The 144179-nt window shown below is 40.7% G+C and overlaps 2 protein-coding genes across 15 annotated transcripts; both read left to right on the plus strand.

The window, feature by feature from the left end:
- The first annotated feature begins 784 nt into the window (after positions 1-784).
- Positions 785-73258, plus strand: ATP2B1 (ATPase plasma membrane Ca2+ transporting 1). 10 transcript variants are annotated; one of them, XM_081878218.1, is made up of 24 exons: positions 842-966; positions 2657-2850; positions 31677-31733; positions 35443-35872; positions 38988-39185; positions 46458-46712; positions 46799-46924; positions 50187-50330; positions 52889-52927; positions 54454-54609; positions 54787-55001; positions 55423-55665; positions 57164-57405; positions 58608-58845; positions 59844-60023; positions 60108-60195; positions 60445-60551; positions 62501-62692; positions 62894-63107; positions 63292-63503; positions 64464-64571; positions 65297-65479; positions 65794-65880; positions 69954-73258. In XM_081878218.1, exons 4-24 carry the CDS (start codon positions 35668-35670, stop codon positions 70266-70268), a joined length of 3747 nt encoding a protein of 1248 aa, XP_081734344.1. In that variant the 5' UTR covers positions 842-966; positions 2657-2850; positions 31677-31733; positions 35443-35667; the 3' UTR covers positions 70269-73258. The 10 variants fall into 10 exon arrangements, with proteins under 10 accessions (XP_081734348.1, XP_081734342.1, XP_081734351.1 ...); XM_081878219.1 differs by lacking the exon at positions 31677-31733; XM_081878220.1 differs by lacking the exon at positions 2657-2850 and having other exon boundaries at positions 919-966.
- An 11404-nt stretch (positions 73259-84662) lies between these two features.
- On the plus strand, positions 84663-114005 carry POC1B (POC1 centriolar protein B). Of its 5 annotated transcripts, none has more exons than XM_081878283.1 (12): positions 84670-84809; positions 86810-86894; positions 87951-88122; positions 88865-89044; positions 89232-89339; positions 91404-91519; positions 95015-95148; positions 96514-96582; positions 96899-97051; positions 102342-102422; positions 111695-111940; positions 113742-114005. In XM_081878283.1, exons 1-12 carry the CDS (start codon positions 84705-84707, stop codon positions 113838-113840), a joined length of 1548 nt encoding a protein of 515 aa, XP_081734409.1. In that variant the 5' UTR covers positions 84670-84704; the 3' UTR covers positions 113841-114005. The 5 variants fall into 5 exon arrangements, with proteins under 5 accessions (XP_081734412.1, XP_081734409.1, XP_081734410.1 ...); XM_081878284.1 differs by lacking the exon at positions 84670-84809 and adding an exon at positions 84817-84943 and having other exon boundaries at positions 86813-86894; XM_081878285.1 differs by lacking the exon at positions 84670-84809 and adding an exon at positions 85921-86190.
- The last annotated feature ends 30174 nt before the right edge of the window (positions 114006-144179 follow it).

Below are 144179 nucleotides of genomic sequence, written 5' to 3' on the forward strand. Positions count from 1 at the left end.
CCAGCGCCCCCTCCCCCGATCCTCCTCCTCATCCTCAAGTGTCAGTGACGGAAATCGGTCGCCTCTCCCTCCTCCGTGGTCTCTGTAAATGCCGGCCCTCTGAGGGAACGTCGTGTGCATTGGCTTGTGTGCACTGCCTTCTAACCCCTTCAGGCCCACCTCCCGCTCCTCCCTAAGACGGCCCATCGCTCAGGCACGTCCAAGTCCCGTCTCTCGTGCTGTCATTTCAATCGCAGACGCCGCTCGGGCTTTTCTCTGCGGTCTCCTCGAGGGCGCATGTTTCGCGCTCGCGAGCTGACAAACGGTGACCTCCGCCTCCTCTGGCAGTTGGGTCTTCTAACCGCCCCCTCCCCCCCAAATCCTCCTCCACACGCCCCTCGCCTTTCCCAGCCTGAAGTGAGTCAACGGCCAGAGCGACCCGCGCGGGCGCCAGACGACCCCTGCCCGTAGTTTGTGGGGTGGGGTGGCCCAATGGAGCGGGGGGGGTAGGCGGGGACGTGCAAGTGAGGTGGAAGAGGAGGGGCAAAGGCGCCTTAGCCTCCCCCCCACCCCTCCCCAGGGAGACGCTCGTGGCAAAGTCAACGACCCGGAGCCCGCCGGGCCTCATCAAACGCCTCAGCCCGACCCACATACGTCATGGAAACAAGCACGTCAGGCAACTCCGACCAATAGCGGGAGGTCGGGGAGGCGGAGAAAGCGGCACGCGCCGCCCCTTCAGGCGCCAGTGCCAATAGGAGGCTCCGCCCTTTCTCTCCCCCGCCTGCCCCCCCTCACCCGTGAAGGCGCCGCGCCTTCAGACCCCCGCCTCTTCCTCCAACCCAAGCGAGACCCTGTCACGTGACGGGGACCGGGGAGAGAGTGTGAGTGAGTGCGTGAGGGGGGGGGGGTCGGGCCGGTTCGGAACCTGGTGGCTACCGTCGCTTTGGGGAGGAGGGCTCGCCTGAGGAGAAGCGGGCGAAGGGACTAGTAAGTGGCCGACCCTCGCGGTGGAGAGCGAGCGAGCGAGCGAGCGAGCGTGCGGGCAGCGGAGAGGGAGAGCGAGCCGGGCCGCCTGTGGCTGGGAGGCGGCGAAGGCAGCGGCTCCCTCCCGCGCGGCATATGGCTCGGCGAAGGGAGCCGAGCGCTACCCGCACGCCTGCCTGCCGCTGACTAGCGAGGGCGAGGCGCTGCTGCTGGGGAGCTACCGCGGAGGGCGGGGCAGGGCGCCCGGCTCCCTCCTCCTCCTCCTCCCCCTCCCTCCTTCCTTCCTTCCCTCGCTCCGGCTGCTGCTGCTGCTGCTGCCGCCACCTCCTCCTCTCTCCCTCCCTCCCTCCCTCCCTCTCTCCCTCCGTCCCCTCCCGGTCTCAGGCAGGCTTGGCTGGGGCTCGCGCGCTCTGGGGCGGGGTGGGGGGACCCTGTGCAGCAGGCAGGCACTGGAGGTGGAGGCGGCGGCGGCGGCGGCGGCGCTGGCCGCGTGTGGGGCTTGGCGGTGGCGGCGGACCCTGAGGTAAGAGGCGGAAGGGTGGGCAGCGTGCGGCCGGGCAGCCCGAAGAGAGGACGCGGCGAGGGCGCCGGACGGGGCGCCTCCGGAGGCGCAGGTGGCGAGGCGCCGCGGAGCAGCGCAGGCCAGGCGGGCTGGGGGATTAGCCTGCCGGAAGGAGGCGGCCGCGGGGTGGGGGTGAGGGGCAGGAGACCTGGGCCCTGCCCGCGCCCCTCCTTCCCACGGGGAGCCCACGCCGGCCGCCTCGAAGCCAGGCGCGGCGTGACCTTGAGGGCAGCCCGGGAGCAGCGCCTCCGGCCGCCCGGCCGCCACCTTCTCGCCGGGCCGGCAGCTGGGCGAGGGAAGGGGAGAGAGCTCTCCCCTCATGCCCCTCCGCTTGGTCAGCGTTCATCTCCCCGTCCGCCGACGGGCGGCGGCGGCGGCGGCTGCTCTTTAGAATGGGCCGCCGGGCGCCCGTTAGGTGAAGGTGCTTCTTGGTCTCCGGTTTGCTCTGCCGGGCTAAGTAGCCGGGATTACGCCGCCGCCAATGCACGGCATTATCATCCTCGGCAGCCTTGAGCTTCTATTTACCCGCCCTGCGGGGCGCCCAGCCAGCCTCTCTCCTCTTGGGGAAGGGAGTCGGGAGCCGGAGGCTGGCGGCCGAGGGTCCTCCTGCTCCTACCTGCTAAGCCTGACTTCTTCCTTTCAAGTCGGGGGTTGTGGTTGGGAATAGAGCAGAATGTCAGGTTTCTCTCTCTCTCTCCCTGCACGAGCCCCTCTGTGTGGTTTATCACGACGTTAAAGTGATTTACTAATGGCTTAGTTGCATGTGTCGCTTATGAACATTTTGGAAGCGCCCTCGAATGCCGCGTGGGCCGGCGAGGCTGACCAAAGCAGCCTCCCCGGGGCAAGCGTCTGTATGTGAGGAAGGTGGCGTTAGGATTTATCCCATTTCATCGAAAGTTTTCATGACCCTGTCTTCTCCGCCAAGTGGTCTTCCTAAGCTTTGGATGTGACCACCACGTGAGTTCATGAAGATGCCTTCACGGTGCCAGTAGTGGGATGAGGTGTGGGATTGAGGGGGAAGAATGCTGCATGTACTTCCTAGGAAGAAAGCGCTGCCTGTTTGCCACTCTACTACCTGCCCAAAGGGAACTTAGATGGGTGACCAGGAATATCTTCACATTCATCTTCCAGACAGCTGGCACGTATACTTCCTGGATGTAAAAAGTTGGATATAGTTGGAGGAAAAACTTTTGTGAGCAACTTACCTGGAAACTAACTGATAAACGTTTGGAGTATCTGACCTTGTTGTTGCCAATTTGTACCTACTGTAACCACTCCTAATGTAGAAGACTATGCTGGCAAAGATCCAGTTTCATTAAAACAAGGTAGGAGGTTCCTGGTTGAAGTACCTATCTCTTCTTGGTCTGCGGATTTGATTAAATTCTGTTGTAAGAGTCTTGAATAATGCCATTTTTCCTTGTGCTATACTTATCCCCCCACCCCCACCCCTTTGAGATCTTTAAGATAACTGAACTGCTTTGCTCGCATTCTACGAATGCAAGTATAGGAACTCAAGGTATTTGCTGATTCAGAGTAGTATGCCTTGCCTTTTATCATTGTAAATCAAGCTTAGGTTGCTCATCCATTTAAGAGTTGGTGGCTGAGACTGGGAGCCTGCAAGTCCCTGGTTGAAAATTTATCTCTGCCATTAATTCACTTGTTGCCCTTAAAACATGCCTCTATTATTGTAGTCCCAGCCTACCCCCTGCCAAAGATATATGAAGTATGTGAGGTTAATAATTCTTTAGCAATTTCCAAAAGAAACAGAAATGTAAAATATTACTATGCCATAAAGCAATCTTCCTCAGTGTGGTTCCCTACAGATACTGCTGGACTACAATCACCATCATCTCTGACCATTGGCTATGCTGACTGAGGCTGATGGGAGTTAATGTTGGATGAAATTCATAGGCCAACACATTGCGGAAGGTAGCCATAGAAACTGGGGATAGATATGACGCTCACATAGTATATGTATACAACCAAATGCAGATCCTGTGGCAATGAGAACAAAGCCAAGGGTGTCAAAAGGCACAGTGTAAGGGTTTAGCATCACTATGTAGAATTTATATTCATACAAGAGATACCATAGGAATACTAGAAATACACACTACATCCATACCCTATGTAGTCTCTTGGTCTTGGTCAAAACACACACACACCCATTCGCAGTTGATCTTAAATACTAATACTTAGTATTTTTCTTATAGTAATGCAGGCTAAGTATGAAGAAATAATCACACATGAAATAAGTACCTTTCAGTACCTTATGGTCCTTAACATTTTAGAACTTCAGTTCCAATTGTAGAAGTCTACATGATCATCAGATCAGAATTGACAGTATTTATGGCATAGTGGATGCAAATATAAAAATGCGTTGAAATAAAAGATGGATCAAACTGCTTCTGAATTAGGTGCTGATCTATTTGTAAAACAGTTTCTTGTGTGGATTGATGCAGTGGTAGCAAATCTATCACCTAGATGGCTGTCTTTATGGAGAAAGAGGAGCATAGCTATGTGTGTTGATGCTCTGATTATGACAAGGGGAGCATTTCATATTATTAATTAGCAGTGCCCCTTCTAATATTATAGTACTACTTTTTCTTAATAAGCTTATTGAGTTTATAACATTGAGTATTGGGGTCCCTCAGTTGTCTAAAGGAGACTGGGCTTGATGAACCAGTAATCTAACTTGGCATAATGCAGCTTCCTAAGTTTCTACAACATATTTCCAATATGAAACCCCATGACTGTTTCTGGTTAGCATGAACTCACTATCTTTCATCTGTCAAAGTTTAAAACTCAGAATTAGCAAGGTGCATGGTGTGTTTCAAAAATGACACATAAGCTACATGAGATCTATACTTATCATCTCTATAGTTATTTCTGGGCAGTACCACTGGTGTTGCAAATACTTTGTACTAAAATGTATGTTACCTTGCAAGTTGTATTTCTATTAAAATCAAGCCAGAGGGAAGCAGATGCCTTTGCATTTTGCTTCTATTTAATGGCTGTGTTCCACAGACTATAACTGCAACTGAATACGCTGAAATCCCATCCTTGTGTATTGCGAAATTAAGTAATAGCAAGCAGTCGTTGGTTGTTGGGTTTGTAAATATAGATTATTTTAGGTGATCTGTTCTGAAATGGTTGTAGCAACCTCATTTATAAATGTTTCACAGGTGACAACTTGAGTACTGTGGCTCATTCCGAATGGTTTTTGACATGAGATTAAATACAGATCTGTTCACAATGAATTGAAATTCTGTTTTTTGAAGGAAAAAACTTCTAGATTTATCTGTTGTGTTCAGCAATATTTCTTTTGAAATACTTTACTCATGCTACAGTTAGTCTTGGCGTGAAGATAACAGGTGGTAAATCTTGTAAGATTCTAAAAACCAGCAAAAGGGACTCTCATGAAGATTTAAACACTTTATTATTGGGCACACATGTTGGTAGGTTATTGTCCAACTGCCTCAGGATCCAGTTTCTAATAAAGGCAAGAGACAGTGTTTCTTCTTGGATAGTTGGTAGTGATTGGACTATATATTTTAGGTGCGTGGTGCAAAAGATTAACCCTGTACATGTGAAAATACTTGTTTAATGGTTTAGTTTGCTTGTTGATAAGGCATGCTGTCCCTTATCCTTTGCATAATAAACATATATATATATATAAACACACACACACATATGTGTGTGTGTGTTGCAGGTTGTAATGGAGACTTTTTGTTAAAATATAAATATTTTGTTTGCTAAAAATGGTTTCATTTTACCTTGAACACTGGAGTTTATGGGCATACACACCTTATACAACTGGTGATAGTAGTAGAAAGTACTTGCTATCCATGTATGTTTGGATCCTGCAAATTGTGTCGTAATTCTATGTATGGTTACCTTGCAGTAAGTGCTATTGAATTACATTAGGAATTACGGTACGTCTGAGTGAGCATACATAGGGTTGCACTGTTGTGTAGTTTCTATCTAGGGAGGAGGCAGCTTATCTAGCACCAAAGATCACCATCATGCTACATATTATAAGTATAAAAGCTGTAGCTCTTATATTTCATGCAACTTCCATTTATCGGAGCTAATGAATACCTTATATCTAATCTGAACTTCATATTATGAAGAGAGCTCTACCTCTCTTTCAAACCAGAACCAGTGAAGGCGGTGAAGGTCCTGTGTGAGTGTCTGGAGGTGGTTGGAGGATGGATGGCGGCTAATGGATTGAGGCTGAATCCTGACAAGACAGAAGTACTGTTTTTGGGGGACAGGGGGCGGGCTGGTGTGGAGGACTCCCTGGTCCTGAATAGGGTAACTGTGCCCCTGAAGGACCAGGTGCGCAGCCTGGGAGTCATTCTGGACTCACAGCTGTCCATGGAGGCGCAGGTCAATTCTGTATCCAGGGCAGCTGTCTACTAGCTCCACCTGGTACGCAGGCTGAGACCCTCCCTGCCCGCGGACTGTCTCGCCAGAGTGGTGCATGCTCTAGTTATCTCCCGCTTGGACTACTGCAATGCACTCTACGTGGGGCTACCTTTGAAGGTGACTCGGAAACTACAACTAATCCAGAATGCGGCAGCCAGACTGGTGACTGGGGGCGGCCGCCGAGACCACATAACACCGGTCTTGAAAGACCTACATTGGCTCCCAGTACATTTCTGAGCACAATTCAAAGTGCTGGTGTTGACCTTTAAAGCCCTAAACGGCCTCGGCCCAGTATACCTGAAGGAGCGTCTCCACCCCCACCATTCTGCCCGGACGCTGAGGTCCAGCGCCGAGGGCCTTCTGGCGGTCCCCTCATTGCGAGAAGCAAAGCTACAGGGGACCGGGCAGAGGGCCTTCTCGGTAGTGGCGCCCGCCCTGTGGAACGCCCTCCCATCAGATGTCAAAGCGATAAATAACTACCTGACATTCAGAAGACATCTTAAGGCAGCCCTGTTTAGGGAAGTTTTTAATCTGTGATATTTTAGTGTATTTTTGGTTTCTATGGAAGCCGCCCAGAGTGGCTGGGGAAACCCAGCCAGATGGGCGGGGTACAAATAATAAATTATTATTATTACTATTATTATTATTATTATTATTATTATTATTATTATTATTATTATTATAAAATGGTGTGTGTGTATCTGTCTGTCTGTCTCAGCCATTTTGGATGCTGGCAAGGTACTGGATGCTCGATCATGGTAATAATAGTTGGCAGATCTTGTAGTCCAGAAGAATGGATCCAATGTTTAATCAAGTAGGAGCATAGGTTTTGGATACTTTTAGAGTATAAGACAACCTAAGGTACCGATCATGGGCCTATAACGCTTTAAACATGGTTGGGACCTAGATAGTTTCCCCCCATGTACATAATAACCTCTCATGTTATGTGCTCTGCACTCTTATGGAAGCCTTTCTGAACTAAATTTAAATGGGTATACAGATACACATTTGTGGATCTCATTCATTTGGTACCTAGTTATGCTAACGTCTTGCCTGTTCGTTCCTGATGTTGTAAAATATAATCTCAAATATACCATAAAATTGAAAAGCAGAAGTTGACAGGCCTTGCAATAGAAATGCAAATACCTTTGGAGTTCCTAACTCTGCCTTTTAAGTTTTGAAGCAACACTTACCAACTCCCTCCTTCACTTAACAGGATTCTTTCTCTTTCTCCCAGCTGCCTTTATCTTTTCATTTTACTTGTACCTCATGTTGCCCCACTTCTTCTGTAGAGCTGCTGCCCATACCTTTGCTTCATTTCTAAGTATAGAAAACATATTCTGTTGCTGGCTGCACATATACTCTCTTGTACTCCAGGATTTAAAGTGCCAGGAGTAGTTCTTCACAGTGATGGAGCAGTGTGCAGTTTTCAGCAAGCAGGTGAGTGGGAAATCGCATGGCTGCGCTAGGTGCTTTCATCCTAGACATAAATTCCTGTCTCCAAACTTGTGGTCAAGATGTTCAAGCAAGTAGATGTTCATATACGTTACCATGTCCATGTGGCATAATATATCAACTGTCCAGGAAAACTCATGTCATACATCTGTCCCCAGGAAACCTTTTGAGTCATAGATCAGACCCCCATCTCCAGTTGTGATGCACCTGATGCTTTGGAATAGGAAGAGACAACCCAGAGCACTGAGGGCTATTTTCATTTTTGTTAAAAGAGGGCTGCACAGCTATTTTAATTTCAGAACAGTCTGTGTCTGAATACAATTCAGTCTGCCAATCTTTTGCACATAACAGATTCTATCTGTACTCTTACCTATTAAAACATTCTCTCCCTATATTTCTCTCTCCACACATTGGAGCATGCACACTTTTCTCAACAGTCTGTTGCCATCTCCTTTCCACCTGGGGTCTCTGTGCCTCTACCTCTAATCCTTCTTTTTTCTTTGCACTCTGTGGCACTCTCATGTTTCCATACCAGCAGGTTTTTCTGCACACCCTTTCTGTTTTCCTTTTTTTCTACCGCAAAGTCTATCTGCACCTGCATCTTTTAACATTTACTCTTTTTTTTTGTTCACTCCTTAATGTGCTACTCTGAGAGCTTGCTACCCATTTTTCTTTCTTATACATCTACATCGTTGTTTATATCTCTGTACTTCCATTGGTTACTTCACTCACATATTTAAATCTATCTTTTCTAGGGTTGCCAACTGACCAGACAACCCATGCTGGCCTGTTTTTCAGCCTTGAACAGCAGCTTCTGCAGAATCTAGTGAACTAGGCTGAATATCTTTACAGCATGCAAATAAACAATGGCACCTAATAATATCTGCCTTTAAAGGCACAGCTAGCCTGAGCAGTTGAAGAGCTAGAAACCCTACTTTCCCAGAATGGCAGATTAGACTTCCAGCAGTTCACATGGTGAGATCTTCATATAACAGGTAGAGCACATAGTTAAATTGATTGGTTGAAACACAATGGAAAAACTGGTGCCAACTCTACTGAAAACTCTGAGCTTGAAGAAACACAAAACATAACTGAAGTGTGTTGATATGACACTGAAGCCTGGCTCACAAATAAGACTGCAAACAATGAGTTTTAGAATCTCCCTGGCAGTCCGGGGCTGTACATATCCAAGGAGTGGGATGTAGTTGGTTTGCATGATGTACGTTAGGCAGGTTTTGCCACTGAAACGTGTCACCACACACTTCCTGAGAAAGAGGAAAGGCTTGGAGAGTAGATCTTGCTTGGGGCCTGTGGGTCTTAATTAATGTATCAGATAAGAATATTAAAACCTTTTTTCTCAGATCTGACAATCTTGACGTGTAGTTGTTTTGAGACATCACAAAAATGTTATACTTAAAGTCTTCTCTGATAACCCAACTATCCATTTGTGTCCAGTTAATAACTATTGTACCTGCCCCTTTTCATTTTCTCTAGTCTTTGAGGCCCTCCTAAGTCATACCGAGTTATTTCCTGCTTCAGTGTGTCAACTGACTGTTCAACCATGATTTCCAGGTAGCCTTTGGCGAGTTGCTGTCTAATGCTCTTTTTCTACTGGAAGGCATCATGAAACAAAGCATATTTTGTCAGTATGTTGCATTTTCCTTTCAAAAGATTCCAAAGATCCAGAGACTGATGACAGATCCCTTCAATCTGAAGAAAGTACAGTAGTACCTCATTTTGCGACCGGGATCCATTCTGGAGCCCCGGTCGCTGGCTGAAAAGGACGCAGGACAAAGCGCACACACGCGGAGTGAATTGCGCTTCTGCCATGCGCGAAGCGCGATTTAGCACTTCTGCACATGCACAAGTGGTGAACCCGGAAGTAACCCATTCCAGTACTTCTGGGTATGCCACGGACGTTCAACGGAACAGGTGCTCGACGAGGCAGACGCTAGATGAGGTACCGCTGTATCTTTCTGCAGACATCCACAGAACTTTTATTTTGCATGATAGCCAGCCACTATATGTGGTTGTCCTGGTGCCTGTCAAACATCAGCAGAGGCTTGTGGAAAGGGAGAGGCATTTTATGTGGCCATCATGCTAAACTCCTACAGAAGGCATATGCAGCTTTTTACTGCTTTTTGCAAAAGCTCACCACAAACACTCCTGCTTTCCAATATGTTTCTGCAGTTCATGGGTGGTGAAGGCAGAGGTGATCTTTGTTAAAGGAGTGAGTTGAACCTTTGATCTTGCCACCTAATCCCTTACATTTTGTATTTTTCTTTAATAAGGTTACAATAAGCAACTTTTCAGCTTTAGCACCTCCATGTTAGAATACTTGTCAGTGGCTTGGTTAGCATATCACATTAAACCAGTGTTTCCCAATTGGACTACAATTCCCATCATTCTTGACCACTGGTCTTGCTATGTAGGGATGATGGGAGTTGTAGTCCAAAAACAGCTGAAGACCCAAGTTTGGGAAACACTCTGGTTGGCCACGGTGAGAACAGGTTGCTGGACCAGATGGGCCTTTGGCTTAGTCCACTTAATAGTCAGAATTTCTACAAACGTACATGTATCAGTTATCATTTCTATCTTAATGTTCTCATGTATAGAAAGGAATGCCTCTGTATTGTATTTCTTGTACAGTATTTATAGATGATTGTAGTTAAGTTGTATACAACATGTTTAAATAGAATAAAGATGGCGCTGTTACTTTCCTTGCAATTGTAATTTTTGTTGGTTTAAGAATGCTGTTTATGTTACGCATTCGTTCTTTAAAATCTGCAGATTAATTGGAGGTACCTTTTAAATTTAATTGAACAACTATTTAAGGTTGTAGTACAATTTATACTGATTTGAGGTGATGTTTGTCTCTGACATCAGGGCCACTTAACACCTGCGAATCCTTTCATAACTCTTTTGTCTCTGACTTGCAGCTTAGTGTGTGAATTACTTCTATTGAATTACTTTTATTGAAAAATAGTGTTTGAGGTGATAAGGGAACACTTCAGCATGCATTGCTTGATGTTGCAGTAATAGTAATGTACATGCATGTGTTGCTTGCCCTTAATCTCTTTCAATCTTTAAAATGGCTTTTCTAAAATCAGACTAGTGTAGTCTGAGGAAAGAGCGTAGAATACCTGGGTAGGTATCAAATCCTGCTCCAGTGTATTATTGTAGCACACCTGTGAGTGATTTAAAACCTCTGGTCGAATCCTTAGGCACTTTGTTTGAATCTTGGTTGAATAGCAACTTTTTGGGGTACAGGATGTGGCTTCTGTAAGAAAGGGAACTAGAAAAGTGTGTGATTTGCAGCCATAGCTCAAAGCTCATGAGTAGTAGTAGGTACTTGATAAGGGTTTCTTTGACTATACACCCTGTTGAAGCAGAAGAGAAATTTAATTTTGGTTTAAACTGGATGGCTGTACCTTAGGGGTAGAAGTTTTCCTCTTGTCAGTACAAACATTTAAATAATTTGGGCTCTTTTTGACTCAAAAAGCTGTAGTTTAGAAGTGGTTTGGAGAAAGGAAAACTACCTTTCATGTTGAATGGATAAATTAAAGCATTATGGAAAGTTTCTGTGTTTGAGAGGCTGGTTATCTTGATAAACTTTGGGTAGGATACAAGTATTTTAATTGAAGGCTGCTTCCCTTTTAAAAGCAAGCAATCCCCTTCCTCTTTGTAGCACAAAGCACTCCCACCCCCCATTGCTATGCCCAGTGTATCACTAGTTCCCTCTGCCCCTTTCATTCCTACTTTCCTCAATGCTACAATAGATGGGTAGCCTTGTAAATTGGTCAAATATTGCCTATTGTGTTAGAGTGTTTTTAATAAGTTATGTCATAAAGCAAAATGATTTTTCTAGCTGGAGATCTGCACCTTGTAGTGGCATAATGTGATGGAAAAGATAGGTGTAAAACCTGCCTGCTCACCAATTCAAGAGGAGTCTTGTGTTACATGCATTACTTAGGTGTAGGCGATCCTTTCCCTGTACAGTAGCACCTTGGCTTACATTACCCTTGGTAACGTAATATTTGGGTTGCGAAAGCGGCAAACCCGGAAGTGTTTCGCCGTGCGTGCATGCACAGAAGTGGTCCCTCCAGTTGCGGAAACCTCGGGATCCAACTGGAACTCTGGAACCAATCCCGTCTGCAACCGGAGGTACCACTGTACTAAGTCGATAAACATGTTTAAAAGCCAACATATTTTTTTAATGGCTGTTAAGTTTGCGGGTGGCGCTGTGGGTTAAACCACAGAGCCTAGGACTTGCCGATCAGAAGGTCGGCGGTTCAAATCCCCATGATGGGGTGAGCTCCCGTTGCTGGGACCCAGCTCCTGCCAACCTAGCAGTTCGAAAGCACATCAAAGTGCAAGTAGTTAAATAGGTACCGCTCCAGCGGGAAGGTAAACGGCGTTTCAGCGGGAAGGTAAACGGCGTTTCCGTGCGCTGCTTTGATTTGCCAGAAGTGGCTTAGTCATGCTGGCCACATGACCTGGAAACTGTACGCCGGCTCCCTTGGCCAATAAAGCGAGATGAGCGCTGCAACCCCAGAGTTGGCCACGACTGGACCTAATGGCCAGGGGTCCCTTTACCTTTAAGTTTGCTCTGAGGCCCTTAGAATAAGAAATGTGATGTGTTTATTTCATTTTAAACAAAACTCCTTGTCTGTGTATCACTGATAGCTGCAAATAGTTAATATCACAGCTAACCTGGGCTCATAGCATGTCTTGTGGTTCTAAAGTGGTGCTTTAAATTCTTGACCATTATTGGATAGTTATGTAATGGTCAAATGACTAACCTGAACTTCAGGCCTTCTGTCTTGAAGCTCACTGCCCACTGAACCTCCTTGCTGTAGTTCCAGTGTTCGTCACACTGGTTTCCAGCCTTAAAACTACCTGCTCTGCACACCTGTCTCTGCCTCTACTGCCAACAGCATGCATGTCTCTGGTCTGTAGGCCTAGTGTGAAATCTTTCTCTCAAGTGTAACTATATCTTTCCATATGGAAACTGCACTGTTCATGAACACTTTTCTCCTGGCAAGTTTTTCCTAAGCTTCCGGATGTTTGCAAACATTCCAGGTCATCACAGTACTCCTTTAATAGTCGGGAAGGGGTAATGGACAGCAACTGGTTTTAGTATATTATGCCTGTGTTTTAGAACCTGCTTCAGTAGTACAAATAGTGCTTAAATCAATATAGTAATTGCAATCTTAGGAAATGGAGACAAATGATGCCATCTAGTGAGACCTCATGTTTTCAGCTGAAGTCAGTAACTAGACTGTTTAATACTGGTATTCTGGCATGAAACAACATTCATTCCTACAAACTTGCTTGTTGCAGGCAAATCTGCTTTTAGTAACTTTAATATTTAGGTTGTGTGTGTGTGTGTGTGTGTGTGTGTGTGACAGTGACATCTCAAATGTAGAAGCACTTTTGAATGTAATCTTCAGATTATTAAACAGTGGAACTTTTTAAACATTTGTACATGCACCAGTGATGTTGCTAAGTTAATGCAAGAATCTTTTCCTTCTGATACTTAAGTAGGTGGGGAAACTGATTTATACAGCGCTGTGCGGGTGACGCTGTGGTCTAAACAACTGAGCCTCTTGGCCTTGCTGATCGGAAGGTTGGCAGTTCGAATTTTCACAACAGGGTGAGCTCCTGTTGCTCTGTTCCAGCTTCTGTGAACCTAGCTGTTCGAAAGTCTACCAGTGCAAGTAGATAAATAAGTACCGCTATGGCGGGAAGGTAAATGGTTTTCCATGCGCTCTGGCACTCGTCACGATGTCCCGTTGCACCAGAAGCGGTTTAGTCGTGCTAGCCACATGACCTGGAAAGCTGTCTGCAGACAAACACCAGCTCTCTCGGCCTGAAGCGAGATGAGCACTGTACCCCATGGTTGCCTTTGACTGAACTTAACCGTCCAGGGGTCATTTACCTTATTATACCTTATAATAGGATATTTGCACAGGAGTCTTTAGCTTTATTTCAGTCTTGACATTTTTTTCACTCAGAAACTGAAATATTTTGCTTGGTTTTTTGCTAGTTCTGTATACAGGTATAATTGGAATCACAGGAACCCGTGTATTCAAAATACTTGTACAGAAGTTGGTAGCTGGCTGCAGTTCTTCACACCCCCTTGAAGATTTTCCTGGTCTTGTGTGGCGTTGAAGGGAATGTAGGGCAGCCTTCCCCAAACTGGTGACCTTCAGATGTTTTGGATTATAGCCCCCATCAGTCCCAGAGGAAAAACCCTGAATTGCACATAATTGTGTTGACTTGGAGTTCCCAAACTGTGACTTTTTGCTTAAAGTTAGTGAAACATTTTAAAATGCAGCCTTTGAGGATCACTGCCTCTACATTGCTGAAGTTTCATAGTACAGTGGTACCTCGGGTTACATACGCTTCAGGTTACAGACTCTGCTGACTCAGAAATAGTGCTTCAGGTTAAGCACTTTGCTTCAGGATGAGAACAGAAATTGGGCTCCGGCGGCGCGGCAGCACCAGGAGGCCCCATTAGCTAAAGTGGTGCTTCAGGTTAAGAACAGTTTCAGGTTAAGTACAGACCTCCGGAACGAATTAAGTACTTATCCTGAGGTACCACTGTAGTATGAAGGGATAGAAAATAAGCAAAGAAATGAGAAAGGGATTAGTACTCTTTGGTGGTGGTTACTGATCCACACGTAAAGAAATAGAATACTTCTGATACCACACATCCTAAGTATCTAGCTGGGAAATAAGCCCTAGCAATATTTATGAGGGATTTTTTGGGGGGGTTATGTCTGTAAATTAAGCACAGGGGTCCAGTCCCAAGCACACCTGCCTTTCCCGAAGGAAAGATGAAGTGGGGAGAATGCTTTGCTGGGCATTGATCATAAGTGTCTTTAGGCAGGGACTGACTTTGTGGTTTGGACCTGTATCACCAAGGCTGTTGGGGTACCTGCCAAACTAACTCCAGCATTTCATGTTTTGTAATTAATAGGTGGTTGTTGTTTAGTTTTTATTCAGTTCTGCGACTTCGGTGCTGAGACTGAGGCTTTCTTCTCTCATTGTGCTCACCAGTCAGCAGAGTCACACTCACCTTGCTGAATGTGGCAAGCAGTTTTGTTGATGCCTTTCTTAAGGATTCATATTTTGAAAGCTTTCAAAAACATCAGTGGTACCTGTGAAATGTTAAGGTTTCGAATTCATGGCATGTGCTCATTTCACATGACAGATACGTTGGTGTCCTTCAGTTTTATTATGAATTGAAATATATTGTACAACAAGTAACAACAGTTCCCATACAAATTAAAACAAACAAACGTAGTGTTAAACATTCCATTTTCTACACATGTCATCCGTTATAAAAAATCTGCTTAAAAGCTTTCTGTCAAGTAAACAGTGTGTGTGTGTATTATAAAAGTCATTTCGTTACCCCAACCTTTATTTTCAAAAATATACTATACTGACTCTGATCCTTCAGTTTTCTAGCATTTACAGTGTATTTCAACTTAAATGCTGTATGATTGAAAAACACAGATAGCTGGTTGTATGGTTTAAGCCCAAATACAACATTTAAAATGTTTTAAGACTTTCTTGCTCATTCTTTTAAGGCATTTAATGGGGTTTTCACAAACCATTGTTCTAATTATCTATATGGTGGCTTAGATTTTTTATTACCAGTCTTTGATCCATATTAGACAATATCTTCTTAAATAGTGTAAAGCATGGATACGTTTATAAAAACCATAGAAATGCCCTATTCTGTTCTGCTAATTCAGAGGTGTGGAATCTTTTTCGCCTGGTGGGCCAGATCTTTTTCTCATCTCACACTGTGGGCCAGATTTGCAAAGTGTGTGGGGTCACCCTAACTGAGCAGAATTCAACCTCTGTGAGCTGATGAGCAGGGGTTAAATCATGTAGTGTGTTTGCCAGTTCTCTGTAGGGAACATGTGCAACAAGCACAGAAATGAACTTCCTTCCCACATTTCAGCCCATGCAATTTATGTCAGTGGATTGACAGATGGGTGGGGTTTTTTTTGGGGGGGGAATAGCCTGTAGGGGCTGCAAGACCTGAGGCCTGCAGCCTGGAAATTCTCCACTGCTGCATTAGTTGTTGTTAACCTTCTGTTTGCTTTCTTTGGTATAGCAAATGTAATTAATTACTTATAGTTCCCAAGTAAATAAAAAAGTTCTATCAACTATTTTATTGAAATATAAGAGGTTAACAGGATATAAGGTGCTCACAATAAGAGTTAATAAAAATTGTTACCAATGTCTTGATTTAAAAATAATTAATAATGATAAATTAATCTAAGTGGTACATCATAGAATCGTCTATCATAAAATCTACTTATGTTATTAGTTATATTAACTTCCCACAGAAGTAATAAGAGATATCTCTAGATCCGTTTCTAAAAAGAGAAAAGCCTATGTAATCTCTTTCAATACCCTGATTTTACTTGAGAGCAAGTAACACTCTTCAGGGTTGTGGGGAGAGTACTTCCTCTTATCCACCATTTCTCAGAAACCAATGTATTCCAATTAAATCTTGCATTGATGCAATCTCAGAAAGTGGAGAAGAAAAACACCAATAACAAAACAGAACAAGGCAATCCAGGAAAATGCAGGTGTTCACCTGGTGGTGAACATTTAACCCATGATCAAGGTGTGGGAGATTTTTTTGAAGAGGTGTTGTTGGGAAGGACCATGCAATCCTATTCCTATAGGCTGTTTCTCAGACCTTTACCAAAAGGCCTACCATTAAAGACATAAGAACCCAAACCAAAACCTCATCTGGTTCAACATCTTGTTCTCACAGTGGTCAGCTAGATGCCTATGGCAAGTCCATAAGCAGGACATAAGCATCACAACATTCTCACAGCAGCTGTTAGTTAGAGAATTGCCACCTCTTGATACTGGAGATACTTGATACACAGCTATCATGGATAGTAGCTCTTGATAGCCTTATGATCCAAGAATTTGTTTAATCTGCTTTTTAAAGCCAACCAAGCCAGCGGCTGCCACTCTATATTATTGTGGCAAATTCCATATCAATAATGTGCTACATATTGCACAGTCTAACTAAGTTCTACTCAGAATAGACCCATTGAATTTGACAACCCTAAGTTACTTGCGTTTTTTAATTTCATTGAGCCTACACTGAGGAGAACTGCCGTTGGATGCAGCCCTAAATCTGTACAACCTGTGCACAGTATAAATGTTAGCCTTACAGGTATGCAACTTTATTCCGCTGTTCTCTGGGTTAAAAAGTTCCATCCTACATTGTATCCAATTAACATTGTTTGGATCTATTGACACCATGTTTTTGTAGCTCTTCCAGTATGGTCAGGGTACATGAAAATCATGTGTCCTCCAACAAAGTGGAAACAAAGCTGAACTTGAATTTTCTTGCCTCTAGTGTGTTCAGAACTGTTTACTGTGTCTTAAAATTAGTAGAAATAAATATATATTTATCACAGCTAGAAAGCTTTCATAAGCCCTCTGTAATACTTGTTTTGGGGTGGTATTTAAAAGGGTGATACAAAATGGCTGTGTTTATTACGTATTTTCAACAGCAATTTTGTTGAACTCAGCGTTCACAGTTAGAACTTGCTAGGACACATGTTCAATGCTTGATTTCCTTCTTTGTCCTAGTTGCAAATACGACACTACAGCTCATCCTGTTTTTAAGCTCCTTAAAAGCCAGACTAGTTACTATACAGAATTCCATGTTGCTGTCTTCTGTTATCACTTAATCAAAATTAGCCTCTGCAGACTGCCACTTGAGTGTGGGAAAGGTGGATGAAGAGAGGGGAAAGAGTTAAATAGTCTCTCTAGCCTTGGCAGTCTGAGCAGAGAAAGGCAAGAGGATGGGGTGTTCTTTTTTTTTTTTTAAAGTGGAACTTTGTAGAGGAAATCTACATAGAACAACATGCAACATCTCACTCTAATCCTACCATTAGTTGCCTATAGAAAAAGTCTCTTGCTGTGATAAAATATAATGTTATCACTCTTGAGGTTATGTTTAAATCTGGTACAAACAACACACTTGTATACATGAATTTACTGGCTGATGTTACCACTTGAAAATATTGTTTAGCTTGGTAGGAAAAAAATAGGAAGTCCCCAACACAGAAGTTTTAAGCTGTACTGTAGTGTAAAATTTCATTATATAATACAAAATTTTGTTTTGTTCTATAAAATTCTATAGAAATGATAGAAATAAGACACTTATCTGAGCTCTTTACATTTTCCATGGTCAGAATTTTACTTATCAACCTGTTGGTGTCACATTAGACACACATCCATAGGTGGATCCTGATTACATCAGTAGCTGTGTATCACTGTGAAGGGTAAAACAAGGCCAACCTTCAGCTCTAGTTCAGAGGTCACCTGTTCATAGTGAGCACTTAAAATATTTCTTGGAAATTAATTACTAGATCCTTAGATGCTATTATTCTTTCATGCTTCATCGGTTTACAGATGTTGCCTTTCTGTCTCTGACTCTTTTGTGAGTTTAGAACAGAGAAGCCCAGAGACTGTTTGACAACATTGAGATCAAAGGAGGAAAGGGATAAGATTTTGGGCCTACACTACGAAAAGTCACTGGACGTTTTGGATAAAAGAATTGAAATTTACAAAGATATTCCTAAACAACTGTTGGACCTTAGATCTGCCTACCTTGAATTGGTTAGATTGCTGAGGAGCAACTCAGTTATCTTTAGGTGGGAATTTCCCCAAGGATTATCCTTTACCTTCAGAGGGAAGAAGGTTAAAATTAGAACATTGGAAGATAGAGATAAATTTTTGATTGCATACGGAGAGGACCTTCAAAAAGGAATTGAATTACCCTATGGGCCTGGAGCACCGGCGGTACCTGCACCCTTGGAACCTGAAGACCCAGCGAATAAGATACCACCCCCAGAAAAATAACCAGATTTATTCAGGATGTCTCTGCAACTCTTGAGTTGGAATATAAATGGCTGCAACATTCCGGAAAAAAGGAGGAAAATTTTTCACATATTAAAAAAAGAACAATTGGACATCATCTGCCTGCAAGAAACACATGTGACCAGGCTCCATAGAAAAGTGTTAATAAACAAAAGACTCGGCCAGGAATTTATATCTTCGGACAGAGTAAAGAAGAGAGGTGTGGTGATATATGCAAAAGAGAGCCTCTCACCTAAATTTTTATTTAAAGACGAACATGGAAGAATTTTGGCAATTGAGATACAACATCAAGGAGAGAAGCTTCTGATATTAGGAATCTATGCACCAAATGAGGGGAAATCGGAATTTTACAAGAAGTTGCACGAGACTATGCTGGATTATCTGGACTATAACAACATCATCATGATGGGAGACATGAACGGGGTCGTATCAACTAACATGGATAAGTCACAAAGCGAAAATGTCACAAAAGACGGCAGACTACCAAAGACTTTCTTTGAAATGACAGACAACATGGACCTGATTGACATTTGGAGAATAAAGAACCCCTTGGGAAGAGAGGGAACATTTTTCTCTTGAAGCCCAACTGACATGGACAAGAATCGACCAAATATGGATATCTAGATGTCTGGCACCTAAGGCTAGAAAGGTGGAAATCTGCCCAAAGACCTGCTCCGACCATAATGCAGTAAAGATGGACATGACACTACTACCAACCGGCTCCTTTAGATGGAAGATGAATGACAATTTGTTTAGAGATCAGGAGATCACTAAGAAGGCCCCAAAAGTTTTGAAAGACTATTTTGAGATAAACTTGAACACTATGGTGGAAAAAAGGATTATCTGGGACGCAAGTAAGGCTGTGATGAGGGGGTTCCTGATACAACAGAATGCTGTAAAGAAAAGGACACAAAATGAGCGGAAAGACAAAATTTTGGAGAAAATTAAAGAATTAGAGAAGAAGTTAAGATCAAATCCGAAGTCACAGCCGACTCTGAGAGAAATTAAACTCCATCAAGCACAATATTCTAAATTGATAAACCAGGAAATAGAGTGGAAGATTAAATTAATGAAACAAAAAACTTTTGAATCGGCGAATAAATGTGGAAAACTGCTAGCTTGGCAGTTGAAGAGGAGACAAAAATTAAATACAGTTACAAATTTAGAGATTGAGGGAAGAAACATTCAGAACCCTGTGGACATTAGAAAGTGCTTCCAGAGATATTTCAAAAAATTATACACTCAAGGGCCGCAAGACGAGGTTGAGATTAAACAATTTTTGGAAAAAAATGGACTACCAAAATTGTCACAAGAAAATAGATCAATCCTGAATTGTAAAATAACACGACAAGAGATTGAACAAGCCATTCAGAACATGCAACTGGGCAAATCTCCAGGGCCAGATGGGCTGACCTCCAAGTACTATAAGACATTAAAAGACTATTTGATACAACCACTGATGGAGGTTAGCAATGAAATTATGGAGGGGAAGAGGGCGCCGGAATCGTGGAAGGAAGCTTTTATCACATTGATACCAAAATCGGAAGCTGAAAAGACACAACTTAAGAACTATCGTCCCATCTCTCTTTTAAATGTGGATTACAAAATATTTGCAGACATTTTGTTTGTTTTTTATAATAATTTTTATTCATTTTCCAAACACATAATAAAGACAAACGAAAAACAAAACAAAAACATACAAAACATTTAAACATGTATAACTTCATAATCTTATTTTCATGCACCTTCTTTCCTTCGACTTCCCCATACCTCCCCATCACTGCATCCTTGTTTTACGATTCTTTAGCAACCCTTTAGTCAATTTATCTATAATTCCCTTTCGTTAAGTTTTCTTTAATTTGTTAATTACAGCTGTAATTCTCTGCTTCTTACCCCTTGACATCTTAACACTCCTCAATTTTACAACAGTTTTTAAGATATATTTTAAATTTCTTCCAGTCCTCTTCCACTATCTCCTTCCCCTGGTCGCGGATTCTGCCAGTCATCTCAGCCAGTCCCATAAAGTCCGTCACCTTTGTTTGCCATTCTTCCAGAGTAGGTAGTTCTTGCATCTTCCAATACTTTGCCAGAAGAATTCTTGCTGCTGTGGTAGCATACATAAAAAAATTCCTGTCCCTCTTTGACACCAATTGGCCAACCATGCCCAAGAGAAAAGCCTCAGGTTTCTTAGGAAAGGTCCACTTAAGGACTTTCTTAATTTCATTATAGATCATTTCCCAAAAAGCTTTAATCTTCGGGCAGGTCCACCAAAGGTGGTAAAAAGTACCTTCAGTCTCATTACATTTCCAACATTTATTATTGGGCAAATGATAGATTTTTGCAAGCTTGACTGGGGTCATGTACCACCTATAGATCATTTTCATTATATTTTCTTTCAAGGCATTACATGCAGTAAATCTAACACCAGTGGTCCATAACTGTTCCCAGTCAGCAAACATAATGTCATGACCGATGTCTTGTGCCCATTTAATCATAGCTGATTTCACCGTTTCATCCTGTGTATTCCATTTCAACAGCAAATTATACATTCTTGACAAGTTCTTAGTATTGGGTTCTAGCAGTTCTGTTTCTAATTTTGACCTCTCTTTCTGAAATCCTATTTTCCTGTCCTGTTTAAATGTCTCATTTATCTGATGATAGTGCAACCAATCTCGAACTTTGGACTTTAGTTTCTCATAACTCTGAAGTTTAACTCTTTCACCATCATGTTCTAAGATTTCACAATATTTTGGCCATTTAGAATCCATATTAAGTTTTTTCACCTCCTTGGCTTCCATTGGTGACAGCCACCTGGGAGTTTTACTTTCCAACAGATCTTTATATCGGATCCAAACATTATATAATGCTTTCCTAACAATATGATTTTTAAAACCTTTATACACCTTTGCCTTATCGTACCATAAGTATGCATGCCAGCCAAAGTTATTATCGTACCCTTCCAGGTCCAAAATGTCTGTGTTCTCAAGAAGCAGCCAGTGTTTCAACCAGCAGAAAGCTGCCGATTCATAATAAAGTCTTAAGTCCGGCAGGGCAAACCCCCCTCTATCTTTTGCATCAGTTAAGATCTTAAATTTTATTCTGGGCTTTTTGCCCTGCCAGACAAATTTTGATATATCTTTCTGCCACTTCTTGAAACAGTCCATCTTGTCCAAGATCTGCAACGTCTGAAATAAGAATAACATTCTAGGCAATACATTCATCTTAATAGTAGCAATTCGGCCTAACAAGGAAAGTCTCAACCTTGACCATATTTCTAGATCTTTCTTTACTTATTTGCAGACATTTTGGCAAGTAGATTTAAAAAAGTTTTAAATGAAGTAATTCACAAGGACCAGGCAGGCTTTCTCCCAGGTAGACACTTGTTTGCTAATACAAGGAACATTATCGACATTTTGGAACTTTTGCAAACAGACATAAATACAAAAGCAGTGTTAATTTTTATAGATGCGGAGAAGGCCTTTGACAATATTTCCTGGAGATTTATGAAGGGAAATCTAAAAGAAATGGGAGTGGGACGGGGTTTTGAGAATGGGATTGATGCAATATACTCAGAACAAAAGGCTAAAATGATAGTTAACAATGTGGTTACAGAAGAGTTTGAAATCGAAAAAGGAACACGACAAGGCTGCCCTATTTCCCCTTTGCTATTTATTTCGGTTCTGGAGGTGCTCTTGAATATGATTAGAGGGGACCGGTTGGTGGAAGGAATTCAGGTCGGAGCGAAATAATATAAACTTAAAGCTTTTGCAGATGACCTAGTTTTGACCCTGCAGGAGCCAGAATCTAGTACGAAAAGAGTACTACAATTGATTCAGGACTTTGGTCGGGTGGCGGGATTTAAATTAAACAAACAGAAAACCAAGGTGTTGGAAAAAAACTTGACAGATACAGAGTCAGAACGGTTTCAGAGAGAGACAGAATTAAATGTGGTTAAAAAAGTAAAGTACCTAGGGGTTAATATAACAGCAAAAAATCTGAGTCTATTTAAGGATAACTATGAAAAATGTTGGTCAGAAATTAAGAGAGACTTAGATAGTTGGACAAAATTGAAACTTTCTTTGTTAGGCCGAATTGCTGCTATTAAGATGAATGTATTGCCAAAAATGTTGTTTTTGTTTCAAACACTACAGATTGTGGACAAGACGGAGTGCTTCCGGAAGTGGCAGAGAGATATCTCTAAATTTGTCTGGCAGGGCAAAAAGCCCAGAATTAAGTTTAAGATATTAACTGATGCGAAAGAAAGAGGGGGCTTTGCCCTGCCAGACTTAAAGTTGTACTATGAAGCCGCAGCTTTCTGCTGGCTAAAAGACTGGCTACTTCTGGAGGACACTGATGTACTGGACCTGGAAGGCTTTAACAATGCTTTTGGTTGGCATGCATACTTATGGTATGACAAGGTTAAGATCAATAAGGCCTTTAAGAACCATATTGTCAGGAAGGCAGTGTTCAATGTCTGGACAAAATATAAAGACTTATTGGAAAACAAAACTCCAAGGTGGCTTTCACCTCTGGAAGCTAAGGCCCGAAAAAGACCCAATATGGAGGCCAAATGGCCAAAATATTGGGAAATATTAGAAAAAGATGGAGACAATTGGAAATTGCAGAGTTTGGAGAAAATGAAGGATAAAGTGCGAGACTGGTTACATTATGCTCAGATTAAAGAAGTCTTTAAAAACGACAAAAAGTTAGGGTTCCAGGTGGAGAAATCGAAGTTGGAAACAGAATTGTTAGAACCAAAGACTAAGGTACTATCAAGAATGTATAACTTGCTGTTAAAATGGAATACACAAGACGAAATGGTTAAATCGGCTATGATAAAGTGGGCACAGGACATTGGGCATAACATTATGTTTGAGGACTGGGAAAGGTTGTGGACCACTGGGCTGAACTTCACCGCATGCAATGCTCTGAAGGAAAATGTAATGAAAATGACATATAGATGGTACATGACCCCCGTTAAACTTGCCAAAATATACCATTTGTCTGAAAATAAATGATGGAAATGTAAAGAAAGTGAAGGAACATTCTTTCACCTCTGGTGGACTTGCCCTAAAGTGAAGGCCTTCTGGGAAATGATATATAATGAGTTGAAAAAGGTATTTAAGTATACCTTCACTAAGAAACCAGAGGCCTTCCTTCTGGGTATTGTCGGTCAGAAGGTGCTAAAGAAGGACCGAACATTTTTTATGTATGCAACAACGGCAGCAAGGATACTCATCGCTAAGAACTGGAAAACGCAAGATCTACCCACACTGGAAGAATGGCAGATGCAGCTGATGGACTATATGCAACTGGCCGAGATGACTGGCAGAATCCGAGACCTGGGAGAGGAGAGGGTTGAAGAAGATTGGAAGAAATTTAAGATGTATTTACAAAAATACTGTAATTTGGTTGAATGTTAAGAAGGATGCTAGATCATAAATAATTGAGCACCACTAAACTAGACGGAATTGGGATGACAAGTGAGAAACATAAACCTTCTGGAGAACTATTAGATTATATTTAAATGAACGGGGCATAAGAACGTAAACAAGATGATAAATTGCTGGTAAAAATTTACAATGATGTAAGTGGGAGCGGGAGACGCGAGGGAGTCCAAAGAAGTTATGAAACTATGTTACGATACATGTTATATTGTTTATTATTTTTACATTTGTATTGAAAATTTTTAATAAATATTAAAAAAAAATAAAAAAATAGAACAGTGGTTCCCAACATTTTTTTCTGTGAACCACTTGGAAACTTGCTGAGGGTCTTGGCAGGCCACAATGGGTTTTTCTACCAGCTGCAACGGTTGTAATGCATTGTGTCAGATGCTGTATGATTTTTAATTGTCTTTTAATTGCTTGTTTATTTATTTATTTATTTATTTATTTATTTATTTTGTTGTAATACAGTTTTCATGGAATTTAATTATACAATATACAAGTATTGAAAGAAGCAATAGAACACAATTGTAATCAATGCAAATATTTAATTCAAGGGATGCATATGGAACAGAAATGGGTGGAATTTATTGAAGAATTTGTGTGTAGATGGGATTGGTTGCAAAAGGCAAGACATCTGTGAAGCGGGTGGGAAAGGACTGAAAAGACTTCTACTCAAAGCACTCCAGATGTAATCTCTGTTATCTGCAAAAATCCCTTTAAACTTGTTATTATTTTCCCCTGCCACTTTTCCCTTCTAAACATAATTGCAACTTGGCTCTCTTTCTCCCTACACATCATCCTGTAGCAGTTCCCATGCCCCACTGAGGTCAGTGGTAGATATGCATAGGGTTACAGCCTTAGAAGCTTGATCTCATGCACTTTTATTCAAAAGTAAGCCTTACTCTTCTGTGGCAATTATAATCTGAGTCCTTTCTTCATGTGCCGCTTCCATGTGAGGTCTGGAGGGAGGCAACATGAAAACGGGCTTTTTTCCCCAGTGGCTCCCAATTTGTGGAAGAACAAGAGTTTGGATTTGATATCCCACTTTATCACTACCCGAAGGAGTCTCAAAGCGGCCAACAATCTCCTTTCCCTTCCTCCCCCACAACAAACACTCTGTGAGGTAAGTGGGGCTGAGAGACTTCAAAGAAGTGTGACTGGCCCAAGGTCACCCAGCAGCTGCATGTGGAGGAGCGGGGAAGCGAACCCGGTTCCCCAGATTACGTGACTACCGCTCTTAACCACTACACCACACTGGCTCTGCTCACACTGGAATGCTCTCCCCACCGATGTTCATCTGGCACCATCATTATATATTTTTAAGCACCAGACAAAACGTTCTTCTTCAACCAGGCCTTTGGCTGATTAATATTCTGTGACTGCCACATCCTTGGTGCACAGGCACATACTCCAGAAGAGGGAGCGGGTGGAAAGGGCTACCGGAACTGATGTCAGTTGCTACTGCAACTAGAGTTGGAGGACTGGGTAAAATATGTTGCTACCTCTCCTCTGCTCTCATCCAGTAACCTTCCACACTTCAAAAATGAAATCAGTTTAGAAGGAAGGGTGAATGTGAGAGAAGGGGAATGTGAATTGTTCCACTAGCCACAGAAGAGTTGGGTTGCAAAACAGGTTCTGCCTCCAACAGCATGAAGTGCAAAGCCGTAGAATGACTGAGGAGCTGTTGCTCCCACAGTTCTTCTCAGTCACAAAGAGGACCAACAGCATGAAGCTCATGGACTATAGTTTGGCAACCACCTTTTAGAACTTTTGAGTCATTTGGTTACTATAGCAACAGACATGGTGCAATTAAGATGCAGTTTACATAAAAGCGCAACCATAACAGTCCATAAAATTTCCTGGACTAGCTAAAGTCAAGATGAAGCAAAACTATCATATAAAACAGAGCAATGCACAGAACAGAAAAATAACAAATTAAGAGTCAAGATTCCCCCCTATGAATTACCTGAGGGAAGGCATTTCGGAGGGTATTTCAAAGGCCTACTTCTGACTTTTCTTCATATGGCAGTCTGCCGATAGTGAAAAGACGTCTCTGAAAATCTTAAAGATTGACTTGATCTGTATTGGGGGAGGTGGTCTGCCCTAATGAAAACCAAATTTGAAATTAGTATCTTTAATTAAATTGGCAAGCTGTATAACGTAACTGGGTTTAAAGCAGGGTCAAAGCTGTAGTGAGTGGCTTCTGCATTTGTTTTGAGTTTAATTCAAAGGGGAACTTGTAACCTCAGCTTTATAGCCAGATGGGATTTTTGTAAAACTATTAACTTATAACTATTAGAAAATAAAACATGATGAAGAAACTTCTTTTCATTTTTTGTTGACTAGATCACAAACCCACTTTATTTTGACATTCCATTCTTACCAATAAGTTTAGAATTTTGTGTGTGTATTTGCATGTCCTGTATATTGCTGAAATCTACCCACCCTCAAGGGAACCTCTTGGTAGGACAAAAATACCATAGAACGTGTGTGCTCCCTCTTACTGGCTTTTCAAAAGTTGGTAACTAAATGTTCAGTTTATGCTGTGGCATATATTTACAATGATACATAATAGGTGACATCAGTGAGCTTCAATTTTGGTTATGCTTTGGAAGTTAGGAGACAATATATCTAAATATATATCAGCTAAGAATATATGCTAACTAAAGCATAATAGAGAAGTTTTGTTAGTAATAAGATGAAGTGTCAGGTTGTTCAGTTTTGCCAATTATAGTATTAGGTTTCAATGGAGCTTGGGAAGTTAAAGCTGTGTGCCAGCACTTGTTCGCTTCCACATTTTTAAAGGATGAAAATTCTTTAGAAAGCTGTGTACTTTTAAGATTTATATCCACTTGCTAATAGAAATCTAATCCTTCAAACCTGACTGTGTGCTCACTGTGCAACACAGTGCCCTTAAAACAGTTGCTTTCTGCTCCCTCCCAGATGGACCTTTTTTCTTTCTGAGGATGTTCAAAACACTCATATGACTTTGATTCTAGTTTCTAGGAGTACATGAAGTCCCATTGGCAGGTGCTGTTCATTTTGCTTAGCATATGTGAAAAAGTTCTATTTTCCCATCTTGTGCAAACTTAATTCTGGGAAGGCAGTGTTCCTTTCTCCCCAGTTGAAATACAGACGCCCACAATGGCTGAATATTCTTACATATTATCATCACAGAATTTTGCTGTTGCCAGCTCTGTCTACAAACACAGCTATCTTGAGCATCCTTTGATGGAAAGGCAGAATACAGATCCAGCAAATAAATATATGATGTATGTATGAGCTAAATTGTACACCTCTAGTGAACGTGTGTTGAACTATTTGGGAATGTTATGGCTTGTACTTTTTTATTACTCTTATAGTGTATTGAGAAGATTATTGGATGCTGTAAAACAGGCTTCCTCAACCTTGGCCCTCCAGATGTTTTGGGACTACAATTCCCATCATCCCTGACCACTGCTCCTGCTAGCTAGGAACCATGGGAGTTGTAAGCCAAAAAATCTGGAGGGCCGAGGTTGAGGAAGCCTGCTTTCCAGTCTCTTCCTCTAAAATAGTCTGAAGCGTTTGTCTGAACCACTTAGCTTTATTTGAATTTTAACATGTTGCCATTGACATCCTCTAAAAGCTGTTGGGTAGCTACAATTACAACTATGTGATACCTGTGCAGCTGCTCCCTGTTTTAACTACATTAAGCTGTAAAGGAGCGTGCATTACTCAGTTGATTTACAGATGAATGACTTGAAAAGATGCCTGCACTTTGGTATGGTATAGAAATTAACTTTTGTATTTTTGTCAGTTCTTGAATAGCCATGGTAAAATGTTTGATCACTTTAATGCGTTTTTGCTGATTTCAAGGCAATCAGTCAATGTACCTGAGAGTAATTGGATGTGTTTAGATGACCATATATATCTTGACTTAAATCACTGTGCCCTGGTTTTGGTTTTTCAATATTGGAGCTATTATTTGCATTGTATATGCATGGACTGTTTCTTGTGGGAAGGGATATATAATTGTTTGTTATATGTAGTTTTAGAAACTGGAAGATAAAGAAGTTAAACAAAAATATTTTTAGTTCCAAAGCTGGTAACCATTGCTTTCTGTTTCATGAAATATTGGACATTGTTTGACTGTAGTTGGTTGAACCAGCCCAAATGGATAATCTAGCAAGTCATTTGTTTGGAATGAGTGGGAACTTGCATGATTAACTTAATGGAGAATAATTGGATAAGTCGACATTAAAGTTGTATATGTTGCAACAAAAAAGCTGTGTGTAGAAACTACTTGCATTTAAACGGATTTCTCCACCATGCATGTTATTGCTCAGCATAAGTTCACAAAAATTGAAAATACTCTGCATACTGTTTGGTACTAAATTGTAATACATCAATTGCCTGAGAATACCTTTCTAACTAAAGCTTTCCTGTCTACCTACTGCAAGAGTTAACTATCCTAGAGTGTTTGGTAACTACTGCGAAACGAAAATCCTTGTGCTGAAGGAACCATGACTGTAGATCTATGTAGAATAGTAATTCAGATAAACATGCTAAATCATATCTGCATCAATTCAGAAAAAAATGGTAAACCCACATTGTGATGCCTTGTTGGATTTTAAAGTCTAGTAGTTCAGTTATATTGTTCCAGGATGGGGGCATTTTTGGGTTGTTCATGGGTAAAGGAGTTGCAGAGGTTCTGAGAGGCAATGACAAAACTGGTGCTGGATGAGAAAGCTTATTTGACCCTTATATATGTCAGTATTTATAAATTTCCATCTTTTTAGATGCAGAAATGGAAATATTTTTGTAGCTTGCTTACCTAGCATTTGAGTGTTTTTCAGGCGGTATTGACAACAGTGTTATCACTAAGTTTAGCTTTCAGTAATGTGACTAGTTGAGAGGAGATTACTGCACATTTTCCAAGTACTTCTGTTTTATTAACCTTGCTGCTTTGAGCAGAGGCTACACTGGTATTCATCCTCCAGTGTAATCTTGATTCTGACTAATGTGGGAAAATATTTTAGCACCATAATAGAAGTGGTATATACCATAAATATATAGAATAAAATTCACTTAGTTGGATTGAAATGATTGCTCTTGGTAGAGGGATATAGTAACAGATGTACAGATGAACAGGGAACAAGATTATGGGTGACAAAAATACTTCATTTTGGATTCTTCAGGCTTAGTATACTTTTTGAAGCTCTAGTCTGTGATTTTTAGGGCTAGAAACAAGTTAAAATATTAAAGCTCAGTATTTGCAGTTAAAAGAATGGCAGTATAGTGTACCATATAGACATACAGAATGTAGGCAGCCTAATATGGATTTCAGAATTACCATATGCTACCATTTTTCTTCTTTGTTTTTGCTTATCACAATCTTAAGTCTTCTAAAGCATTGCCCATTGAGACAAAAGCAGTAGCCAAAAGTAGTGCTTAAAAAGGCAGCAAAAACGTGAAGTGCTGGTGCACCATATTGGTGAGTACTGTCACGTAAAGTACTGCTTACAGGCAAACATCTTGCGCCTCCTTAGATTTTCCAGAAGCCTTGATCTGAGTACCAGCATCTTTGGGAGATAGTCATGGGATTGAATGCTTGGGTCTAAGAGTTCAATTTTGCCTTCACATAATTAAATTACCTTTAGGCTAGGATTCAACAATTTTCAGTAGTGACCAAGAATGTAACTGTCCTTGCCCAGTAAAAAAAAAAAAAAAAAAGGCTACTTGGGCTTTCCTGGTTTGCTTTCTGAAATGGAAGCAGATTGATTTCAATCTGAAAACCTTCAGAAGTACTATAGGAGTCTAAACGTTACTTGGTGGAATAATGATTTCTTTATCGAGCACTTCAGGTTCATTTTGCCTTTGTAAATACTTATGGGACAATGAAAGATGTACACAAGTTTATTAATTTTAGTAGTGTTGATAATATCACATACCTCATGTCACCTTACTGTCTGCACAAAATAGATTTGTTCCATGAAACTGCCATGCTTCAGTAAGAATGATATAAGTGGCACCAAGCAAAGGAGAGGTTATATAATTCATTCTATTAAATTGGCCAGTGTTTACCAAATTTATTATTAAATTTCTATACTGCTCAGTAGTGGAATCATCAATAGAAATTGATTCATGTTTGGAAGTAATGAATAGGCTCTCATTTTTATTTTTATTTTTTGTTGAAGTTGGCTGAAAACACTAATTGTGTTGAGACTGCACTGTGGCAGTCTTAAATGTTAATAAAACATTGTTTAAACACTTGTTGAGTAAGTGGTTGTATTTAGTAATGCTAGAAAACTAAGAAGAAAGCAAAACTAAGATACTATCTAACGGCTGCAATGTGGTGCTTCACAGATTTGTAAGGACTTTTGAGCTAATTAGATTTAAGCAAAGGCTTTCCTAAGATAATCACTTTGGGAGCCTTCTCTGGAGCCAGGCTGCTGATAATGTGTAGCTGAAGGTCAAACCTTCTACATAGTATTCTCCAAAGATTAAACTGTGGGTTATGAAATGAACTATTAGAATATTTCAATTCCTGAATGTTTCAAAAAATATTTTGCAGCTCAGACACCGGTGGTGGTGGTGGGTGTTAAAAGCTTTTACTTTTCACCTACTTGTGATGGCACATTACTTCTATAGTCAGCAAAATATTATGTTGCAGTAGTAAAATTCATTTTGGGAACACAAAGTTTGATACCTTTATGTAAGCTTGCAGCATGTTGATTAAATATATCTTGATTAAAATGACACTGCTACAAATGAAATTAGTCATTGCTTTTAAGGGGATCTCTTTTATCCCTATGTGGGAAGAGAGACATGATTTTAGAAGGATAGTGTTAAACTTTAAATATAATATTGTTAACGTGCAGAATGTATGAGCTAGTAAGGCATAGAGGCAACTTAAGTATTCTAAATCCTCAATCCTCACACACAGACGCACACTTCATCTCCCACCTTTGGGGGTTCCAAACTGCTACATCACTAAACATGTGCTACAAAGTCAACCTTGAACACCCTGTATCTTCCCCCATTCATACTTTATTGCAATCACCTAGCTAGAGTCCATCAGCAGAATTGTGTACACACTTCAAGAGATAATTTGTTGGCTCCACAGCTAAAGTAAATTCTCTCCAAAATAATAATTTCACAGCTGCTCCTGGTGTTTCTTCCATACTACCAACTGCGCAGTAAAGTTCAGCACTGTGATATTTGAGCAGAAATTCCTGTCACATATGCAAATATCTCTCTGTTCTGCATTAGTATATCACTAAGCAAACCAGCTAAAAAGTAAACCTTTTTTGTTTTTTCTTTGACTTATGCTATGCTACAGTGTCAAAAAGAAAACAAATTACTGTTGTGAGTGGAGTAGTCTGGGGTACTTTCCAAGAGGTGGATTACTCTCAGTTGGGAACTATGTAAGGCAGCTTAAGTGACATGGTGTGGGCACTACCAACTCTGTGCCACCACTTTTGTCTCTCAAATCCTTCCAGATGAGATGCAGTAATACATTGCTTTAAAACATAATCCTGTTAAAAGGAGTAGTAAACTCCCCTTATACCTTGTCGATGACAATGGGGCATAATACCTAAATGTGCTGCGGAGGAGATCTATCTATCTTTCATAGCTGTGTTGCTCACACTTCTTTTTATGCTGCCTTATTACATGGAGACTGTATTTTTAGCTACCATAGCTAATGGTCATTGCTAAACCTCCATGAATATGACTTACCATTTTTGAAATAACAATAATAACAATATTTTTTTAAACTCTGTAAGTTCTGCAAGTATTGTTTTCCTGTCCTGAGCCTACTGCCAGTTAATTTTATTTAGTGGCCCTACTACTTCTGTAACCTTATAAGCCTTTTCCATGTACCCCGCCCCCCCCTTTAGGTGTCTCTTCTTCAAACTAAACCATAGCATCCTCTTCAACCATTGTTCAGTGTAAAGGTACTGTAATTCATTGATAATTTTATATGTTCCTTTTTATGGTTCATAGAACAAGAATTGTACACAGTATTCTTAATGTGGCTGGACAGCACTCATCTAATGGCATTATGATATTATCTGGCATTTTAATTGCTTTCCTAATCATTCCCCAAACTGGATTTACTTCTTTCTCCACTGCAGCACATTAAGTTGATGTTTTCAGTGAACCTTTCAAAATCTTTTCCTGGGTAGTAAAAAGATCAGTTTTCTTGATGCGTATGTAGAGCTATTTTTTATTGTTTTGCATACTTTTTTCCTTTTGATCATACACTCTGCATATTTTTGTAATTTCTTGAAAAAATGTTAGATGCCTCCAGTTATATCGATGCTATCAGGCTGTCCCAATGTTGTTTTCGATCCCCAGAATCTTTTGTGAGCGCTGCCAATAAAGGGGTATTGATGACTGGTTATATAACTTGATAGCCATTGCTGGGTGATCAAAGTTGCTTTCAATGTATTCATGAGCCAATCTGACACATTTGGCTGCCCTTGTATGACTTGTTGTGATCTCTAGTGGCGAATAGGAATGGAGTTATACTTAGAGATAAATGTTATTCATCCCCACATTTAAGGGCTTGAGATATCAAATAGTTAAATCTGAATACAAAGGGCATTCTGTTAAAAAGTGTGCCAAGTCCTCTACTTTGGGGCATCCAGCTGGGCAATTTCTAGCCACACCATATTGAGTCCCATAGTTCCTTTCACCATCGTCAGCTGAAAGGATTAATCAGGAGCCATCTTAGCTCATGTGAGCAAGGGGGCACTTTCCCAGGAAGAGTGACAAAATCTTTATATATTGTATTGGAGCAGCACCCAGCAGTCAGTTCCATAGTGGTCTGAAAATCGACTTCAGTCAAGTCATCTGGAGAACTGAGCACAGTTGCAGCCCATCATAATCAAGTGGGCTGATGAAAAGCCCAAATAGTAAAAAGTGCATACATCATAGCTTCTCAGGAATACCTCCTCAAATCCTCAGATACCAATAAAACCAAATGTGAAGCCAAAAGACTGTCTTAAGCCAAAAGGTGATGGCCACTTTCTGGGTAAGCATTCCCACTGAATGAAAAGCCATCTTTAATTAGGCAATTTCCTTAGAATTGTCTAGGTCCTTAGAATAGATCTAGGTACCCCCAATATTTTGGATAAGAACTTATGTTGCACTGCTTGCAATACTGCAATGTGTGAGTGGGCCCACATGAGTGTTCCATACAGCATCTGGGAAAGTAGTGTTCTCCTTACAAAGCTCAAAAAAGTAGCTCCTGTCTTACCACCTGGTCCACAATTGCATACATAAAACCAGCTAAGCACATATAAGGGACGCGGGTGGCGCTGTGGTCTGAACCAGAGAACCTAGGGTTTGCTGATCAGAAGGTGGGCGGTTCAAATCCCCGCGATGGGGTGAGCTCCCATTGCTCGGTTCCTGCTCCTGCCAACCTAGCATTTTGAAAGCATGTCAAAGTGAAAGTAGATAAATAGGTACCGCTCCGGCGGGAAGGTAAACAGTGTTTCCGTGCGCTGCTCTGGTTCACCAGAAGCGGTTTAGTCATGCTGGCCACATGACCCGGAAGCTGTACGCCGGCTCCCTCGGCCAAAAAAGCGAGATGAGCACTGCAGCCCCAGAGTTGGCCACGACTGGACGTAATGTTCAGGGGTACCTTTACCTTTAAGCACATATAAATCAACTTAAAAACAACAGCAGCAGCATTTACATATATAAAATCAATTTCAAATCCAATAGAGATACCAGCTGGTATTACAATCTCCACTTAGAAAGTTTGTTGAAAAAGGAAAGTCTTCAGCAGGTGCTGAAAATACAATAGAGATGACACTTGGCTGAATTATATTTGGAAGGAGTCACAAAGGTAGATGTTGCCACTCTGAGGACCTGATTCCAGCATCATGCACAACGGAACTCTTGATAGGGTGGTATCTGTTGATTGCTGCGAGAGATTGATGTTGTGAGTGGTGTCTCTTCTTAGTATATGGCAAGTTGAAAATGTTGAAACATTTGAATCCTTTTGCATTTCTGCTGGGAGGAAGGTTTCTGGAGTTAATTTTAAGACTGATTATATCAGATATGTTGTTCAGAGGTAAAATAGCTTGAAGACTGCCTTGCTTTGGTTAACGTGGCCTGTAAGTTAGTTGTTATTTACATAGCATGGTGGCTTATGTTAGCTAGAGCATGTCCATAAAGCAGGGGTCAGCAAGGTTCATCTTGCCTGGGCCAGATCAGTTCTGCGGAGATCCCTTCGTGGGCTGGATCGCGTGCGCACATGAGCACGCCCCCCTGTGATTTTCGGTGTCTGCGCAGACGCGATTTCCAGCACCGCGGAAGTGAGTCCCCAGTCCCCGCTCCGCTCTGCACCGGTAGCTCAATTTGGGGTGGCTCATGGGCTGGTCAAACGACCTCTGCGGACCACTTCACACCCCTGTCATAAAGGAAGCTCAGTCCTGACTTCAGCTTATAGCCAGAAGCTCAGGATATGGGTACAACTGAGTAAGCTGAGTGAGTGTGCTTTGGATCTGCAAAATCTCAGTGTAAAAGTATCTCCATGTTGTCCCCATTGAGTACCTTTAATTAATATTTTCAATTTAATGTAAAGTTATTCAAGTTGATACCAAGAAAATTAAACTGCATGTTGGTGAATGGTGAGACTAAAAGATTTAAAGGGTATATTAATTTGAGTCTTAAAGCGTCCTTTATTCAATTATCTTACTACTAAGAAATTTGAGCATTTCATTTCACCACCTTAGTGCTGCATTTGTTAACTCATTGAATTATTATTTATATAACACCATTGGTATGCTTGGTACATTCTGATGATTGAGAGGACAGATCGAGAGGCATTTACAATTTAAAATTTTGGCACAGTGGAAACAGGAAGAGAGGCAGGGCAAGCAATAAAGCAGTATGTAAGAGGAGAACCAGCAAGGGCAGCATAGCAGAGACCTATGGCTTAAAGAGAATAAAGAGAGAGAGAGTGACCAACTGATCAAATTCAAGAGAGATCAAGAAAAATGAGGACTGAAGATTTTGCTTTAAAGAGCAAAAGAACAGTTTCAGTGGCATGCAAAGAGTGAAAACCAGAATTGGGGGGGGGGGGGTCAAGAGTAGATTTGGAAGGGAAGTCAAAAAGTTCAGAGTAAACAGGCAAGCACATTCTAGAAGTTATGGAGGCAAAGGAAAAAGGGAACTGGGGTCATGTGGAGAGGGAAGATGGACTAAGGAGTGTTTTTATAAGGGAGAATGAATGCAGGAGGGAAAGAGCCAGAGGGCAAAGAGCTTGATTATGTGGACAAGAGGAATGATAATGGTAAGGGAGATAGCAACCAGGAAATGGGAGGACAGAGGATTAGTTAGGTGACTATAGTCAAAATATTGGGTAGAGGGAAGAGTAGGAAGATGGGCAACTGGTAGGGGGCAGGAAGGTAGATTGGAAAGCTAGTTTGGTATTGAAGCCTCGAGGAGGCAAAGTTTTGGTAAGAGAACAAGGAGTGGATGGGTAAATGATGGTGTAGGCCTTGGCAGAACATCAGAGGTAGAGAAGAGGCACTGTTTATCAGAAGTGTCATAGTGCTGCTTAGCCAGATGCATAGCAGACAATAAAAGGCTGTGATGCTTCTGTGAGCAATGTTGAATCTTGTTGCTATGATCTTCTTTCTTTTGCAGATTGTATTCCCCTTTCATTTGGATTGGAATGAAGGAACCAACAATGGGATTGCACTCAAGATAACACTCCTGGAAAGGGTATCTAATGGCTCTCATCTTTTTTGGTGGTTTATATCTGCACTTTTGATGGTTTTCATATCTGAAGGATTTTCCTTTTGGAAATATTTCAAATAAAAAAAAATTCTTCCTCCTTGGAAATAACTTCTTCCTTGAACGCTATACATCATGGGAGACATGGCTAACAACTCGGTAGCATACAGTGGTGTAAAATACACTATAAAAGATTCCAATCATGGAGACTTTGGCATTACACTTGAAGAGCTTCGTGATCTTATGGAATTGCGTGCTGCAGATGCTTTGCATAAAATACAAGATTGCTATGGAGATGCACATGGAATCTGTACAAGATTGAAAACTTCTCCAAATGAAGGTAAGAATCTCAATTCAAAAAGTTACAAAATGTGTGTTCATTTATATGGGAAATTTATATTGAAAAATATTTAGGTCTGTATAGATGCATTCATTGTTTGCCTAAGATGTTTTACTGGCCAGTGACTGAAATTCCTGGCCTGGATCTACTATATATATATATTTTAAATTGTCTGTACATTTATACAATTGGACACCACTTAAGAGATAGTAACAAAATTTGGGACAATAGTTATTGAGGTAGAAGAACATAATACATTTGATGTAAAATTTGACATTTTCATTTTTGGTTAGTCTTTTTTGATTGTACCAGGTTTTTAATAAGATGTTGATTAAAGCCTGCTGTTATCTTCCACATTAGTTTACAAGAAGTTTGTGAAGTTACAAATGTTAGACAACTTAAGGTGTTGTACATTAAAACTTTGTAGAAATATATATCTCAACTTCCTTGAATATTTAAGGTTAACCTAGCACAAATGCCTTGCAGCTTGCAGCTGTAACTTAAATCAGCTGTACTTAAAATCCACTCAGAAGTTACATCTTATGCTATGTCAATATTTATGGGGATGGTTGTTAGAACGACACCTAGGGTTGTTGATAGGAGCTTCAAATTAAATCCTTTAAATCTTGCGTGTCTGCATGTTGGTAAAGGTAACAAAGTAAAATGAGCTGTTAAAGCAGTCTTCTGCAGCCAGGTTGGGACTAAAACTCCCATTAGTTATGCTGACTACAATGAGAGTTGTAGTCTTAAACCTCCAGAGAGCACCAGGTTTGGGGAAGGGGTTTCCTTGGAGCAAGAGGCACATGCACTGAATTTGAGGAAAACAATGTTGATTTTTTTCAGTCTAGGGAACTTGTGTGTGTAGGCAATGAAACCTTAGTTTGTGGTATGTGTTTAAATATACTATTTTAAACATTTTCTTTCAAGGAAAAAATAAGATAAAGATTTAAATAAACCATTCAAGATACTGAGATGGTGCTTTTCTGCTAAACCTTTGTTGCCTGTGGGAAGGGTTTCACAACTACCCAACTTCTTAATATGTAGTAAAGCAATTAATTTGTCCAATGCCTATCCCAGCCTTTCCATAATTAGCAGGATTTGAAATGATTTTATAATTGGCAATTTATGTTTGGGTATTAAACAAGTTCTCAATGGGTGAAGACACTCAATGCCATCAGGTTAAGATCACTGTTCTTGTTTTTGAAATTCCTCCAGTCACTAGTTTCCAGAAAAAAGGAGGAAACCTTTTATGTGCAATATTGCACTTCCAGCAATCCAAATGTTTTTCTGTTAACACTTCTAGTTTCAGTTGTGTTAATATCAGTTGTGTGCCATGCTGGATAACATTTTAACGTTCTTAAACTCATTGTTCACAGACTGCCTTGTTTCCCCTCAAAATTTGTGGAATCTGAAACTCCCTAAATGAATTTTGTTTGGGGCTAGTAGTCTGTATTACTTAATCAGAACAGCCAGAAAGACAAGACAAATGCAAAAGTGTTAAAACAGATACCTTGTAAATCACGGAATTATGGAAATGAGCGGGCATATCTATGAGGTGTGCTTGTTGTTTTTCTTGGAGCAGAGTGCCTCCAATGAGATATCTCTAATGTTTGGTTGAAAAGAATTTTGTCTTGAAATGTACAGGCACCAAACTCTGCAAGGTAGTATCTGTTTCCAGGTTCTAGCACCCTGCAATGCTTAGGTATCTTTTGCTAAACCCTTTTATCTCTATTGAATGGACCGTTGCTTTTTATGGTATAGTAGCCTGAAGGAAGAGAAGTGTTTCCTTTTTCCTGCTGCTAATAATTCCTTCTTGAATAATTCCTTCCTGTAGCAGGAAAAAAAATGTAGTGATTGCTGTTCCAGCTTTTGTATTTTTTTTCCCTTTTCTCATTAATCCTTGGAGCAGAATTTTGAGACACAATGTGATGAATAAATATTGCTCCATTAAGTTTTGTATGAAAGAGTAGGACAGGATATCCCAGCTTTTTTGTGTCTCTAATAATTCATTGGAAAATAATAGAATGGAACTTGTAAACTCATTTCAATAGGGATACAGAGTCTGGCCTGAATTGTGTTAAAATATCATCCATGTTGGGTAAGAAATGATTCTTGTGAGAGGACTGTCAACTGAAGCTTTCAACTGAAGAGCTATTTAAACACCCAAGAAGCTTTCAGTAGTCATGGTGAAGGTTACCCAGTGAGTCTGCAACTTGCTTCTATATGTACTACACTCATCTTGAAATGTGGATGAGTATGAGGTCCAGTTGAATAGTACTGAAATACCACAGACGGGAAGTGATAAGATGTGAAAGGGAGAAACCTGGACTTGTTCCAGCTAGTACTGAACTAATGAATTAGCAGAAATGCAGAATCTGGCTCACCGAATGACTTGCTGAGTGATCCTTTCCTACATGAGAAGGATTAGTTCAAAGGTGAACCATGTAGATCTAATTGCTGAGGCCAGATATACAATTTCCGCTATCCTTAAAATAAAAATGTATTTGAAGCTTATTATTGCACTGTGGGCTTCTGTGTAATATGTAATAAGGAAAAGACCCCTTAGAGATGTAGCTTTGCTTCCTCCTGATGTTCAGCATCTAGGTGGGTGTTGCCATGTTGTGCATTGTGGTTATAAAAATAATTACTTTTGTATTGGGAAAACAGAAATAGACTTCTGCTTAACTCTCGTGTTTGTTGAACTCAAGTTTCTGAAGTGACTAGGAATTTCAGCATATACTGGAATGATGTGCTCCAAAACAAATGCTTGACTTTCTTGGGAATTGCTTTGTTTGGACTCTGCAGCACATATATTTGTGGGGAAAATTCAAATAAAACCACTATTAGTCAAGTAACACTGTGGGTAGGAGAAATCTGCAGCTATCTTTTCTCCATGTTAGAAACGCCTACAGTAGAGTTCCACTTGATATTGATACTGTAACTTCTAGAAAGCATAGGACATAAAGAGTCCTGTTAAATTCACTAAATACCAAAAGAGCAACTGTGCAGCATATACTTAAGGTGTTTGTAGAATTACGTAGCAAAAAGGGATTTGTTAAGTGATGTATAGATAATGAAATTGCTCTAAAATTGTATTTTTCTTTTTAATATTTAGGCTTAAGTGGAAACCCAGCAGATATAGAAAGGAGAGCAGCTGTGTTTGGAAAGAACTTTATACCTCCTAAAAAGCCAAAAACATTTCTTCAGTTAGTATGGGAAGCACTACAGGATGTTACATTAATTATATTAGAAATTGCAGCCATAGTATCATTGGGCCTTTCTTTTTACCAACCACCAGGAGGGAATGAAGCATGTAAGTAAAGAGTTTGTTTCTTTATACTTGTGTACCTCAAAATGTATTTAAGAGTTTGGGTATTGTCTGCCAGTTTATGTATTGGTTATGTTGTTGTTTATACCCTTCTGTCTTGGGAGACAATGGAGGCATGTGCCTTTGTGGGTGAAGTCAAACATTGGAAAGTTACAGCAGCTGCTGTGGCTGTAGGGACTGATATGGAGGAGACATGTTTGGTTGCAGCTGGGGCAGATGAAGGTTGTGCTGCTGCAGATGCAGCATGGTGCTTCTTTTCTTTTCTTTTCTTTTCTTTTTTGCACTCCTCCCAGCGGTCATTCCTCCTCTGGTGTGGTTACATGACCTGACTGTCTGTCTCCAGGCACTGCGGTCGTCTGCAAGAGATTCCCACATGGCAGGCTTGATGTTGCCAGCCTTCATGTCTCGTTTGCAGTAATCTTTGTATTGCAGAATTGGTCTGCATGAAGCCATTAAGTTGTTTTATTGCTTCATATTATAATTGCTTCATAGTACAATTGTATGATAAGCAATTTCTGGTTCAAGTGCTGAGTAGAATGACTTCTAGTCAGCACTTGAACCAAATATTTAAAGTTCTGTCACAATGTATTTGCTAAGAGATTGTTGTAATTTTGAGGTATACTCTTTAATTTCCCTAACTATAAGGTGTACTCAGATTTCCTTCCTGGAGCGAACCTAAGCTCATGCTGTCTCTTCCTTGCTCTCATCAAGAAGGAGAAATGTAAATACAGTGGTACCTTGGTTTAAGAACAGCATAGTTTATGAACAACTTGGATTAAGAATCTTTTCATGCTCCATTCAAGTTGTGTTGTGCATTGTAATTATGTATAAAATTTATAATTGATATTTTTAGTTGTAAACCGCTTAGGAGCTTTTGACACAGAAGCAGCATATAAATAAGCACTACTTACTGTTCTTCCAATAAAAAGCAAATGTTGGCATAAAACCAATCTCCTAAATTGTGGGTCTTAACAGTTTAACAATTGTACCAAGGCTGATACATTTTTTTTCCAGTATTTTCCACACTTTAACATGAAATCTTGATGACAGGATAAGTGTCTCCAAGCATGCAGTGAATGTGCACCATAGACTCTGTTTAGAGATTCAGATTTCAGAAGTTACATGGTGACTACCATGGCAAAGGCTGGTGCGCTAAATATGACTGAACTGGCATGCTAGTAGTTCAGATAAGTCACCTTGTCACTTGTCCTTTTAAAAATTAACTGCTGCCCTTCTTAAAATCAGTGCCTACACTTTTTTCTCTTTAATCTCTTTTGCCTTAGATTATGGTTTAGAAGATCCGCTAAACTGAGCTTCCTACATGTCTCAAGCATGTTGCATTTCTGTACATACCTTTATTTTGTGTATTGTTACATATGGTTGCTTTTTTTCCTGGGGTGGGGTGGAGTGGAAGTTGTGCCTAGCCATGTAGCTCTAGAGAGTCCTCACAGCTATTTACAATAAAGCATAAGCACTCCAATTAACTTGATACAACCATGCCCAAGCATCAGAAATCATCCTAAAATACTTGCATTGTATATTGCATAGCAACAGCAGCAGCAGGCAAAATGTGTTGCGGGGGCGGGGGGGGGGGCTGGCAGTATTGTTTTAAAGCCCACTCATTGAATAAAGGCCTTATTTTGCCACAGATCTGAAGGGCAGCAGTGGGAAAGGTTTCACCCTATTTCTAGAAGAAGAGACTATGACTTTGGCACTGGGACAGCGTGCAGTAATACTGTTGAAAAGAAACTACTGCTCATACATTAATCTGGTCTCAGAATATGTTTGGAATAGGGTCGCTCCTGACGATTTTTGGGTGTGGGGAGAATCATTTCCTTAGGTCAGTTGTGAGGAACTCATAGCCCTCCAGATATCACTGGACTCATGCTCCCATGAGCCCCAGTCACTATGGCCAGTGATTAGGGATGGTGTTGTTATAGTCCCACAACATATGGAGAACTACAAGTTTTCTACTGCTACTTTGGGTAATCTGGACCAAAGCTATTTACAGCTTTAAAGGTTAAAACTAGCACTTCAAATTGTGAACTGAAATAGGTTTGAAGTCACTGCAATTGTGCCATTACAGGTGTGAATTTGTTAGCAATGGCTATGTAATGCACTGCTGCTTTTGGAACTAGCTGAAGTTTCTGGATGTTATCTGAATGCACCCATATGATGGCTTAGTTTAGACAATCAGATAATTGATTGATAAATCTGGATGTGCACAACCATCATGCACTCAAATGTAGCCCTTTTGCTTCCACTTCTTTCTTTGATCAAGTGGAAAAACAAACCAGGCAGCTGCAGTTAACCATGGCTTTCCATTATATGTGAACCAAGAATTATGGTGTTAGTGACCTCTGAAGAACCCAGGATTGGATCACATGAATGGGCTATATGAGATTCATGCATATCCTGACTTTCTAAGCCAGGATTTGATTAAACGTGGTAACAGAGTCTACCCATCTGATGGTTATCAAAGCATGTTTTATGAAGCAAATACTGTCTTCTATGAGTGGGTGTAGTTGGCCTACAAACCTAAGAAGGTATAAAGCATTCTTGGCTATGGTGACTAACTGAGATTCTAGGAATAGCATCTCTTGCATGCTATTCAAGGAAATTAAGTCCTCTCCAGAACTGCTGGTTCCTACATCTGTAGGAGCTATCACCAACAATAAAATCAGTCTAGCCTAGATTTCTTTATCATTTATTATTCCTTCAGTTCCTTTTATCATGCATTCAGTTGTTATCCATAGGTACCATTTAAAGAATTTAGTACCTAGTGGATCTACCTAAAAGGAGAAATAGGATGTAATTACCCCCCCCTTTTTTCATATTACAGTATCTCTCAGTTGTTTCATGTAAATTTTAAAAAGTATGACAGAAGATGGAACTTTGTAGAATATCATACAGCATACCTCACTCCGCAGCTGACTCCTGCCTGATAGGTATTGAAGTCACTGTAATAAAGTGTAACTTCTAAGCCATGACTTCGCAGGTTGTCTGTCACACTTAGACAGAACAACAACATACTAATTTATCAAAGCAGAAGTTGTCTTAAAATTAAGTAGCTCAGGCTTCATGTAGGTTGATTTAAATGGTTTCTCTCCTCCCTCACAATTATAGTTCAAGTACTGGATTCTTGCATTGTTTTCTACTATATTGCAGAATACGGGGGAAAGTATGGAATTTAACCAATAACATGTTTATTTGTTTTCTACCTAAATTTTTATTACAAAAATTGAAATTAATGGACCTAACAATCATGCTCATTAATTTAAATGGGTTTATTCTGAGTAAAACTTAGTGAATATTACCCTAAAGTTTTTCCCCATAAACCAGATTGTATTTTTCAGCTGCAGTCACACACCCCCCCCGCCCGCTGGATGGGATTGTTCCTTTAAATGGAATTAATGATGAAACAAATTTGGTGTGTGTTGTCTTTGATTTAAGGTTATGAGAATGGTGATTTGTTTCCTCCACCAACCGCTATGGCAAGTGATCTGACTAAATCATGCAATGTCAAGCATATCACTGTGCTCTTAATGCCTCTCAGGAACAGTGTTCTAAAGGGGAGGGGGAAGAGATGAGAGAAATCTGTTGTATTTAATTGATAAAACACTACCTAATTTCTAGCTCTTCCGAATTATGTAATTTGATTCTAAGGCTGCTTGTTTTTGAAAAATTCAACTTGTAAAACACAATGAGCCCTAGTTTAACAAAGGCTTCTCAGACAGCTGAAATGCAGCCTTTAGGGTTTAATTGGAAATTTGAACAATCTTTCAAATAATTTTATAATTTAAGAATAATTTTTAAACTTAATAATGCCATCAACAAAAGGGGAGTGAAATCTGGATGGGGTATTTCCACCCACTCATGCCACTGGACAAGAAGATGCAAATGAGCAGGAGTCATCTGATTGGGCCAGAGGACCTCTCCCCAGTTCACTTCCTGCTTAGCTGCACTGCAGGACATCTGTTCCCCACCCTGTCTTTTTACTAAGCCAGGGTGGGGTAGCAACTGGATTTTTACCCTTTCCTTTGCTTTTATTTTACTAACCCATAGTGTAAGTGAACCTCACTTAGGCCATTGCCAAAAGGAAACCAAGGGAAAAGCATAGGCATGGAAGAAATGGGCCAGATGATGTCCCCAGCAAATAATCACAAACAATAGTAAAGCTGAAATGTGTCACCACCTCATTTGCAAGAGCAGGGAAGGCTATCATCATAATTAAACCTAGTGAATGGATTTGTCAAAACCTGTCCTAGCCTGAGCAGGTGATCCACAAGTATACTGTGCTGAATGGTTTCAAAAGCTGTGAGATCCAGGACAGTCAAGTAAAAATTTCTTCTCAGGTTGACCCAAAACTCATTTATTTGAAACATTCCTGTACTGCCAAATAAAAAATTTCTTCAGGCAGTTCACACAAGTTAAAACCATGAAGTTGGTTTTAAAATAATAAACAGTTAAAACAGCAACATAATAAAACCAGCAACAGAAAACAAATAGTGCAACGCGTTTCAGTAATAAAACAAACAAAGAAAGCCTGGGAAAATGAAAGGTCATTACAAGGTGTTGAAAAAGACCACAATGTAGGTAAACTCCTGGGGGGTGGAAAGTTTCCATAATGGGTACCACTACTGCAAATGCTCTTTCCCTTGTGGCTTCCACTTCAGCTGATTTGGCAGGGACATATAGAAGTGGGCCTTCAGGTAATGATCCTTCAGGTAATTTGGCTCTAAGCCACTTGGGACTTTAAATGTTAATACAAGCACTTTGAATTGAGCTCAGAAGCAGACGAGAGCAAACCCCACAGGAAGTTATCAGAACATGGATGACTATAGCAAGACTATCTTTGTCCGGATAATATCATAACTGGTATATCATTCTGAGCTGATAAAAAGGTTCTCTGAACTACCAAGGATGCATGTGCATTAAGAGACAGTGCTGGATCCAGGAACACCCTCCAGACTGTGCTTCTGTTCCTTTGGGGAGAATGCAACTACCTTCAAAACAGATTGTGCACCACTCAGCTTGTTGGATAGACCACCCACTAATAATATGTCTGTCTTGTCTAGATTGAGTTTCAGTTTATTGCCTCTTACCCAGTTCATTACCATGCCCAAGCACTGATTTGTAATGTCCTTCCTAACCTAGTTTTGATAGAAAGGAGAGAAACAACAAGAAGTCATATGTATATTGGAAACATCCAAGGCTACACCTACAAATAACCTCAGCCAAAGAGTTCCAAACAGGCTCAAGACTGAATTTTAGAACTGAAACATGACTAGCAGTTCTCTTGTTCAGGCATTCCCATCATTACCCTATCCTTGGGCAGAAAGTAATCTGACCTGGATGATGTGTTTAAACTTTGAACCAGATATACATGCACTGGAAAAAGATAACATAATGAATGTACTGCCCATCAGTGTACCTTTTATGTCAAACTATTGCCATTCTTCTCACATCTAGAGTTCTGCATGAATCATTTAATAGATAGTTGGAGAGTTTAAAAACATACCCATTCTCTCTCATTTCTTTCTTCTTTGACATCAGTTGAGTCAGTTCTTTGGGCTAAATAGGACTATCCTTTGTCAAAACTTCAAAATAGACTTAATCCACAAAAACGAGTAATACTGACGTGACCTCCACTAGTGGTGTGTGTGTGTGTGTGTGTGTGTGTGTGTGTATCAGACTTATTCATGGTGAATATTTTGCTGCAAAACATGAAAACTTAACCACCTCTCTAATTTGTTGTATACTGACTGTTACATTCTTTTTATCCTTGGCTTTAATCTGTTAGAACCTAGAATATATTATTGGATAGAATGGATCAGACTCTTATCTTGAAATAAATGGAAGAGATTCAGGAGCAATGTTCTTGGTTGATCAAATTTGCTTACATATTGATCCATAAATTTTGTAGTACTCTGCCAAGAGTTGGTCCCCATCATGCTACCTTTTTATAAGCCCATAGCTGCTAAAAAGTGAATATGGGAATCTGTTACATGCAACAGAAAAGGTAGAAACTTTAAATCCTATGATCACAAGAAAAGAAATTTAAGTATTGATGTAAGCTCTGCTACCAGAACTTTTAGTTATGGACTAGACTAGTGGGCAAAGGTGAAAGGCAGGGAAGCTCTATGCAGTGTGAAAACCCCTCTGTTTTTCCCAGCCCACTTCTGCTTTAATTGTTGAAAGCTCCAAGCCCAGCATGAGAAGAAGGGGGAGGTTTAAGGATATTTCTCCAGAAACACCCACACACCCTGTGTGGGCATAGATACCTTAGCTGTGTACATACCAGAGACTTAATGCACATGTGTGTCACACGGATCTGATTGTTCCGTGTGTGCTTTTGCTCACATTCATCTACACATGAGCATTCATTTGAACTCTTTTAAGTATTTTATTGTCTACGCCAGTGGTTCCCAATTAACTATGTTCTGCAGACCCCCTGTTTTTGAATAGCCAAGCCATGGACACCCTACTTTTGAAAATGTTATGGTAGTTTTTGTTATGTAAATGGTGCTGTGGACCCCTTGGGGTCCGCAGACCACCAGTTAGGAGCCACGGGTATGCACTAGTGTGGTGTGCTTGATAGGATGTATTCTCACTGTGAGTTGTTGTCCCCTCCCCTCAATTAGTACTTCCTTACTTGTCTCAGAGTTCCAGAAACCTGAGGTCCATTGTGGGTATGTGCACAGGTAATTGTTTACCTGTGCGTTGAGTTATTTTATTTTTATTATTGAGATACAAGTTTTCCCATGTACTAAACTTGAACAAGCTGTGAGTTGAAAAGAATGTCTGTTGTACCACAGTGGAAACACCAAATTATATTGGGGGGAATGTGGACTGCCACTTGGATGACGACTGAATAATGTGGATGACATGAAAAGTATGCTCATGTGGAATGCATTGAATGCACTTTAAACTGCTGTGTATATATAACCCTTGTGGACTGATACATTTAATCTGAATAATCCTATAGCACTTGTAATATAGTGGTAGGATACCACTGTCATGGTAGCCTAATTGCAACCACATAATATGAACATTAACCATATTTTTTTAACTCAAGCTTTGTTGTAACCTTAGGAAAGCTGTCAAAGCTAGTGTGCATTTGATATGGGGCCTAAGTCAGTATTATTGGGTTTCTTGTGTAATAAAGTTTGGATGATAAATTTCAGTTTTCAGATTAATGCAGAACAATATTAAAATTTGAGTATGCGATGCTGATTGTTTGTTTACTTTTTCCAGTATGTGGAACAGTAGCAGCTGGTGAAGACGAGGATGAAAGTGAAACAGGGTGGATCGAAGGAGCTGCAATTCTCCTGTCTGTCGTTTGTGTGGTATTAGTCACAGCTTTCAATGACTGGAGTAAAGAAAAACAATTTAGGGGATTGCAAAGCCGCATTGAACAAGAGCAGAAGTTTACTGTCATCAGGGGTGGCCAAGTCATCCAGATACCTATAGCTGACATAGTTGTTGGTGATATTGCACAAGTAAAATATGGTAAATATACTTATTTATGATGCCATCTCTGGTAACTTCTTATTGAATGTATTTTAAAAGTACCATTTGGGCTCTTTCTTTTTTAGGTGACCTTTTACCAGCAGATGGTGTACTTATACAAGGAAATGACCTCAAAATTGATGAAAGCTCACTGACTGGAGAATCTGATCATGTTAAGAAAACATCTGATCGAGATCCTATGTTGCTCTCAGGTGAGTGATCAAATGATAGCAAAGAACTGGGCATGAGGTATTTTGGAAACTGGACAAAGTTTCCTACTTCAAGAACTAGGTTATGTGAAACACTGTCTTTCTAGGTGACATCATGCTAAGATCTAGTACTCTTATGTATTATGTATCATGCTTTTAACCTTCTCAGGGCCGGAAAGATGGGTCTTAACAACAGGTAGGATTTCAGACATACAAGCATCCTTTAATGTGATTACTTTAAGCTAGTGTGCATCGCTGAAATGTCTCAACTTTCCATATTTATTAAACACTGTTCATAGGGTAGTTTTATTAGACTCTAGTAATATGGATGCGGTGACCCCCTGAATTAAGTCAGCATGCCCTCATTTAGCTCCTCATCAATGAAATAAAAGATGAAATTATATTCAAAGCCTGAAGTGAGTTATATGGTTAAGACTGCAGAAGTACTGCAGAGTGTTTCAATTGACAGAATTCAGTTGTGCAAATAGGCAGCTATTGTTTTCCACTATACCCCAGAGACTATGCAGATTTAAACTTTATTGCCAGTCTCGAATTAACTGATTCACTATCTTATATAGTATAGCCATGAACAATAACAAACTGAGCGGTCTCCTGAGCATGTTGCTATTTCTCAGTGGCCCTGTTTGGCTATATATCTGTCAGCACTCACTACCTGAGTTTGCTGTTGGTGATACTTACAGCTGTTCAGTTCAGTGCACTTGAGGTAGATAGGCATTATCTTTGCAAGACAGTATATTTACAAATCATTTGAAAAATAATGGATTTTATTAGAATGCTACCCTTAACTAGCCTAATGGGGCTTGTCAGAGTGTGTATCATGGCCTAAGATTTAAATTATTCCAGTAGAAACTCAGATGTGCTCCAGATATACAGGACTGATTGCAATATTTAGATATATTAGCGGCTTATGGGAATGCTGAAATGTGGTCTTTTCTTTGGAATTTGTTTTTTTCTTTTGGAAACTTTCTTCCCTAATCAACTTGATATCATGCAACACATTATTATAATACATGAGTGTGTTAATAGTAAGAATGTTATGTTCTGTCTAATGCTACACTGCAGTTTTGTATAACTGTAATAAAATGTCTTATAAAAAGCAGATCTAGTGTAAAGGACTTTACTGGAGAGCCCAACTTAAATTCCTCCAGGGGCCACTTTTGTTTATTAACCCAGCACGACTGCATGGCAGCTGCATTAACTACTGAAAAGCATTTTTTTGCTACAGTTGTAACTGTGTTCAGTGCATTCTGCTAATCCCTTCTTGGCTTTGCTCCCATAGTACTGTTTCTTCTTTCTCTGACCTCTGTTAAACATCCCTCCTTCTCTGTGTGCCCCATAGCACATGCTGTGTCTTCACCACTACAAGTGTGCAGCCCATCTGTTTCCCCACTTGCAAGTGTCTGCATAGCATGCTACCAACTCATTTTTCTCCTTTCTGTACCTCTGCAGTTCACAACCCATCTGTTCATTCCTTTTCTTTCAGCATTTGCTCCATTTCTTCCATTTCATCTCACCCCTTATGTCTGATCTATTGTGATTGTGCAACAGTGCACAATACTTTCACTCCCCTCAGCATATGAATTGCTGGGAAATCTGGAACAGGTGGACAAGGCAGCCTGGCTTGCTGGCTAGATCACTAGAACAAAACTCTGAATCCAGGAAGGGAGGAATAATACAGGCATAATATGGCAGATTTACTCCCATCTTACTTCCAGCTTAGATAGGCCTTGGCTATTTCTACAAATGTGGAGAAAGGTGTTTATACAATGGATTTTATTTTATTTTGAGAGAGATATCCTTTCAGAAGGTACATCTCCAAGAATCTCAAACATTTCTTTCAGCTGCCCCATCTCACATTTAATACCCCCCCCCCAAAAAAAAAAAACCATAGGGAATGGGAAAGTAGTTAAAGGAGAAATTGGTAGACAGGTGCAGTGGAAGCGCTCATCTTTTCCTGCACCTTATCCAAAGCAGTTTTGGGCTACTTAAGGGTGCCCCACTATAGTGCTGGCAAGGAAGGATCAAGTGCATGTGCCTTTGGTTCTTGGCCACATTCTTAAAATATTGTGGTCAAAAACCAGAAATGGCTACACTAACTTTTCATTCCGAAATGTGTGTTTAGTGGTTCTCCTACAAGAAGAAAGTACAGTGCAGCACCTTTGGCCCTCCAGATGTAGCTGAAATAATAATAATAATAATAATAATAATAATAATAATAATAATAATAATAATAATAATTTCATTTCTATAGCGCTTTATATTTTTAAGAAAAAAACTCTTAAAGATATTTACAGCACAATAACATATTAAACAAAACAATCTAGAATAAAACATAAGCAACACAATTAACAGGAAACTAACATCATAGATTTGTAGAGTTGGAAGGGATCCTGAGGATGATCTTGTCCAACCCCCTGTGATGCAGGAATATTCAGCTGTCCCAAAGATGCATGAGTTTTTGTGTTGCACATCACATTGTTTGTAACTTTGTTGTTCAGTAGATTGTTCAACAGCATTCTGTTGGTGCAAAGCATTTCACCAGTGGAGTCACTTTAATTTAGTGTTACATTGGATGCATCCCAGTGCATGTATGTGTGCATGTGAACTTGGTAGGCATGCATCTTATATAAGTACACATGTGGATTGCACAAATCCTGCTCAACTGCCAGCTTATTTTTCTGCAGCCTGCCCCCCATGTGACTTTCCTTCAGCTAGATTTGCATAGGAGGAGCTTGGCTGGGGCAGAAATAGTTGCAGGGGGGCTTTCAGAATGTAAAGGGTAACTGTTCTGGGTTTACTTGTGCACTCCTTTACTCCTAAAATTGCACACACACCCATTCCCGAAAGATTGTTAGGCTAAAATGGGAGTAATCCTATGTATGCTGCCCTGAGAATGTAGTCAAAAGGTGGCTATGAAAGGGGGATATAAATGCAATAGTGCCAGTTTTTAGGCATTTACCAGTGATCTTGCACATCAGCTGTATATTGGCTAGCCAGTAGCTGGCTGTGGGTAGGCACAACATTTTCTAATGGCTATAGTCTGTCTTAATGGTTTTTATTGGCTTAGCGTTTCTTGGGTATTATAAAATCCTTTACTTCTTTATATTTTCTGAATATCCTTTATTGATCAAAGGTGTGTTTCTGCTATAGGAAATTAATGGAAGTATTGTAACAAGTTTCTCGCTAACTTGTAGCAGAAGTCTGTCTGGAACTTTTCATGAATATGAATGCTTTCAAATTTCAGGTACTCATGTAATGGAAGGTTCTGGACGAATGGTAGTTACTGCTGTAGGTGTAAACTCACAAACTGGAATTATCTTTACCTTGCTTGGTGCTGGAGGTGATGACGAAGAAGAAAAGAAAGAAAAAGAGAAAAAGGACAAGAAAAGTAAGCATGAAGTTTTGGATGGACTTTAGAGATACATTTTGTAGTTGGCTTCTCTTCTGTAAGTATGTCTGCAAGTGGTGTTGACCATGCAGAATGACAACGTAGGCAGGTACAAAATAACTACATAGAACTCCTGCTTCCACTTAGTCCATTGTCCAAGCGAGTAAATTTGAAAATTAAATAGTCAATTTTGTCTCTGAAGTCTTTCAAGTTAACATTCCCAACTTGCTTCAGCTGACACTTCATTACTCACTTAATACAATCACTCAAGTGCTCTTAACAGTATCACAAAAATAGGATGTGTTAAGTGAGGCCTGTCTGATATTAGTAAACTCCATAGATTATAGACTCTTTTATACTAAAGGAAAAAACATGAATGGTGTTTTTTGTTTTGTTTTTTTATTTGAAGAAAGGCCATATCATTTGTTGTGTCCCTTTTGAAGTTAACCCTCTCCTCTAGCCCCTGAGATTTTTTTATTCTTTATTTTGCAATACCTATACAGGTAGGTATAATACCACAGCTGCCATGGAGGACAGTATTCAGATATTGTTTAAAATCACACTGCTTCACCTGGAAACTGATATTCACCTCTTTGGTTTGTATTGCACCTCATAGATGACCTGGCTCTAGCTCAGAAAAAGAATTTTTTTTAGTGTGAACCTAATCAATACTGAAAAATCTCTCCACATTTGCTTGAATTAATGTCAAACTCACCTTTACTAATCTTGATATGTCAGGACTTGCATTAATAGCAATACTATAATGTGAGGAGGTTTAGGGCTGTATGCACTCCATGTTTGTACTGGGTAAACCAGTAAAAGGAGTAGCAAAAGCATTTCTTCTCATTTCATTTGAACTATAGCTATAAAAGAACCTCATTTGTTATAATCATCCCCCACTTCCCCTGTTCCTCATGAATACAGTAACAACTCCTTGAGGTTGGGGGTAGAGGAAGATTTCAACTTTTGAGCTTATAACTACAGTGGTACCTTGGTTCTCAAACTTAATCGGTTCTGGAAGTCTGTTCCAAAACCAAAGCATTCCAAAACCAAGGTGCACTTTCCCATAGAAAGTAATGCAAAATGGATTGATCCATTCCGACTTCTAAAAACAACCCCTAAAACAGAAATTTAACTATCTAACAAGACCACTGAGCCATAAAATGAAAGCAATAATAATGTTCTGTACTATAAAATAAATAAGACAGTATTGTAGATGATAAAAATTAAAATTATTATTATTTTCTTACCTGCACTGATGATAGTCATTGTTTGGATGGGGGACTTTTATCCATTTCTGCAGTCACACAATCAATCAATCAATCAATCAATCATAAAACGAAAAACAAGCCACAGTCACAAAAATGAAAAAGCCACACAAACAAAAACGCAAAAAATAGCAAAAACAAAAGCACCAAATATCACCTCAGAACACTGCAATCAGAAACGGAAGGCTTTAATTACAATTGAGGGGGACTTAAATTAGTTGTGCAAGGGTAAAACGGGATAAAAAACCATTATTACGATGGGGGGGGGCTTAAATTTGCCTCACAAGGGTAAAACAGGATGAAAAAATCCTTAATTACTATGCAGGGGACTCAAATGAGCTGCACAACAGTGAAAACAGAAGCTTAGGAGCACGTTCGGCTTCTGAGGCAAAGTTTGAAAACCCTAATACCTACTTCTGGGTTTGTAGCGTTTGGGGTCTGAGTTGTTCGGGAACTAAGCTGTTCGAAAACCGAGGTACCACTGTACATATGTATTGTAAGCTTACATATGAAACTAATCACCTTCCAGCTCCTGTCACAATGTTCAGAGGCATAAAATTCCCCCAAAGCATGGCACCTCTGAACAGTTGAACACTGTTACATTTAAAGAATTGCAGGCTTATTCTAAGTGAAATTAGACCTGAACATTCCAACTGTCTTCTGAAACACATTGGGATCTGCACCTTAGTATCAAGCAAGACATTATTCTAAATGTGTCATTAGCAATTATGTCAAATTTTTAATATTTAATACTAGGCACAGGGAGAGCTGAACTTCATGGGAAACATTGCAGGATAGTTAACCCTTTCTTTCACAGCCACAGTTGAAATGAAAATTGCCCCCTGCCACCAGTAGTGTCAATGGGAGTTTTTTTCCCTAAGGTAAATGGGGTGTGAGGAAGGATCTTTATTGATTTAATGACTGGGGAGGGAAGGGTTAAGCCACAGTTCCCTGCATGCTGTGATCCTGGTGGCTATCAGCCCCTTTCCCAACCCTGGCTTTTAAAAGAACCTGATTTAGTTGCTAATACATTTAGTATGGTTTTAGATTGGTATGCATCCCTGAAGTCCAGAAAACTACTCAATTACTGTGAACGAGCCTGGTCCAGCACAGCAATAAACGCTTACGCAGACTTCGCAATAATACGAGAAATTATAAAAAGTCTCCTCTTCATGCTGTTGGTGCAGCAATGCCCTTTAAGACTAGATAATTCAGCAGAAGATCTCATTATCCAAATCTAAAAGTGCTTTGATCCTAGATTTCTAAAAACAACTATTTTTTTATTGGCAGGTAAAAAACAAGATGGGGCTATTGAAAATCGTAACAAAGGTAATTAACAGTACTTACAACATTAACTTGATTTTTTGAGCAAGCCGGATTAACCATAACTTTTAGGCAAAAGTTGTGCATCACATTTTAAAACTATACATAGCTTAATCTTGCATCTAATATATGTAACTTGCCCTCACAATCTTCTGCTAGGATATATGGAACTGATGGGATTCAGCAAATGCCCCCTGCCAGTGGAAGCGCTGTGTAAGGACTTCCACTTGCACAATGGAACCTTCTCCCCTTTCTGCTGTCTGTACCCAAAAAAATTGGCTGGGGAATGGTGGCTCAGGAGAATCCTTAGAACAGCATGTGAGGGGAAGGGAGGAACAATTGTTCCTTATGGCAAGCTGCTTGTTAAAGCACAACATTGAATTCCTCCCATATTCTTAAATATGTTTAAGAGATTGAAAAGGGACCACCGGCTCATGTGCTCCTTCCCCCAACACAGAGCTTAAACTGCAGTTAAGGATTCGATCAGTGCCAATAGTAACCAAAGTTAAAGCTAAGCTGGACTTTTGCTTAATACAGAGTTCTAGCTGGCGTTCCAAGTGGCTCACTCTCAGATGCGGCAGAGTGAGGATGTAATTCTGTGGCCTCCTCTTAATCTGACCATGGTTTAATAGCAAGTCCAAGCCAGTTGATAGTCTGAAAAGTCAGTATTCTATTGCCGTGTTCTGTGAGGGTATAGTACTGTTCTTATAAATGCAGGATTGTGTCTGAAAATGGCAGCCCACTGTCACTTTCCCTTAGTGTACTTTCCCTGTCTCTGCTTGTGATGTCCAGTCAGTGAACATTTCAGCAACAGACCCATGTTTAATATCACAAGGCATTGTGCTGTAATAAATCTATTTCTCAAAGCAATTTCTTTCATTCTCTGTGGCCTGAGATGCAAATAACTGTATCCAGGGGGCTACAGACCCTTGTTTGCCATGGACCCCTCACTCATGCACCCCAACCCTGTGGAGTACTCAGGGAAGAAGGGCAATGAGTAGTGCCCTTCGTCATTGTGTTGGGCATGTGCAGAATGCTGCTTGTCTTTGTCTCAGCAGGAATAAAGAGAACTCCACTAAACACCCCTTGAGTTCTCTGAACTGGAGAAAAACTTGGGGGAAAGGATGCATGTATGCCTTCCCCCTGCATTTGACATGTGCCTAAAGCTAAGCAAACACCATTCCTTTTCCTAGAGTTTTCTGTAGTATGCAGAATTTGGGTAATAGGATTTTTGTTGGAGGCGTGCAAAACAGGCAAACATGGAGTAGGGAGTCACTGGTTGTGGATTTGTGGAAGTCAGTGGTAGTCACTAGGGTATTAAGTAAGTAAACATGATACATCCTGTTTAAATTTTGGAAATTTGGTCACATAAGCCAGTCTTGCTATCTATTCTTCACCCCTTTAATTTCAGAATATTAAATACATGCTGCTCTAGATATAGAATAAATGTCAATGACTAAATATTTAATTTGAGGTTTACTCTATAGTGTTAGGAGTGGTGGTTTATCTATTATTTTCCCCCTTAAACTTAGCAAAAGCTCAGGATGGTGCAGCGATGGAAATGCAGCCCCTAAAAAGTGAAGATGGTGGTGATGGAGATGACAAAAAAAGAAACAATATGCCCAAGAAAGAAAAATCGGTTCTTCAAGGAAAGCTCACTAAGCTAGCAGTTCAGATTGGCAAAGCAGGTATGGCTTATTTAGTGTTCATCCTTAATGCCAGATTCTTAATGAACAAGCATTCAACTGTAGATCTTTTCTCAAACTTAACTTTGTATTAAAAATTTGAAATGAGTTTTTGAGACCTGTTTTTAGAGTTTTGTCGATAATATGAATGATTAACTGGTTCTCATCTCTTCCTAAAAGGATTGCTGATGTCTGCAGTCACAGTCATCATTCTTGTATTATATTTTGTAATTGATACCTTCTGGGTCCAGAAACGTCCTTGGCTTGCTGAATGTACACCAATATATATTCAGTACTTTGTAAAGTTCTTTATCATTGGTGTTACTGTCCTGGTTGTGGCAGTTCCAGAGGGTCTTCCGCTTGCAGTTACTATCTCACTGGCTTACTCTGTAAAGGTATGTGTGAGAAACCTATGCTTCTGTATGGTAGTACATTATATAGCATAGATATATATTCATAGATGTTTTTCCTAAGAAACTGGATCAATGAATTGTTTTGGAATGGTTTATCTGCTTGTTCTGTTGGTTTGTTCTGCATCAACCTATCTTTACAAACACTGTCGTCATAAAGTAATCACTCAGCATTAAATGTAACTCTTCCAAACACAAGGAATATGCTTGTTAAAATAACCCTTACAGTCGATGCATCTGTCAATTGATTTTATCTTTACCCTCTGGGTACTAATTATAAAGCTTAAATATGGGATATCCATTGAATATTTATTATTGAGGAATCTCAACCTCAGCATGCACAATGACAAGTGAATTCTAAAAATGTGTTTAATGCTGTTAGACTGACTTAATCTCTTTTTTATAGAAAATGATGAAAGATAATAACTTGGTCAGACATCTGGATGCTTGTGAAACAATGGGAAATGCAACAGCCATTTGCTCAGATAAAACAGGAACATTGACAATGAACAGAATGACGGTAGTCCAAGCTTACATCAGTGAAAAACATTATAAAAAAATTCCTGAGGCACAAGCTATTCCTGAGAAAACCTTGTCATACCTTGTAACAGGAATCTCTGTAAACTCTGCTTATACTTCCAAAATCTTGGTAAGTGTGTATTGGAAACTATTGATTCAGTGGTAGAGTTAAAGCATCTCCCATTGAAACAATAGGTCTCATAACGTTTGAGGGATTGTTCTCATTTAAATTCTTCAGAGTTCTATAATAAACATGTTTACTAAAGTCATATATGTCATATATGTACATTACTGAAAGATTACTAAGCTGATGGGAAAGCTTTGATCCTTCTGAATAACTATTGGGAATATACCATATTTTTCCGTGTATAAGACTAGGGTTTTTTACCAAAAAATTAGGTTTAAAATTGGGGCTCGTCTTATATACGGGTAGTGCTGAGGGGTGTTTTCTTAATTTGGAGTCCCCCAAAATAGGAGGCGTCTTATACATGGGGAAGTCTTATACATGGAAAAATACGGTAATTAAAATGAATGTTAATATGATATTTGAGCTTCCTTGGCTAAATAATTTTTTGGCATTTGGTTTTTGAAATGCCAAATGGCTCTACATTGCTCTTCTCAGCTCTAATGCATTTCCTGGGATAGAGCAATAACAATAAAAGCATAATAATAATATTTAAAAGTTTGTCTATTTTCTGGATAAAATAGCATCAATTAATTCTGAAACTGATAATTTTATGCCTCGGTTTACTTAATTCATGGCTTAATTAGTTCAAATTTCTCAAGTACTAATGTATATGATCTACTGAAACTGTTCTGGAGTCACAAAGTTTCACTTGTCATTTTAGCTTTCTTGTCCTTTCAGTATTTTATCTGTTGCTCTGATTGGGAAGAGCAGTGAAATATGCAAGAATTGCCTTAGCAGACTCACCAAGCCAAACACCAACCATTCTCTGTGTGGCCTGACAGTGCTCAACACCCCCTGTTTTTGCAGTCTCAGGTAGGCAGCAAAAACAAGTTTATTGAGCAGCTTACAGAGCATGGTTAGTGAATTGAGTTTGGCTTTATGTGTTGTATTATGCAGGCCCACATACCTGCAAACTAGCAGTTGTACTGATTTAAGGACATGTTTACAAATGACACTATCCTTTATTTTTGTTTGGCCTTGGTAAAAGGGCCATTCCATGCTGAACACCAAACTACAAATGTGTCTCTGTGTCTTGCCTGGTATTGAAATGTGCACCTGACCTTTCTCATTGCACCATTATCCTGCCAGTCTGTAAGAACTGACCCTCAGTTACTCATTGAGTCTAATTTAACAGCTTTCTAAGAACTAATATGACTCCTGAAATTGTCTCTGACTTTTAGTGCTTGTGCTCTGACTTGAGAAGACAAATTAGTAATATAAATTTTTCTATTGGTTGCACTTTATGAACATTAAACTGTGCCTAAGCAGTGACATATTCTTTAAAGAGGTGTGTAAGCTAAAATTTGCATCCAGTTTCAGCATATAACTTGCAAACCTTCAGCGTATGATTTCTGAGATGCCGAATTCTAAGCTGCTGCCTATTCCTTATTTCTTTGAACCAGAAGCAAATTCCTACTCAAGGGTTTATTCTGTCTTTCAGCCTCCTGAAAAGGAAGGTGGCTTGCCCCGTCATGTTGGTAATAAAACTGAATGTGCCTTGCTGGGACTGCTGCTGGATTTGAAACGAGACTACCAGGATGTTAGAAACGAAATACCAGAAGAGGCACTTTACAAAGTCTACACCTTCAACTCTGTTAGAAAGTCCATGAGTACTGTGTTAAAGAACTCTGATGGCAGTTTCCGGATATTCAGCAAGGGTGCCTCGGAGATAGTACTTAAAAAGCAAGTTAACTTTTTGTGGTCTCTTATCATGTAATGGTCTGACGAAATTCCTGAAATGGTACCTTCTGTTCCTTGGCTTTTAAGCACTGTATTTCTTCATTGTCCAAGTCAGGAGTTCTTAGAACTAGCTAATTTAGAAACCTTTCCTATAAGATGTTGGTATAGAGCTTACAACACAGCTGAATGCTTCAGTGACCCAAACTTAAGCTAGTTACTTTCCAAGTCTTCGGTGAATACAAAGTTGTATTTTACTTTCATTAGTCATGTGATGCAATTACTACTTTTTGCTAGAGATTAGATATATAATCTTGTCGCTTAATCATAAAAACAATGAAGTATTTCCTGCTCGTCTTCCCTTTAAGATGATAGTTTTCATTATCTGCCTATTGAATGAAATGTATTCTTTTCTTACTTTTTAATTGCAAAGTTTGGTGGTCAGTGAGGGCAAACTTGTTCACATGGACTGGGTGAAAAGGGAGCTAGAAACAGTCATTTTGCTTTTGCAGTTCAGGCTATTGTGTACTTTATCTTACAGGTCACACTGAACTGATTGCGGAAGATAAGGGGGGGTCTGTAGGAAAACATGACAATTCAGCTCCTGAACAGTTCCCTCTTTTGTGAAGACTTGTAGAGTTGGCTTGTAGCCTTGACATTCTTGTGAATATATGAATATGCATTTTATGATCTGCTAAGCACTTATATATAAAATATGACAATGCCAGGACTACAGCACCTCTTACTGGAACGGATCTTGCTACTCTTCTGAGCCTTGTCCTAATGTTTTTAACATCTGAGTGAAAACCTTTCCCATTTTGGGTGCATTTGACTTACCTTTGACTTACCTTTGTTACTGCTGGGCTGTGAGATGCTGGCAAAGGGGAGCAGGATAAACTCCTGGGAGATACTCCTAGAACATGGTAGGAATGCCGTTCTGTGAATCCCTCCCCCTCCCCCACTTTTGTGCCTTCACTTTACCTTCCCTATCGCCACCACCAAGCATTGGCATAAAGATGTTCTCATACTGGGAGGTGGGATGACAAGGCAACCAAGTTCCTCATGAAATCTGTGCTGGGATGCATGCGTATCTAGCTGCTGCAAGATTTAGGAATATTTAATGTTAGCCCCAGAAAGTACCTGCGATGCAGATGACCTTTTTTATTGAGTGTTCTGAATCTTGAAAATTGTTTCTATTTTGTTTTCAGGTGCTTCAAGATACTGAGCGCGAATGGTGAACCCAAAGTGTTCAGGCCAAGGGACCGTGATGATATTGTAAAAACGGTGATTGAGCCTATGGCCTCAGAGGGACTCAGAACCATATGTCTGGCATTCAGAGACTTCCCAGCTGGAGAACCTGAGCCAGAATGGGACAATGAAAATGACATTGTCACTGGGCTTACATGTATTGCTATTGTAGGCATTGAAGACCCTGTGAGGCCTGAGGTAGGCGGAAACTCTTCATTAAAGTGTGTTTTAGAATATTATTTGCTAAAGTAATAACTTAATGTTCTGCCAGTGTTTGGAAACAATGTCATACTTTAATTTGAAAACAGGTGTAAGCATAAAATAATTCATGAGACCTAACATAACCAAATAAAGATAAATTCACATCTTCATTTTGATTGGCTTGAGTTCGGTCTTCAAGTCCCTTTTGTGAGTGTAAAGTAACTGCTGCAGATGGTGTCATTTTTAGGGAAACACATCACATCCTGAATTTGTGTGAGGTGAGGTAGATCCCTCTTCCTCTTTAAGAACATGTCTTTATCCATGCTCCAATGCAATAGGTGGTGGTGGTGGAAATCAGCTACTTTAAAAAAACAACCCTAATTAAATACCCCAAATGAGAGAAATATTCAGTATAAACGGCATGTGCATTTAATCTAAAAGTTACTAGACATTTGCAGAATTTTTTCCTGCCCTGCTGATCAAGCTTAAGCCGTAGTTCTCTTAGATAGCAAGTGAACCCTCATAAGTAGTCTGCTGTGGTACAGGGTTTGATAACAAAACTTGTGTCAAATGTCTGAGAATTAGGCTTTGTCTCAAAATGGCAAGAAACATTTTATACGTTAGTTAAACAGGAGAATTCAGTCCCAGTCTCTCAGCCTTAAAACCTTTCAAAGATGGGTCACCCAAATGTTTTTAGTAGTAAGTGCATTTAATAAGTTAACTGTAAGCTATAGGAGCTTACGTGTTACAGGTGCCCACTTGTTGCCATTAACACCAAAATATACATGATTATATTTGGAATATATGCCTAATAACATGATGATACAAAATTATCTATGGAACTGTGTTAATCCATATTATTTCAACTGAAGGGCAATTTGAGCTTAAGTAAGCAGGAGATTGGAGGGCAGAGAGTTGTGGATAAATAATGCTTCAAGCATGTCCATGTAGCAAAGCTTCTTCATAAACTATTCTTTTTTCAAAATAAATATTAGGTACCAGATGCAATAAAAAAATGCCAGCGTGCTGGTATAACTGTGCGTATGGTTACTGGTGATAATATCAACACTGCCCGTGCTATTGCTTTAAAATGTGGCATTTTGCATCCTGGTGAAGATTTCTTATGCCTAGAAGGCAAAGAATTCAACCGACGAATACGTAATGAAAAAGGAGAGGTAAGTTTGGTTAATATTATTCTCTTGAATTTTGGATTTTGAAAGTTTGCTTAGTTATAAAGCTAATCTAAATTATCTTTGCAGATAGAACAAGAGAGAATAGACAAAATTTGGCCCAAGCTTCGTGTGCTTGCAAGGTCGTCCCCCACTGACAAACACACACTGGTAAAAGGTAAATAAGCATTCTCAAATACAAGGGTTGACTATAACTGATTGCTTTCTGATTGGGTGTTAACCAAAGTATTTTAGAAAAGATTTGTCCAACCATTTATTCAAGGACATCTATTCACTGACTGGATAAAGGTCTTTAGGATCAAGAGGCCATATCTCTTGTTAATACGGTTAATATTAGGTCAAGGCCGAACATCAGCTCATGATTTGTATTTTGATGGTAGTTCATATATCTGTACTTCCATTTTAGGTATAATAGACAGCACAGTTTCAGAACAGAGGCAAGTTGTAGCGGTGACTGGTGATGGTACCAACGATGGTCCAGCATTGAAAAAAGCAGATGTTGGCTTTGCCATGGTAAGTTTAAACTGCTGTCTACTGATTTTGATAAGTGCTCCTTGCTGAGCTGTACTGCCAGTTTTCATTGTGATGAACATTTGGATTTATACCAAAGGTTGAGTACATCTAACTTACACTCAGCAGTGGCAAGACCAAAACTGATTGCAGCTCCCTCGGCTTTCTGTTAACCCTATTCTGAAATAACCTTGAAGAGGGAAACTGCATAAACTTACAATGTCCATATACAGGATTACACTTGTATGGAAAGTGAAACAGGACTGCAGTTGGGTTCCCATCTGTTCACTGTGTCAATTGGGATAGAAGCACAACTTGATTTTTCAGTATATTATGTTGCAGCTTTCTTGGTGAAGGATGGGATGTGGAGTAACTTGTGTCTGAATTTAAAATCAAAAGTAGGAACCTGAAGCTATTAATGTGGAGATGGCACAATAAACCTATGTTTTGATAATAACAGCTAAAATCGCTGGGATTCTTAGTTTGTGTAAAGGCATATAAAGCCATCATTGAGCATTTGGGGGGGGCTGTTCTGAACGGATAGTGGGGGAAGAAGAAGTGGAAAACGGAATGTGAAGAAAACCTCAGAGAGAAATTTTGCTGTCGCTGCTTGAGATCAGATTGTATGAAACTCACTTTTGGCCATTTTAATCTGAAGCGTGCTGGGTCATGAGAAGTTAATGTGGTTCATGCTAGGCTGATACTACATTTGAGCATTTATTGCTGAGATCAGGTTTCTTCTGTTCCTTTTCCTTGTCATAGTGGAATTGTGCCACTGCAACTAAGATGAGTGTAGACTAGCTTATCTCTTTAGAATTCGGTGTCACTTACATGACGCTGAACCATGAATGCTTCTATGTGTGTGGTTTTTTTTTCTTTTGAGTCCGGTTCATTGATCATTCCAAGAAGTAGAAATGAATTGGTCTTGTTGCTCTTGTGGGAGGTGAAGCTTTAGATTCCCTCCATACCACTCACATATGTAGTAGCATTTTAAGGTCACACTTCCTTTTTCAGTTGAATAAAAGGGGGGGTAGCTATGTTGCTGTTATGTAACATGCTTTATACTACCAACAGTTTTTAACACTAGCAGCTTTTCAGATTTTGTGGATCATAATCATTTGACACAAGTAGCTGACTACTTTCCTTGTTGGAATGATACGTAAGGGACCATGCCTAGATTCCAAAACCTATTGCTTTCCTCAGCTAGAACTTGTGGAATTTGCTTAATGTGAATGGAACATTCAGGAGCTGTGCTACTGTGCCACCTAGTGGCTTTGGAGGTTAACAAAAGAGGCTTTAGAGCAAGGCTATTTTCATCTAAGCAAAAAATGTGCAAAATGTTGATAAAGGGCAAATGAAGCCAAAATGTGCCATTTCAGATACTTACATTGTGGGTTTATTGTCCTGGAATAGCTTTAACTAGCTTATGATCCATGCTTATGTGCCATCAGTAATCATCCCTAATGGGAGCAGATGAAATTCACTTTCAAGATTTGTTGAGTCTATGCATTGCAGTTCTGTAGTGAGTATGTTAAACTAAGACTCATTGAAATCAGACATTCTTCCGCATGTGCAAAGGATTGGATTGCATGTTTTAGTAAGTCAGTTAATATTAGTGCCAACAACTCTCTATCTCCAGATAGAAACCCAAACTAATAATTGTTGCAATTGATTTTTATATACAAATGCTGACAGTGTCTAGCCTAAACAATTGGATATGACACAATAGTTATTCTTCTTACCATTTGATATTATTTAAAGCTATCAAGCTAGTGCATCATAATAGTAGCTTTTGTACTGAAATATATGTTAAAAGAAAAGGATGAGACCACTGGAAGATGGTAATTTTTGGACCAGTGTTTTCAGGACTTGTGTATGCAGTTTTTAACTGCAATGTGTATAGCTGGAATGCTGTTAATCATGTTTTGACTTTTTGGGGATTTCTCTTTCAGGGTATCGCTGGAACTGATGTAGCTAAAGAAGCTTCCGATATTATTCTCACAGATGACAACTTCACAAGCATTGTTAAAGCAGTTATGTGGGGCCGAAATGTGTATGACAGTATCTCCAAATTCCTTCAGTTCCAGCTTACTGTCAATGTGGTTGCAGTAATTGTTGCTTTCACAGGAGCATGTATTACACAAGTAGGTATTATGTGTTCATTTTCAACTAGTGAAAATGCACACTTTGTATAAACTGATATTAGCTTTTTAGAGTGAATTTACTAGATGTATTTTTAAAAGCACAGTACCAAACCTCAATGGAGAAAATATTTAACTGCTGCATGGCTTGTTGGTTTCTAGGATATTTGTGTTTATGTATTAGGAAATGTATCGTTTTTATAGGATTCTCCACTTAAAGCTGTTCAGATGTTATGGGTAAATCTCATAATGGACACACTGGCTTCGCTTGCCTTGGCAACGGAACCACCCACAGAAGCTCTCTTGCTGAGGAAGCCTTACGGTAGAAATAAACCTCTCATCTCGCGAACAATGATGAAGAATATTCTGGGCCATGCTTGCTATCAGCTTGTGGTTGTCTTTACACTCCTGTTTGCTGGTAAGAATTCTAGATTCCTAAGCTTTAACTTTTTAGAAGCTAAGTGCTTGCTTTGTGACTGCTTCTCAAATAGCTATTTCAGTCTTCAAATGAACTCTTCAGTATTTGATGTTTACATGGTAATGCCTTACATGAAAATCTAAATCAGCACGAGATACTGAGAGTGTTAATCTCCCCTTCACAGGTGAAAAAATATTTGACATTGATAGTGGACGGAATGCACCTCTTCACGCACCTCCTTCAGAGCACTATACTATTGTGTTTAATACATTTGTTATGATGCAGCTTTTTAATGAAATAAATGCCCGAAAAATCCACGGTGAAAGGAATGTATTTGAAGGAATTTTCAATAATGCTATATTCTGTACCATAGTTCTGGGCACATTTATTGTACAGGTGGGTTGGTTACTGAACTTACTTGATAAAGAATTTTTTACTTTTTGTTGCCAAAGTTTTTTTCTCTCTCTCTGTATATATGTATATGTTAGGATACAGCATCCTTAGCAGGTCTACCATAGTATGTAATTCGGCTGACATCTTTAGAAATGCTTTAAATTTCTAGATAAAATACAGATGACAGTTAAGGTCCTTATCTCTGCCCATTGTTCTGATGAATTCATAGATCCAACACGATCAGTTAAAACAATTTTGTTTGGAAATCTGATCTTTTCATATGTGACTTAAATCCAGCTTCTAATTTCACAATTAGATGGGCATTATATTTGCATGTTAGATAAGATTGAACTTTTGGCTCTGATCCTGTCCGCTGTCAACTAAAGCTAAGTGTATCCATCTAAGAATGTGACAGAATTAGTAATTAGTGTTTTGGATACCTGCACTGGAGTGTTAAATATGTTTGTATGGTTCCAAAAAAATGAATGACTCTTCCCAGAACTGCCCTGGTAACTGCCCCTTAAAATGCAAATAATTCACATTCATAGTTTGTATTGATTTTTTTACTTCATTGCATTTTTCCTCCACCCATCTTCCCAAACGAAGCCTGGGGCAATGTACATACAATCCAACATAATAAAATAAAATATTAAAGTACCAATATAAAACTATAATTAAACAATAACATTCCAGGAAGCAGAGATAAAAATATCACCCCATCACAGTTTCCCGGGTGCTTCACAAATCGTGACCTAGCTGTCTACTGAAAGATGCCAGTGGCGGTGACAAACAGTAGACCAGATGCATTGGCAGAAGCAAGCTTCTGGAGGGCTCTAAAAATCCAACAGAAAAATAGCTCAGAGTTTTATTTTCGGAATAGACGGGTCAAATATTTGGTGCAGCATAGCCAGCACTGACTTTTAAAAATAAAGTTGTGATAATATTTGTGATTTTTCTTAACAGATCGTCATTGTTCAGTTTGGAGGAAAACCTTTCAGTTGTTCAGAGCTTACAGTAGAACAATGGCTCTGGTCAATTTTTCTAGGAATGGGCACACTTCTCTGGGGCCAGGTAAGAAGCAACAGCTTTTTGTGCAGTTCACTTGCTGGAATCATCAGTGCTTCTGTTTGGAAAAATGTGTGTGTGTACAACCTACACTCCTCCTATAGCAAGTGTGGTTTTCCCACCTGTAAGCAACTTGCTCCATTTCTCCCACTTTGAAGTTTTGTAGGGAACTTAGGGAAAGGAAGAATTTGCTAGCAGTGTCACTCACCTGATGGTAAGACTTCTCTCCGTGGAATGGGGAGCAAGTTTTTGGCAATTCTGTCTTCCTCCCTGCAGCCCCCCTGACTCCCTAAACCTGCTGCAAAGGGCTGGGGTAACCCTCTGGAGCATATTTAGGAAGGACACAATGGGGTGCAAGTGGGGGAATTCACTAAAAATTGCTTCTGTCTCCATTCACCTGATGCAAGCCATGCTGTCAACTGAGTGGCACAGTTAAATGCAGCCAGCAATCTCTTTTCCTGCTGCTGTGAGTTGTCGGTTACTAAGCTGCCTTGGCTGCATCTATTGCTGCTGTGCTTTCTACCTACTGTTTGCCATGGTCTCCTTTATCTCCCTGCACCCCAGTTAGTCACTGTCTGTTCTGCTTTGTTAGAAAAGAAGGTTTCAAGTAAATGATGTGGTTGGTGGGTGGGAAATTTCAGTTGTTTATCTGGAATTCCCAGAATTCCTCAGCACAGCTTGTGTTATAATTAGCTTTGACAAGCCTGTTAACTTCTTTCTCATGATTGTAGTTGATATCAACAATTCCAACCAGCCACTTGAAATTCCTTAAAGAAGCTGGTCATGGAACCCAGAAGGAAGAGATTCCAGAAGAAGAGTTGGCAGAAGATGTAGAGGAGATTGATCATGCTGAAAGAGAACTGCGACGTGGCCAGATATTGTGGTTTAGGGGCCTAAACAGGATACAAACTCAGGTATGGTCTTGGAACAGGTAGGAGATGGTTAGAGATGAGGGGGTTATAAATCTTCCCATTGTTCTTGGCATTGGTTGGGGGGTAGCTATAAACGGTGTGACTGAACTCTTTGCTATGTGGTCAAATGGTTGGCTCTTTAATCCCTCAAATTCCTTCTTTACTTCATCTCTAAATGCGCCTCTTGCTTCTTTACCTGCTCTATAAAAGTGCCTTTTTTCTTTACTTTTTTATATGTTTTATAGATGGGATGCTCCTTTCTCTTGTTCTCTCTCTCTCTTGCTGAGCAAGCTGTCACAATCTCTGATTCCTTGCAGATGGATGTAGTGAATGCTTTCCAGAGTGGAACTTCTATTCAGGGGGCTCTAAGGCGGCAACCTTCCATCGCCAGCCAGCATCATGATGTAACAAATATTTCTACCCCTACACATGTAGTGTTTTCCTCTACTACTTCTACTACTACTACTGCTTCTACTACTGTGGGGTGTGAGTGCGTGTTCCTAAGTGCATGAAATTAACATTTCCTAATTCACACACCTAACGTTTCATTCTCTTCTTCAGTCCTTAAATTCATCGTTAAGACTTTTCATACTTTTTCTCACAAAATGGAGTCCTCGCAACCCTTTTTTTTTCGTAGAGGGCTACAACACAGGTGGAACAGTTGCAACTATTGATTTACAATGAAAGCTGTGAGCCTGCACATATTGTGCCTTGATTCTTGCAGAGGGGAGTTTAAAAAATATTCGGGAAACCGTTATAAATATTTGAGTATATGCCTTCAAGAATGACTGTTTGCAGGAAGATATACAATACAGTTCATTTAAATGTTTAAAGCTGGCAAATGTAAGTAACTGGCTTTCATATCCTTGCTAAAGGGAAGTACAAAACTTCAATTACAACTTTAGTATAGCTAGCTTAGTTATATTGAAAGTAACAACTTTGATTTGCAAATCCAACTTTAAAAATTCATGTTGGGCATAACTCATGCATAAAATATTGAGGGTTCATCATTTTGTAAGAGTAAATTAAGTAATTTAATACAGTGGTGCCCCGCAAGACGAATGCCTCGCAAGACGAAAAACTCGCTAGACGAAATAGTTTTCCGTCTTTTGAGGTGCTTCGCAAGACGAATTTCCCTATGGGCTTGCTTCGCAAGACGAAATGTCTTGCGAGTTCTTGTGAGTTTTTCCCCTCCCCCCCCTTTTTCTAAGCCGCTAATAGCCGCTAAGCTGCTAATAGCCGCTAAACCGCTAATAGCGCTAAGCCGCTAATAGCCGTGCTTCGCAAGACGAAAAAACCGCAAGACGAAGATACTCGCGGAACGGATTAATTTCGTCTTGCGAGGCACCACTATAATTATTATTAATATTATTTATACACCGCCCATCTGGCTAGGTTTCCCCAGCCACTTTGGGCGGCTTACAGCACATAAAAAATTGTAAAACATTAGACATGAAAAATTTCCTGATATAGGGTTACCTTCAGATATCTTCTAAAAGTCAGATAGTTGTTTATTTCCTTGACATCTTATGGGAGGGTGTTCCACAGGGCGGGTGCCACTACCAAGAAGGCCCTCTGCCTGGTTCCTGTAACCTTACTTCTCTAAGTGAGAGAACCACCAGAAGGCCCTCAGAGCTGGACCTCAGTGTCCAGGTTGAACGATGGGGGTGGAGACACTCCTTCAGGTATAGTGGGCCAAGGCCGTTTAGGGCTTTAAAGGTCCACACCAGCACTTTGAATTGTGCTTGGAAATGCACTGGGAGCCAATGTAGGTCTCTCAGGACCGGTGTTATATGGTCTCGGCCGCCGCTCTCTGTCACCAGTCTAGCTGCCGCATTCTTTCTTTTACATGGGATTTCCTTCAAAGTTGCAGGAGTTCAGTTATTTACTGAGACTTGAAACTAAATATTTTCATTAATTCAAAGTAGTTGTTTCAAGTCTGTTACTTATATCAGGTAATTTGATGCATTTTGCCCCCTAGGTTATCTTGGCAACTATTTGTAAACCTCAGTTTGGTTACTTCTTCAGCTTTCTTCTTCTTGTGCCTTTTTCACCCACAATATTGCCATTGTATGTGCTAACTGCCCTCTAAAATTAGTAATACTTTAAGATGGAAAGGACGTAAATTAGAACTTTAAATACTTGGGTCAAAATGCCTCAAGCATGTGTAAGCACAATCTCTAGCCAACTTTGAAAAATACTTGGAAATGGAAAAGTGGGTGTTCTCCCCCCCCCCAATAATGAAAGTGCCTGGTGGGTTTTTTGTTTTCAAAATAACAAAGGTGCCTAACTACATTGACATTGACCTGAGAAATCTTTCTTAGAAATACTGCTTCTCATGAAGTATTTGAGTGGCATGAAAGAGGGATGATACCCATAGAAATGGAAAGGCCCCACAGGCTTGTTTGCAAACTCTTGTAGTAAGAGGAAGTTTTCTTTGTCTGCAGCTATTGTCTTGATGTTGTGAGATTTGTATGTTTTTGGATCCCGGTCCAAGAGTTTTATGTGCTTGAATTCCAGTATGTTTCAAACATCAAACTTATAGAAATTACATGAAATATTTGGCTAACATCAGATATTTCGAAAATAAGTAGAAGTGGTATTTCCAATAGTGTCCATAATACTGAAAGTGTAGGGGTGAGGAATTATTTCTGTTGCTTCCTATTGATAGTTTGGTGACGATCTCTTTTCTGTGAATGGGGTGCCTTGTCTTTCCCAGTAGACCAGTCTAAATCAATTTGGCGGTCTTTTGGCCTCCACATGCTGCTTAGCCCTATATGAATACTGATACAGAAGTCCAGGAATAAAAATGCATGCAAACTCACATGTACACAACATGCTTGCTGCTGTTCGTGTATTGAAAGGTAACGCCTCTTTCCAATATAGATCTTTTAAAATGGTCTGCAGTTGACTTCTGCCTAGTAGTTTTGATGCATTAGCTCAAGAATTTTTTTTTCTTGGACTTACTTTTCTTCTGATAGCAAAAGAAACCTTGTCGTGTTGGAAATGCAGAATTTTGGTGCAACATAGAGGGTGGGCTGACTGGGGTATGAGATTCTTCTATGAACAGGCATATCACAAGATTAGAATATAAACATTGAGGAGGAAACTTGCACAAGTCCCTTCCCTGAAACAAACTGATAATGTGAATAGATCATGTAAACATTCTTTTCGCATAAGTTGTCTGACACATTTTGACCTAGCATTTGGTTATAGCTAAGGAGGTGATGCTTCAAAAATCTATAATTCTACTAAAAAGAAGTTGTTATGGGTTTTAAAAATTGCTTATGTTTAAAATAGAATCTTGCCCCTTGGTTATATATGTATCCTGACTAAAGGATGTGTGTTCTGGCATTCCATGTAATGAGGATGTTTTCATAAATGTCAAAGTTACGTGCAGTACAAGTGAAAACACCAGTCATTTTATAACACAGATTCTCAGTTTTGCAAAGGTACTATTTGGAATAGGATCAGATGGTATATTTTCATAGCAGAAAAGTTATAATATGAAATGTCATAATGGGATTATGATTTAGAAGATAGCTGTTCACAGTATTAAACTTCATTTGACAAACTGAGATGTACAAATTCTTTTCGCTGTAGCCTTTTCACTGTAAAACAAAATTAGCTGCAAATAATATTGGAGGTCTTTTATCACTGCCCTTTTCAGTTGTTTGGAAGACTGTTATACTATAGAGTTTACAAAGGTTAAAATCTGTGTTCATAAATCATGGACCAGCTGTTTCATATGTCTGGTGTCATTTGAATGTGACTGTAATGCTTGTGTGTGTATATATATAACATGGTTAAAATACATGATGTGTGGGGGAACAAATAACTGCCTCTTACAGATAGTATTTTATAGTATTTATATTTGTATTTCTTCTTGATTCTGCAAACTGTGATACAAATGACTATGCAAGTGTTCTGTGTGGTATATACTCAAATATTTACATTTGTAAAGGTTTTTTTTCCCTTTCTTGATATTAGAAAGAATGTCAGCAATTTTGACACTGCTTACTATTGACTTATACTTGGACACCATAAATCCAGGAGACACCATAATTCCCAGCATGATTGAAAAGTAACTTCCAAAATTCCTGCCATCTTTATGGTTTCAGAAGTCTAATGTTTTACTCATTTAAATTGGAGTAGATTTTTCAGATTGGCTTAATATATATATATATTTATCGCTTAGCCCATGTTTAATTTAAGTGCAGCATCAGTTCAGCTTTGTAGGGTTTTGCATTTTTTACAGGGCACTTGACATTTTTATTCCTACTGAAGCCTGGCAGTGCTCTCCTGAAATGCTCTTCCATTTTTATTTTTATTTTCACAGTCTATTGCAAGTTCCACTGCATTACATACAAATTCAGTTCACTCATGTCTAGCTGTCTGTGGATTCAAACCCATAAAAACCGTATTCCCTTTAGAGCAATCTGCTATATACTGACATTTACGCTTTTCATCCTTGCAGATCCGAGTGGTGAATGCATTTCGTAGTTCCTTATATGAAGGATTAGAAAAACCTGAGACACGAAGTTCGATCCACAATTTTATGACGCATCCGGAGTTTAGCATAGAAGATTCTGAGACTCATATTCCCCTTATTGATGATACCGATGCTGAAGATGATGCTCCAACAAAACGAAACTCCACTCCTCTTCCACCCTCTCCCAACAAAAATAACAATGCGGTTGACAGTGGAATTCATCTTACAACAGACTTGAACAAGTCTGCTACCTCTTCATCCCCAGGGAGCCCACTACATAGTTTGGAAACATCACTCTGATTGTAAGCCGAATGTTAATACATTAGCTGCATTGTAAAGAAACAAATTGAAACTGGGTCTTCTCACTCACTGAGATGGGCAAGATGGTATTCTTGTCTTGGACTTCAACAAGAAGATATACTTGTACGAATGTAGATTTATTTTTTTAAAAAAAGCTTTCTGCCAGACTTGAGGGTGCTTTTTTGGGGGTGGGAGTAATAATGAACTCTGACAGATAAACAGTAACTTGGTTTAAGTGACCTGTGGATTATCAGCTGTACTTAAAAATGGCTCTTAAGAATGTCTTAGCGGAGCTTTCATTTCTTGTTCCTTTTTGAGGAGAGGTCTGGAAAGGGCAAGGGAGCTCTGGATCACTGAATTGATGATGATTTTTCATTTCTGCTGTTGGCTGTTAATAATTTGGATTATTTATGTTTATAAATGATACAGATCTGTTTACAAGGTTTGTAGATACTTTTTTGTTCCTGTTCATAGATGGGAAGCTTCCTTATAAATGATGCAGAAAATATTAGTCCATCAAATACTGCTGTATTTTCAGGAAAGGGTGTTTCTATTGAAACTGTACTAAATTTTTGCCTGCAACTTACCTTGTTAAATATTGTAGATAAAATTGCTACTACTAATAGCCAAATAGGTAACACTAATGCTTTGTAAAAACAAAAAACAGGGGAAAAAACCATGAGCAGTGGTGTTCTGATGAAGTTATGGCCTCTGTCCTAATTAGTTTCTTAAACATTTACTACTTAATGGTTTTGAAGCAACTGTAAAAAATTTAAAAATTGAGAAACTTACTGAATAACTTCTGTTCAGAATTTAGTAGAGGATTGTTTAATGCAGGACAATGTGATGGAAGTTGCTTGAAATACTTTTGTTATCTCAGGCAAAATGGATTAAATCAAAATACATCAGAACCTTAGTCCTTTTTGTTTTTGTCTAAACACAGTAGCTTAGTGCTGTCTTGGTGAACTGTGAGTGAAGCTGTTTATTTTTTCTGATCTTTAGTATCTTTACAGCATGAGGGCTGCTGGCATTTGGAAAGTCATGAGTAGGTAGCATAAATGTTTTCTTTTTGTTTTGAAATTCATTTGTAAAAAAATAAATAAATCGGCCCTTTTGTTAAAATAAATATGCGGCAATGTTTTTTACAGGATTCAGCATCTTTACAAATTGTTGGTTTTTTTAATAGATTTTGGTGGCTTCGTTGAGAATGAAGTTGATGGAAGTTTTTCAAAAAAAAATACACTGGGTGATATCCAACAGTGTCAGTCCGCTTTTGCAAGTGAGTCTTGCTTATGTGATAGGACTTGAAACTCTCCTCCCCCTGCATGCCCCCAGAATCTGCCCCATAGGGTTAGGGGTCCCAGTGGAGCAGCTTGAGGGGGCATGGGAGGTGGCTACAAGGGAAGGGGAAGTCCTGTCTCATGTTGACTGGTGCAGTGCTGAATATCACTCACTGTTCTCATTGGTGCAACAGATGAGATTTGCGAATCAGGCTGGATATGTTCTCAATGCTTAAAGGTCTAAATATTGGCAGCAAAATGTGTTCTCCTATAAGGTTACCCATGACTACTTAAAAAAGGAAACCAGAATTCTTGGACATAAAGTCAGGTGGCAAGTATTGACTATCCTTATAAAGCAGTTTTTTGGGGGGCCAAAAATAGTACAGGTAGCAAGAAGCTGGAAAACGTACACTTGAGTCTCTGAAAGCTGGATTTTTCTAAAAGTGTTTTGTAACAATCTGTTCCTCCTTTTGGGATTTCTTTTCTGCATCTAAAGCATTTTCTCCTCCTGCAATTCTTGGATACTTTTTTTTCTTTTGCCAGTGAAGCCAAACAAAGAGGAGAAGAATAAATAACTCAGATAAGTAGTTTGATGAAAGTACTGCTGAGTGGGAAAGTGAAACAGGACCCTTGACAGTAGCTCTTTGTGTGTTCTGAGTCATGGCTGAAGGCGCCCAGGTTTCACTCTTCAAAGCGATCTGTTTTTAAATCCTTTTGTAAGAGCTGTGCCTTTCTCATAAGGGAACCTGGCATGCATCAGCTCTGATGGTAGGTGGTGTTTTGACCTAGTTGGAGGAGAGTAGTTCTGGGGAAGCTAACCTAACAAGGTAAAGAGAAGAGAACGCACCATATATGTAGTGTGCAGAATTAAACAACTCGAGAATGAAATGGCTACACTTAAGAGTGCTTGAGTTGACATCATACTGGGGAGGTAATGCCTGAATCAAATGCATATTGTTTCAGTTTTTCAATGAAATGATGTACAAATGTTCAAGTAAAATATTTAGGATTTTGGTATCGGACCAACTCTCTTCAGTGGGCATATATAGCCATCCTTAAGGTTTTGCACATTGTATCCCACTGTCAACCACTCATTCAAATTTTATGAATGGTTTCTCCTAGTCCCTTCTGAAAAATTCACTATATAGTCACACTACATTTGTACTTTTATGTAACAGCTATTCCAGAGGTTCCTTCTTGTAAGTGGAGAGGAAATACAGTTTGGGAAGGTGACAATCTTGTAAGCAGGAGGAGAGTGTTCCTGCAACAGATATAGATAAGTGAAATTTAACTGTCGAAAGTCAATGTAATAGTACTTGTTACATTTTTACCTTGCTATTTGAACACAATCCTGGGGTTTTTTCTGTCTGAATGGTAGTCATGATTGCACTCTACTGTCCAAAAATCTACTGTGAATTATACATTTCAGACCTTTTTTTGAGGAACTGTAGACTTTGTGTACAAATTATCCATTTTGATCCTGTTGACCAACAGTACATTGAGTCTTATAGAAAGTGTAAGTGTAATCTGAAATTGGGACTACTTGTTCAATAACGTTACTACTGTGAAAGCAACATACCATAACATGTTAGTTATCAAACTATCGTTGCCGCTTTTCAACTGCTGAGCCCCACATTGCTTTCTCTGGTTGTAAGGCTTTTTTAGCTTGCTCAATGTAACTTAAATAAATAAATGTGCTGTTTATCTGTCTCTGGATGGGGACTGAAATTTTTGAAAGTATTTATTTTATTTGAAATATATAACTTTATTCTAAATAAGCAACCAGCTTTGCATCTGTTTCTTAGAGTTGTGTGCGATGTGTACTGTGTTATTTTTATAATATGGAAACTTGTACAGAATTTCTGTTTGCAGAAGTTTTTTAATGACTTATGAATGCTGACTAAATAATGGAGCCACACTCAGGCCCACCACGAGACGGGCAAAGAGGTTACTGGTGTACAAGCTTTCTTTTTTATCAAGTCTCTAGCTCTTCTACAAAGAAAGTTTACAAAGTAAGTAAGTACTTAGTGATTTCTGTGAGATGAACCAGCCTGGCTGCTGCTGCCTTTCAGTGTTTTAGCTTATGAGTGAAGTCAGAGCTATGACTAACAAGTGAGTTGTTTGGATAGGCAATAGGAGGATTCCTAGAGTCCTAAAGAGCTGCTGTTTTTCCTCTCCTTTACTGCATTTCTTCTGCTTCTGTCTCATACTCATAGTCCTCTGAATCTCTGTAGTTGGCCATTCCTCCCCCCCCCCCCTTTTTCAACCAGGATGCAGTTTTGCTGTGGTGAGTTCGTGAGGCATCAGGTACTCACAATAAGTGATTTTCTGCAAATACTTCTGTGGCTGTTAAATAATCTCTACTCACCCAACGGAAAGTGCTAAATGTGAAAACTTTGCAAAGTTGCTTTGGCATATCTCCTACCTAGCCAAACCACCAGGCACTCACACACACTCATTTATTTTATTACATTTCTCCCAAAGCAGCCCAGAATTCACTGCATAGTTGATCCTACAGTACAATGGTACAGCATACATATTTTCACATAAGTACGTTTCTGTGTTTCATGGGCTTATTTTCAGGTAAATGGGTACAGGATTGCAGCCTAGGCTTTGGTTTATGGTTGGCATCAGAGGTAAATTATTATGCCTTTAACAGCTGTGTGGCAGGCCATGATTAAACAGGTTAAGCATTTACTAGTATGGAAATAGAATTGTGAGGAAAGTTTCACCTGTTCACATTCCGTCAAACATGACGGTACAGGAGTTACCACAGATTTATGTTTGGACTCTCCACTCCTCACAAAAGAAGACACAAATTTGCATCTCACGCACAGCGTATCCAAATTTTATGTAAATATTTTATTTTGTGAGTGGGTCGGAGAACTCAATCCACATAATTTTAGACCCAGAAAATCTGGTGAAGCCTCCGATTCAGGTTTAGCACCAGAACTAATTGAACTCGGTGAAAGTTGTTGCACGTGTCTCATGCTTGAAAGGGTCAAATTGACATTCTAGGAACTTAGAACATAGGCAACTCATTTTTCCAGGTATGTCCCCATACAAAAATTCTTCTGCTGCACCATCATTGGAATAGAAATTAGAAGACTCCTCCAGCACAGGTGAGCTACATGGATATGATTACAATATCCAGTTGCTCAGCAGACAAGAAGCTGGATTTCTCCAGCTGAGTGTTTTATCTATTGTAAATATGTCATGCAATACTGTAAACATGCCATGCAAAATGAACTTATAGTGATATGACACCTGTGGGCTCCAGTAATGACTAATTTAGAGCACTGTTCCTTGGTTTTTCAGCAGAATTCTTTTCTGCAGCAGAATTGTTTTTCTTTGTGCATAAAGAGCAAAACTAATTGTGTACATTAAGACTATAAGGTAGTTCCAATAGAAAAGGATAAAACTCATGACAACTTTCACTCAGTTGTCTCTGCATTGACCTTCTCATTTGTGCTTTCTCCATAAGATAGATAATTTTTCCTCTTGTTCTTTTCTTGCAGTGTTTAGAAATTCTAGCACTTTTCATAGACAACTAGTCTTTGATTTAGGATAGGCTTCCTCAACCTCAGCCCTTCAGATGTTTTGAGACTACAATTCCCATTATCCCTGACCACTGGTCCTGCTAGCTAGGGATCATGGGAGTTGTAGGTCAAAAACATCGAGGGCCGAGGTTGTGGAAGCTTGATTTAGGATCATAACAGATAGAATTTATCCAAGTACCATTAATCCAGTTATAGTCCCACATAAGCTGCTTAATTTGTCATTGTCATTTGTCACTGCTCAAAAACAGCAATGTATTTTCTCTGAAACCACATTCTTGCTTTTTTGTAGTAGCTTAAGTAATTTGCAAATAAAACACTGCAGGCCACAATGCAGAGCATCACAGCTACAGACATACTCTGTTCGTCTGAATTACACTTTGAAATCAAACTATCATAGAATCACAGAACAGTAGAGTTGAAAGGACCTGGTGGGGTCATCTAGTCCAACCTTCTGCAATGTTGGAGGGTATGATTCTAAACTCTTGTAACCTTGGCTTAGTGTCTCTTCCTATATATCTGGGCCAGATGTGGGCAATGTCCCACAGTATTGGTTGAGGATGTATTTCATTTCTCCAAATAATGGTCTGATAGAATTCGGAAATATTTCAATTTTGCTGATGCACCACTTACCTCTTATTTATTATTTAAAAGCCTTTAAAAACATTTTTCAAGAAGTACAACATAAAACAGTAAACAATATCTTCTTGATACAAAAAATACAATATAAAACTAGTAGAACATACATAAACATATACAGGCAAAAAAAGGAGCCCAATCATATGGATCAGGAACAGCCTGGGTAAAAAGAGATATTTACAAGACATCTGAAGCAACTGTTAGTTGTTGCTTCACATATGGCAGAGGGAAGGTATCCCTAGTACAGGAACAAAAGAAGGAAATGCCTGTTTCGGAGTCATTGTAGTATGATAGTTCACCACAAACAGAATTTCTTACAGGTGTATATGGGGGCAGGCAGTCTTGCAGGTAATCTTACATTAGTTGACTGTATTGGTGTTTGCAGTTAGTCTATGCTTTTAAGGCCTCGGCTGATGGAATGATCCTTGTCTCCCGTGGCATCATATTCTAAAATCTCACAGATTTAGTTCCCTTAACATCAGTATGAGATACTCATTAGACCTGCCCATTGAACTTTAGACACCTAAACTATGTCTAAAACAGCAGTAAGCGTCGACCCCAATTATGGTATATAAATTAGTAACTAGTGCCTTGGTTCCAAAGAATTTCATTCACGGGCATTTCTGCTTCCTTCCCATGAGACATCTCATGCTTTCAATCTGCTTCTAAGGATCAGGAAATCCCCTTGTAATGGTGCATTGAGGGGGGTTGTCACTGAGAAGGACTGGGTGGAAATTGGTTGTATCTTACATTCGCCCATTAGCAGAAGTGATCCTTGCAGGAAGCGTAGGACACTTTATAACATAAGCCATTTTATCTACCAAACTCATTCTCAGAGTGTGAATCATTTTTACAGATAATTCATGCACAAGAGGGGCTATAAACAAGGTGGTGGGGGAAGCAAAATGCTTGAGAAACTCTGAGGAGACCCCCAAAAAGCAAAACAAAACCCAAACAGTGCAATGAGGGTTAGGGTTAGAAATTCAATTTTGTTTGCATTTTAATGAGAAACTACCTAATTTGTACCTTCCGCACTAGGTTGTGAAGCTGTCCTTTGAAATTTGCATTTCTCTGATTTTTACAATGCAGTTCTACAGCCAAATGTGTGTGTCATTGCAGACTTTAGTGAAGGCAACGTACAGCATTTACAAGGTGAAATTGTTGCAGAAATGTGTTCTGAATTTTTGTGAAGATTTTTTTAAAAATAAAATTCAGAAATTGCTGTGGAAATGTGAAGAACTGAATCTGAGATGGGGGGAAATGAGAAACCGAGAGAAACCTAAATTGGCAGATTTGTCCATCCCTAATGAGGTCTGAGCATGCTGTGGCCATAGAATGCTGGCTATTGGAGGGGTGGCGGTGGAATGGAGTATCTTGGAAAGGAGCCTGTGTGGATGGAACCTTTAAACAGGAAAATTCCACACTAGAAGACTTCCTTGCTGGACCCACTTGTATTTACTGTGAATCCTATGTTTAGGGTCCAAATGAATTTGACCAATGAATGTTATTTTCACTTAGCATAGCCATTGCTTTTTTATTATTTTCAGTAGATATTATGCTTTCCCTTTAATAGTCCCTATTGAAACATGCTACTTCTGTTTTGTGTACTTTTGTTATCCAGAATTCTTAATTATTTGCCTTGGAATTTCATATATTTCATCAAACTGCCGTACTTGGCCATCATTAATCTTGATTTTATAAGAAGATTCCAGCTAAGTGTGGGCAGGTGCATTTGCATTTCTGTTCAGGTGAAAACCATGTTTATTTTTTATCTGGCTTTGCTAATAACCATTCTTCTCCAGCTCTTAGAATAATTTCACATCTTAGGCATATTCTTGTTTTGCAGAATCGTTCTGGTAATTACAAAAAAAAAGCATCAGTGGTTTACTTTGATGCTCCAGGTTATGTGTGTGATAGTCACCTATAAATTGGTCTCGCACAGCCATGAAATGGACACAATACACTTAGATGGTGTAGCAACATCTAGTAACTTTACAGAAGCTTGAACCTGGTGGGTCGATGTTTGGACTTGTCAGCTAATTTTAAACATTTGTAGGCTAGCCAGCTTTCAGAATTTAAGCAAAACTGGAAACATTCTGAGAGTGTGGGTGGTTTACTCCTCTTAGATCAGTGGCCAAGAGTAGTTCATACCACCAACTGTGTTAAGGTGTTACATGCTCCACCTCCCCATTTCAATCCTGTCAGGGCAGGGACTTAATGTGAGTTTATGACCCACACTTCCTGGGAATTCCTTGTTCATGGGGAATAGTTGTAATCCCTGATCCCCATCATAATTGGGGATCAGCAAGTTCCAGTGAGTTACCTGCACCTGTTGGCGTAGGCAGTGACTGGCCCAAGGTCACCCAGTGGGGATTCAAATCTTGGTTTCCCAGGTCATAGTCCAACACCTTAACCATTACGCCGCACTGGCTAAACCTAACTTCCACGAGTTTAAAAGCAATCATCCTCAGTGTTTATTGCCCTGTCAAAGTCAGGTTCAGTCATCTCTGTCCCTAGACACTGGAAAATATTGGCACCTGGCCTTAGGTTTCCTAGACATTGCCTACATTTGTGCTACAGAAACGGTGGCCAACATGGTGCCCTCCAGATGTTGTGAATTACAATCCCCATCAGTCCCAGCCTGCATGACCAATGCTTGGGAGTGACTAGAGTTGTAGCTCACAACTTCTGGAGGGCACCATGTTGGTGATTTCTACTATTTTTTAAAAAAAGATATTTATTACTTTTAAAGCTTACAAAATAGGGAAAAAAAGAGGGAGAAAAAAAAATACAAGGAAGAAAAAAAACAAAGGGGAAAAAAGCAATACAATACACAACCTAACTAAACAAAACCTTATCCCTAACCCTAACCCTAAACAAAATAAAAAACAAAAACAATTTAAAAACATACATCACACCTTTCCCATACTCTATTTTTCATTCCCTTGTTTCATCGACCTCCTCTCACCTCCCTTTTTGTGTTCCACTTCTATTAATTATTTCAGCAAATCCTTTTCATCTTTCTCTATTTTCTGTCATACTATAAATATCTTAACATATTTTTAACCTTATTTTCCGTTAAGACTAGAATACTTATATATGCTTAACTCCTTATAACATTTCTGCTAAGGCCATAAAATTTCATTCCAACATTTTTCTATCACTCATTAATTTTACAGTGTTTCTATAAATAAACTTTAAATTTTTCAATCTTCTTCCACCATCTCTTCTCCCTGGTCTCAGATTCTGCCAGTCCTTTCCGTCAATTCCATATAGTCCATCAACCTGGAGATCTTAACTCTTTTCCAAGTCCCTTCTGCAGGTCTTCTTCATATTCTTTAATGCTAAAGAGCAGGTCTCGGGGAGACTCCAACCTAACAATGCTTTTGTTCCTTCTCGACAGGCGATTTCTACTATTAATCTCCTCTGAACCAGATCAGTAGCACATACTTAGGAGCTACTCTCTGACAAGTTTGGGATCAGTTGGGATGTTTGGGTATAGCAGGACAGGATGCACTCTGTTGTGTGCATGTGTTTGGGATTATTGAAGTTGGGGGGATGGGGAAATGTTGAATATTTGCCTTGGAATTGAGGGTGGCAAGGGAAGATAAACTGGATTTGTAGGGGCGCAGAAACAGAAATTACGATGTGAGAGAAAGAGCCAGAATCTTTAAGAAGGCAGGTATGGCTATATTAACAATTGTGGCCCCGTTCATATGGTGCAATTCAACTTATTTGGATAACTGGCACTTCTACTGAGTTTTAGAGAGCAATTTCCAAATGTTGTAATCGTTCCTCCTGGGGGAGTTGCTCAACCCCCTTGATCACTTTCTGAAGCCTTTTGGAATTGCTCTGTCTATTGCAGCACACTTTAGAGAAGACACTGGCAGTTTGATGTTTACATCCTACTCTTCCTCTTGTTAACACCTCAGTAGATTCTCATCATTATCTTTCCCAGGTCATTTATCATTTGGTGTAAGTGCAGTTCTTCCTTGTCCTGTATTTCATATATGGACATAGCTGTATTATGGATATGGGGATCTTATCCTTTGCCTAATGGCAAATGATGTTCCATGAATACAACCCAAATGACAAATAATGCAAATACTCACCAACCTGGTTGGAGAAGAGATAGGAAAAAACTTTGAAACAAGTTGCTGCAATTTTACATTTGGGGAGAAAGGAGCTATAAATTAGGTAAAGGTGAAGCAATTTTGAATGATCTGAAAACCTTTTGTAGGGCTAGAAGATTAGCTACTTGTTGTGTGTTTCTGATATGCTTGTCCTGTAGATTAGTAAATAAATAATAACGTTGCCCCAAGTCTCTAGCGCATTCTCATCCAAAGGAAATAAAATACTGTAGTATTACCCCTGAAAATTTTCATCTCTCAGAAATGTGGGAGCATGTTGAAGGGGAAAAACATGGATATTAATTCAGGAGAACTTTATTTTTAAACCTAGATTTTAAATAACATAAACCTTGCATCTTTATTCAAATTAGTGGGATTTTTTATTCGTATAACATACAAATATAAAAAAAGTTTTCAAGTATGTATAATTAGTTTTTACTACAACAACAAAAGGAAGGTAAAAGGAACCGTAAAAACTGCTGAGCAAACTGGAATTATTCTATAAATCACTAACTTGTTTCCAGTAGCCTGTATGGATGAATATCTGATTATTATTTACACTAGTAAAAATGAAGCAATCTGTTTACCTTCAAGTACAGTGATACCTCGGGTTACATACGCTTCAGGTTACATACGCTTCAGGTTACATGCGCTTCAGGTTACACACTCCGCTAACCCAGAAATAGTGCTTCAGGTTAAGAACTTTGCTTCAGGATAAGAACAGAAATTGGGCTCCGGTGGCGCAGCAGCAGCAGGAGGCCCCATTAGCTAAAGTGGTGCTTCAGGTTAAGAACAGTTTCAGGTTAAGTACGGACCTCCGGAACGAATTAAGTACTTAATCCTCCCAGTGTACCCTCCCAATGTTACCCTGTGGACCAGTTCCCAAATTCTTATAATCTACTTACTTGCCCACATTGAGAATAAATTATTTCTTCTAATTGTAACAGATGATTAAATGTATATTTACTGCAAGTATATTTACTTGCTCTGCATCCACTAATCCTACTATATCTTTGACATATCCAAATACATTTATTAAGGGATATTTTGCAGATTTGTACCCTGTTACCAATTTAGTTTAATTTCCAAATATCTCTACTTCTAAAAAAACATAGTAACAGAAGTTGTAGTAACAAAGATTAACTGCAGAATTATATAGTATGACTAAAGTACACAGGTGTTTAAGGAAACTTTCTTTTAAACTTGCATAATGTCTGCTATGGCACAGGTTGCCGTATTCATCAGAATATTCTATCTCATTTTTGCTGCAACTTTGATACAAATAATTTGTATCTATATTCATACATATCTTACATCTTTACTTAGAAATTGTTGCTTTTGTCCCTTTGTCACTACGCTTTCAAATTCTGCTGGATCTCTCAGAAATTATAATTTAGAAATATTGAAACAGAGTGCTGCTGTCCCATTTCATCACATGTAAGTTAAAAATAATGCATAATGCTGAACACAGTTTTGTTCACAAGGAATCCTCTTGCATCTTGGCATGAAAGAGCTGCATTTCCCCCCCGATCCTCTTTTCTTTTTGAAGTTATTGCATGTATGGCAAATAAAAGAAACTGTGATAAATATTAATTGCACTTTTTTATAAAATGAACTGCACATTTAGAGAATGTAAACTTCTAGCTCTTATCACAACACAAGAATACATACTGGTTTTTCATTCACAGTACTTGGTCAGGAATGGTGGGGATCTATAAAATAATAATATTTGAAAACAGGCTATTTTTCTTCTTCTTTGGCTTACAAGTGCTCTGTGCAACAAATGAGTGACACCAGAAATGAATCATTTGAAGCTGTCTTTCCTGACTATAAAGTCTGTGAAAGGTGCAGTGTCATTTTATGATACAGCTATATACTGTTTCCCTCTGATCACCTTAGGGTGCCTGCCTGAGTGGTCTCTTGCTTCAGTCTAGGACGAACCTTTCTAGACCTGTGCTGCCTGAACTCCCTTCCTTGTGAGACATCTGAGGAGGTGGAAGGAGACCATGTGGCAAAAAACAGGATGCCTATCTCCCTAACATGCAGGAGGACTGTGGGCAGTGTTTGCTGGCAAGCCTGGTACAGGCAGGTATATCTGCAGCAGCAGCAGCAGTTCTCAGATGTTTCATGATCTTAGGTTAACAATGTATGAAGCAGTGCATAGTCAATGGGACTAGCTATGCATTGCTATGGAACCTGTTGGTGAAAGGTGGGTAATAAATTTAATAACGATGATGATTAAATCAGCGTAAATTTTCTAGGGTTTTTCCCCCCCAGCATGCTTTAGGGAACTTGCAGTAAAATGGGTACTCTTTTTACTTTGTGCCCAGGTTGTTTTTGGAGGGAGGGAGGTAATCATTATATTAGGACCTCTTACCTCAGTTGCATAGCCATCAATCTCCTAATGTTAAATTCATTTGAAACAAAATTTTGCTGTAGATGCATTGCCATTGCAGTCATGTGTGTACAGAAAGCAGCATACTTCTTTCTGGCAATTCTCCATTCAGAATGGGCACCCTGAAATCGTCCACAATCTGTACAAAAGAACTGGTAGTGTGAAAAGAGGTGGAAGTGTGCAATTCTTCACAATTTCATGATGTATTAATTTAAGGCAAATGTTGTCAAATGACATCTGAGTAGTGGAGGAAAGTTTTCCTGCTGAGATGGTGACTTAAGTTTTGAATGGTGCTGTTCCTAAAGGAGCAGAGTCACCTCATCAAAATCCCATGCTGATGATTGTCAGCAGAAGGAAGAAGTGAGTACAGGAGTCTTCTGTGTAAGCTGACAGAGTGGTGGAACTTGACCAAGCTATTTCACATGCTGCTACAAGATGTTGGGCACCAAGCTGAGAATTTTCTGGAATTGTAGGGAAATTATAACTCCTTTCAATGGAACCCTGTGGGGTTCTGCCCTGTCCACAAGGGCAGATACGGTACTGCCACACCTTCAAAATATCTTCAGCCAGCCCCCTACCTGCCTGTCTTCTTTTCTGCAAGCAGCTGGGGGTGTGATGCCTGGCTGTCAGCTTCCTCCTCCTCAATCCCTGTAAAACTCACCATGGAGGAAGATGTGGACAAAGCCAGAATTAGTTGGCTCTGCCTGCCATTTGCTCTAGTTCCACCTGCTGCTGGGATCCTGAACCCTACCAGTCCGATCCTGCCACAGATATTTCCTGTGATAAAAGGAGTGAGGATCCAATGCTTTTTTGACTTTACCTTTTTTAACCTTGGATCCCCAGATATTGCTGGGCTATAGCTCCCATCATTCCCAGCCAACTCAGTCAATGGTCAGAGATAAAAGAAGTTGTGCTGCATCATCATCTGGGGACCGAATGAAAGGTTGATGAAGACTGCCTTAACTTGTGTAGGATGAACCTATGCTGCTTTTGCATGAATATATATTTTTCGTAAATAGTTTGGACTGCTTTAGTTATATGTGCTTTCTTTTAAAGCTTGTTCCCCTTCCTTCTCCTCTTCTACTGATTTAAATAAACATGATCTTTCTATTTGAACTCTGATATTTTGCCCAGCTGCAGGAGCTGCTCATGTTAATGTTACCCAACAAATTTGCTTTCCCACCCTCCAAACTTTCAAGGAGAGATGCTGGGAACTGAAGATTGGACTCTGGCTATTTGTAACAAGTCAGGGATTTGGGATAGTATCTCCATCGTTATAACTACTCAAAGTCTGGATCTCTACACCACCTTTTCTTTTAGCTTATCAAGGACTAAATATAAGAATATAAGAAGCAGCACCTCCCACCTTGCCCCATGGTGTGAGGGAGCTCTTTGTCATGCCCCACAAGCAGATTGCCTCTGTTCTTGGTGTAGTGAGTCTCTGAGTATGAACACCAATTCAGCCCCTCTAGCTGGCAAGACACTCAGGTAGGCTAACTACACTACAGTTTTAAAAACTTATATAATGAGCTGGAAATAACAAATCTTAATCTAAACCCTGCGTGCATCGTGACGACCAAAGCAAGCCACTGTTGAGATCACTTTTTTCTTAGTGTCAAAGCCCTTGTTCTTTCAGAAAATGACTTTGCGGCGAACTTTACCCAACTTAGCATGGAAATGGAAAATATAAATGTTAATTCGATTTAAGACATAATGGACATAGAATTTCGGGGGTGGGATTGCCACTCCCTCTCCCCAATCCCTGTTTGCATGCTTCTGCGCCAAGAACTAAAGAGCTGGAAGCCAAGAGCTGCGCCAAGAACTAAAGAGCTTTTTCTGGGGAAAAAACTTGTCCTGGTGAATTTCTGCCTTATAATTCTAGACTGGACAGCCACATTGTTAAGCTCAATGGCACAGCAACCGCTTTGCATGCAAGAGATTCCAGGCTCTTCCCACATATCAGAAGTGGGTTGTGGTGGTGGTGTTTGCATGCTTAAGTGAAAGAGAAAGGAAAGCCTTGCACATCCGTGATACCATACCTTTTAACTTCTCCAGCTTCCACTGCATGTAGACATAGATGTGCATATGCACATATATGCATAGATGCGTCTGCATTTCCCCAGCGGGGGGCTGAGAAAAAGTTGCCCCCCTTCCCAGATCCATGAAGTACGATTTTTCTGAACTTAACTGACCTAACGTCACTCTCACCTGCTCCTCAAGCCGAAGCGCACCCGCCAGAAACCCTCTTTAGTCGGGGCCTACAACTCTTCCCTTCGCTTCTCTCCGTAGTTCTAGGTGACGTTTCTCCCTTTCCTCTTTGCGTTCTTCTCCTTCCCATTGCGAAAGCTCCGCGACGCGCGCGCCGTCACTAGGCAACCGCCTCCGCTTCCTCAGAGAGAGCCGACCCCTTTAAGGGCGCGTCGAACGCCGATGGCATGGATGGGCGAGCTCGGCTTCGAAAGGAGGCCGAGCGGAGTTTCTTCGCTCTCCGCCTCCTTCCTCCTCCCTTCCCCGCCTCGAGCGCCCGCGTATCTCCGCGGGTGAGGCTGGGCCAGCCTTGGGTCGGGACTCGACTGATATGGTCTGGAGAGCGGGGATTTTGACAGGGCCGCGGAAGGTGGTTGTCCGGGAGAGCGGAGGCCCCGGGAGTCCGATGGCGGCGGCGGCGGCGCTGGTAGGAGAGTCTAGGGCGGGTCCCCTGGGCAGCCGGCAACGATGCTGGGCATTCAGGACGCGGCTCCTTTTCCCCGTCGTTGTTTCCCTTGTCGCGGGGAGTTCCGTCGGCGGGTGTAGTGAACGAAGCGCGGGGGCTCACGGGAAGCCCCGGGTTCAATTCCACCCCGCCCCCCGATGTCAGCAGAGCTGCTGGCTGCGATGAGCTGCGAGGGAAAATCCTCGGTTCTTTCTTCGTGGCTTGTAGGAGGTGCAGCATGGAGACGCATACAAAGATCTCCAGCCATTGAAAACGCAGCATTAAGATAAATTCAACAGTGTAAATGAATTGTGATGGATGTAATAATGGAATACTGAATGGTTTAGTTCATGTAAAATACGCAGGGATTTATGATTTGTAAAATGAACCGTGGAAAGAGAAGTCGTTGATATTTTAAGGATGTTTAAATGAGTATTCTAAATTGTAAAACAGAAAATTTAATAAAAATTATATACACACACACACACACACACACACAAACAAAGATCTGCAGCCAGGTTCATCTTTTGATCAGAAATGCGAACGACCGATTTGTTTTATTTTGTAAGACACACACACAAAATCTTCGATAAAAACTATTGAAAAAGAAAATAAATGCAAGCGACCTTGCAAAAGAAGTGATGCCGCTTCAGCTGCTAGCTTGGGTTAGGAGTTGCACCAAAAGGAAGGAGCGCCTAGCCCTTGATGGATGGCTGTCCCCCCCCCCCACCTCGCTCACTCTGGCTTCCTCCATGCTTCCCTGCAAGAAGTGAACACAAAGTGGTGACGGCCCACCAACTTGGATGGCTTTTGAAAGAGCAAGTTCAAGGAGGATAAGGCTATAATACTTCTGAAAACCAGATGCTGGAAACCACAGGAAGGGAGTGTGATGTTGCGCTCAGGACCTGCTTGCAGGCTTCCCAGCGGGCATTTGGTTGGTCACTGTGAAAACAGGGTGCTGGTCTAGATGGGACACTGGCCTGATCCTGAAGGGCTATTATGCTCTTATGCTAACTTGAAATATTCATTATCCTTTCACTCACTAGCCAGAGAAGGAGGGCCGGTCATATTATGTCACTGCTGTTGCTTGAAGTGCGGTGGGGAGTCCCAGAACTGTGCTCTTCCATCCCACACACCCCATGCACACCTCAGTTCTTGTTGCACATGACCACCTGGACAGGTACAGAAAGCCTTGCTGGGCAGAATCTTGTACCTTGCTGACTGGAAAGGTGCATTGATAGTGTGTGCCTAACAGTGTAGTCTGACACATGTTTATTCAAACATTACTCTTTAGAAAGTTCTGTTAGGATCGCACTACTGTATCTTCAAAAATGACTTGACTGGACAATTAGAGAGCAAGAGAAGGGAGACGATGAATAGAACAGACACCTTTATTGATTTTTTTTTTTTTACAGAATAGAAAACATGCTTCTACAGAGGTTAACACATTTATTTCATGTATTAAGTTTATTGTTACAAGGTATCATTGTTCTGTTTCTATAGCTGGCTTGTTTAAAAATAGCAGAGTGAGAAGCCATAGAACAAGGCTTGACTATAACTATGAGCCCTGGGTTTAGACAACGCACTAAGCCAAACCACAGCTGAGCTTGCAGCAGCAGGCATGGAAGAGGACAAAACAGCTGCAATCTCATTTCCAGGAGTTTTCATATTTGTGCTAAGTGTTATGTGCAAACCAGGTCTTCGACTCTTGTGGCACTAACAGCTTGATTGTGCTATTTGGTTGATTGATTGATTGATTGATTGATTGATTTAAGCAATTCAATGGTCAGATTAGGTGACTGTTTAAAATAAACTTTGAAAACTACAGAAGGTTTTCTTCTCCTCTAGGAGGATCCGGTCTTGATCCGTCATTTTAAAGGCCACAAAGATGCAGTCACCTGTGTTGCCTTCAATCCAACTACTAGAGCACTTGGTAAGCTTACTTGTTGAAGCATAAATGAACAAATGATTTGTGTGGTCTGTATTATTTATTCAGCTTTTGCCTGTTGGGCAGTTGTAAAACCGAGACTGAATGCCTTGGAATTCTGCCCCAAATAATTTGTCTTCAACACTTCAGAGTTAAGGACTGTATTAACGGCAAATACGGTATATATTTCCCAACAAAAACACCAGGTATCAAAATGAGAGCCCTCCCTCTGCATTTATTGGGGTACTTTTATTTGCCTTGATTGCAAGTTTGGGAGGGTAGTGCAAGTGTTGGGTAACTAGTCTTTTAAGGCTGTAATACTGTACACACTTATCTGGGAGTTAGTCCCATTAAACTCAGGAGCACTTATTGTTGGTAGATGTTTTTAGGATTGCACTATGGGTGACCTTGAGAATGCACTGTCAGGCTGTAAGGCCATGCACATTTTATTTGAGGGTGAATTACTTATTGAAATAAGCATGCATAGGATTGCTGCTCTGCAGTGTGTGCCACACCCTGTTTACTGAGAAACAATAAGCTAAGTTGAGTTCAAGGAAATGCACACAGAATTGCAGGCTTTGTTTCAGTTGCACTGGTTTTGCTTTGATGCCCTCCACCTTCTCTGGCAACTTAAGGCAAGATCCCAACACTTCTGAGCGTTTTGCAGCCCCAGGCCTCTTAAGGCCTTTTGGGTGATGATCTAACCAAGGATAAGCTTATGGTATCACAGCTCCATGACAAGAGGATTTAACAGTGCATTTAACAATGGTCACCTTACAATAATGTCTTTGTAAAATATGCAAATAAGTGGTGACAACCCTATGTGACAACCCATTTCCATTCTCCATCTAAACACTAAATAGGTAACATGGTTTGTTATTTGGCTGAATTCGCTGTGGAATTATTGTCCTAGATCTCAAACTAGAATGATTGGACTTCATTAGATTCTGCATCTTATTTTTATATCAGTTCATGAAATTGGTAGTAAAAGTAACTGAGACCTTTATGTTGGAACACAAAATTGATATCTAAGTGTGGAGCTTTATCATTATTTCTTGCCAGCTACCTCTTCTTTGGATAGGTTTCTTATGATATGGAACTTGAAGCCAAACACCAAAGCCTTCAGATTTGTGGGTCACTTGGAAGGTGTGACCAGTGTACAGTTTTCACCAGATGGAAACTTGCTGGCATCTGCTTCTCAAGATAGGACGGCCAGGCTATGGATTCCATGTATGTAAGTATTACTGAAAATTAAACATTTCCAGGGTTTTTGGTTTCTGAAGGGATGTTGGGCTTAGGCATTGTATTGCTTCCTCTAGTTCAGAGAGGCCAGATTCATATAATCATAGTTGGGAAGGTACCCTGCGATGTAGGAATATGCAGATATCCCATACAGGAATTGAACCTGCGACCTTGGCATTATCAGCGCCACACACTAACCAACTGAGCTATCCACTTAGATTCCTTCAAGGGAAACCTTCTGGAGGTTGTATGCAAGAGGTGGGTGGGGCCAGAGGCAAATATGGGTGGAGCCATGGATGTTATTCTTACCTTTCTACAATAGGCTGTGTTCTATCCATGTAGAAGTCAGAGGCTTCTATATTCCACCCCACACACATCTCCATTGAGGCAAGCAAAATGCATTATGACAGTCTGCAGATACATTCCAGGCAGGCAAAAGCAGCCAAAGAGGCTGTTGGGCAGGGCAGGCAAAGGACTGGGTGTGGCCTAAGAGTCCCAAGGGCTAGACAGAAAGTTCTGGAGGACTCGATTTGGCCCTTGAGACCCCCAGCTCTGCTCTCATCTTCTGTACTTTGTGCAAAAGATTTTGGGTTTCACACTGGGACAAAGAAGCAAGGGAAGCTGTCTCTTTGAGGATACAAACTAGGTTTGATTTGGGTTGAGGGGCGGGGAAATTGGATTAATCTGTTATGTGGTTATGGGACTAATGCATGTGCAACATATTTTATATACAGTCACGGTGAATCCACACCATTAAAAGGCCATACATCAGCAGTCTGTAGCGTGAACTTCTCGTACGACAGTCAATTTCTAGCTACTGCATCCAACGACAAGTCTGTAAAAGTCTGGAGTGTTTACAGCCAACGTCTTTTGTTTACCTTATTCCAGCACACACACTGGGTGCGCTGTGCCAAGTGAGTGTTTGCATGCTTTGCCTTCTTGGTTTCTGAAAAGCAGTAACTTTTTTTTTTGTCTTTTTAAAACAGCTTCACATGTCTTTTCAATTCAGGATAAAATGGTCACTAACTTTACAAGCAGCAATTGATTTAGATGCTAGATGTCGGCGTTTTTAAAGCTGCGGTATATTTCTTTCCTTTCTAGATACTCACCAGATGGAAGATTAATAGTTTCTTGCAGCGATGATAAAACTGTTAAAATCTGGGATTTAAGAAACAAAACCTGTGTTGATGATATAATAGATCATGAAGGGTAAGCAGTCTTCATATATGACAGGAAATGTGGCAGTGTTGTAGTGACACTTGCAGATCTGCTAGAGGCCTCTTCAGTTGTTGTGAAAAGCAAAGTGTTGGAGGTGCAGCGCCATTTGCACTGTCTCCACGACCAATCTTCCAAACTCAGAGACAAGGCCCGAAGGGGGTTTGTCACTATGTTTGTCACTGTATTTTAAGGCTCTTTGGAGTAATCTACTGTGCTGTAACTTATTAGACGTGCTTCTGGTGTGCTTTAGTTTTCCATTCTGCTCTATAACCATATTTGGGCTATAATGAAAAGCCCTTGGTCTCAGATAACGTAAACCTAGTACAATCCAGTCTGCTGTGTTTAGATACCTTCCTTTACTACTTCTCTTTCCTGGAAGGTACGCTGTTTAGATATGGAACACATAATAATTTGGATGATGCCAAGTAGTAAGCCAATCCCTAGTTTTCCTAATTAGAGTTTGTTTTTTAAAAAAAAAGCTTAGGAAAGAAATAAGCAGAGTATAGGCCAAAATGAAACACCAAGTATCGTTAAGCTAGCATAAACTGCACAAGCTAAGCTTACATGGTGGACATCGCTTGGGTTTTCAACAGTGAAAGCAAAAACATCGCCAAAACTGTTCCATTTTTGTTGTGGGACTTGGGAGGTGAATGATTGACAGCTTGAGGAGCTCAGCCATTGGAAAGGTGGCAGGGGATCAAAAGCATATGTTTCACATATTTGTGAAATTCAGGGACCCTTAAGAGGTGGGCAGAAAGGAGTGGTTAGAATCAGGGCCATTTTCCCATTGGGCAAGACTAAACAGACTTTAGCCTTGTCCTTGTGGGTGGAGGTGAAGTGCAGGAAATGCAATCTGTGTTTGTGCCTCTGTGATGGAGAAGAAAATCTCTGTGGCAGCAGTAGGATTTCTTAAAGAGGCATGCAGAGTCTACTTAGCTTAGCATGACGCTCACCAGTCAGAAACTCTTGGTGACAACATGCACATGCCACCCCATAGATGGAGGGAGTCAGTAAACTCACAATGATGAGCCCAGGCTAGGTGTGCACTGTGCTCCTAACCATCAGCCCCACTGATACAGCCAGTATCAACAATTCCTCTTCTGCCACTTCCTGGGCAGGAGTTCAAATTTCCTCGAGCTCCAAAACTGTGTTTGCATGCAACCTAGTGCACAAAGAAAGAAAGGAGAGGACATTACTCCCTGAACAGGAGGCAAGCTGAGAGTGCACACAGCCATCCTGCGGTAGCATCTGAGATTCAGACTCTTTGGCCAGGCAACCAAGAGAAAGGGGTAAGAAATATGACAAAGGCAGCCAGAGAAAAACACTGGCAGTAGTAGGCTCCAGGGGCTCACTCAGTGGGACCTGAGTTTGGGAAGCAGGAGATAGGAGTTTAAGCAGGCCAGAAAGTCAGGGAAGCAACATCAGATCACTGCTGTGAAAAGAGGGACTTTCTGGCATGCAAGTGACCCCAGCATGGCTGTCAAGAGGAAGTATTGTATCTTGGCAAGGGGTATCTAGGTTCAAATCCTGCTCAGTATCTGCTAACAACTTCATTTTATTCTTTATGGAAACTGCTTTGAGGTTTTTTTTGTTTTTTTACAATCATAATACAGTGGTACCTCGGGTTACATATGCTTCACGTTACATACGCTTCAGGTTACAGACTCCGCTAACCCAGAAATATTACCTCGGGTTAAGAACTTTGCTTCAGGATGAGAACAGAAATCGTGCAGTGGCGGTGCAGTGGCAGCAGCGGGAGGCCCCATTAGCTAAAGTGGTGTTTCAGGTTAATAACAGTTTCAGGTTAAGAACAGACCTCCAGAATGAATTAAGTTCTTAACCCGAGGTACCATTGTATAAGTACTATGAAATAAATAAACGTATCTCAGTGTGGCCTACGTCACAGGGCAATAGTGAGGGCAGACAGCATGGCTCTGAGTCCTTAGGATGTGATGGAAAACTCATTAAAAAACATGGGCCAATAAAGTAAGCCCAAGTGGATGGCATTGTTCTCGTAACAAATGACAAATCATTATTTTTAATGTTTCCTTGTAGATTTGCCAACTATGTGGATTTCAGTCCTGATGGTACGTGTATAGCTTGCGCAGGCTCCGATCATGCAGTGAAGATCTGGGACATTCGAATAAACAAATTATTGCAGCAGCACCGAGGTAAAAGGTTACTAAACCTCTTCCTTTCGTAATTTCTCTAAAAGCTAGTAGAGGTCTTAGTATCTAAGAATGCTGGCTGTGTCCCAGAAAGTTTCCAGTTACAATCATATCTCTGCTGCTAACTTCACTGGCCAAGCCTTTGTCTCTTATCTTTTACTTGGGGATAATAAAGCAAGCCTATGTTACAGACTTGGCCTAAATATTTCAGAAGGAATTTAAATCTGGCATTTTGAGCATCTGAAAGCATACATGAATGCAAAACTAATATTTTAAAAGAGGACTGTTTGATAAGCATATGGCTAATATAGCAGCATGTAATTATATAAATTGCATGAGCCATTTTAAAAGTATGTTCCCTTATCTTCCATTTATGCTGTTGCTTCAGTTTTATTTGGTGTCAACACTGCCCTTGAATCAGTATGGGCTTTTTCTTGCCCACTAGATCTTCTTGAGAAACATATTAGTTCAATCTGTAGACTGCCCAGAGTACCATTCTAGTAAATTCACATTTATGGTCTTGGTAGCTCATAAAAACTTGCAGACACAACCATGCCCTTCCCCCAGCTCCCTCTGATTCTACCCTGAGCTTTAGAGAAGCACAGTCCATATGCAGGAACAATCCCACACACCCTTCCTACCTCCAAGAGCAGGAGAAAGGTAGGGGCTTGTCTGTGATACACTGTGCTGTAACTTGGAGTGCCTCCAATGCACGGTTCAACCATAGGAAGAACTTCTCCTTCTCCTCTCCAGATTGAAGTTTAGGGGGAGGACAGGAGCTTGCCAAACATGCCACAACAGGGAGGGCTACCCAATGTGTTTTGTGAATTTGTGGATCCCTCATCTTGGAGGAATGGCAATATATAAATACAAAAATACACTCAATTTTTCTCATATGGTCCTGCATTGTAAATAAGAAAAACAAAAATTAAAACGTGTAGCCAAGTAGTAACATGCCTTTGTAAAATTAGTTACGGTTGCTATATATTCTTCTTATAGTTTAATAGTCTGGATATTGCTGTTTGTTTAATGAAACGTTCCTTTTTGACCAACATGTTCTTTCTGAAACTTCAGGGCTCACCCAAGCTTCCTCAATACTGCACCAGAAAGCATGGGTCGGAGTTGTTTTCTGCTTGTCTTGCCGTTTTCCCCTAGAAAACTTGCTCTTTTGCGCTAAATCGGAGCAAACACCAGCTTGCAGAAAACCCGGTTGATGTTTGCTCCAATTCCGTGCTAGAGATCGGAGTTTCCCAGGCAAAAGTGGCAGCACAAGCAGAAGTCTGGATGAGCCCTTAGTCTTGTTGATCAAGGCTTTAAAAGAATCTCATCTGCTTTCCCTCAATAAGAACTAAATGTTCTTGCTACTTTAAGCCACAGGATGGCAGCACAGTAGTGTAGATAAAAATCACAAGTATCTTTTTCAATCCCCTAATAAAGTAGATACTTTGAGCTTGACCTAGGAGAGGAAAATAAAATCAACTTGGGTTTCTATGCTCTGCTTTTCTTGCATTTGGTCGTTAAAGGGGGTTTAGATTTTGAACTTCTTATTCTTTGTACCCAAAGACCCATCCCTAACCCTGTAATCATTCTTTGTTAGTATGTGGAGATTCATTTCTTTCAGAAGCCAAAAGCTCTTGTTTACTCATGTTATATGATGCATTTTATTGTGTACTACCTGCAGCAGAGCCAAAGCCTATAGCAGTGTTTCCCAACCTTGGGCCTCCAGCTGTTTTTGAACTACAATTCCCATCATCCCTGACCACTGGTCCTAGCTAGGGATGATGGGAGTTGTAGGCCAAAAACATCTGGAGGCCCAAGGTTGGGAAACACTGGCCTATAGGATTGGCTCGCACAGCTGATGTCGGCTCCACCACCAGCGGATGAGTAGCAGAGCTGGAGCTGTCTGCATCTCTTTTGCATAACCAGTACTTGCAAAAAAGCTGAAGCCTCAGGCACTTTAAAGCACTGTGCAGGTCTCTTTGCAAGCTCTGTGTGGTGCCTTGAAGTCTCAACTTTGAAGCTTCAAAGGTCCTAATCACCTGATGGCATTGGGATGTCAGGTGATTGACAGGTGGGTCCACAAGGCTAGATCTAATATGGATACTTCCCATGGAACCCAAAAAGTTCCTCGCCTCTGGTCTACAGGCTCCTTCAGTTAAAACCAGGGCAGGAGAATCCGAAAGTACAGCCATTCTCTCAGAAACCCGTGTCAGATCCCTTACACATGGTTTGAAACCCCTTGAAAATGGGTGGTTTTCCAAATCATTCATTTAACCAGCCTTCTTAAAAATCGTTTCTAGACAGCTGGTTCAGGGATTCAGCTGTAAGATCTGGACTTTTACCCTGGAACAGTAAGCAACATTTTCCCCTCCAGATGTTGACAGACTCCAATTCCCATCAGCCTTAGCCAGTATAGCCAGTGAACGTGAATGATGGGATTTGCGGTCCAATAGCATCAGGTGAGCACCACATTGATTATCCCTGCCCTGGAGTATAGCAAGCAAGGCAGCATCTTCTTTGAAGGCCATGCCCAAGGACTAGATAACTTTGTGCCTTCTTTTCCCACCTCTTGAATACTTTGGATTTGTGAGTCACAAAGCTCTATTATTATTATTATTATTATTATTATTATTATTTTATTATATACTGCCTTTCATCCAAGGATTGCAGGGAGCTTTACAATTTAAAAACACAAAAATCAAAACATAGTAACAAACAAAACAATACCCACCCCCTATGACACAAACAGTTTAAAAGGCCATGGGATGTTTAGGTATCCAAGGGCCTAGGAGAAGAGGAATGCTTTTTCCTGACACCTAAATATATGTAACAAAGGTGCCACGCAAGCCAGAGCATTCCACAAGAAGGGAGCCACTGTAGAAAAGGCCCTGTTCTTGTGTTGCCGACCTCTCGCAGAGGAGGCATAAGGAGAAGGGCCTCAGTTGATGATCATATGCCTCCATCTTAAGCGGCACCGTTAAGTGCATCTGTTAACAACTTTGTTTGCAATTCTGCAGAAGAACACAGGGTTGCTGGGTTTTGCTCAACAGAATGAAGCAGTCCTAACCAAAATGCAACACAAAAGGAGAAGCAGCTGAGAGGGAACTAAAGGCACAGTTTAGGGCAGGCATGGCCAAACTTGGCCCTCCAGCTGTTTTGGGACTACAATTCCCACCATTCCTGACCACTGGTCCTGTTAGCTAGGTTTAGTAGGGATAATAGAGTGGCTGTGAGTCAGGAAAGTTAGAGGCAGGGATAGGTAGAAAATATTTTAATGATTACTGCAGAATTAAAACAAAAGGTGGTGGTCATTAGAGAATGAACTTCATTTATATTGATGAATCAGTTTTCAGCTGCACTCTTATGAGCATGTATCTGGGAGTAAGTGCCTTTGAAAACAATTTTCAGTAAGCATCCTGTGGATTGCGGTATTAGCCAGTGCAGATATTGGCTCCTTTCTTTGCCATCAAACTCTGAATTCTTTTTTACTTAAATCAGTTCACAGAGCCGGCGTGAACTGCACGTCTTTCCATCCTTCTGGCAACTATCTCCTCACAGCTTCCAGCGACAGTACTGTTAAGATTTTGGATCTTTTAGGAGGAAGGCTCTTGTACACGCTTCATGGGCATGAGGTAGCATGTTGTTCTCTCTTCTACCCTCTTGCTTGTTTGGGCTTCTAAGGACCCCCTCATACATTGCTGTTTTCTTGAAAGACATAAATGTTTCGAGCGGAAACACAGAGTTACTGGAATGTGAAAAGTGTGGCAATGTATGTGCTTGGGCTGTGAATACAACCATTCAGCAAACTTAGCAAACACAAAATGTTCAGTAGGTGTATCTTCGGCTGTTTTACTTCACATGTTACAATAAAATGGATTTCCTACACTGATTTAAGGCTAAGAGAACTGAACTGAGTTACACAGGCCTGGTTCACACATCAAGTGAAGCCAAAGGGAAGATAAAGTTTGGTTTAATTCGAATGAGCAGTGTGCTAATGCAGGTTGCTGATTCTGCAGGCACTTCGCTTCTGCTGGAAATCAGAACCTGGGCTTAATCATTTATTAAATTTCTATCCTACTTAGTGGCCTGGATTTCACCAACCTGGTGCCTTGTAGTTTTTTTATACTACCTGTCACAGCCAGCCATGACTTCATTAGTTCACACAGGACTTGAGAGATGAGCCGCTATCACAGGGATGCAGCCACCGTGCAATTTGGAGTGGTATCTGCTTAGCTGAGTCCTGAGACAGCCCAAACAGAGTTGAAGGGATAGAAAAAGTGAAGCTGGGTGTTACCAATGTGTTTATCTGAGCTTCCAATTTGTATGCAGTCTTGCTCAGTTCTGTATATCTTTTGAAACTGGCCTAGAGCTTAGAATGAAGCTCAGTAGGACTTCACAGGGGATAGGGTAATGAACATCATACGTGTTTTATATTTTTGTTTCAAAGGGAGCAAAAGGCCATGCTAATGAATGGCTAACAATGTTATGGTCTCAATATAAACTGCATTGTAGAAGAGGAGAGGGGCTTAAATGTAATTTCTGTCTGTGACACAGGCAACATTAATCAAAAATTCCCTTTTTTTCCTTTTCCTTTTCCTTTTTGCTTTGAGTTGACAAGTTGAAATGAGACATCAACCTCAGAAACGTTTAAAGCTTCCCTTCAGATGTCTTCTAAAAGTCATATAGTTGTTTATCTCTTTGACATCTGATGGGAGAGTGTCCCACAGTGTGGACACAACTGCTGAGGAGGCCCTCTGCCTGGTTCTCTGTCCTTTCACTTATTTCTGCGAGGGCCAGAAGGCCCTCAGCACTAGACCTAAGTGTCCGGGCTGAATGATGGGGGCAGAGACACTCGTATACAGGAATAGGAAAGATGATGGGCAAGAAAAGGATAGGCATTATTATGGAGGGGAGGAGGAAAATATATTACAATTATAAACACTATGAAGTCTTTTAATTTTATTTTTAATCTGGCTTCTTTTTGTCTTTTTGACTAGGGACCTGTTCTCTCTGTAGCCTTTTCAAAAGGTGGAGAAACATTTGTCTCTGGTGGTGTGGATGCACAGGTTTGTTAATGATTTTGATGATTTTATGATTTTATTAGATGCTCTAAACAATTAAGAGTTTACTGTGTTTTCTTAATACTTTCTTAACAGTCTTACTGACATTATTATAATTTGAGCCCCTGCCCCTTTGTTTGCGCATCTGCGAGGTCTTGCCTTGAGATGCCTCCCTGCCTAAGAGACGCAAAGTATTTTGCAGTATCTCTCCTGTGTCCTCATGCCAAATGCAAGGACCACAAAACCAAAACAGTGAGTTAAACATCAGTCAATATTTTTATTTACTTTACTTATGTACTTTTACAATATTTACTTTTTACAGGTATTGTTCTGGAAAACAAACTTTGATGCATTTGAATACAAGAAAGTTCTTAAAAATCACATGCGAAAATTACATGGGGATGAACCCCCTCACCTTCTTGATATTTACCCTCGATCACCTCATCGCCATGATGCAAAACCACAATCTGTTGAGGTAAACGCTTCTAACCTCTAACTATTTACAAGTTAGCAAGTAGTTGCCTGCAAGTGAGACCTGCAGCAAAATATTGCTTCCTGGAATGTCAGCCAACCAGTCTCTCTTCCAGGCTATTCCATTCCGTTCCCTCTCAATCTACTCTTTTGCAGACCCTGAGGTTTTATATGGTCCATTTCCCCATGTTCCTAAATAAGCCCAACAAAAACTAGCTTTTTATCAAATCAGTAAAGAATTAATGTGTTCACCCGGGAACTCAAATCTGTAATCATTGAATCAGTACCAGCACAGACCCCAATATTCACCCCTCCCTTTAATGCAGAAATGTACATCAGTTCAAGTCTGGTTTTTTCCTTTTGAAAATAATTTTTATTTGGTTTTACAAAAATAAAGTTATAACAATACCAAATGAATGTCCACATTTTGAGATTTCTCTGAATCGCCCGACTTCCCCCCCCCCCATTCCCTCCTTGGGTCTTAGTGTCAACATTTTCAACTTCATATTATTTCGTGATCCATGTTTTGTATCTGCCCATACAATCCACAGTGATTGTTACATTACAAGTGTTATTAAAATCCTGCTAATGTTTTCATCTGCTTACAGTGGCCTCCTAGATATATTACAATTTTTCCCCATTCTTTCTTAAAGTTTTTGTCTTCTTTTTTTTTTTTAAAAAAAATATTTTTATTAATTTTACAGGATACAGAGATACAGAAAAGAAAAACAGATAAAAGAAAAAGAATATAAAAGTTTCAAATTTCCGTAATCCTTTTATCAAATCTACTGGACTTCCCCACATTCTCCAGACCTTGCATTATTTATAATACAAACTTCAGCAATTTGTCATCTTATTTCATAACTTATTGTATCTTTCAATTTATCATGTTATCAAATTCCAAATATTGTACACCAATTCTTATATATTTTAATTAAAACACAATAAAATTATTTCCTAATTCCACCTCAAATTTCTTGTACCTTAATTTTCATTTCACCTAATTGCTATTGCTGGGGCTAAGATTTCCTAAAAGGTGCATTTTCTTAGCATTCATACAACTTATAATGTTTTTGTAGATAGTCCTTAAATTTTTTCCAGTCCTCTTCCATTGCTTCTTCTCCCAAGTCTCGGATTCTGCCAGTCATTTCAGCCAATTCCATATAGTCCATCAACTGCGTCTGCCATTCCTCCAGCGTGGGTAAATCTTGTGTCTTCCAATGCTTTGCGATGAGAATTCTTGCTGCAGTAGTAGCATACATAAAAAAGGTTCTATCCTTCTTTAACACATTCTGGTCTACAATGCCCAGAAGAAAGGCCTCCGGTTTCTTAGGTAAGGTATATCTAAATACCTTTTTTAGCTCATTATAAATCATCTCCCAGAAGGCCCTCACTTTCGGACATGTCCACCAGAGGTGAAAGAATGTCCCTTCCGCCTCCTTACACTTCCAACATTTATTATCAGACAGGTGATATATCTTAGCGAGCTTGACTGGGGTCATGTACCACCGGTATATCATTTTCATAATATTTTCCTTCAAGGCACTACATGCCGTGAATTTCATTCCGGTGTTCCATAACCTTTCCCAGTCTTCAAACATAATGTTGTGTCCAATATCCTGTGCCCACTTTATCATGGCGGATTTGACTATCTCGTCCTGTGTGTTCCATTTAAGCAGCAAGTTGTACATTCTGGAGAGCAGTTTATTTTTTGGTTCTAACAATTCTGTCTCTAATTTCGATTTTTCCACCTGGAATCCCACCTTTTTGTCCACTTTAAAAACCTCCTGAATTTGGGCATAATGCAACCAATCTCGCACCTTGTTTTTTAATTTTTCCAAGCTCTGTAACCTCCAATTGTCTCCAATTTTTTCAATTATTTCCCAATATTTTGGCCAATAGGCCTCCATATTGAGTCTCTTACGTGCCTTGGCCTCCACCGGTGAAAGCCACCTCGGGGTCTTACTTTCCAATAAGTCTTTGTATTTTGTCCAGACCATAAAAATTGCTCTTCTAACAATATGGTTTTTAAACAGTTTATGAACTTTAACCTTGTCATACCACAAATATGCATGCCACCCAAAAGCATTATCAAACCCTTCCAGATCTAGGACATCAGTGTTCTCCAGCAAAATCCAATCTTTCATCCAGCAGAAGGCTGCAGATTCATAATATAACCTCAAGTCTGGCAGGGCAAATCCCCCTCTTTCTTTCGCATCAGTTAAAATTTTAAACTTTATTCGGGGCTTTTTGCCCTGCCAAACAAACTTAGAAATATCCTTCTGCCACTTTCCAAAACATTCCACCTTGTCCACGATCTGTAGGGTCTGAAACAAAAATAACATTTTCGGCAATACATTCATCTTTATAGCTGCTATTCGACCTAACAAGGAAAGTTTCAATCTTGACCAAATTTCCATGTCTCGTTTAATTTCTGACCAACATTTCTCATAATTATCTTTAAACAAATTCAAATTTTTGGAGGTCAGATACACCCCTAGGTATTTCACTTTTTTAACCACATTTAATTCTGTCTCTTTCAGGAACTCATCTGTTTCTGTAGATGTCAAATTTTTTGCTAAAACCTTAGTCTTTTGCTTGTTCAACTTGAATCCCGCCACTCGACCAAAATCAGAAATTAATTCTAAAACTCTTTTAGAACTAGAGACTGGCTCCTGTAATGTTAATACCAAGTCATCTGCAAATGCTTTCAGTTTGTATTGTTTCACTCCGACCTCGATTCCTTGTACCAACCGGTCCTTTCTGATCATGTTCAATAGCACCTCCAGGACTGAAATAAATAATAGAGGTGATAGGGGGCACCCCTGTAAAGTTTTTGTCTTCTTGATTCCTGAGCTTTCTGGTCGGTTTTGCCACTTTGGCGTAGTCCACCAGCTTAGTTTGCCATTCCTCTTTGGTCGGGACTTTGTCTTCTTTCCATCTCTGGGCTAGTAGCATCCGCACAGCTGTCGTCGCATACAGACAAAGTCTTTTCTGGTCCTTTGGGATATCAGTACCTATAATTCCTAATTAAAAAAAGCTTCCGGTTTCTTTAAATAAAAGTTATTTTAAACATTTTTTCATTTCATTATATATCATTTCCCAGAATGCTTTTATTACTTTACACGACCACCACATATGGTAAATGGTACCTTCTTTTTCTTTACATTTCCAGCAGGTATTTGTACTTGTCTTATACGTTTTTGCTAACTCAGGTAAAGGTAAAGGTATCCCTGACTGTTAGGTCCAGTCACAGATGACTCTGGGGTTGTGCACTCATCTCACTCTATAGGACGAGGGAGCCGGCGTTTGTCCGCAGACAGCTTCCGGGTCATGTGGCCAGCATGACGAAGCCGCTTCTGGCAAACCAGAGCAGCGCACAGAAACACCGTTTACCTTCCTGCTGGAGCGGTACCTATTTATCTACTTGCACTTTGACGTGCTTTAGAACTGCTAGGTGGGCAGGAGCTGGGACCAAGCTAACTTACTAGGAGTCAAATAGATCAGTACATATCTTTATCAACTAAATAAATATTTGTGCACAGGTGTAGACAGAGAAGGACAGAAATACATGCACACATGCAAAAAGAAGGGAACAGTGTCATACAGTAAAAGGCAGTCACCATAATTGTTGGGCTTATTAAGTATTCCCATTAATGAAAAATAACACCTTTTAATATGGCTATTCTATATTTACCAACTGTAGATGGTTTATAATACTCTCAGCCATCTTCTTGATGCCGAGTAATAATGCTGATAGGTCATGTCATGTTATCATTGTATCATCATCCAAGATTCTGTATAGTATAGGATAGCTCTATATCATGGGTAAGCAAACTAAGGCTCAGGGGCCGGATCCGACCCAACCACCTTCTAAATCTGGCCCGCGGACCGTCCGGGAAGCAGTGTGTTTTGACATGAGTAGAATGTGTCCTTTTATTTAAAATGCATCTCTGGGTTATTTGTGGGGAATAGGAATTCGTTCTCCCCCCCCCCCCCGCAAAAAATATATATATAGTCTGGCCCCCCCCACAAGGTCTGAGGGACAGTGCACCACCTCTCCCCCACTGAAAAAGTTTGCTGACCCCTGCTCTATATGCTTTCCATAAAAAAATTCGATCAATAGTTGTCATCTAAGGCAAACAGACACTAGATGGCACTAACATTTAAGAATAGTTTGCACAGCCAGTATGGGATATTTTTTTTTTCAGAATGAATATGTTTTTAAATACTGGAAATGTCACACTGTGTCCTATAGTTTCAATCTTACCTGGGCAATATACGTGATGAAGGACCAGGATATGGATTAATTTTACAGCCACAGGCAAGGGATTACCATAAAAAGTTCTCTGCGTCTCAATTTCCTAAACTGTTCAGTTTCCTTCTGCCATCCTTTATTTTGCACACACATGCACACACCAGTTTTGTAAAACTGTTTTAAATCTGGTGACTTGGAAAAGAGAGTTGAAATAGCTTTATGATCCAGAAGATGCTAAAATTTGGAAGCTTCGGTTGGTACCAAATGCCTTAGCCCCTCTCCTGACAAGTTAAATGAAGACAGGAGCACATGGACCCTGTTTGGCAGTTATCCAGAAGCTACTGCACTAGATTCCTCTAGGCTTTGTGAGGCCTTGCTTGAAATCCCGTCCATGGAAGAAGTTGAAACAATGTCAGGTTAGAATGGGGCTTTCCAGGCTGATTGCTGCACTGATAGTGAGGTGTGCATCTGCACATAATCGTTGATGTTTAAAAATTTATGTCGGCAAGCTTTTTAAAGGTTTTGATGTGACAGAGGGATATTTTAACATCATGTCATTGATTGTGACTGATCTGTTCTTGACTGTCTCAGATATATTTTAGTGTGCTTTGTGTGATTTTAGGATGCTTTGTCACGGTGAGAGTCCTGCTGTTAGCACTCTGCATTTGTGGATAAGGCTTCTGACAGACATTTTTTTACTTACCATTTTTAAAAGCACTGGTTCATCTTAGAAGCAAGAATGTGGCTTATAACTAGTAATTGCTCCAAACACCTTGAGGAGAAATCCAGTTACCTTGGCAGAAACCAAGCCATACAGAAGAAAATTATGCTGTATGTAAATGGCTGCTACTAACTGAGATTACTAGTTGAGATTCCTACATTAAACGGGGTCCCTTCCAACTCTTCAATTCTTTGATTTTGATACACATTTAATAGTTTGACAATGGGAATATTATCTTGACATGTGGTCTTTCATCCTGTGTCCATTTTCTGTAGATGAAACAATCATAATATTTTCAACTCTGATTTTCAACAGATAGATCCCAGCTATGACGTCACAGATATGCAAACACTTGACCCTCCTGTCATAGATATTACCTCACCTTCTGTTTTACTGGTAAGTTTTCCACGGATGAATTACAAACTAAAATATAATCCAAACATTGATTCTAATACTTTTTTTTAATACAGAGCAATTAAAAAGCTGTACATATGTTTGGGTAGGGTTGACTTCCAAATCCTGCACAGCATCTGGTACTCATGCCTTATTTATTTCATTACAGCCAAATTACAAGGGTATCCAATGCTACAGATTACCTTATGCCCAAAGGCTCTCTTTCTGTTTTGATGTTGCTGCTTCCTAAATACTTTGACTTCCGATGTCCATTCCTCAGCAACTATATATTTCAAACTTTGGGTATATTATTCTCAGATTTCTTATTATGTGATTTTTGTAGACCATCACCAAAAAATGCTGCATACTAGGGTTTTTAATTCAGCCCTGTGAGACTGTTGCCAAAGATGCCAGGGCAAGAGCTGTTGGTGGCTACTCTGGTTCAGTGAACTACAAGTATGTAAAGATCTGCTCCACTTCTGGGTGAGACCTCCCCTTTGTATACTGCAGCTAGGGAGTATTTTCTTGACCAAAGGTGTCACTTTGAAAAGACAAATAATAGTGACCAATAGATCCTAGAGATCTAGAATATGTGTTCTGAAATTAAGTGAAAATGTGCACCACTGTGTTGTTCATTAATAGTCTTTACCAAGCGCTTTGTGTGAAAGGGGGATTTATTTGTCGCTGCAATAACACCTCAGTGGTTCTGTGGGATTTGGGCATGGACGCTCACTCTGTATTCCTTTCCCATAGTACCTTCATAGTGTATCTTACTTGTGAACTGTGACATCCTGCCTCCATCACCAATTCTCTCCTTCACACCTTCTCATTTCCCCCATTTTTCTGGGAATCGAAGCTGTGACCATTATTCTCACAGCTGATTCTGAGGCATATATAAAATTCCTCACAGCCATCACGAACAACTGCTTCCTTCCTCTTCCTGTGGAAAAGCAACATTCTCTGAGAGCTGTACCCTGAGGAATGCAGAAACAGCGGCAGGCCTTTCACACAGGAAATTACTACTCTAGCACTCTCAGAAAGTGCTTCTGTCACTTGGACTGTCTGCCCATAATGAGCTTCCTGCTGACCTACAAGATGATTTACTACTGATCTCAATGCCTTTGCCACTCCGTAAGCATAACCAGCGGCTAATGAAGCTGGCAATCAGCAGTTCTGTAAATCTGTAACTGCCCTGCTTTAAACTTGAATGTGGTAGGCACACATATCTTTGGCTGAGCTTGTTCAGATTCCATCAAGTATGGTTAGGTAGCAAATTGTGCCTGCTTTCCAAAGTGGAAAATATTGTTGCGAATCACGGAACCCTTTGCAAACAATTTTACTTTTTTAACATTAAATGTAAACGATTTCTTTTTTAAGCATTCAATGCCTATAGCACAAATAGTTGAAACAGGACACAGAAGGCTTCCATCAGCCATCTTGATGTGCCCCATTGAAATCAAAGGAAGTCAGAGAGAAGCAGTGCTGGATCTGAATCTGGAGCATTGCCCTTGCTCTAATTGTATAGATGACTCTTTTAGGAATATTTGTAAGGCCCATTTTTCTGGGGGAATCAAAGCATGAGCCTCTGCACAACAGCCCATGCTTTCCTCTTCAGTGACAATAGTACAGTACCCTACCTAGGTAAAGGTAAAGGGACCCCTGACCATTAGGTCCAGTCGCAAACGACTCTGGGGTTGCAGCGCTCATCTCGCTTTGCTGGCCAAGGGAGCCGGCGTACAGCTTCCAGAAAGTGGCCAGCATGACTAAGCCACTTTCTGGCAAACCAGAGCAGCGCACGGAAACACCATTTACCTTCCTGCCAGACCAGTACCTATTTATCTACTTGCACTTTGACGTGCTTTCTAACTGCCAGGTTGGCAGGAGCAGGGACCGAGCAACGGGAGCTCACCCTGTCACGGGGATTCAAACCACCGACCTTCTGATCAGCAAGCCCTAGGTTCTGTGGTTCAGACCACAGCACCACCCGCGTCCCTACTTACCCACACATAATATAGATGGGTGGTGATAAGGGAAATAACCTTGCCATTGCAGAATAACCATGTGTATGTCTGCCTGCCTGCTCTCCTTTTGGAAATCTTAGATATATGTGCATTACACACCGCATATGGGAGTGCACAGCCTTCAGATGACTTAAAAATGAGTAGGATATAGCTGAGCCAAGGATAAATGTCACATACATGATGGGGAGCGGGATGTCCATCCCCCCCCCCACGTCGTTGCAAATTATGCCACCAAAAACACCCATCCCCTGAAAATGGGCACAGTCAAAACAGGAATGTGTGTGTTGTCTTGACCTACAAGCGTGGGCGCAGCCGGGGGCGGGAGAGGGGCAGCTCCCCCCCCCATCAATAAAATTCAATAAAAATACATAGCAAACTGAGGTTTTGCCCCCCGCTAACAAAAGGCCTGCCCCCCTAACAAAAATCCTGGCTACGCCCATGCCTACAAGGTGCAAAAACCTGTTGCATTTCCCCCTTGTGCATGTTCCAGCTAAAGCTGAGCACTTTAACAGAACAATTCTATGCCTGTTTTCCTCTGAAGTCAACCCATTGAAAACAGCATGGCAGTTTAAAGTCTCTGGCTGGATTGTGTCCCTATGTTAAGAATGCAGCCTTGAGGAAAGACATGCAGTCTGTGTTTGGTAAATGAGAGACATGCACTTGTTTGGACAAAAGGCCAAAAGGCTCTTGGAATCTAAGAGGGTTCACTCACACACGCACACACACACAGTGGTGTTATGAAGGATGTGGGAGAGAGTGGTAAGATTCTGGGTCAAGATAAGGCTAAGGCATAGAAATTCAGTGGTTCTAGAGTAGGGCCGTAATTACAATTGAAAACTGGTTCAGACAAACTGCAATCTTTTATGGTGTAGCAGGAAAGAAACCAAGCTGAGCCTGTGAATCTGGAGGTGCTGGATTCAAATCTTGCCTCTGGCTCAAAAGTCACCAGGGGTTTGACAGACCTACATCAAAGCAGAAGCTAACAAAGTATTTAGCTTCAGAAGGGTGACCCTTCCCTTGCTGTCACTCTCCAGATGCCATGCATTCCTGACCCTGTAGTGGATGCTCATTTCCTCAACACACTATTGTCTTCCCCAGGCCTCTGAAGAGCTATCTGCTATTTGCAGATTTATGCCTTCAAAGAAACACATGTTTAAATCGCTTTTCTCAAAGAAAGCTTGTACAATCTAGAAAACCTCACCTGTGATATCTCAGGCACCGAGATAGTCGGTGCTCTTCACTGTCCCTTATTCTTCAGACTAGCAGAACTTGTTCCCCCTGAGCTTAGTCCCACACATGACAACAATATGTGTGCTTTCCATCAAAGAGTCCTGATGTTTTTGTAATGTACATCTAGAGTTTTCCTTCCCCTCGTGCCTTATTGTTTGCCCATTTCCATCTTGTCCTCTCACAATTTGCAATAAGGTTAGTATTGTTGTTCCCAGTCTTACAGAGCTATTGCAAGGTTTACCAGGGTGATTGGATGCCAAACAGTGTGACCATTCAAAATCCCTATCTATGCAAAATATTATTTCAACCTACAACAAAATATTACAGCATATCATCTCTGCACCCCACAGTGGTAGTGTTCTGTTCAGAGTACCTTTCTCTGAATTGTTAGGAACTTGAATTGTTAGTAACTCCACCTTTTCCATTTTTTAAATTTCCAGCTGACACTCAACATTCCTTGTTGCTGGATTTTGGTGTGTGTGTGTGTGTGTGTGTGTGTGTGTGTGTGTATGTATGTATATGTATGTATTGCAGCAGAGGGCAGAAAATTAGTCTGGAGAGACTGCTGGTAGGAAAAAAAGAAGCTTAAAAGTTTATTATTCCTTGTGAACAAAGCCATTCTGAATATAAGCTTGCATGCGGCAATCATGGAACCATTATGCTAACAAGAGAAGGTCCAACACTCAGCTTTTGTAGCTGGAGTCAGTCCAGGTGCTGCCCTCCCAGGCCAGGTGAGGGAAAGCCTGCAAGGCAGGGAGCAGGTCTTTCAGGACTTGCAACCAAGATGGCTCACTATTAAGAGAGTGTGAAATTGCTCCCTAAGTATTCTCTGTGTTTCAAGTGGACCACAACTAATCATTTTTGTAAGGAAAGGAAATGTTCAGTCAGCATTGGTGAACTGTTTAGCTTGAAGTAGATTCCATATATATCAGTTCTGCACCATTTCAGACTGAAAATCCAGTTGACATAGATGGTGTATTCATGTGGCATGTCCTCTTGTACATCAAAGACAAGATAGGGAAGGCAGGAAGGAGGGGTAGAGCTTGTTAAGCTGTTTTTGGAGAAGGTGCTAGAACTCCACACCAGGAAAGAGATAGGTTGCTCTGCACCTTTGCCAAAAGGCCTCACTATAAGGTCTTAACTATGGTCTGAAAAAACTTGCTGCAAATAAAACTTGGCTCATTTTTATTTTGATAGCAAATAGTGGGAATGTTTCAGCGGTTTTGAGTTATTTGTCCTTCTCATTTTAAGAGCTTCCTGCAGCAGCTGTTTGCAGGGACACTGAAAACCAGCCTTTATGACATTTCTTTACCCCTCTCTGTAGAGATCATATTGTTATTTTTGGCGCCTCTGGTCTTCACAAGAATTTTTGTAGTTTATGAAGGCACTTGTATGTTCTCCTTCCTGAAGCATTTATATTTAGAGTTGACTTCCTGTCAGGGAATTTCTCACCTTTGGGAGCCTAGAGCCTGATGATTTTAGTCTCTGGTGGTGCCCTCTTTTTCCCCCTTTTTTCTTTTTAAACTCAACCTTTTTTTGCTGATAGATGAAAATTAAGCTTGCATTCTTAAATGTAAACTAAATTTAGCATATGAAAAGGTCATGGAAAACACTGGCTTAATATAAAAATGCAATGTTTTAACATTCATATCTACACAGAAGTATAATTTTATGCAAGTGATTATATGCAACCAATACCTACACATTGCTCTAATAGAGCACATTTCTTCACTGGGGTAGAAAATGCCTTGTTCTCTCCAACGTCTCATATTTGGGGCAAAGCTTGACACTGAAGAGGATGGGACAGGTTAATCAAGCTCACAGAACTAGTGAATATTGGCATTTCTTGCTATGCGCATCTGCAGCCCTTGCGCACACCTGTAATAGGCTAGATCTTTTTTTCCTGTGTTAAAAATGCTAAGCGATAACCATTGATTTATGAGCTATTCAGGAAGCTTCCTTTAAGACCATTTGCAGTCTGAAGCACAACACTCATGGGGCTTTCCATATTTCACACCCCAAACCCAGATCTGTCAAACAGACCGTATAGACCCACTTACTGTTCCAATCAACCATGGCTGAAAAGCAGCTGCTATTTAATGCCATTGTAGTTGTGCTAAATATAGCACAGCTGTCAACCTCAGCAAATAAATAAATAAATAAAACCAGCTTCCCCAACCACAGCTGCAACTGAGGAGCAGCAACTGGGGAGCTGAGTTTATTTCCCTTGCATATGTTATCGTATAATCAAGTCAATGAGGTTTTATTTTTATTTTTTTCTTGTTCTGAATTGACCTAGTGCCCTCCAGAAGCTTGACCATGCTAAATTAGTAATAATAACAAAGTGAGCTGTGAAAATGTTGGTTTCATTAAGGGAGCTGGTAATCCTGTTAGTCTTGCCCCTTGTGGTTGGGGGGGGGGTCCCTGCATTGCCACAGATTTACAGCTCATTCCTAGGGCTTAGGCTGCAAGAATATATGAGGCGACTTCTACTTCTGTCTCCCTGGGAAGCTTTCCTTGAGTACTTATCCAGTCCCTGTTTTATAGAATTAGGCAGGGTACATTTGTGCCAGACTTTGAGCTTCTGTGGATTATGAACGTAAATAGAAAGCAGTGCACGTTTTAAAAGTTGGTCATGTTCTCTCTCTCATCCACTTCCCCAAAGCAATAAAACTTCACTGTGTGTAACTGCTGTGATGTGCAAAGAGGTCTCAAGGAGGACTCAAGTCCTTGTGTTGTCCTGCGCCAAACAGTCTTTGTAGTGTAAAGCTAGTAGAAAGATCCTTAGGCTTGGCCTTTTCTTGAATCATAGGATCAGTCTGTTGAACTGCCGAGACCATATAACACCGGTCTTGAAAGACCTACACTGGCTCCCAGTATGTTTCTGAGCACAATTCAAAGTGTTGGTGCTGACCTTTAAAGCCCTAAACGGCCTCGGTCCAGTACAGTGGCGTAGCGTGGGTTGTCAGCACCCGGGGCAAGGCAAATAATTTGCGCCCCCTAACCCGTGGATTTGCGCCCCCTAACCCGTGGATTTGCCCTAACCCCAGATGTTGCACCCGGTGCGGCCGGCCCCCCCTGCACCCCCCACGCTACGCCACTGGTCCAGTATACCTGAAGGAACGTCTCCACCTCCATCGTTCTGCCTGGGCACTGAGGTCCAGTGCCGAGGGCCTTCTGGCAGTTCCCTCGCTGTGAGAAGCCAAGTTACAGGGAACCAGGCAGAGGGCCTTCTCGGTTGTGGCACCCGCCCTGTGGAACGCCCTCCCATCAACTGTCAAAGAGAAAAATAACTACCAAACCTTTAGAAGACATCTGAAGGCAGCCCTGTTTAGGGAAGCTTTTAATGTTTAATAGGTTATTGTATTTTAGTGTTTTGTTGGAAGCTGCCCAGAGTGGCTGGGGAAACCCAGCCAGATGGGCAGGGTATAAATAATACATTATTATTATTATTATTATTATTATTATTATTATTAGAAATTGAACATAGTAAAACACCTAACCTTAAGAGAGTAGTTTTTATCACTTCTTTTTTATAAATTGAAATTTTATTATTCTGTATATTCAGGCACTTTTCTGAACTCTGTATCAATCAAGGGAATATGATCTTTAATTGAAAATTCTGTGTTATACTTCAGAAACAGACGTGTCCCATCCCTGGGTAACATTGTACAAAAGTCAGACATCAGCTAAAAGCCTAAACTGCTTAGGGTGCAGCCCACCAAGTCTTGCTGCCATTGCTGATTCCAGTAGGTTTGATAGGGTTGCTGGGATGGAATACATAAAAAGTACATAGTAATTGCTTTCTTCCACAGTCACATGGGGGTGGTGTTACCTGATAGGTTCAAGTTATGTGTGTGTGTGTGTGTGTGTGTGTGTGTATGTATACACACACACACACACACACACAGTCATACCTTGGAAGTCGAACAGAATCTGTTCCAGAATTCTATTTGACTTCCAAAACATTTGAAAACCAAAGCTCAGCTTCTGAAAGGCTGCAGGAAGCTGCTGCAGCCAATCGGAAGCCATGGAAGTCCTGTCAGACGTTTGGCTTCCAAAAGAACATTAAAAAACCAGAACACTCATTTCCAAGTTTTGATTGTTCGGGAGCCAAAATGTTTGAGTACTAGGCTGTTTGAAAACCAAGGTATGGTTATATATGCCTTGAAGATAGAGACCTGCTCTCTCATTCTTTGTAAGGTGTCATGAATTTAGATGGCACTATAATAAAGATACGGTTGGTTTTGACACTTCAAATGTGTGAAAAAAGAAAGTAATATCAAAGGACTAGAACCAAATGGCTACAAAGGAAGTAATATGGTAGGAGTAATAATAAATGATTACAAACTGGCTATTTGTATTTAGTTTGCTTAAACAAAATTCAATTCAATTATCGTCATCTGGTTTTGTGATTTAATAAACTATTAATTAGACTGTCGAGTAAAATGCATAAGCTTCCTCCCAAACAATGCCATCAGATATACTGACATTTATTTCTATAATAGCTACTCCTTAAGCATATATCACTGTGAAGATCTAGTTCTTAATGAACTCCCATATTACGTATCTAGTCTGTTCTTAAATAAGAGGTAGAGTGTGTGTTTTTCATCTTGCATTCAACAGAGCAATGCAAAAAAGTTCAGCATCAGAAGGCAAACTGGGAGCTGGCCATCCTATTTTTAAAGTACATGCCTCACCAATGTCATGATTCATTAGAAAGCCTATCTTCAAATCCTTGTTTGTCATGAGATCATTCCTGGTATTCCACAGGAAGCTGTCAGATATGCTTTATGTGTGTGATGCCTGGCCAGAGATTAAATGCAGATGGTTTTTGATTTGGATAACATGCCATGAACTTTCTCCAGAGCACCATGACTTAGTTTATTTGCAGGCAAAATTCTTACAACTGATATACTTTGGAGTTAAATAGATTCTGTTAAGGCTGTGCTTTTGCCTTTGAATTGTACCAGTGTGTGATGTCATTAGCTATATGGCAGATCTACATGGAAGAAATTCCTTCTTGCCTAGATTCAGAGAGAGCAGCACCTGGTCTCTTTGACTAGGCCTGCTTGATGTATCTGTCAAATGGCAGGGACACTGACTATAACAAGCTTCGTTCAGGACTGCTGTACTGAGGTTTTTTCTACAATCAAGCAGTATATCAGTTTTACGAAACAAACAAATAAGAACTTAGCCTTGGTTTAATGTGGAGAAGAGAATTTGTTTCTCTGTGATGCTTTGTGATGCTAAATACTTGGCTCTATCTTTTTAGCTTTCATCATTTAAGCTACAGAGAATTCACTTTATGTTCCTTTTATTTCCATATGTGTTTCAACATACATACAGAATACCTCTGCCCCCTACCCCTACAACCTTATTTAAGAAGAGTCCTGATTTGATTTGATTTTGCATTGGAGTCTGTAATAACCTCAGCCCACTTGGCAGGTTCAAATGTTGCCACACTCAAGGCTGGAATCTGCTGAAACTGCTTCCGTGCAGGAAAAACGGCTTCGGTGCAGTAACACTTCTAACTGTGGCTGAGATCTAAAGAGCTACTTGAGGTGGCCCTGAGAGCTTGGGCTTGCCTAGTAGGCCCCTCCAACTCATAAAGAACTTGCTTTGCGGCCTTGGGACCAACCCTCAAGGGCATGCAAAACTAGGCTTCTAATCACTGTGTGTGAGTTCAGTCTCATGGTGAGTCTTCCTGCTAGCAGTCACCAGGGAGATTTATTTTGTAAACCACTTCATGATAGTGAAAGGCTACAAGTAAAATACTTCTGGGAGCTTCCAGAACAGCAGAGAATAAAAGAAAAATGAATACGAGTTATTAAAACTGGTAAGTCCTTTTGGGGAAATGTGAGAGAGAAAAGATGCAGGCTGAGGATGAACCTCCTCTGTTTTTTTGTGAGAAGAGGTACAGCAGGGTAATAACTGCAGTTCTCAGGTTTGCTTCCCAAAAGGGAAAAAAGGATGCTGAAGATTTTCAAGCTTACCACCCTCTGCTTTTCCTTTTAATCGAAGACAAAGCCAAGTATCCCTTTAGCTCAACCTTCCATGCAACAAGAGAGAGTGATCATGCAGCAAGATGGAATGAACACCCAAGACATGCAGCAGCATTCAGTTTTATCCTCACCAAGAGCAACAAGGACAAGTTTGGAAGACGGAAGTAAATACATTGCACACACCATGGATGAGCCAGTAGGCATTTCTCCAGTTTTGACTAACGCCTTGGAACACATTGTGGAGCAGCTGGATGTTCTTACTCTTGTGAGTAAATCCCCAACACCATTGCATGTACTGGATTGCCTGCAAGTAAATAATAAATCACTAGGCTTCTTGGGGCTAGTGGTGAAGCGACAAATAGCTCTGTTCCTCCTTCAGGGGCCAGCTGGGCCTTGCGTTTGGTCTAGCAGGACTCTTCCTGTCTCCTTACGCCTCTGGGCCCTCAATTCAAAATTTATCTATTTTAAAGATTGATATCCCAGCCTTCAAAAACTTTCTCAGGTGGGCCTACGCAAATGGTAACTCCTTCACAAGTTCATTGACCTGAGGCAGGCTACACTCAGTCTCTCTGCCTCAGCCCTTCGTCTGTCATAAATGTATAATAATACTATCTACAGATTTGTAATAATTACCAATATTATGTTTGTGAAGTAGGACTTCTGGTCAGTCAGCGAAAGAAAATGCATATCATATGTCAATGCCAGTATAGATGTATTTCTGAGATATTGAAGGAAGTAGAAGCACTTTAAATTTAATAAAAGTTGCTACTCTTTATCAGATGGATATGCCACCATAATTAACATACCTGAGCTAAAATAGTGTCGAAAAAGAAGTTTTCCACAATAAAAAAAAAATTGCTCAGCCCAACGGATAACAAATTCCTCCCCACCCCAATTAGCAAATGCCTTAGTAGATTGATCTACTGATTTAAAACAAACTGCTTTATATGTGAAGTACTTTGAGCTCCTAGAAAAAATATATCAGCTGCAGAATGAAAACAATAATGGGTGAAATAGAGGATAATTGTATTAGTTAAAAGTATGTTATATAAAGCAGTAGGTATAAGGTAGGAATAAAATACATCATTGTGGTAAGGGTGAGAAGTCAAAATTTTAAGAAAAACATATTTTGAAACTTAAGTAAATTTGTAAAACTTGCGAAAAGAAAAAAAAATATGACCAAGAAAAAGAAAAAAATACATCCTTTAATCATTTTTGTTATTGTCGATGTAATTAAGGTCTATCAGAGTATTACCCAATTTCTACTAGTACCCAAGAAACACAGAACGTGTCTTACATGGTGTGTTCAGATCCACAAAAACTTGCTCAACACTTCTCAGTAACACCATTCCTATCAATTTAATGTGTTCTACAATAGAGTGGAGAATATATTTGAAAGCAGATATCACTGAAAAGTTGGATTCTGATACAACAAAGTATTTCAGACATTTGTGATGTCCATCCAAGCCCTTTCTGAAGTCCCTTCAGAACTCACAATATTTACGTGCCAAGACCTGAGGACCCCCTGAGAAGGGGCTTCCAAGGGTACGGAGGGCGTGTGTCACTCATTCTTCCCCAGCTGCAGTCTCCACATCACATGCCTTACCTGCAGCTGTTTAGGGCTACACCTGTTTGGGGGAAGGGAGAGATTTGGAAAAACCCTGGCGTGTGTGCAGAACATCTCATGTGGCCCTTTGGGTATCAGCTTTGAAAGGGGAACGCTCAACACTTTAGTTTCCAGAGTTATAGAAGCTGGAGGCTTTATTCTCCGAATCAATACTCTAGTCTGATACAACTGAATACACAGCACATACAGGGATGCTCTGCCAGAAAAAAATAAATTGGATTTTAGAGTTCTTCTCCAATAGTTGGTTTTATTTTGATGCCGAGGCCATGATGTGTTTAGCACCCATGTATTTTTAAAGTTTCCGTGAGCTACTGAAATGGTGGAATATCTGAATCAAATCTTGCAGTTCTCTGGTTTCTTTAGTGTATTAAGAGAAGTTATTTTGTAAATAAAACATTACGATCAATGACAAGCATTTGTTGCCCTGTTCTCCTAACAGACTGTCTCAATCTTGGAGCAGCGCCTGACTTTGACGGAAGATAAACTGAAAGAGTGCTTAGAGAACCAAGAGAAACTGTTACTCTCTGTCAGAGATTGAAAATAAACAAGGCAAATGCATTCTCAGGAAGACAAAACAGTGACATGAAGCAAATAAAATGTGCCTCTTTGGTGTAAGTGATTTCCCTAAAAATCATTGATAACATTTTGAACATGTAATTTTGTGTGTGTGCGTTTATTAAATATATATTTGTGTTTTTCTGAATACCCAATCTGTTTTCTGATATTTGCCCATCCTTTACATGCTGAGCACAGTTCAAAACTCTGCTGATCTCCAGTGTGCATGTTCTCCAGGTGCCGGCACAGTATCTGCCCCATTCGTTTCCCATGCATCATGGTGCGAGTTCTTGTTGATGTATGTAGGGCATTCCTTAACTCACGGGAAAAACGAGGTTGCATCTTGCAGCAGAAGGTGCCATATTCTATACCCAGCATTGTCAGGTAGGAAACCCTGGGAAGCCACTACTAGTCAATAATGAGCTAGATGCACGAGCAAATCTGAGTTAGTATAAGACAGGGGTCAGCAAACTTTTTCAGCAGGGGGCCGGTCCACTGTCCCTCAGATCTTGTGGAGGGCCGGACTATATTTTGGAGGGGGGGGGGGAATAAATGAATGCCCCACAAATAACCCAGAGATGCATTTTAATTAAAAGGACACATTCTACTCATGTAAAAACATGCTGATTCCTGGACTGTCTGTGGGCCGGATTTAGACAGCGATTGGGCCGGATCCGGCCCCTGGGCCTTAGTTTGCCTACCCATGGTATAAGAGCAGGAACAATGTGGCATGCAATAATGTTGCAGTGACATCATTTCTGCACCAAATAGAGTGTTTTCTCTTTCCCCTTGTTTGCCTTAAAGAGGAACAAAATAAGACAAGGCTTCATACCAGGTTGTTAGCTGGAACACTGGCCATAATTCTTGCTTCCCCAAATTTCTTTCATTCCCCTAATGACTAAAGTATTCAAGAGGAACTGGATAAATGGTCTTTAGCTCAAGGATAATTATTGCACATAGGGTCAACAGAAAAGTCCTTGGGCTGGGCGCTACAAGACTAAAAGGAGCTTGCCTGGAAAGGCTGTACAAGTTGCATGGAAATCACGCTCACTGACTACAGGAAACTGAAATCTGTATCAACTTCTTAATTATTTGAAGCCTTATGGGTTAGAAAAGTGCTCTTTTGTGTTCTAAATCTGAGATTCTTTGCATATGCCACCAGATTCTTATCACACATGCACAAATTATGTATGTACAGTATTCCTTTGGGTTTGTTTGTTTGGGCCTGGAGGCATTGTAAAGAGAAGATATTGTAGAATAAGGGGGGGGGGTGTTGGGCTTCTGCCTGGATACACTGAAGTTCAGACCTGTGCTCAACAAAGTGCCAGTGGCTTCAATAGGAATGGTTGTCAGCAGAGAAGTGAGGGTGGTTTCACCATGACTGCTTTCCTTCTGTAGCTGCATTGCCACCCATAGAAGCAGCAGCCTCTATTTTATGGCAGAGGGAAATGGTAGTGGAAAAGCAGCAGTCTTGAAGGTTTTATAACCCCCTCACAGATTGGGATGCAACATAAAATATATAATACATCATAAAATCTGAAGGATCAATTGGCAACAATGCGTCAGCTTGCATTGCAGCACCAGGAGAGCGACAAAACATCTCCAGTCAACTTAAGGAAATGCCTCAGTATGTCCAGTGCTATTTTTCTAGAAAAAGAGGTGCTGGAACTCACCATGAATGCGTCCCTTGTTCTCTAAGAATGGCAATAGTGCCTGCCTGAGAGGTGCTGGAACTGAGTTATTGTGAGTTCCCCCTGGAAAAAAAGGCCAGTTATGTCTCTACAAGTTGCTTAAAGCTCATCACTGTTGGAACCAACCAAACTGCGAGGGGAGGGCATTCCACTGTTGGGGTGCCACTATTAAGAATGTCTTCTCCCATGTCACCCCAATGGCAAGCATGGCATTGTTGGAGGGTGTCTCCAGTCCACTTGATCTCAAGGAGTTGGCTGGCATATATAGGGGAGGAGGAGGGGATACAGCAACTGCCTTCCTGGGCCCCAAGCCATTTACGGATCAACACAAGTACCTGGCTTGATAGTTAACTGGCAACAAGCAGAAGAGGCCAGGGGGGAGGAGCAGCACTGCAGGCCTGGCCTCCAACAATAGCAGTTCTGGAGTAGTGTGGCGAGGGCAAGGCGGTAGGGACGCCCTGGCGGAGTTCATCCTACAGATGCGCCCACTGCAACCTTGCTGCCACGTCGCTCCCACACCACTCTAGTAAGCAGCAGCACTTCCAGGAGGCCAGGTCCATGGAACATGCCTTGCCCAGCTGTTCTTGGCAACCGGTGCAATTCCTCAAACTGTTGTACAGTGATACCTCGGGTTAAGTATTTAATTTGTTCCGGAGGTCCGTTCTTAACCTGAAACTGTTCTTAACCTGAAGCACCACTTTAGCTAATGGGGCCTCCCGCTGCTGCTGCACCACCAAAGCGCAATTTCTGTTCTCATCCTGAAGCAAAGTTCTTAACCCGAGGTACTATTTCTGTGTTAGCGGAGTCTGTAACCTGAAGCGTATGTAACCCAAGGTACCACTGTACCATATTTGCCACTAGCTGCTACTCACCAGCTTTACCACACTATTCTGCGCTGGTTGCAGCTTCTGAACCAAGCCCAAGGGACAGCCCCACGTGAAGCACATTGCAAAAAATCCATTTGACAATGTCCAGAAGCACCCACTGCTGCCATTTGTATGTAATGTGTAGTTCAACCCTTGCTTTCAGCCACTTAGGACGCTTATCAGTTTCCAGATGTTACCATGAAGAAGCTTCAATAAGGAGGCCATAGAAAATGGATCAGGGAGATAAATGAATCCCATAAACTCCTATCCAGCTTTAAGAAATCAGAGACAATGTGCCAGGAGCAGCGACTGAGTCATCTTTTCATAGGATTGTGCTTTATCTTGCAAAGCAAAGGTACCTCCAGCTAAGGTTGTTTCCCAAATCCCCTGAGTAAATCCTTTTTTCTTTGAGAAGAGATAAAGGGGGGGAAACAAAAGAGGAAAGGCTCAGGAACCACCTTGATGCTATTTAATTTCCATTGAAGCTTTTCCAACCCTTGATGGTCGAACCTGAAAGCTTTACTGTCTTTATTGCTTCACCTGTATTGAATATCAAGGTCTGTGGCAAGATAAATCATTTAGAAAGCACAGCAAAGCATGTTCGCACCAGACGGTTGTTTCTGGGAGCAATTGTGTCAGGGAAAAAGTTCCGTGAAGTTCAAAAGGTGCTAAAGCATCTGTAAGCTGGGGGTTTTTTTTAAGCAGGTAAACTCCAGCGGAGGCACATGGAACAGGCCTGCTGCTTCATGTTCCCTTCCCTCCTCTCACATCTCTGTCAACAAAACATTAAAGCTGCCGGCCCCTTTGAGGCAGGAAACAGGACAGACTGTGGCAGGTAGTATTTCTTTCTCGATGAAAACATCTGTCACGCTTGCAGTTTTGTTTTGTTTTTTGAATATATTTTGGGGCATATATTATGACTAGAAGGATCATCAGGCTTGGATAGAAGTCTTGTTTTGTTTTTTAAATGCAGATATAAAATGTAATATTCCCAATTGACTGCCAAATACTAATTCAGTTGCGCCCAAGGAGTAAACTGATTGAGTGAAGCTGGATTTGCAGTTGTATGCAGTGGGCAGATTTGGGGACTTTGCTGCGGAAATGCTTTGATTTGTAATTGTAATTTCTCCCCATCATTAGACCCGAATACAACAACAAGAGTTTGTTTTTAGTTGCCACCTTCTTATGAGGAGATGCTCTTGAGGTCAAGCAAACTCAGCCATTGTAGAAAATTAGGTTTGTGTCCATAATCTGTTCCATCTCTATGATACTATGGCCTAGTTCACCGCTGACCATAGCTGTGGAGGGAAAGCATTCATGCATTATCACATATATGTTGTGTGCACACGCACAACACACAAAGTTGTTGAGCTTTTTTATTTTTCAAAAACACCAAAAAAAATGCAATTCTCTGATCTAAGATCCAGAACAAAGTGCCGCCTTTGGGAAATTTCCCCCCAACGTCAATTCCGCCTTTGAACTCCCGGTTGAATGGCATCCCTATGTGAATCCTGCAGACACATGGCTACATTGCTTGGTAGGTGTGCCTGGAGCTTGTGAGCAATCTGTCCACACTTGTAGATGGAATTATTTAGTCAAGTATATGACCTAGACAGGACGCGGGTGGCACTGTGGGTTAAACCATAGAGCCTAGGGCTTGCCAATCAGATAGTCGGTGGTTCGAATCCCCACGATGGGGTGAGCTCCCGTTGCTCGGTCCCTGCTCCTGCCAACCTAGCAGTTCGAAAGCACGTCAAAGTGCAAGTAGATAAATAGGTACCACTTCTGTGGGAAGGTAAACAGCATTTCCGTGCACTGCTCTGGTTTGCCAGAAGCGGCTTAGTCATGCTGGCTAAGCATGTACACCCGGAAGCTGTACGCCGGCTCCCTCGGCCAATAAAGCGAGATGAGTGCCGCAACCCCAGAGTCATCCACAACTGGACCTAATGGTCAGGGGTCCCTTTACCTTTACCTATGACCTAGTCCTCTAGTTTCTGTCAGATTGGCAGAGTATTTGTTTTGCCATCTTAAGTTAGAATGACTGTAGGGTTTCGGGGTTTTTTTCTTTTCAACCCTCTATGCCTTGAGACACGATGGAAGGAAATGAGAGTCTCTGTTTTGGAAGTAGGTATGAATGAATGTTGGAGAGTATTTGGAACATCTGCCTCCGGTGGCTATTTTCATCCTTGCAAACAATCTGCTCAGTGAACTACAAATTCTGCATCTTGTTGTCAAAACCCATTTGCTCGCTGGAGTGAAAAATGAGAGAAATGGCTCTTGCCATTTTTCAGAAGCAGATCCGGTAATGCTGTGACCATCATGTGCAGAATTATAGGGCTGGAAGGAATGGAAGGTCGTCTTCTTCAGTCTCATGCCATAAGCTGGGGTTCTCTACATGTTTTTTCATACTCCCCCACCCATGGAGTAAACTCAGGCTATAGTGTATCATAATTTATCTCAGAGGGGCATTAAGACATGGTAGACTGTATTGATCTTCATGACAACACAACCTTTATATGTCACAAGTTTTGTACAGGCCTCTGTCAAACTCACTCTCCTCAGTCTTTGGCTTCAGCTATTTGGGGCATACAGAAGAAGGGAATAACATGCCTCCTGTTGTAAGATTATTAAAAGCTGTTTAGAAGCCATTCCCCAGTTGTGCTGCTGTTGGGTTGGGTTAACAAGAAATAAACCTTTAATTACCTGCTGTATCTGTTACACTCTTCAGCTTTAACCAACCATTTAGGATGTGCTCAGGCAATTATTCGAGATGGGATTCTCTAATGTAACAAAAAACAATGTTCAGGAAGGCCCATATTAGTAAACATATGGCAATAGAATATTTCCTAGTGCTCTCCTGTGAGCACTTTCTTTGCCACAGACAGTGCTCTTAACAAGAGAAGTATTTTTAAGGTTCATCGAAATGGGCCAGCTCGCCCAATGTAACCAGAGGAGGCTCATTAAGTTGAGTGCAGCTATGCCGCTTTTACGGTGGTATTAATTAGAAGAATATGTTTTAATTAGCGGGAATCTTCCACGATATGTAAGCGAGCCTCCTCTCACAAGCTTATTCTTAAAGCCCACTTTTGATCATGCTTCCATTTTCAGTAGGTAAATTCACTGCCCAATGAATTGAAATGACAGTACTAGAATGTTAATCCCACACTATCCAATAAATGTCCATGACGCTAAATGATGATACAGCAATTTTGTACATGGAGAAGCCACTGGTGATGCATGTTAGCATGACAACTGGACTTGTGACACATAACACAGGTCTGCTTTATACCTGCCTGTGCCTGTAAGTGGGCCCCTGTCTCTTGTTCTGCATTCTGTCTAAGTGATTAGTGACAGCTCCCCTTGAATACACAAACTGAGAAATAGGCCTCATTTGGCAGAGAGATGCAGAAACCCTGTGGTAGCAGATGCTCATTCTTAAACCTTGAGGATGGCGCTGACCATTAGCAACAAAATAAACTTGTGTGCATACTTTGTCATGTATATTAATAACATACAGTGGTACCTCGGGTTACATACGCTTCAGGTTACATACACTTCAGGTTACATACGCTTCAGGTTACATACGCTTCAGGTTACACACTCCACTAACCCAGAAATAGTGCTTCAGGTTAAGAACTTTGCTTCAGGATAAGAACAGAAATCGGGCTCCGGCAGTGCGGCAGCAGCAGGAGGCCCCATTAGCTAAAGTGGTGCTTCAGGTTAAGAACAGTTTCAGGTTAAGAACGGACCTCCGGAACGAATTAAGTACTTAACCTGAGGTACCACTGTAATCAGTTTTCTGAGGGCAGCTCCTCTTGTAGCCAGAATCATATAATTGTAGAGTTGGGACCCCAAAGAGGCATCTAGTCCAAACTCCTAGAATACAGGAATCTCAACTAAAGCATCCAAGACAGATGGCCATCCAACCTCTGCTTAAAAACCTCCAAGGAAGGAGAGTCCCACTGTCAAACAGCTCTTGCTGTCAGAAAGTTATTCCTGACGTTTAGTCACAATTTCAGATCTTGTTACTTGAAACCATTGGTTCGGGTCGAGAGCATGAGAAAACAAGCTTGCTCCATCTTCCATGTGACAGCCCTTAAGATATTTAAAGATGGCTTTCATTCTCCTCTTTTCCAGGCTAAACATACCCAGCTCCCTCAACCATTCCTCATAAGGCTTGGTTTCCAGACCCTTGATCATCTTGGTTGTCATCCTTTGCACACGTTTCAGCTTGTCAATAGCCTTCTTAAATTGCGACGCCCAGAACTGGACTCAGTATTCCAGATGTAGTCTGAGCAACGCAGAAAAAAAGTGGTATTGTCACTTCCCTTGATCTGGACATTATAGTTCTGTTGACGCAGCCTGGAATAGCATTAGCTTGTTTTGCTGCTGCATCACACTGTTGATTCATGTGAAGCTTTTGGTCCACTAAGATGTCTAAGATACAAAAGAAGAAGATAGCAGCAGGGTCATGAAAACCCAAAGCTTTGCAGATTTCCGCCCCACTGGGAGCCCTTAGAGAGCAAATCCTCCAAACAGTTCAATGAAGAATGAGCATGCTGAGTGGGCAAGGAATGCCAAGTGCCACTTTGGAGAGAGAAATTGGGGAAATGAGAGGGAAGGTGGTAGAATGGAGTATCCTGGAAATGGGCAAGGCTGTTTGGCCTAGGACCCTGGACAGGAGCTCTCCACCCTGAAACCTTTTGAAGGACCTGCTTGTGATATCTAGTGGTGATCAAGGATGAAGTGCTTCCAACATCCTTTGTTTCACACTAGAATCAAATACGTTGACCTTAAAAAAAGGAAAAAGAATAGTTAATGGGTTACTAAGGCTTAAGGGTTTTTTGTCTTTACTTTAAAAATGTGTCAGGGCTTAAATATTAATGACATTGTTTCTTGTGGTCTAATGAGGTAAATAAAAATCTTCAACGTCCTGCAATAGCAATCAAGCTATTAGGAAGAGGAAACGAGCAGTCTGGTTACACAGAACATATTGTACCTTTCAAACATTAACTATTGTTAAGTGTCTGTTGCCCCAGACACAGTGGCTACAAGGCACAGGAGGAGAGGTAAATTCGACCCCGGGGAACATCATTTTAACAAGCCATTCCTTAATTCAGAGACGTCTGCTTTCCCCCACTGTCTCCCAGAAACCATTTGAAGCAAACCATTTTAACTGACCAAAGGTGGTTTCTTTCTATGCTCAAAGAAGTGAGGTACTTTGGAAGCAACTTAGAAGGGAATATTTTGAGGCATAACAGCCTATATTTTCATGCTTTACTTTGCTGCATGTTTTGTGATTTTACATCTCTCCTGGAACATCTCTCACCAAAGAGTACTTGCTCCAACCTGGATTTAGGCCACCAGGGAATCCTCCTTTTATCATACCATTATACTGTATTGTATTATTTCCTCTTAGCCAAATACAAAACAAAAATTCCAACAGTTATAAAACAGTTTGGGAACTGTGACCCCAACGATGCACGGTTTAATGAACATACAAGTGGAAAATTGCCATAAAAGTCTGACAGAGTTGTATCCAATTTCAGAAGAAAGAATCCTTTAAACTGAGGGGCTTTGTTTAAAAAGTAGGTGGAGGGAGGAGTCAGGAAAGTCCATTCCCTTCAGGGAGGTTGGGTACTATTTTAAACCACTATAAAAGAGCTTCAGCTACAAATGAAGACAATGGATTAGAGAGAGTATGAAAAAGCCCAGAAGATACCAGTGTGGTTAAACAGTGGCATTAAAGAAGCCATAAAAGGATTGCATCTTTTGAAAAGTGCAAGATTTGTTTAAATAAAGAAAACTTTGGAATGCACAAACTCTGCTTCAAAACAAAACACTACAGTAGAAACAAAAGAGCAGTCTGGGCAGCAGTAGAATAATTATTACTATTATTCATTTCATTAAAAAGCATACATAATTCAATTTGTACAACTTAAAAATATTATATTATATGGAATTGTTATGCCCTTCCTTAAAGCTGTCCAGAAAATTTGAAAATATTGGGTTGCCCAATTTCTAGTAATGATTGAGTTATACAGTATTTTCCCCTTGACAAATGTAAAAATAATGCATCACTTTCGTCATAAAGATAACATCCGCAGCGCCTTGCCAAAGTTACAAAGACAATGTCTAAGTAGATTGAATATTGGGGAAGTATCAATAAAATCACTACTGATGGAAATTGGGAGTCTCGCTGCAGTAATCTTGATCATATTGATTCCTTCCCACCTACCCAGCAAGAAGCAGTCCAAACAGTTTCACCAGATAGGAAGAAAATTTACATTCTTACTGTTATAAAACAACTGATAAACACCTGGCAAAATCCATTCAGTCTAGCAGGCATATAGTACAGTACAAGGTTTGGTCAAAACATGCCAACTTCATATATACCAGTTCGACTCCAAACTGGCTATGATTACCCAGGAGAGAGCTACTGAGGTTGTGACAGACAGCTTACTGAAAATGGCAACTCGGAGAACAGTTGCAGGGAAAGAAAGGAAGTTTGATATTGGGAATTGTTAGGGATGGGATGGAACTTGCCAATGTCATGGTCCCTTTATAAAAAATGTAGAGTGCAGCTGTATTTTGAATACTCCTGTTCTCAATGCCCCAGCTAAAAAATGATGCTGTAGAGCAGGGGGTTGGGCGGGGGCAGGGAGATGCTCTCTAGGCTCAGGGCTCAACCCCAAGTGGGGTCACCTACCACCCAGCATGGCCATATCAGGGATGATGGGAGATATAGTCCAATAACACCTGGAAAAGGTACAGAAAGGAGCAACTTGGATAACTGGGGAATTGAAGTATCTTCCCCTCATTGAAAGGTATATATTTGGGGGGGGGTGTTAGGCATCAATCCAAAATGTGCTTGGTAGGGAGGAAGCCCCTTTTAAATAACTGTGATTTATTCCAAGTAAACATGCATAGGTTCGGGCTGTATATATGGAATAGAGGGAGGGAATGTTAAACAAGGAGAATGTGCTAAGATGTTTATGAAATTATGTATGGTTTTGAGACACCCATGTTGGTCTGACCCCTGACCTGCAATATCAAGCATTTTGGAATCTGAGGTGGGCCCCCTCCCCACCAGGGAAGAAGCGTGGAGGGGAGATCTACATTGAGAATGAAAATCAACATTGCGGCCTGCTGCCCCTGTGGATCCTGTGACCTGAAGTAGTTGCCTCAGCTTGCCTCTTGGTTGAGCCGGCCCTGTGCAATATTCTCACCGGACTATTTTGCAGGATCACTGTCAATGTTCTCAGCCTGCCCTGGGACAGGGGAAGGGAAGGAAGTCTGTGTTGCAAATTTGTACTAGATGACACCTGGGCACTGACTGAACACCATATATTGAGCTACAGAGAAGGTATGAATTTGCGCTATAGTTTTATTTTCATAGAAAGAGAGAGCAGCCAAGCTGCAATCACTTTAATCTACTTTAAACAAAAGTCCTATGGATAGTTTGCGTTCTTCTTAGTCAAACTCAGTTCTGTTCTCTGCGTTCTTTGAATTCCCTTAGATAAATGTCAAGTGGGTACTTGCTATTTACAAAGAAAGTCATCTTAGCACTTTGCATGAAATTGAAATGAATGGCCAATTTCTCCCTTCAACAGCTCTTTCTATCTCTTCCAGAGCTAAAAAAAAAATAGGTCCCCTTCCCCTGGTGAAACTCAAGGTGATAATGGCTGCAATCCTCTGCACACTTACCTAGGAGTAAGCAGTGGTGGAGCTTCATGCTCCAGCGGGGAGCGGAGAGCAGGCGGGGGCAGGGCTGGTGCATCCCCCCCCCTCTTCCTCTGCCATGGGAGTAAGCTGGACTGAATACATACTTGGATTGATATATACTTCTGAATATATCAAGCAATGCTCTATAAGCTGAAGATCATTTGGGTGATCATTCATTCATGGGCACATTGAGACATCAAGACACAAACGCTTGTGACCACGGCTGCACATTTTTCAAGCTCTTATTTCATAGCTGATTTCAAATATTTTATTTGCTCCAAATTGCCAGAAGAGCGTTAGTCCCATTGTGCCTGCCTTTACTACTTCTGGTGCTTGTGATTGACACTGCTTAAAGTTGGGCCGTGTGGGTGTGCAGCTATGAGATTAGCATGATTTAAATAAATTAAAAAATCAAAGTAAAAGGACTTTAGCTGAGCCATGAAGATCTGGTTAATAAAGGTATTCTGGTGCACAATTGCATTTTTTTTGTTTTTTTTAATATTAAAAAGAGCAGTAGCCTCTTTCCATCAATGCCCCTAGCACTTGTAGTCCTCTATGCCAGGCACATCCAGCAGGTAGACGTCTGTGGTAGATCAGTAGATCAGTAGATCAGTAGATCACTGGTAGATCAGTGGCTCCCCCCCCCCAAAGAAGCTGAACAACTTTGGCTCCCCTAAAAAAAGCTCAACATTTTGGCCCTTCACCCCCCCCCCCCAGAAACGGGCCTTCCCTCCTCCCTAAAAGAAGCTCAACAAATTTGACCTGAACCACACAAAACAGGGCTTCCCTCTTCCCTGAAAAAAGCTTAACAGATCACTGTAGATCACTGCCAGTCTTTAACTCTGTGAGTAGATCGCAGTCTCTTGGTAGTTGGCCACCCCTGCTCTGTGCCATACTCCATGCTGTTTCAGCAGATCTCACAGTGCCAAGGAGAAGCTTGGGCGATGGGAGTTCTGCATCAAAAAGGAAGAATGGGTAGAATTCAGGTGCCCTGCTTGGTGTAAGCAGAAGCCATTCCATCACCATTAGAGATAAGCCATCGTGTCTAGCCACTTTATTTATTTATTACCAATTCATATCCTGCCATATTCAAGATGGCTTACAATCAATAATAATAAATGATTGTTTTGGGGAAAATCCAGAGCTAGAATATATGGGTGTCCAACAATCCAATAGACCTCTAGTGAGGGAGATCCCAGTCACCTCTCTGGAGACTTGCTTCCATTGCCCAACTGCTGCTGTCCCTGAGAGGTTTCCACTAACATTGCCAACAGAATCTCAGCTGTAACTTTAACCCATTAGATTTGACCTTCTGGAGCAGCAGAGAATATAGTTTGCCCTTCAAAGGATTCCATGTTCTCACCTGGACCCTGGCCTTATTTATCTCCCCCAGGGAAAGCAAAATAAATGAATATATAATTCCTAGGACAGAATTAAGTTAATCAGCAGAATTAGTTCAATCTGAGGAGTCAGTGACAACAGGGGAGAGAAAGAGAAAGAGATTTGATAACAGTTAGCTCTTTCTATAAAAATAAATCAATTTAGTTATGAGTGAAGTTGCTTTTCCTTTTTCTGATATTCAGGCTGTGAGTGCCATTGCTTATGCTGCCAAAACAGTACCACCCACACACTATCAGGAAATACCAGCTTCTGAAGGCTACGTTGGGGTGAGGGGAATGACCTACAACAACCTTTCTTTGTTCTCTAAATATTATGCAGAAAGGAGAGCATCACAGGTCTCTGAAGCTAAACTAAACTTCTGTTTTTATGTGGCCTCTAATGACAGATCAATAAGTCTGTGGTATTTAGAAGCTAGGGACGCGGGTGGCACTGTGGGTTAAACCACAGAGCTTAGGACTTGCTGATCAGAAGATCGGCGGTTCGAATCCCCACGACGGGGTGAGCTCCCATTGCTCCGTCCCTGCTCCCTCCAACCTAGCAGTTCGAAAGCACATCAAAGTGCAAGCAGATAAATAGGTACCACTCCGGCAGGAAGGTAAACGGTGTTTCCGTGCGCTGCGCTGGTTCGCCAGAAGCGGCTTAGTCCTGCTGGCCACATGACCCGGAAGCTGTACACCGGCTCCCTCAGCCAATAAAGCGAGATGAGCACTGCAACTCCAGAGTTGTCTGCGACTCAACCTAATGGTCAGGGGTCCCTTTACCTATTTAGAAGCTACTATGTTCTCTGAAACACAGGGTATTTACAACTAATAATATTATGATGACGATTAATTTATTGTTATTGTTTTGTTGCTGTTATTCTATGTCTATATGTAGCTTAATGTCAGAATAGATTTCTAAGTAGATTCAATTATTTGGATCCTTCAAAGAAATAAAACAACATGAAAACAATTTAATATAACTAACCGAACACATGGTTGCTTTCTTACGAAGTATATAAGTATGGCAAGAGGGTAGTCTCTCCAATTAATCTGAAATTAGGAGGGAAAACAAAGTTTATACTTGGGGTCAAACTACACAGTAGGTTAAGCATGCCTTTATTTTGAATCAGAAACTCACTTCCGGAGGCGGCGCGAACAGCAATGGCGGTCCTCCTTGCATTGTGAGGAGGAAGCTCCGCGGAAACGGGTCATCCGCTACGGCGAAGCGGAGACCCGCATCGAAAAACCACAGGCAGCAAGAGCCTGTGGCCGTGGGACTCGGCGGGTGCCAGAAGCGTCCCCCAAAACGGTGAAGGGACCCCGTAAGGGGTCTCTGAACGTGGAGGGGGTATCGCGGCGCTGTGAGTCGATCGCTATTCCGGTGGAGTGAAGCCGCATAGCCGCTGTCGGTGAGCGCTGACCTTTTTTCCTGGAAACATTCGACTTTGAAAAGCAACAACCCGTGAGTAAGAAAAGACAGTAAGAATTGGAAATTAAATTGCTATAAATTCGGCTAAAAGCGGGAGACGCAAATAGGAAGTCCGTCTTCCGCCTCTGCTTAAGATCTAAAGCAAAGGACTTTGATCTTGGGAGCCTTTGAAGAGGCATTTAAATCAACTAATCTGTGCATCCATTGAAGCTGCTTCTGTGTAAATTCAAGATTTAACTTCTTTTATGGACTGTGTCTTACCCCTTCTTCTGAAATTACCATTCTACTGAGAAGCCCAGGTAGTTGGACTGCCTGTTTAACAGAACTGTCAGATTGCAGAATTTGATACTTTGTGATTTGGGTTTGCTACAATCTGAGTCTTTTTGGATTTGTCACATTGACACATCCTTTCTGGCACTTGCTAGAGACATTGTTGTGCTTTTTAAACCAACTCTGCTAACTAAGAAAAATTGAAGGTTCTTCGGAAAAGTAACTGGACTTTAACAATTTGGCCTTTTCCCTCAAGATATATTTGAACGCCCTCTAGAGGATTTTGGATTTACAGTTGTATGTGACTTTACTTTTTCTTTCCTTTTCTCCTACTTGTTTGCTTACACTCTGGGCCGCTGGATTCCCATGGGAACAATTTAGTTTGACCTTGACTAGTAGACAAAACTGGAATGAGTGGCACTGGGAAAACAAGATCGGCTAAAGCGAAAGCTAGACAAACAACTTTAACTTTAACTTCACAGCCGCGCAGATCATCTGTTCCCACTGTTTTGCTGGCAGAGGAAGAAGAAATTGAGCAACCACTGTTGGAAGATATGGCTGCAGGAGGATCTGGTTCAGTACTAGAGAAAATCTTTGAAAAATTGGAAGCTTTGGATAAGAAAGCGGATGAACAGACGGCTAAGCTTGACCAAAATACAGCCAGTGTTAACAAATTAACTGAACAAGTTGCTCTGAACACACAATCGATTGGAAAGTTATTTGAGGCCACTGCAGAAAATCGCAAATTGGCTGAGGAAGCTAGCCAAAAAGTTGAAGAATTACAACAAGAGGTAAAACCATTGCATAAACAGATTGGTGAACAGCAGGCATATTTGTCTATGATTGAATTGCGAAACCGGGAAAATAATCTAAGATTGAGGTCTATACCAGAACTTGAACAAGGGAATCTAATTGAGTTCCTGACAAAAGAATTTTCCAAGTTTTGGCCTTTGGAGGAAGAAAAGGACTTTAAGATTGTGACTGCTTTTAGACTTGGAAAATTAGCAAGGAAAGACAGGCCCAGAGACTGTTTGATCACTTTGAGATCCAAGGAGGAAAGAGACAAAATATTAGGCCTACACTACGGAAAGTCACTGGATATTTTGGACAAAAGAGTTGAAATTTATAAAGACATCCCGAAACAACTTTTGGACCTTAGATCCACCTATACTGAGTTAGTGAACTTGTTGAGGAGCAACACAATTGCTTTCAGGTGGGAATTTCCCCAAGGATTATCTTTCACATTCAGAGGGAAGAAGGTTAAAATTAAAACAGCTGAGGACAAAGATAAATTTTTGAGTGCCTACGGAGAGGACCTTCAGAAAGGGATTGAAAGACCTTCAGGGTCTGGACCATCACTTCCACCTGCACCTTTGGGACCTGAAGACTTGGAGAAAAAGATACCACCACCAGAGGGATAACAGATTTGTTCAGGATGTCTCTGCAACTTCTGAGCTGGAATATTAATGGCTGTAATTCCCCGGAAAAGAGGAGAAGAATATTTCATATTTTGAAAAAAGAACAATTGGACATTATCTGTTTACAAGAAACACATGTGACTAGGCTCCATAGAAAAGTGTTAATAAATAAAAGATTAGGCCAATAATTTATCTCTTCGGACCGAGTCAAGAAAAGAGGAGTGGTGATATATGCAAAGGAGAGCCTGTCACCAAAATTCTTATTTAAAGATGAGCAAGGAAGAATTCTGGCAATTGAGATACAAAATCAGGGAGAAAAGCTTCTGATATTAGGAATTTATGCACCAAACGAGGGGAAATCGGAATTTTTTAAGAAGCTGCATGAGATAATGCTGGACTATCTGGACTATGATAACATCATTATGATGGGAGATATGAATGGGGTGGCATCAACCAACATGGATAAGTCGCAAAGCCAAAATGTGACAAAAAATGGCAGACTACCTAAAACTTTTTTTGAACTGACTGACAATATGGACTTGATCGACATCTGGAGGACAAAGAACCCCCTGGGAAGAGAGGGAACATTCTTTTCTGAAGCCCAACTGACATGGACAAGAATCGACCAAATATGGATAACTAGAGGTCTGGCACCCAAGACGAGAAAGGTGGAAATCTGCCCAAAGACCTGCTCCGACCATAACGCCGTAAAGATGGACATGAGATTAATTCCAACCGGCTCCTTTAGATGGAAGATGAATGACAACTTGTTTAGAGATTAGGAGACTACCAAAAAGGCCCAAAAAGCTTTGAAGGACTATTTTGAGATAAATTTGAACACCATGGTGGAAAAAAGAATCATCTGGGATGCAAGTAAGGCGGTTATGAGGGGGTTTCTGATACAACAGAACGCTCTAAAGAAAAGAGCACAAAATGAGAAAAAGGATAAGATTTTGGAGAAAATTAAAGAATGTGAGAAGAAGTTAAGATTGAAACCGAAGTCAAAGGAGATTTTGAAAGAAGTCAAATTTCATCAAGCACAATACTCCAAATTGATAAATCAAGAAGTGGAGTGGAAAGTTAAGTTAATGAAACAAAAATCATTTTATTTGGCAAATAAATGTGGAAAACTGCTAGCATGGCAGTTGAAAAAGAGGCAAAAATTAAATACGATTACTAACCTAGAGACTGAAGGAAGAAATACTCAGAACCCTGTGGAGATTAGGAAGTGTTTCCAGAGATATTTTAAACAACTATATACTCAAGGGCCGCAAAACGAGGTGGAGATAGAACAATTTTTGAAAAAGAATGGACTACCAAGGTTGTCTCAAGAAAATAGATCAATCCTGAACTGCAAAATAACACGACAAGAGATTGAAGCTGCCATTCAGAATATGCAATTGGGCAAATCCCCAGGGCCAGACGGGCTTACCTCCAAATATTATAAGACATTGAAAGATTACTTGATACATCCACTAATGGAGGTTTGCAATGAGATTATGGAGGGGAAGAAAGCACCGGAAACGTGGAAAGAAGCCTTCAGCACATTGATACCTAAATCAGAATTGGAAAAGACACAATTTAAGAATTACCGTCCCATTTCCCTTCTAAATGTGGATTACAAAATTTTTGCAGACATCTTAGCAAACAGATTTTAAAAAGTTTTAAGTGAAGTGATCCATAAAGATCAGGCAGGCTTTCTCCCAGGAAGACATTTGTTTGCCAACACAAGGAATATTATTGACATTTTGGAACTTTTGCAAACAAATATCAATACAAGAGCAGTGTTAATATTTATAGATGCGGAGAAGGCCTTTGATAATATTTCTTGGAAATTTATGAAGAAAAATCTGGAAGGGATGGGAGTGGGATGGGGATTTGAAAATGGGATAGATGCAATCTATTCAGAACAAAAGGCTAAATTAATAGTTAACAATGTGGTGACAGAAGAGTTTAAGATTGAAAAAGGAACACGACAAGGTTGCCCTATTTCCCCTCTGTTATTCATTTCGGTCCTGGAGGTGCTCTTGAATATGATTAGAGGGGACCGGTTGGTGGAAGGAATTCAGGTCGGAGCAAAACAGTACAAACTTAAGGCTTTTGCAGATGACCTAGTTTTGACCCTACAGGAGCCAGAATCTAGTACGAAAAGGGCATTACAATTGATTCAAGACTTTGGTCGGGTGGCGGGTTTTAAATTAAACAAACAAAAAACTAAGGTATTGGAAAAAAACTTGACAGTTTCAGAGTCAGAAAGGTTTCAGAAAGAGACAGAGTTAAATGTGGTTAAAAAAGTAAAATACCTAGGGGTGAACATAACAGCAAAAAATTTGAATCTATTTAAGGACAATTATGAAAAGTGCTGGTCAGAAATTAAGAGAGATTTAGAAAGTTGGTCAAGACTGAAACTTTCCTTGTTGGGCCGAATTGCTGCTATAAAAATGAATGTATTGCCAAGGATGCTGTTTCTATTTCAGACTTTACAGATTGTGGATAAAATGGAGTGTTTTGGGAGGTGGCAAAGAGACATTTCTAAATTTGTCTGGCAGGGCAAAAAGCCCAGAATTAAGTTTAAAATATTAACTGATGCTAAAGAAAGAGGGGGGTTTGCCCTGCCAGACTTAAGGTTGTACTATGAATCAGCAGCTTTTTGCTGGCTGAAAGATTGGCTGCTTCTTGAAAACACTGATGTTTTAGATTTGGAAGGATTTAACAATGCTTTTGGATGGCATGCATATCTGTGGTACGACAAGGTTAAGATTCACAAGAATTTCAAGAACCATATTGTAAGGAAAGCAGTGTTTAATGTCTGGACAAAATATAAAGACTTATTAGAAAACAAGACCCCAAGGTGGTTATCACCTATGGAAGCTAAGGCTGTGAAAAGACCCAATATGGAGGTCGAATGGCCTAAATATTGGGAAATTTTAGAAAGAGATGGAGACAATTGGAGATTGCAGAGTTTGGAGAAACTAAAAGATAAAGTGCGAGATTGGTTACATTATGCTCAGATTAAAGAGGCTTTTAAATTGGATAAAAAGTTAGGATTCCAGGTGGAAAAATCGAAACTGGAAACAGAATTGTTAGAACCTAAGACTAAACTACTTTCAAGAATGTATAACTTGCTGCTGAGGTGGAATACACAGGATGAAACGGTTAAATCAGCTATGATAAAGTGGGCACAGGATATTGGGTACAACATTATGTTTGCTGACTGGGAAAAGTTATGGACCACAGGTATGAAGTTCACGGCATGTAATGCCTTGAAAGAAAACATTATGAAAATGATATATAGGTGGTACATGACCCCAGTCAAGCTAGCAAAAATATATCACCTGTCAGATAATAAGTGTTGGAAATGTAAGGAAACTGAAGGAACGTTCTTTCACCTCTGGTGGACTTGCCCCAGGGTTAAGGCCTTCTGGGAAATGATATATAATGAGCTGAAAAAGGTATTTAAGTATACCTTCCCTAAGAAACCAGAGGCCCTCCTTTTGGGCATTGTTGGCCAGAGGGTATTAAAGAATGACCGAACATTTTTTATGTATGCAACGACAGCAGCAAGGATACTTGTCGCCAAATATTGGAAAACTCAAGATTTGCCCACGCTGGAAGAATGGCAGATGCAACTGATGGACTACATGGAACTGGCAGAAATGACTGGCAGAATCTGAGACCTGGGAGAAGAAGCAGTGGAGGAGGATTGGAAGAAATTCAAGGACTATTTACAAAAACACTGTAAACTATATGAGTGTTAAGAAGGATGAGAGATTCGAAAACAACAGGGCACCATAAACCTAGTTGAAAAGATTATGAGAATGAGTGAATTGTATGAGAATAATACATTTTGAATAAAAATTATGTTAAAATTAGGTATTTAAGATCTAGATAAAATATTCAAAGTCAGGGATAAAATATTGAAAATGTGTATAATAAGAATAGAAATAAGGTGATAAGTTGCTGGCTAAAGTTTTATTTGTGGAATGCAGGAGCGGGAGATGTGAGGAAGTCCAAAAATGAAGAAAAGATGGTTATTACAAGATGCTAGATTTTATATTTGTTATACTTGTCTTTTTTCGTTTGTTCTTTGTGTATTCTGTTTTCTTTCTTCTTTATTGTATTAACAAAATTCTTAACAATTTTTTTTTAAAAAAAAAATATTTTGAATCAGAAACTATTCCTGTGTAACTTGAATTGACATTGACATGTGATTACTGTATTATTTCATGGAGGTCACACAGGTATGTAAGCTGGAAAGACTGGCGAGTGATGCCCAGCAAAGATACACAGGACAATGGAGTAAGGCAGAGAGTATTGGAGAGAAACTTTTATCACCACTAAAGTGGATATTTTTAACCATGGATGTTGAAATATAAGTGAAGGAACTGCAACTGGTGAAAGACAAAGAGAGAGTTTGCATTAGTCTGGATGAGAAAGAAAGCTACGCCTGAGCTCAGTTAGGCCACAGGAACAGGGGGAGGGGGAGGAAATGATGGATATTTTGCAGTGTTTTGGAGGGAGATGTTTATCCCATTAGTTGAGGGCAAGAGGAGGGCAAGTGATGAGAGATCCAAAAACGAGGCAATGTGGTTGAGATGGCTGGAAAGAATGGTGCTGAGCAAGCAAGCAAGGTTTAGGGGTGGATTATGATGAATGGGGCTGAGGTGGGAGTGCTGGTGAGTCATGCGGAGAAAAATGTGGTGGTCATGGGAGTTGTAGCGCTTGATAAGTTTTCCCAGAGCAAGTGTGGAGGAAGAAAGAGAGAGAGAGAGCAGGAAAGGGCCTACTCTGTTAGAGCCTTGCCTTGTGGAGTTTGAAGGAAGAAAGAGATGCCACCCACAGAGGCCTTAAAAGAATCCTCTGACAAGGAAGAGAAGAAACTCCAGAGAAAATTGAGGGGATTCCAAAGAGGAGAAAGGGACCAAGGAGGGGACGGTGTCAGATGGGCAATTTGGGACACCATTTGTGGATTTAGTGAAGAGGGTGTTAGTGCTATAGGAGGACCAAAACCTAAATTTTAAGCAGAGTAGCCCCACTGAAAACGATGATCCTAAAATAATCATGCCCATTGATTTCAGTGGGTCTACCCTAAATATGGCTAACACTAGATAATAACCCTATTATGACTAGTACTGGATAGAGCCCTTGTGCATATTGGGGGCAGGGAGTTTAGTAGGAACTCTTCAAAACACAGTGTGTGGCTCTCTCAAGTCAAAACTTCCTTGCATACTTCATTTACAGCCACATTCTTGACATCATTCTTCCAAATGCAAAATATTGCCTTGGCTCAAGACAAAGGATCGTTTGAGCACGGCTGTTATCCAGTCAGTTTTGGCTCCTTTCTTGTACATTCCAGTTGCATGGCTCAGGCAGTTCTTTCGAAGCATCATGTTTCATCTCTTTTTCCTCACCAGAGATGATTTTGAACTGGGTTACTGGAGAACTGACTCACACAGTTAGACAGACCCTTTTGTTTCAGCAGATCCCACCTCTACAGATGCAGTGCAGACAAATCCGTGATTCGCAAGCCCATTTAAGCAGGAGTGAATGTGGAGATTAGTGCAGGAAGAAGGAGGGTGAGTGTTTAGCCTCACAGGTTGGGAACCTGAGGCCTGGGGGCTGAATGTGGCCATCCAGAACTCGCCCTCGGGACTCTCCTCAAGCAAACACTCCCTTCCCCAGGCCACATTCCTCATTGGCTCAGCTTCTCACCCTTGAATGTTTTTGTTTGGCTTGAACCCTCATATTGCCTCTTGCTTACCTGTATGGATAAGAGAGAGAGAGAGAGAGAGAGAGAGAGAGAGAGAGAGAGAGAGAGAGAGATAAACCAAGCTAGTGTACAAAGCTAACATTTATATTCATTGCCCCACCCACTTTTGCTTCTGGCCCCGCCCAGCACTGGCATGTGGCCCCCAACATGTTGTCCAAAAGGGAATGTGGCCCTCAGTCTAATAAAGCCTCTCTATTCCTGCTTAACTATTTCCTGCCCCTCCATTTTCCTCTCCAACCCTTTCCCCTCAAGTTGCTTTTTCCTATTTAACTGGCAACTGCATCTTCAAGCCTCAGCTTCAAGCAGTGTGGAAGGGAAGAGCCCATGGCGGTAAGTAGCTGTCAGTAATTTAGTACTTCCAAGCAGTCCTGTTTTTAAATAGCCAACTCAGAGGGAAAACAGAACACAGCAAGGAGGTATTGGACAAGGTTTCCTTATCTCGACAGGAAATGTGATTACCTCAGTGCTGCAACCGCATAGGATCATAGGAAGTTGCCTTCTGCCAATTCACACCATTGCTTCATCTGGTCTACTGCACTGTCTGGCAGCTTTCAGAAAGACATATTTCCTAGACATGCCAGGGATTGAACTTGTAACCCTCCTGTATGCGAAATTCAGACATGTCTCTCATACGAGAGCAAACGAAATCTATGGTTTCCCAACATTCATTTTGACTGGTTCTGCTTACCCTGAAGCACACACGACTTTAAGTCGGAAGGCTGATGCCTCTTTCTGTTTATGCAGCCACTTTTTGCCAGGCTGTGCAAAGAGATCTTTCATTTCAAGTTTCCTTATCGCGCTTGTAGATCAGAGCTCTCCCCAGCCTTTTCACCCCCCAGACCTCTCACTCTGCTGACTGCTCCTTTCCTGTTTACCCGACATGCTGTCTTGTTACCCAGTGGGATGTTTTCCCTTTGCAGCTCACTGAGGCGCCCAGCTTGTTTTCCTTCTCAAACTCTACTAGGATCTGCTAGTGTCTTTTGAGGCAGACCATCCTGTTTTCAGACAAAGTTCCTGTCTTCTTGAGAACAATCGTTTCTAGGTGTTTTCCCAACAGCATCTGCAGTTGACCTTTTGAAAACCGCGTGACATCCCATCCCTCTTTCCCCTCCACTCACACTTTGCATGTTCTGAAACAGTCTGCTTTCAAAAGGTATGATGGACCATCATAAGCTATGTGGGTATGATCTCACAGAAGACAATTTCAGGGCATGATATTGTACTGCTGCTGTATGAACATGCTCGGCAAATTCCTGGTAGGGCTGCCTTTAAAAACAAAATTATGGTGATGATTGATGATAATAATATAATAATGGTTTGATGCACATGGACATTTTGCTCCTTCTCTATTCTTGACTGTGTTGTTTCAGGCTACCCTGCACAGCCCAGAATCTGGCCTGTTGTGATGTGTGAACCATGAGCAGTAAACCAGTAACATTTGTTTCCCTGTTTAGTTTATTACCTTTATTTAATAACAATAACTAATTGCTTTAAATCAGGCATAGGAGAACTCTGGCCCTCCAGATGTTTTGGAACTACAATTCCCATCATCCCTAGCTAACAGGACCAGTGGTCAGGGATTATGGGAATTGTAGTCTCAAAACAGCTGGAGGGCCAGAGTTTGCCTATGCCTGCTTTAAATTATTTACAGGATAGTTCCAACATGGGTACCATATCAGTAAAACAAAAACAAAAAGTCACTCATCTTCTTTGAAGAGGATTTTGTTTTAATGGCTTTTCTTTCTACCTTAGTGAAAAGCAACAAATGTGCTCTGGTTTTCTGAGGTAATTTGTTTTAAAATCCCCACTACCTGCCTAGGTTAATAAAGTGTTTCCATTTCTTTGTTTTGAGGAAAACTTATCAGAACTTCTGAGTGCTACCTGGAAACTTTGGGTTGTTATCCAACATTATATTCAGAGAAGACACAGTGAAATTAATGGACTTGGCAAACTGAGTTCCATTCCTTTGAATGGCTGTACTCTGAGTAAAACTTCCTTGGCTACAACCCATAATGGCAAAGGCCACTGTATCAGAATGGACTCCGTGAGCTACCTTTGCCTGTCAAACAGTTCCAGAAACAAGCCTGTCAACAATGTGGTTTAGTGTAATGTTATTGGGGAGGTCACAATGTCAATTTCTCTAACTGTAGGATCTTTTCAGGTCCTGATGCCTTTATTTCCATTGAAAGCAAAAGGCATTCAGATTCATGTCTCTGAACCATTCATGGGCATAAGCTCATAAATCAAGGTTTTTGAAGCTCTGGTAATTAACAGGCTGAAGTTACACAACCCCCAGCCTTCCACTTAGATCTTCTTAGACAAAGTCAATACATCCAGCTGAATAAATAACATCAGGCCAGGGATCCCTTCCTCTGTTAAGTGATAAAAAGCTGATAATGTCTCCATCTTCCCAAAGCACAGGTGCTGCAGATCAGAGGAGCCAGTAATGCTAACTGAGTCCCCCTTGCAAAGGAAAAGGCATGGATTGCTTCATATTGACTTACTGTTTAAATGAGATCAGTGTGAGTTTTTATTCTTTTTCTTTTAGGGCGAAGGATGCAAGCCTAATCACTCAAATGGTGTGAACTGGCAGGCTTCCATTCAGCCTCACCGCTTTACACCAGCTACGGCTGAGTGACTTCGATTGTACCTTCCGCTTTCCTGAAACCTAATGGACTTCTGGCATTCACAGATGCACTTTCCTCTCTTCCCCAGCCTCCTCTCACAGGCTAGCTTCCTGCTTCTGATTTCCTCCTTGCCTTTCTCTTCCACCTTTGAAAGAGTGAGATAAATATCCTCTTACAATGCAGAGGATGAAGCTCAATATTACTTTCATGAGCATGACTTCTGGAGAGGGCAAAACAACCTTAATGGCCAACTCTGTATAGCTGGGCCATGTTGCTATAAGAACCCCCCCCCTTCTCCCATATATAAAAATGAACGTCAGAGGCCCTGCTGTTTTTAATATTTGCTGTTTTATTCTGTTTTTAATCTGTTGGGAGCTGCCCAGAGTGGCTGTGGGGAAACCCAGCCGGATGGGCAGAGTACAAAGAACAAATTATTGTTGTTGTTGTTGTCGTCATCGTCATCAACACATTAGATAGACTCGGGCCTTTTTCCTGTGTGTCGCCGAAGGAGACCTGCTAGTTTCCATCTTTCTTCCATCAGAGGTTTAAACCTGGGCAGCAGATTAGGCAGCCACACAGGTCTCCCTCGCTGCAATGAGATGTGTTGTGTTTCTAGTTAAACTATAGTATTTCTAGATTTGCATGTGCAAATGTTATGCTAACCAGTGTCCTCTCCTATCCTCTATTTTAGAGATGCATTTTCTCTCTTTCAGCAAAGCGTAAGTGGACACCTTTGCCTTCTACCATTTCACCAGGAATAAGGGAACTATAAACCAGGGGTGCAGGAAAAGGAAAAGACCTGCATTCCAGGACACCCACAATTCCTGAAGGATGCTGCACACATCCTCTGGCAGCCCTGCCATCTTGAGTTGGCCTTGTGCAGCGATAAAAGGCAATGTAAGCCACCCTACCTTAGTTGTCGCAACCAAGTCATTTAGAATGTTATGCAGAACCCTACAAGATCCTAGGAAACACTGACTTTCCCCCCAAACTGTATTGTTTCTCTTGATTTCCCCCCATCACAACATACAGAGAGCTGGATAGTCTGACGGGTCGCATAAGTTGGGTTTAATGAGCAGTACTGAAAACCATGTTATGTTATGTAAACCGCCCTTAAAACATGATTAACATATGGTATACAAACACATTGGCATGAACAAATGATTTAGGCTGCAATCCTAACTATGTTTACGCAGAAGTAAGTTTCAGTGAATTAAATGAGCTTACTCCCAGGTAAGTGAAGATTTAAATTGAGCTACTACTTCTTATATATAGCATGGTCCCTATCCCCCTTGATTATAAGTCAACTATTATGATAGAACTGCCTTTCTACTGCTTCCAGATATCTACTTGCTCTTCTTTCCTACCGTGCCGGTCCTATTAAGTGCTGTCTATTGATGGAAAGAACTGTGTGTGAGTTTTTTGCTTTTGCTTTTAAAGGGATGGTGACACAGCTGAAAAAGGAATGAATCTAATGTGCAAAAAAATATTAGAGGGCAGCTATATCCAGTGTAGATTCATTGCAATTAAGTGAGATGCCTAGCTTAGCTTCACTGGCTCTAGAAGGTCTACACTCTGAGTAGCACCAGCATTTGATACAACCCAGATTCTTTAATGAGAGAGAAAGGTTAAATCTTAGTTTACTAGCACCGGAAAGGAAAGGATTTATTATGCTGGCATAAAAACTGACTTCAGAAGGACTTGCCTGCTCTTGCATAGCCTGGCATTCATGTCCTCGACCTTTCAGCGATGCCCAGCACTGAAACACAGGCAAGCCCAAGGAGCCAAGTAGTTTATTTTGTCATCTGTTCACATCTGGTAACTAAGGTTTTGGAGCTTTTGGTACAGGCAACCCTGTTGGGAGATGACATTCTCCTTCAGGAATTCATCATGCTAGAACACATTTTCAAATGGCAAAGCCATTTTTTAAAAGCTGCCCACTTTAACTTTTTCACAAATTTAAAAGGCATAGCTACAACTCTAATGCCTTTTAGGCACATGTATATCAAAGAGATGGGATGCGGGTGGCGCTGTGGGTTAAACCACAGAGCCTAGGACTTGCCGATCAGAAGGTCGGCGGTTCGAATCCCCACGACAGGGTGAGCTCCCGTTGCTCGTCCCTGCTCCTGCCAACTTAGCAGTTCAAAAGCACATCAAAGTGCAAGTTGATAAATATGTACTGCTCCGGCGGGAAGGTAAACGGCATTTCCGTGCGCTGCTCTGGTTCACCTGAAGCGGCTTAGTCATGCTGGCCACATGACCTGGAAGCTGTACGCCAGCTCCCTCGGCCAATAAAGCGAGATGAGCGCCGCAACCCCCGAGTCGGCCATGACTGGACCTAATGCTCAGGGGTCCCTTTACCTTTACCTTTATATCAAAGAGAAATCCCCGTTTCCCTCTTCCTTCTACTTCAGGGATGGGGAACCTGTGACCCCCCCAAAATGGTGTTGGACTACAATTCCCATCCTCTTTGGCTCTTGGCTACACTGGCTGGGGCTGATAGGAGTTGAACAACGTCTGGAGGTTTGCAGGTTCCCTATCCCTGCTTTATTTGGCTATTGCGTATCCTGCAAGAGAAGCTTCCTTTGTTCGCCACCTGTCAGTTTAGTGCAAATAGCAATTCCCAAAGAAAGAACAATACCATGCAGGCTTGTGCACGTCATAACACAGAACTTCCCCGAGTGAATTGCACTTAGTGAGCAATACCCAGAACTCACCAATCCTGGGACATGGACAGACAGGTTATTTATGTATTTTATTTATTTTTTAAAAAATGAATGCACCACTTGATTGCTAAAAACAAACAAACCTCAAAACAGTTTACAAAATATAAAACCACAGAATCAAGAAAAAACCCACAGCCCTACTTTAAAACATACTAAGGTTAAAATACTAAAATGGATTAACATAACCTCAACTTGTCTTGCCGAATGCAAGGTGGTTCTTTTAAAAATGAGATTCAGAAGTAATACAAAACACAAGTGAGTGAGGAGATTAAAGGTTTTGTTCTAAACAGCAAGCAATATACCGTATACTGTACATACCAAGAAAGCACTTCAATCTGCCACTTGGAAGCCCTCAAGAAGTGGCGAAGTGACTCTCCCAGGTAACCCCAGGTTGCACGGCCCTGTGGCCATCAGTCTGTGCACAAGCTTCTCCCTAACACTCTGCCCACAACCATCCAATTTATAGATAGCTACCTGTTAGCCTGTGTTGCTTGCCGGACTGGCTACGTGCAGAGTATTCCTTAGCCACCCTCTCCCAGTGCCTCACTTTCTCCAAACAATGTCCAACATCAAATAAGGTACCTAGCCTTATCACTTCTTCCTAACTGATTAAGACATTAAAGGCTGTTCTCAGCCATCAAACAGCTTAACAAAAGATAGGGAAAAGGAAGGAACAAGGGGCAGGAAGGATAACTAACTCCTCGAAATACAAATATATTCCGGACAGATTGCCCATACACAACTTTCTAAGCATCCAAGTAGGCTTGTCTAAACAAGAATGTTTTCAGCAGGAGCCGAAAGGACTAAAGCAAAGGAGCCTTCTTAATCTCAAAAGGTGGGGAGTTCTAAAGTGTGAGTGGTTGTCACACTAAATGACCGAGTTCTTACAAATGCAGAATGGGTATTATCTGGCAAGGGTATCAGTGTGACTTGCTTGAATTTGATTTATAGAAAGGGTAGGAAGTTTGGAAGCAATCTTATTGGTTTCTATCAGACCTTGTCTCCTTTGACTGGTGGCAGAAGCTCAGGATCTCATGGAGAAGCCGCTTGCAGCACCTGTCCCTTGATCCTTTCTGTTGGAACATGCCTGGGGGGCACACACAGCCCTCAGAATGAGACAGACCTCTCCGGGCATCTTCCTGATGAAGCGCAGCCCGGGACATTCACAAATCAGTCCCGGTGCGCACTTGCGACACATATTAAAAGACATGTGCATTCTCACTCTAGCAGAGTATAGCAGAAACAATCGTGGAGCGTGAGTGTAACATTCTAAGTGATTTATTAAGCAATATATACAGGACAAAGCAACCATGGTGTCCTCTCACTTCTCCTTCAGGACACACACACACACACACACACACACACACACACACAAACAGTACAAAAGTACAGTACAGCGGAAGAAATAAGACTTACTTCCATTCTCAGACTTACACAGACATGTGATGTAACAATCACACATCCAGCAGCAGAGGAGTGAAATGCTAACACTTTCCACTAGGAGAGGGTCGCCAACATCATGCCCTCCATATATATTTACTTCAAATCCCATCAGCCCCAGCCACTTGGGCAATGGACAGGGATGATGGGAGTTGGAGTCGAACAACATCTAGAAAGCATCGCATTGGCTGTCTTGAACTAGGGATGTCAGGAATTGAAGCATGCAAAGCATGTGCTCTACCACTGAGCAGTAAATCTTGAACCCCTGTCTCAGGTGTGTTTCTGTGAAAGCCTCCAGGCAAGGGAGCTATTCAGGTGCTGAACAAAGAGATTTGGGGATGGTGTTGTTCTATGAAATGTGATACACAATAGCTAGCGGAGGGCTAGCCTTAGCCAGTGGATACACAGGTTGATAGAATCAGACCTGAGAGCTCTGGGGTCAAAGCTGCCTTCATCCATGAACTGATTTAGTAGCCACAGGTAGGCCAGTATTTCAGTTTCCATTTCTCATCCGTTAAATAATAATGATGATGATTCATAGCAATGATTCACTTCCCAGTAAGGCTGTTGTCTAGGAAGTCCCATGGTTGTGCCACATGCTGTGGGAACAAATAAAAAGTAAGTGTAAGTATATTTTATAGAGCTCAAGAGAAAGCCTCAGTAAAAATAGTTGACTAAAGTCATAAAAACCAGATTGATGCAACAGCAAATCTTTAAACCTTTTCCTTCCTTCCTTCCTTCACTGCTTTTCGTGGAGAGTAGGTGCTGTGTCCAAGATTTCACAGGAAATATTTAATATTATTTTAAGTGTAACAAACAAACAAACAAACAAACAGGTGACAAGCCAAGGGAGCCTAATGTACTAACACATACATGCACTATTAAATGTATTTTTTGGAGGTGTCAACATGTTGGCACAAACCATATAACCGTATTGTTTGGGGACATTACAGTAAGGAAAATTTTCCTGCAGGTTTCTGAATTGGGTTAGAAAAGCACCCCACAAAACCATTAATATTAAATGTCGGTTGTAATAAAGTTGTTTCTAAACAGTTTTCAATATTTTCATCACATTTTTACTTTAATAGTTTTTGTTGTTTGTAACTGAAAATTAAAGCCACAAGCGTATTAAATAAACAGAAATGGGCAAATCATCACTGCACAGAAGAAGTCTACCTCCTCTGAATATGTCTTTTCTGGCTCTGGGTCTTCTGACATAACAGACATATCTGGGGCCAAAATATCACCCCTGTACACTGGAAATCTCATTGTGGTAGAAGATACGCCACCAAAACTCTTAAATGTGATTCCCCCACTGCACACAATTGGATGAAGGCTAACAAACTAAATTTACCAAAATACTTTGTGGAGAGCCACAAATCCTAAGTAAGTATGAGAGTGCTTTAAATGTATGCTCTGTCTGTAGTCGGGGTGGAAGGGAAAATAGAATGAGGCTGTCCTGGAAGGAGACATGGCTGGGACAGTGTACGTGAGCAACCCTGCTGCAACATTTTGTTGCAGGTCCCACATGTAATATATCCAAACATTCTCTTTCAAATATGTGCTGAATTCAATTAGCATTGAAAATGTCAGGAATATAGAACAGCTTTATTCTATAATGCAGTTTCCAGACAATTTGTATAAGAATACTCTCTTCTCACTACTTTAAAATATTTTTTCTCTTTAAAACCAATGTACCCTAATGTGTTGAGACAATAATAAATCAGACATTAATAAAAAAATCCTGCTAATCATTTCATAGATGCATGGGAAGTTCAGTGTGTAAAATCCCTCACACAAGCATTTGAGAGCATGAGAGGAATTCTGTTAAGCTGCCACAAATGTCAAAAGTTCTTAGCTATCCTGACACTTACATAATTGCCCTACACAGACACCCACGCACTGGAATAGACCCTAAACCATTCAAAATTGCATGTGTGAGTCATGGAGTGTTCCTATTATGCAAAATTCCATCCAAATTTTTATTCCCAGAAAAGATTTATAATGCTGAAAGTTAAGGAGTGGGTGTCACTTCAAGGAAAGCTTCATCTAACAAATGTGAAAGGTTTGGCAAAGTACTTCATCTTATACAGGCCCCATTTCCGAAAACTCCTCATGCCCTCTTGTAAAACTGTCCAAGTTCCATGAATAAACAGGAAAGGAGCTGGACCAACTACCGTATTTTTCGCTCTATAAGACGCTCCAGACTATAAGACGCACCTAGTTTTTGGAGGAGGAAAACAAGAAAAAAAAAATCTGAATCTCAGAAGCCAGAACAAGAGGGATCGCTGTGCAACGATCCCTCTTGCTGTTCTGGCTTCTGGGATAGCTGTGCAGCCTGCATTTGCTCCAAAAGACGCAAACACATTTCCCCTTACTTTTTAGGAGGGAAAAAGTGAGTCTTATAGAGCAAAAAATACGGTAATCTTAACTTCTTCCATTGTCGAGGGGAAAAACCAAGCGTAGGGCCAAGAGCAAAAATCCTCAAATGTTCCGCAACCTTTTCCATATTATGGACCACCATCTGAAAACTTGAACTGTGCCCTGCAGAAAAGAAAAAAGCTGGGGCAGAAGAACAGTTTTGCAGAAGTACAGGCTAGAGGAAGCCTTCAAAATGCCGTTCTCCTGCCTCAAGATGCACGGCATTCTTATATGACTTTTGAAGGAAGTTTAGTCATGCCACTTTAAAGTCTTGTTACAGCGAAGGATTCTGGGAGAGAGACGGAAGCAGGTGAAAACCACTTCAGAGTCTACTTCAGTCAGACTCTTCCCAACCCAGAGGGCCATCGGCCACCAACTACCCTCTGGGAAGGATTCCAGGAAAGAGGTCGGAAGGTAAAGACCATCTCAGAGCTGATACTTGCTGTACTTTGCAATCCTACCTCTGGGCTATCTGCCTAAGGGGAAGTCCTGTTGGCTTGTTACATGTTGATATAGTTTATTTAGCTCTTTAAAAATGTGTCTGGGTGTTATTTATA

This window comes from Podarcis erhardii (genome assembly GCF_964252035.2).
Source record: "Podarcis erhardii genome assembly, chromosome: 10".
Taxonomy (NCBI): domain Eukaryota; kingdom Metazoa; phylum Chordata; class Lepidosauria; order Squamata; family Lacertidae; genus Podarcis; species Podarcis erhardii.

Bases quoted from the DNA above. Each gene is read 5' to 3' on its own strand.
- POC1B (XM_081878283.1), top strand. From the start codon at position 84,705: ATGGATGGGCGAGCTCGGCTTCGAAAGGAGGCCGAGCGGAGTTTCTTC. The intron at 88,123-88,864 runs GTAAGTATTACT...TTTTATATACAG, and splicing joins AGGCTATGGATTCCATGTAT to TCACGGTGAATCCACACCAT. The intron at 89,045-89,231 runs GTGAGTGTTTGC...TTTCCTTTCTAG, and splicing joins CACTGGGTGCGCTGTGCCAA to ATACTCACCAGATGGAAGAT.
- ATP2B1 (XM_081878222.1), top strand. From the start codon at position 35,668: ATGGGAGACATGGCTAACAACTCGGTAGCATACAGTGGTGTAAAATAC. The intron at 55,666-57,163 runs GTAAGTGTGTAT...TCTGTCTTTCAG, and splicing joins CTTATACTTCCAAAATCTTG to CCTCCTGAAAAGGAAGGTGG. The intron at 63,108-63,291 runs GTAAGAATTCTA...TCCCCTTCACAG, and splicing joins CTTTACACTCCTGTTTGCTG to GTGAAAAAATATTTGACATT.